Here is a 122,500-nt window from a genome sequence, read left to right on the forward strand (position 1 = left end):
GTCGGCCCCTCGGATCCTCCTGCCTCTGCCTCCTGGGGGTTACAGTTGCAGGTGGAACCGCTGCACCCAGTTTTGTTTGATTTGGTTTGGTTTTTCGACACAGGGTTTCTCTGTGTAGTCCCTGCTGTCCTGAAACTCGTTTTATAGACCAGGCTGTCCTCAAATTCAGAGATTGGCCTGCCTTTGCCTCCCCAGTGCTGGGATTAAAGGCGTGCACCACCACTGCTGGGTTGTTTTTGTTTTGTTTTATTGTTTTTTAATGTGGGTTTCAGGGGATATAACCCAGGTCCACATTATTATGTGGCAAGTACTTTATAGACAGAGCCATATCATTCCCCTGAGTCAAGGTGTCAGTCACCATACCAACACTCCATTAAAGAGGACCCAGGCTTACACTCCTTCCAGAACAGCCCTGACCCTGCACCAGCTGGGCCTTCTGGCCTGGCACTCCCAGCCCTGCCCATCAGGACCAGCCCAGGACCTTTGCACTTGGAAGAAACAGAGCCCTGGTTTCCATGTGCCTCTGGGATTGTTTATTTGAATCTTCTAGCACCCCAGGGTTTGGGTTCTTAGGGAAGAGGATGAAGTCTGAGTGTTTGTAATTTGATAGGTAGGGGCCCCCCCAGAAAAAAAATACCTTAAGCCCAACTCAATGACGCTTGCCCCTTTATTTTGTTACTTAGTGTGTTATTCAGTGTTATCTGTTGTTTTGTTATTCAGTGTGTATATGTGTGTGTGCAGGTGTGCGCGTGCGCAACACGTGCAAGCATATGGAGATCAGAGAATGACCTAGGAAAACGGGCTTTCCCCAGCTTTGGAGTAACAGGGCCCAAACTCAAGTTGTCAAGCTTGGCAACGAGGACGGACCTTTATCCTCTGGACCATCTGCCTCCCCCAAGCTTTTCATCTAGCTGGACGGGTCTCAGGTTCCCAGCTAATTGCGCAGCCCCTGGGGCCCTCACAGCACAACAGCATCCTCAGTCCAAGAGCCCGGGGAAGGGCAGCTTTGGGAAACAAGAAAAAGTGTCAAGTCATTTACCTCTGTGAGGACCCAGCCCTGTTCTAGGTGGCAGGAGTGCCATATAATAAAACAGGCAAAACTGCTGGTCAGTCTTGGAACATTCTCAATGTCCCGGTGGTGGCAACCGAGCGGAGCAGAGACAAAGAACCAGAAATCAATGAGAAGTCAAGCGTGGCTTCTCTCACACAAAATCTCACCACTCATGCAGGGGAGGCAAAACCATCGGGAGTTTAAGGCCACCCTAGGCTACATAGTGCAGTCCTGGGGCGGGGGCGGGGGGAGGCAGAGAAAAAAAAGGGGGAAGGAGGAAGGGAAGGCGGGGGGGGGGGGGGAGAAGGAGGAGGAAGAGAGGAAGAAAAGAAAGAAGGAGTACACTTCGGATGACGTCAAATAGGAAAGGGGCCTGGGCATTGTGGGTAAGAAGCGGGGATGGGTTCTGTTGCTACCATTTGTTTTTTGTTTGGGGGCAGGGTCCCAAGCCACCCACACTGAACTCCAGTTCACTAAGTAGCTGGGGAGGAGGATCTTGAACTTCTGATGTACGTTAGGGTGGTAATTGTCAACCTACCATCTCGCAGGGTTTATTCAGTGCCCAGGACAGACCACGGATTTCTAGCATGCTGGTTAAGCCCTCTACCCAGTGAGTTACATCCCCTGCTCCTAAAATTACAAAAGACTTGGGCGGGGTGGGGGGCAGGGGTGGGGGGGTGTCAGTAAGCCTCGTGGGCAGCTGTCAGAGTGCCCCGGAAGAAAGGACCCCAAGCGCAGGTCCTTGGAGTGTCTAGGAACAAAACCGGAAGAGCCAGACCCTAGCTGTGGTGAGGGGAAGGGAGGAATCGGAGCATGGGCCACCCCAAGGCCAATTCTTAAGAGCCGTGAGTCAGGGGAGACAGTGCTCAGAGGCAATAGGGATTGGTGTTCCAGCTTTTGTTTTGATGTTTGTTTGTCTCCTGTGGTCTATTTGACCTTGAATTCTTTCCCTAGCCAGGAGGATCTCGAACTCCTGCCTCCCTCCTCGTTCCCAAGTGCTGAGATAACAGGCGTGATACACTGTACAGGGCTTTTCCTATGTGTGCTGTGTTTTATTCTGAGACACACTCTGGAGTCCACCCTGGCTTTGAACTCAAAGCCATCTTCTTACCCCAGCCTCGGCCATGAGCCAACACACCTGGCTTGACTTTTTCCTTTCTGTTCTCGCCCTGTATCCAATCTCTTTCCCACCTCACCCTGGCACTCACTCTGCCCCCTGAGGAGAGAAAACAAGACACACACACACACACACACACACACACACACACACACACACACACACACACACCCACCCATGAAGAGAACCTCAGTGAGGATAAGCAGCTCGGTGGGACAGTAATCCAGCTAAGGCTGCCACCGTCCCATGAGAAGGAGCTGGACAAGAATTTGAACTCAACACCTGGGTGGGTGGGGGGAGCTCTTCAGGTGGGCGGCCCTGACTTCAGAGTCCAGTGTATTCAAATATAGACCTTACTACCTGCCTGCATCAAGCTGGAGGGACCCAGAGCAGGTACTGCAATTCCGTTCACTGACAACGACAAACAGCCGCAGCCACGCCCCCACTGGGTCCTCCCAGTCCCGGCTGTCCAAAGGAGTTGGCCTCGCCCCCATCCTACGCCTACCGCGCTGGAAAGGTTGGAGGTGGGGGCAAGAGAGCCAAGCAGTTTACTATTGGTGATTTGCGCTTCAAAAAAAAAAATCACCGAAGAGCCCCTCCCCCCTCTGTATGTCTCAAGAAAATTTGTTGAGGATGAGGAGCTAGGAGAGGTTTGGAAGGAGGGAGCACAGAGGGCCCGGCCCTCCCTCGACATCACCCCCGACCCTAGAGCATTCAGTTTCTGGCTAAGTCCTTCCCCCCTTGGTGAAGGGGAGGGGGAGGACGGACGGGACTGGACGGGGACGGGACACACGTCACTGTCCCCAGGAGAGCGAGCTCCACCTTCCTCCTCTGGGCACCAGCTAAGTCCAACCCACCCCACCCCAGAGCCAACCCAGTCTCAGGAGCCAGCCTCCAAAGCCACAGGCAGGTGCAGAGGCAGCCTCTGTGAGAGCCCCGGGAGAGGAGCCGTTAGCGCGTCCTTTGCCATCCACCCGTCGGTCCCCGGCGACAGTCGTCCGTCAGTCTTCGCACGGCAGTTGGTTCTGAAGTCCAGGGGTCGCGATCCCTCGTCTCCCAGCCCCCGGAGCTGCCCGGCAGAGCCGGTTCAAGTCCAGCAGCCATGTCCATGGGCCTGGAGATCACCGGCACGTTGCTGGCCGTACTGGGCTGGCTGTGCACCATCGTGTGCTGCGCTCTTCCCACGTGGCGCGTTTCGGCATTCATCGGTAACACCATCGTCACGGCGCAGATCACCTGGGAGGGCCTGTGGATGGACTGCGTGGTGCAGAGCACCGGGCAGATGCAGTGCAAGATGTACGATTCGCTGCTGGCCCTGCCGCAGGACCTGCAGGCCGCCCGAGCCCTCCTCGTGGTGTCCATCCTGCTGGCCGCCTTGGGGCTCCTGGTGTCGCTCGTGGGCGCCCAGTGCACCAACTGCGTCCAAGACGAGACGGCCAAGGCCAAGATCACTATCGGGGCGGGAGTGGTTTTCCTGTTGTGCGCTCTGCTCACCTTAATACCCGTGTCCTGGTCGGCCAACGCCATCATCAGGGATTTCTATAACCCACTGGTGCCCGAGCCTCAGAAGCGGGAGATGGGATCCGGGTTGTACGTGGGCTGGGCTGCCGCCGCAATGCAGCTGCTAGGGGGCGCCTTGCTCTGCTGCTCCTGCCCACCGCGCGAGAAGTACGCGCCCGCCAAGATCCTCTATTCTGCGCCGCGATCCACCGGGCCTGGCACCGCGACCGGCACCGCCTATGACCGCAAGGACTATGTCTGAGGGGCCGGGTGCGCGCAGTCCGCACCATCACCACTATCAGCAGCCGAAGTACCCCACCAGTCCAGCGTGCAGCCTTGCTTCGGAAACCACCCCACTTTCCAGATGGTTACAGATGCCACGCCTTCTGCTTGCTAGACTGGAAGAGGACAGACAGCCTGGCGACCCCCTCTTCCCCGGCTGCCACCTGACTGCCGGGCCTAGGAACCGTCCAACCGGTCTGGACAAAGAAACCTCACCTTTCCGAGTACAGGACTGGGGTGGCCACCGCAGCTACTTGCCAGCCCCGTCCAGCCCCGTCCTTCCGCAGCCGGAAGGCTCACAGTGGGCAGAGACAGGCAACCGTAAAACGGGCCGTTTCGTATTTTTCAATAAAAACCTTTCGTTTTTGCAGTCGCTGGAGCCTCCTTATCCTGAACGTCCCCACAGGCCACCGCCTCCTCTACCGGGCACCTGCTGGGGAGTGTCCCTGGGATAGCCCTCAGCATGGGCAGCGAGCTTAAAACAGCATATAGATCTAGTAAGGAGAAAGTGGGGTTATACGGTGAGCTCGGTGCTCACATGTGGGTCACTTGGGAGGTATTCCGGGACTGAACTCAACAGAGTCTATAGCAAGCCTTATCTAGCGATCCAGCTAGGGGGATTCTGAGGAACCTGGCTGGAGGAGGCAAGGGGCTCTTCTCCCGGATGTCCCAGTTGATTTGAGTTTGGAGCTTGGATCCACAGTCCTGCTCTGGGCGTTTGAGGTGGCTCACGTGCGGGTTAAAGAAGTACATTCTATACCGTGATTTCATATTTGGAGACGTCAAACAAAAAGACCTATTGTTTGGCTCAAATGCCCCATCAGAAGGACATCTAAGTGATGGGGGTGTGGCTCAGTGGTAGAGTACTTGTGTAGCACACACTGGGCTTGGGTTCTGTTCCCAGCAATAGGGGAAAAAAAACTGAAAGGAACATTTGACGAACTCTTCTGACCTGGAGGTGGAGAGATGAGGAAAAAGGCCACCTCACCTTCTTTCCAGTGCCTTCAAGGGAGGGGGGACCTGGCTTTAAAGAATATTGAGAAGTAAGGCACTTGCTCTTGGAACAAGGTAAGGGAACTGTGGCAGGGCTCTTGAAGGGAAAACAGGTTCCTCGGTTCCTATGCTTTAAAAAGGTGAGACTCTTTGGAAGGTGCAGGCAGAAACATCAGGAGTTCAAGGTTATATTCTCCACCACATATCAATTTCTTTTCCTTTCTCTCTTCTTCCTTCCTTTCATTCATTCGCTTGTTCGTTCATTTTTTTATTTTTATTTATTTATTTATTTATTTATTTTTGAGGTAGAATTTCTTTACATAGCCCCGGTTGTCCCGGAACTCATTATGTAGACCACGCTGACCACCACACCTGGTTCACATATCAATTTCGAAGCCAGCCTGGGCTACATGAGTTGTCTCAAAAAAAACACACAAACGGGCGTGTTGGAGCATGTCTTTAATCTCAGCCCTCTGGAGGCAGGAGGATCTCTATGAGTTCTAGACCAGCCTGGGCTTCATAAGGAGACTTTGTCTCAAACAAACCAACAAAAAAACAGCAACAAAAGGAGAGAAAAATTGAGGAAGACACTCAAAGATGATAGATGGACCCCATCCAGGGTGAGGTGGTGGTATCCAGGGGCAGAACTCAGAGGGTTTAAGGAAGTGAGATTCTCAGGACTCCAAAACCATTAGGTGTCAGAGGGAGGGAGGAAGGAGACTCTAAAATAGCCTCAATTTGAGCCAGGCAGTGGTAGCGTACACCTTTAACCCCAGGACTCGGTAGGCAGAGGCAGGCTGATCTCTGAGTTCGAGGCCAACCTGGTCTACAGAGTGAGTTCCAGGGCTACACAGAGAAACCGTGTGTTGAAAAACCAAACTAGGCTGGGCGGTGGTGGCGCATGCCTTTAATCCCAGCACTTGGGAGGCAGAGCCAGGCGGATCTCTGTGAGTTCGAGGCCAGCCTGGTCTCCAAAGCGAGTTCCAGGAAAGGCGCAAAGCTACACAGAGAAACCCTGTCTCGAAAAACAAAACAAAACAAAAAAAAAAAAAGAAAAACCAAACTAAGATAAAATAATATAGCCTCGGCTTTCAGCCTTAGGTCACGGATGATGGAACAACTCCCAGAACAGCAGCTCAGGTCCCTGGGGGGAAGCCGAGAAGGTCCGCTTTGAGTGTAAGAGTTGGTCAGACAAGGAACGGCCAGGTAAGACGGTCCAGGAAACAGGAAGGGGAATGAATGCCCAGAGACCTTGTAAACCCAGGAGTCATTAACATACAGCAGAAACCAGAGGAACAGTGAGCTCGTTCTAGAAACCGAAAGAAGAAAAGAGGTTCATGGAAGTGGGGATGGACAACAGTGTTTGAACATGCAAAGGACCGGGGAGATGAGAGCTGGGGAAGAGATTTGGTTCCAAACACCAAGGTGGCAGCTCTGAGTGGCGCTGGGGATAAGAGTGGAGGGAAAAGGGAGTGGGAGGCAAGAAGTCGGATCTGGGCACCGAGCGCAAGTGGCGTGCCTGAAAGAGGACTCATCAGGGAGACAGGAGCTGGAGGACATTGAGCTATGCTGCCCATCCTGGCGGTTTAGGAGGGAAAGAGGCTCCCCCGCATATGTGATCACATACACTTGATACTGGGTTTGGGTTTGAGACTAGGTCTCAATCTGTAGCCCGGGGCTAGCCTCACATTCATGTTCATCTTACCTAAGCATCCTAAGGAGCTGGTATTAGAGGCAGGTTCCGATGTGCCCAGTGCCAAAAGATTGCTTAGGAGAGCCTCTCCAGAAAGTCCCTCCTCTTTCCTAAGGAATGCCAGTGTGCTGGCATCGGGATGACCTAAGGAAGAGGAAATGTGTTGCTATTAATAATAATTAGTGCATTCCTGATAAGGTCCTAGGAGAGCAGTGAGTATGTAGACGACTATCCCCAGCAGCTTCCCCTAGGAAACTACTCTTCTATCCAGGAGAGGAGAGACACCAGGAAAGAGCAAGTGACTGGTGAGAAGAGGTTTGGGGCCAAGTGTGCACCGCGACTGTAATCTCAGCTCATGGGAGGTTGAGGATTATGAGTTCAAAGCCAGCCTGGACTCCACTGTGAGTTTGAGGGCATCCTCTCCAACAAAAGAACAAACAGATGTTGGCTCAGTGAAGGGGAGGAGCTCTAAGGAGGGCGTTCCATTTTTTTTTTATTATTTAATTTTATTTTTATTGTGGTGGGTGCGAGCGTGTGCCAAGGTGCACAAGGGGCGGTCAGAAGCCAGTTAAGTTAGTGGGGTCAGGTCTTTCCTGTCTTGACAAGGCTTCCAGGTTGAATTCAGGTAGTCAAGCTTACCTGGCATGCACTTAACCACTGAGCCATCACGCTGGCCCAGGAAAGGCTTAGGCATGGCAGAGGCTGCATGAAATGAAAGGGCCCTTAAAGAATGAGAGCGCTTAGGTGGAGGACAGGACATATTCACAGACACCCCATGACAGAAAAATTATATATACATATCAATGAGACAAATCCTTAATAAGAGAAGTGGAAGTATACAGTTCTTTCAACTTTAAAAAAAAAAAAAAGGTAAAAAGAAAAGCCAGGCAATGGTGGTACCTGCTTTTAACCCCAGCACTCCAGAGGCAGAGGCAGGCAGATCTCGGGGAGTTTGAGGCCAGTCTGGTCTACAAAGCCAGGTTCAGGACAACCGGGTCTGTGACACAGAGGCACACTGTCTTGAAAAGCCAAAATAAAATAAAATAAAAGATGGCTGGGCATGGAGTTCAGTGTTAGAGGGATTGGGGTGTGGTTTAGCAAGAGAGCAATTGCCTAGCACGAATGAGGCCTTAGGTTCCATTCCTAAAACCATGAGAGGGGGGTGGGGGAGCAGGGCCTAGTGACACACATCTGTAATCCCCTTTAATCCCAGCACTCCAGAGGTGAGCTCACAAAAGCCAATGCCAGCATAAGTGAGTTCCAGGCCTGCCTAAGCTGCATAGTGAGACCCTGTCTCAAAACAAACAAAGAAAAAACAATAACAAAAGACTACCCAGGCACCATGCTGGGCGTCCAGGGGATTCATTAATGTGCATTTTGATCATAAACATCGCAGTATATCCAGCCACGCAGGAGCTTAGAGATACAGGGAAGGTGGCTGCTTGGGGAGAAAAATCTGCAGGTTTCTTAAGAAAGCACAGTTTTAGCCGGGCGGTGGTGGCGCACGCCTTTAATCCCAGCACTCGGGAGGCAGAGGCAGGAGGATCTCTGTGAGTTCGAGGCCAGCCTGGTCTACAGAGTGAGTTCCAGGAAAGGCGTAAAGCTACACAGAGAAACCCTGTCTCGAAAAACCAAAAAAAAAAAAAAAAAAAACCAAAAAAAAAAAAAAGAAAGCACAGTTTTGCCGGGTGGCGGCGGTGGCAGAGGCAGGTGGATCTCTGTGAGTTCGAGGCCAGCCTGGGCTACAGAGCGAGATCCAGGACAGGCACCAAAACTACACAGAGAAACCCTGCCTTGAAAAACAAAACAAAACAAAACAAAAAAAAAACCCAAAAACAAACAAACAAACAAAAACCCCCAAAAAACAACGCACAGTTTCAGAGCTTCTTACCAGGCCCTGCAGCCCAGCTGTTGCCGCGGGCCATCCCGGTCTTGCCATACCAGTTTGGGCTCTTCTTGCTGTCCAAGCGCTTCATCAAACCATTGCAGTGTTTACTGTGGCTTTCTGAGGTCTTCGGTAGGCTCCAGACAGTAACCTTTCTTTCTGTGCCCTGTCAGCCATCCAGGAAAGGTCACCCAAGCCAAGATGCCACGGTGTTTGCCAAGCTGGTGAAGCAGCAAGCCAGGGAGAGGGCTCCTGATGCGTGCTGAGGGGCCTTCTGCAGGACCTATGCACCTGCTGCTCAGATCTGTAAGGCAGGCGATACTGTCCCAGTTGTAGGTCTGTCTATCTGTCTGTCTGTCTCTCTCTCTCTCTCTCTTTCTCTCATTTCTTTCCCATTAAAAAAAAAAAAAATGCCGCCGGGCGGTGGTGGCGCACGCCTTTAATCCCAGCACTCGGGAGGCAGAGCCAGGCGGATCTCTGTGAATTCGAGGCCAGCCTGGACTACCAAGTGAGTTCCAGGAAAGGCGCAAAGCTACACAGAGAAACCCTGTCTCGAAAAACCAAAAAAAAAAAAAAAAAAAAATGCCAGACAGTGGTCCCAAATGCCGGGCAGTGGTCCTAGCAGTCCAGAGCCAGATCTCTGTGACTTCAAGCCAGCCTGGTCTACAGAGTGAGTTCCAGGACAGCCAGAGCTATATAGCAAGACCCGATCTGGAAACAAAACAAAAAAGCTCACGGCTCTGTGCGCAGCCTATCCTTACATAGTTTGAGACAGGCTTTCTCACTGAACCTGGAGCGCTCCATTTCGGCTTGAGCCCCTGGAATTGCCTGTCTCCGTATGCCCTCCTACCTAAAGCTGAGATTTTTGGGTGTGCACCACCATGGGTGCTAGGAATCTGAACTCATTCTTTCTTTCTTTCTTTCTTTTTTTTTTTTTTTGGTTTTTTGAGACAGGATTTCTCTGTGTAGCTTTGCGTCTTTTCTGGAACTCGCTTTGTAGAGCAGGCTGGCCTCGAACTCACAGAAATCCACCTGGCTCTGCCTCCCGAGTGCTGGGATTAAAGGCGTGCGCCACCACCGCCCGGCCTGAACTCATTCTTTCATAGGAATCATTTTACCCAGTGAACCATCTCCCCAATCCCAAGTTTGGTTTTCTATGTTCCTTAAGGAGTGAGATCATGGGCTTGCCGCATGCCTAGCTCTGAAAGTCATACATACACCTGTGTGCTGGTCATGTAGCTCAGTGGTAGAGCATTTATTTGCCTTGCCATGTGTGAGCCCCTGTAGCCATTCCCAGTACTGCTAAAAAATAGAATAGAGACTAGTACTAGTGGCATAAAAATGTAATCCCAAGTACTTGCAAGACTGAGGCAGGAGGATTCAAAGTTTAAGGACTGCCTGGCCCGCAGAATGAGTTCTATGCCAGAGCCAGTCTGCAGTCTGTAGGACTTTGTGACATCCTGTCTCAAAATAAAAAGTTAAAAAAAAAAAAAAGCCGTGGTGGTGCACACGTTTAATTCCAGCACTCGGGAGGCAGAGGCAGGTGGATCTCTGTGAGTTCGAGGCCAGCCTGCTCTACAGAGCAAGTTGCAGGACAGGTTCCAAAGCTACACAGAGAAACCCTGTCTCAAAAAAAAAAAAGTTGAAAACAAAGACCTTGGGGGGGGGGTCACATTTCAGTGATATAGCAAGCTGGTTTACAATCCTCCCAGTGACAGGCCAGGACTGGAGCTCATAAGTGTTTGCCCAGCATGCTTGAGGTCCAGTTTCAAAAGCCCGTCCTACAAAATAAATAAATAGATAGATAGATAATAGATAAATAAATAAATGAAATAAAAACAAAGGTCATCCTCGTCTTTAGCATGCTCTAAGTAAGTATTTTTAAAATGAGTGAGTGGTGGCCTGTTGGTTTAAGAGAAGTCAGGGACTGGAACCATACATGCTTAAGGGATTGTGGCACTTAGATGTGTAATGACGTTTGATAGAATTCTGTGTAGGATGGCTGTCTTAGTTAGGGTTCCTGTTGCTGTGAAGAAACACCATGACCTCGACAACTCTTATAAAGGAAAACTTTTTTTTTGTTGTTTTTGTTTTTCGAGACAGGGTTTCTCTGTGTAGCTTTGCGCCTTTCCTGGGACTCACTTGGTAGCCCAGGCTGGCCTCGAACTCACAGAGATCCGCCTGGCTCTGCCTCCCAGAGTGCCGGGATTAAAGGCGTGCGCCACCGCCACCCGGCAAAGGAAAACATTTAATTGGAACTTGCTTACAATTCAGAGGTCTAGTCCATTATCGTCAGGGCGGGAAACGTGGTGGCATGGAGGCAGACATGGTGCTGGAGAGGGAGCTGAGAGTTCGACATCTGGATCTGCAGGCAGAACAAAAGAGACAGTGCCACACTGGACCTGGCTTGAGCATCTGAGACCTCAGAGTCCATCCCCAGTAGCACACTTCCTCCAGTAAAGTCACACCTACTCCAACAAGGTCACATCTCCTAATAGTGCCACTCCCTGTGGGCCTATGGGGGCCGTTTTCATCCAAACCACCACAGTGACCCTAGACGCTTCGTTCTCCAGAGACAGAGACAGACAATGTAGCTTCAGTCCTTCGAAGTTTGGACCTCAAGTCCAACAAAGTCAAGAGGACTCAGCGGTTATGGGGGTTTATGCCTACCCTCCCAGCACATGGGACGCTGAGGCAGGAAGATCCCTGCAAGTACAAGGCTAGCCTGATCTATATATAGTAAGTCCCAGGCTAGCAACAACAACAACAACAAAAACCAAGGGCTAGGAGGCAGAGCAAAAGCATTAGGTGTTTAAGGTCATCCTTTGCTACATAGTAAGTTCGAGACCAACCTAGGCTATATGAAATCCCATCTCAAAAAACAGCAGGTGCCTGATGAGATGCTTCAGTGGGTGAGGGCACTTGCTGTGTGAGCCTGTGCAAGCCTGTTGACCTGAGTCCAATCCCCAGAACCTACATAAACATGCAAGAAGAGAGTCCATTCCACAGCTTTCCTCTATACTCCATCTGTGTGTCATGGCATAAGTAACCCCCTCTTACATACACATAACACACACACACACACAGAGACTGATTAAAAACTTAAAAAACAGGCCGGGCGGTGGTGGCGCACGCCTTTAATCCCAGCACACGGGAGGCAGAGCCAGGCGAATCTCTGTGAGTTCGAGGCCAGCCTGGGCTACCAAGTGAGTTCCAGGACAGGCGCAAAGCTACACAGAGAAACCCTGTCTCGAAAAACCAAAAAAAAAAAAAAAAAAAAAAAAAACTTAAAAAACAACATCAAAAGAGAGGGAAGGGATGGGGAGGAGAGGGAAGGGGAAGAGACTACTTTGGAAATGGCTAAGAGTTGGGAGAGTTTAACAAATCTCAGAGGTTCCTGGAGTCCTGTCTGTCTGTCCTTTCCCAAAGGGCTTCAGCTTTGGAAACTGTAGGGAAAAAGGGCCAGCCAAAGAAACACACCCTGACCCTGAAACCAGAGTCAAGGACACACATTCTGCCCCTGACCAACTGGGCATAAATCCAACCAATCCCTGAGCATGAAATCCAGCCAATCTCTGAGCTTGTGCAAACTCGGGGATTGAAATCTGACCAATCCCACCCTGAAAATCTTCACCCTGGAAAAATTCTGCCTCTAAGAAGCCCTATGTAAGCCCTGTGCCTGTTCAGTTGGGAGCTGCCTTTTTCCACCCTGGTGGAGGCAGACACTCTCCTGGATTCCTCCCTCCCAAATAAATCTCTTTTTTTCTTTCTTTCTTTCTTTCTTTTTTTTTTTTTTTTTTGGTTTTTCAAGACAAGATTTCTCTGTGTAGCTTTTGGAACCTGTTCTGGAACTCACTTTTTGAGGCTGGCCTCGAACTCACAGAGATTCACCTGCCTCTGCCTCCTGAGTACTGGGATTAAAGGCGTACGCCGCCACCACCCGACCCAAATAAATCTCTTGAATGAGTTTTGGGTGAAGACTTTCTTTTGTGGGAGAGGAGCAGAGAAGCAATGGACATCTCTGCTGGGAAACTCTCTTAAGGGAGAGCTCAGTGGTAAGGGCTCCTTCTTGGAGAGGAGCAGGATTGCCACATCCTTCAGGGAGATCATCCCCCACCTATAGCTGTAGGTATAGCCTGATTTCCGACAGTCAGGATACCTTTCCCTCCAGAGCTGTAGGTAACACTTGCAAACACAAAGCTACCTTTCTGCTCCTCTAGCAGCCGCTCGTGCCCATTCCCCTCCCCCCTCCCCCGTCCCCCCAAGTCATGAGCATGAGCCCAGAGCTGGGAACATACAGTTGAACGTGGGAAGGAATAAAATAGATCAACAGAGAACTATGTTCTGAGTTCGGAACAGATGGTGCTGATACCTGCAGAGAAATGACTCCAGGCTAGTGGGAGTGGGGTGGGTGTGTGTGACAACGGCAATCAGGGAAATAAAAATCAGCAGAGCTAGGAGGGAGTGGGTTAGAGAAAGAGACACAGGAAGAAGGAAACAGCTATGATGCTGTGTGTGTCAGTGTGTCTGTGTGTCTGTGAATGTGGATGTGTGTATTCTGCATGTGGAGGCCAGAAGTCAATGTCGGACGTCTTCCTCGATTGCTACCACCTTATTTTATTTTTAGTTTTTATCTGTGTGTGTTTGTGTGTCCGAGGAGTCCAGGGAACATCAGACACCCTGGAGTTGGAGTTACAGGCCATTGTGAGCCACTTGCTGTGGGTGCTAGGAGATAAACTTAGGTCCCCTAGAAAAGCAACAAGAGCTCTTCACTGCTTTTCTTCTTTCTCTTAACCTCTTAGTCTCCTTATTTTTTGAGGCAAAATTTTTCAATAAGCCTGGAGCTCATCAATTTCTGTTAGGCCAGCTGGCTGGCCAATGGGATCCCGGGATCTGCCTGTCTCTGGCTTCCCAGGACTAGATTTAGAGAGACACACCACAGTACCCCCGCCTTTATGTGGGTGATGGGGAGCTAAACTCGGCTCCTCACACTTTCGAGATACAAGCACTTTACCCAGTGAATCAATCCCTAGCCCCTCCAGAATAAATTTAAAAGCTGGACAGGGCCTGCACACTTGTAATCCCAGAACTCAGAACACTGAAGAGGATTGAGGGCTGGAGGCGGCTCAGCAGTTAGGAGCACCTGTTGCTCTTTCAGAGGATCTGAGTTCAACTCCCAGCACCCACATGGTAGCTCAGAACCATCCATCCGTAACTTCCTTTCCACAGCATCCAACACCTCCTTCTGACTTCCATGGGTACCAGGCACACACATAAGAACATATACAGACATGTAAGCAAAACACTCATACATATAAAGATAAAAATAAAATAAATACATCTAAAAAAAAGACTTCCAGAACACATGCCTGTAATCCCATGGAGGAGGTTAAGGGCCGTCCTTGGATACATATGGAGTTCAAAGTTGACCTTAGCTACTTGAAACTCTGTCTTGAACAAGGAAGGGTTTAAGGTCAGTCAGAGGGGACTATTGGAGATGAGCTAAATGTGTTTTGCATAAGGAAGTCGGCATAAACTTTTAAGGACCTAGGGGTGGAATGTTACAGAGTAACACGATGGCTTGGGGGTGTCAAGTAGACAAAGGATGGATTGGTGGGGAATCTGCACTGTCGCCTTGCCTGGGTTTAGAATCGCCTTGGAGACACACCTCTAGACTTGTCCTTGAAGGTATTTCCAGAGAGGTTTAACCCAGCTGGACACACCCTCCCAGAATGTGGGCAGCGCCATCGAAGGGGCTGAGGTCCTGAACTGAATAAAACTGAGAAACGGAGCTGAGGACCAGCGATCCTCTCTTTACTACTTGACGGTGCTTGCAATGTGCCTAGCTCCTGTGGCCATGCCTTCCCTGTCAGGATAGACCTTATGCCCTCAAACCATGAGTCAAAAGAAGCGGTTTCTGCCTGTTCTTTCTTCTTCTTCTCCTTCTCCTTCTCCTTCTCCTTCTCCTTCTCCTTCTCCTTCTCCTTCTCCTTCTCCTTCTCCTTCTTCTTCTTCTTCTTCTTCTTCTTCTTCTTCTTCTTCTTCTTCCTTTTTCCCTTTTTTTTAAAGAGTTTAGGTGACTACCCTAAGGTACATATGGAAACCCTGTCTCAAAAATAAATAAATAAATAAATAAATAAATAAATAAGAAAGAGTTGGATGTTCTGCTTGAGAGAGACAGGTGACTTCACCACTGCACATGGTGTGCTGGCTTCTAGAACATTCTCTTCCACTGTAACCCCACTCACCTAGTCAACACCCCCTCAGCCTCCGGGTCTTTCGCTCAACCATCTCTTCCCATCTGCTGTCTTAGGCGCTCCAGGGTCAAGTCAGCTTCCTGGCTTTTGAAGTTTTTTTGGTTTATTTTATTTTATTTTTTGCAGACCTATTAGTATCTGTTCCACCTAGATCTGAGCTCTTTCTTGCATCTGCAGATAGTAGTTCCTCAATAAAGTTCAGGCTGTTAAAAAGCAAAAACAAAACAAAAAAGACTCAGGTGTGCAGGGAAGACAGGATTGTAACCTTCAGGCTGCCATTTCTCAAGGGGAGTAGGTTGCTAGGTTTGAACAAACATAGACTCAGGGTGTGCCTGCCGTGTGGGGTACGCCTGTGATTCCTCACTCGGAAGGGTGAGGAGGGAGGGCCGTGAGCCTGATGGCTGAACTGAATTTTCAACTTGACAGGATCTAGAATTACCTAGGAAACAAACCTCTGGTCTCTGAGGAAGTTTCTAGATTGGGTTGACTGAGGTGAGGAGACCCACACTTAATGGGGACAGCACCATCCCCTGAACTGGGATCCTGGTGCCAGCTTTGGCCTCTCGTTGCTTCCTGTCTGCGGATGTCACGTGACCAGCTCCTCACGCTCCAGGTGCTCTGTCTTCCCCACGATGACCAACTGTATATCAGAACTGTAAACGGCAATAAACCCTGCCTTCCTCAAATCGCTTTTGTTAGTTATTTGGTCACAGCAACAATAAAAGTAACTAATACACCTGGGTAACATAGTGACATGCCACTTGAAAAAAAAAAAAGAGCCAACTTCAAGTAGAGCGCTTGTCCTTTCAAAGCCTGGGCTTCATTCCCAGAATCACAAAATAAATAAGGGGCTTGGAGGTGCGGTGGGGCGTGGGGGGGGGAGGGAACTGCAGTCTGGATGTAAAGTAATGAATAATTTAGTTAATAAAAATATATATAAAGGGCTGGAGAGATGATGGCTCGTGCTGACTGCCCTTCCATAGGACCTGAGTTCTGTTCCCAACGACACACACCACCTGTAACTCCTGCTCCAGAGGATCCAGTGCACTTTTCTAGCCTCCGAGGACACTTGCACACTATGACAGACGCTCCTACATGCACATATACATAACTAAAAATAAACCTTTAAGAATAACTAAATAGGGCTGGAGAGATGGCTCATGGGTTAGAGCACTGGCTGCTGTCCCATACCACCTGGGTTCAGTTCCCAGCAATCTGAACTACACGAGAAGACTCTGTCTCAACATAAATAAATACTGTTTAGTTATAATTGCGTTCAGGGGCTGAAGAGATGGCTCAGGGGTTAAGGGCGTTTGCTGCTCTTGCAGAGGACCCTGCCTGGTTCAGTACCCAACACCCACATGGTGCCTCACAACCAGCCATAACTCCTCTGGAATTAGGCATGTTTGTGGTGCACAGACACACATGCACATGCAGGAAACACACACACACACACACACACACACACACACACACACACACACACACCCCTAGAATAAAATAAGTAATGCTGAAAAAAAAAAAAAGTTGTGGTTCATTGGGGCCAGGGAAGTTTCCTGTCATGCAGTTAGTGTGTTCTTGTGGGAAAAATAATGTTTTCAGAGTACTAACTCCGAGATGGGGGAGGATATCGGATAAGTGACGCAGGGGGATTACCATCCCACTGCGCCAGCAGCCATGCGGATTAAAACCAGAGAATGTATATACGGGGAGCAACAACAAATTAATCAACCTAGATTCAAAATCAGGGGAGACGCCAGGCTGATGGAGAAACGACCTCAGGTGGCCCAGGTGGGAAGTCACACCGTGGGGGCCTCTAGGAGGACGAGCCCCACCGGGAACCTCCAGGGCCCCCTAGGGGACCCCTAAACAAGCTACAATCCAGCTGACACCCTTGCCACACCCGGGCCAGCAGGCAGGAATTTGCCCCGGTGACCTCCCCAGGCACACTCCTGTCACCATGGCGACGGGCTTTAGGGAACAAGCGGCCCGATTGTCCCTGCCCAGCAGGGCAGGTGAAACCCTGGTCACGTGACCGATACTGAGCCAGGTGCGGTTAAGAGGACACTCGCCGTCTTCCAGCTTTAACCCGTTCAACGCCCGACCGCCCGCCGCCAGGGTGCAGGGTCCCTGCCTCTCGCCAGCCGTACACACCTCTCTGGTCCTGGGTCTATAGCCAGAAAGGAGGGCAGGGATGAAATTCTGAGGGCCCTAGACTAGGTAAAAGATGGCATCTGGGAAGGACTCCGGCCTGAGCCACACGAGTGACTCGAGCTGGGGAACTTCGCTTCCATCTCTTTCTTTCCTTTGGGGTAAAATAATGACGGCCCCGAGCAAGGTGGCTCGGCGGGAATGACTGTGGAAGGAGAGAACTGATCACCTCCTCTTGTCCTCTGACTCCGCACATCGATACACAATAATGAATAAATAATAGAGATAGATAGATAGATAGATAGATAGATAGATAGATAGATAGATAGATAGATATAGATAGATAGACAGAAAAAAATAAAATAAGGATGAGGTCCTCCTCAAGTATATTATCGGGCGGGGGGGGTGGGGGGCTAGGAGCTATGGCTCAGTTCTAGGAGGGAGAATGGACTCTGAGCATGTCTGAGTTGCTGGAAGCCAACCAATTTAAACTCTCTGACTTAGCCACCAAGCTGGGAAAGGGTGGACAGCTCTGAAATGACCCTTCCCCAACAGGCCACCCTCGGAGTCTTGCCTGCCCAAGGAGCTTTACACCTCTTCTTTGTCCCCGCCCACTACTTTCTCTGGAATGTTCACTTGGGACCTTCAAACCAACTGGTTTTTCTGCTTGCCAGGCTCGGCCTTGAGCGAGCCATGTGACCACAAGGTTTAGTGCCCAGGATTCTGCATGTCCTCAAAGCCACTCACTCCGACAGGAGAACTAGGCTATTTGACTCTTGGGCATGTGGTCAAAGGTTGTGGGCCAGGTTGGGGTGAGCTGGCTAGACAGAAGGTTGACTATCACACTGTTTAACAACAGTACCCTTTCCCAACAGAACTATGAACCCTTTGACTCTGGGGGCTGGTGAGATGGCTCAGTGGATAAAGGAGCTTGCTGCCAAGGCTAATGACGTGAGTTCAATTCCTGGAATCCATGTGGAGGAAGAAGAGAACAGAGACTCCTTCATGGAGTCTTCTGACCTCCACAGGCATGCTTTGAGACCTGTGTCTCCACACATACACAGAGAGAGACATGCACACAGAGACACATAGAAAGAGACACAGACATGCACACACACACACACACACACACACACACACACACACACACACACACACACACACAAATACATACATGTGAAGTTTTAAAACTACATCTAGGCTGGAGACATGGCTCAGTGGTTAAGAGCACTTGATGCTCTTCCAGAGGTCCTGAGCCTCTGGAAGCCTCTTCCAGAGGTTCATTTCCCAGCACCCACATGGTGGCTCACAACCATCTGTAATAGGATCAGATTCCTCCTGATGTGTATGAAGACAGAGCACTCATATACATGAATAAATAAATCTTTAAAAAAAAATTTAAAACAAAAACAACATCTAGGGGCCAGGTCATAGTGGCCCACAACTTTAATCCCAGCATTTAGGAGGCAGAGGCAGGCAAATCTCTGTTAGTTTGAGGCCAGCCTGGTCTAAGTTCCGGGTCAGCCAGGGCTACACAAAGAAATCTTGTCTCTAAAAACAAAAACAAAAAAACCCAACCAGCCAACCAACCAATCAAACAAACAAACAAAAAACTACAAAAGAATGAAAAAAGGGGGCTGGTGAGATGGTTCAGTGGTTAAGAGCACTTGTAGCTCTTTCAGAGGACCTGGGTTCAATCCCCAGCACCCCACAAGGGGGCTCACAACCATCTGTGTTCCAGGGAATCCAACAGTGTCTTCTGGCCTCTCTGGGCACCACACATGAACATGATACACAGACGTATATATGCAGGCAAAATACCCATATGCATCAAATAAAAATAGACAAATCTGGGGTTGGGAATTTTGCTCAGTGGTAGAGTGTTTGCCTCTGGGTTCGGTCCTCACCTGGGGGTGGGGGGGGGGAGATAAATCTAAAAGCAAATTCAAAAAAAGGAAAGATCCCAGCACTCAGGAGACAGAGACAGGTGGATCTCTGTGAGTTCGAGGCCAGCCTGGTCTACAGAGCGAGTTCCAGGACAGCCAGTGCTACACAGAGAAACCCTGTCTTAAAAAGAAAGAAGTGGAGGCCGGGCGGTGGTGGCACACGCCTTTAATCCCAGCACTCGGGAGGCAGAGCCAGGCGGATCTCTGTGAGTTCGAGGCCAGCCTGGGCTACCAAGTGAGTTCCAGGAAAAGGCGCAAAGCTACACAGAGAAACCCTGTCTCGAAAAAAAAAACAAAAAAAAAAAAACAAAAAAAAAAAAACCAAAAAAAAAAAAAGAAAGAAGTGGGGGTGGGGGGGGGGGGAGTCTTTCCTAGTCTTTGAATCATACAGGGCTCAGGTGTCCTGTCAAACCCTAATAACTCTCTGCAGACAACAAAGAGCTCACACTCAGCCCGGTGAGGGTCCCTTGTGAGTTCAGTATAGAACAAAACAGCTGCCGAGTCCCCTTCCGCAGTGGGATGAAGTCCGGGGGTTGGTGCACAGCCTGCTTCAGCCCTGCCCTGAAGGGCAGAGGGGGCGCCAATATATCTCTGGATAGTCTTAGTGTCTCCTGTTAGTGGGCACTTGACCAGACACCCCAGAAAAATTTGCCTAAGTATTTCTCCAGTGCTTTTAAGTACTCCATTTGTGTGTGTGTGTGTGTGTGTGTGTGTGTGTGTGTGTGTGTATTGGGGGTTGGAGGGCTGGGTCTAGAATTTGAACCCAGGGAGTCCTGAATTCTAGGCAAACACTCTCCCACTTTTTGCCTTTTGGGTTTTTTTGTTTGTTTGTTTGTTTCGTGAGACAGTCTCTCTATGTAGCCCTGGCTATCCTGGAACTCACCATGTAGACCAGGCTGTGCATCACATGCATGCAGTGCCCATGGAGGCCAGAAGAGGGCATCAGATCCCCTGGAACTGGAGTTACAGACAGTTGTGAGCTGCTGTGTGGATGCTTGGAAATGAACCCAGTTCCGCTGGAAGAACAGCCAGAGCTCTTAACTGCTGGGCCATCTCCCCAGCCCCTTGGGGATCCTTCAGTAAAATCATATTTTTGTAGCAGATGAACAAAATATACTTGGGTCCTCAGGGAACCCCCGGGCCAGGATGGACACAGGGAAGATATTGCTCTAGAATTGCGTATAGCAAATACTTGGCGAACACAGGTTAGAAATGATGAGTGTCTGGGATGGTTGGAGATAGAGACGTCAGTTAACCTTGGGCCCTAAAAGATATATAAGACAGGGAGTAGGTTTGGTGGCACAGGTCTATAATCCCAATTACTGAAGGGGCTGGGTGAGAGGACCACATGTTCAAGGCCAGTATGGACTGCTGAATAAGAACTTGTCTCAGCAGGGTGGTGGTGGTGCACGCCTTTAATCCCAGCACTCAGGAGGCAGAGGCAGATGAATCTCTGTGAGTTCGAGGCCAGCCTGGTCTACAGAGTGAGTTCCTGGACATCCAGGGCTACACAAAGAAACTTCTACTCACCAAAAAAAAAAAAAAAAAAAAAAAAAAAAAAAAAATGAAAGAAAAGAAAAAAGACTCTGTCTCAAAATAAAAAGTAAAGAGAGAGCTATGAGGCCCCAAGTCCAATCCCCAGTACCATTCAAATAAAAAGATGGGCCAAAGTGATGGCTGAATGGTTAAGAGCAGTGTCTGCTCTTGCAGAGGACCCAGGTTTGATTCCTAGCACCCATATGGTGGCTCTCAATGGTAATTCCAGTCCCAGAGGATCTGATGTCCTGTTTTGCTACATTCAGGCACCAGACATGCAGATATACATGCAGATAAAATATATATACACAAAACATAAAGTAAAAAAAAAAAAATTAAAAGGTCATACAATCTCAGAAGGAAAAAAGCCACATGTTCTCTGTCACATGTGGAATCTAGCCGATAATAACACACATGTGGGAATAGCATAGCACAAAGGAAAGAAAAAGACTAAGCCTAAGGGTGTGAGGAAGGACTGAATGCAGGTAAAAGACCAGGGTTATGAAGAGGATAAAAAGATAACTGTTTCTAGCCGGGTGGTGGTGGCACACGTCTTTAATCCCAGCACTCGGGAGGCAGAGCCAGGCGGATCTCTGTGAGTTCGAGGCCAGCCTGGGCTACCAAGTGAGTCCCAGGAAAGGCGCAAAGCTACACAGAGAAACCCTGTCTCGAAAAACCAAAAAAAAAAAAAAAAAAAAAAAGATAACTGTTTCTCTAGGTTTTTTGTTTTTGTTTTTTGTTTTTTGAGACAGGGTTTCTTCTCTGTAGCTTGGTGTCTGTCCTGGATCTTGCTCTGTAGCCCAGGTTGGCCTCGAACTCATAGAGATCCTCCTGCCTCTGCCTCCCGAATGCTAGGGATTTAAAGGCGTGCGCCACCACCGCCCGGCTGTTTCTCTAGTTCTACGTCTGTCATGGATTTTTGTTTGTTTGTTTGTTTTGGTGGTGCATAAAGTATATCTGATACTGAAAATATAAAATTTAATGTGATACTCCACAGCTTCTGTTTCAAATGCCTATTGTAACTATATAGAAGCTCATTGAGTTGTGTTGACTTGGGGTCTTGCTAATTTTGGTATGTGATATTTTTATTTATTTGCAAGATTTTTTTATAATAAAGTTAATAAATAATTTAAAAATTGGGGCTACTGAGATGGCTGAGTGAATGTTCTTCCAAAGGATTCACGTTCAATTCCCAGCAACCACATGGTGACTCACAACCATCTACAATGAGATCTGGTGCCCTCTTCTGGTCTGCGGGCAAACATGCAGACATAATACATAATATATAAATATACACAAATGAATAAATAAATCTAAAACCAAACACGAACAAAAAACAGTTGTCAGGTATAGTGGCACACACCTTTAATCTCGGCACTAAGGAGACAGAGGCAGGTGACACTCTGTGAGTTTGAGGCCAGTCTGGTCTACATAGCAAGTTCCAGAGAGACCCTGTCTCAAAAACAAAAAGGGCTGGAGAGATGGCTCAGTGGTTAAGAGCACCCGCTGCTCTTGCAATACCCACATGGTGACTCACAACCATCTGTAACTCCAGCTCCAGGGGAGCCTATTCCTCTTCTGAAAACACAAGGTACAAACGCGGTACACATAACATGAAGGCAAGCAAAACACTCATATACATAAAGTAAATCAACGTGTGTGTGTGTGTGTGTGTGTGTGTGTGTGTGTGTGTGTGTGTGTGCACGATTAGGCAACTAGCAGGGCAAAAGGGGATCCAACCGCTTGGTGTCTAGCTGGGGACTCTGGGAAGGATCCGAGCAGCGGGCTTGAAGTGCTATGAGAAACTTAACTTGTAAAAACGACTTTCCCAGCCGGGCGGTGGTGGCGCACGCCTTTAATCCCAGCACTCGGGAGGCAGAGCCAGGCGGATCTCTGTGAGTTCGAGGCCAGCCTGGGCTACCAAGTGAGTTCCAGGAAAGGCGCAAAGCTACACAGAGAAACCCTGTCTCGAAAAACCAAAAAAAAAAAAAAAACAAAAAAAAAACAAAAACGACTTTCCCTAGCCTAAGAAGGGCAGAAGGCAGGGTCCCTGTTGGAAGTGATTTCAGTGCGGAATGGGGTGCGTTTTGGGGGTGAGAGGATTGCTACTCTCTGCTGGTAAGTGGCAAATTGCTAATCCGGGCCCTTTCTTGATTTCTTTTTTCTTTTCTTTTAGTTAGACAGTTACTCTATGTAGTTCTGGTTGGCCTTGAACTTACAGAGAACCGCTTGCCCAAATGCTGGGTGGGATTAAAGGCTTGAGCCGCCTCGCCCAGCCCAGAGCCGTTTCTATTCAGTGCAATAACTACACTATAAATCCCTGGCCAAGGGTTTGATCCTGGTCTTCCAAATTGATCTGCATCAGAAACGGAAGACCGGACCAAGACTCTGGTTCTGCCTGTTGGACCAATCTTTTGCCCTTTCTGCACTTCAATTTACCAATTTAAGACGTTCGAAGGGACCTCGAGAGCCTCTGCTAGCTTTTTCTTGAGGGTACTTGGGGAAACAAAGCATCCATGGTCTGGGGAGCCTGGCAGGACCCCCAGCTGTGGAGCACGGCGCCACCAAGCTGGCGGGAGCTGGAACAAAAGCCACTCCTGGCGCCTCCTGCTCTGGCTGGAGGCTCAGAGAGCATGGCATCCACCCAGGGCGGTGCCTGAGGATGGAGGAGCCCGCCAAGTGGGGTCTGCTCCAGAGCCGAGAAAGGACACACCTTGCCAGGGACACGCCCACGCTTGTTCCTTGACCCTCTGGTCAAACTAGGGGAACTCTAGAATCGACTACCGGCCACTTAAAGGCTGGGGCGTGGTCTACGATGTAGCCAAGGCGCTCCGGGAGGTGCGCACAGACCAGCCAGGATTACGTAATGGTTGCAAGAGGTGGGGGCCAGAATCTTGGGTGGCTCCGCCCAGAGCGTGGCCAAGGAGACAACTTCTGGGTGCTGCCTCATCTTAAGGGTTTGAGAAATCAAGCAAGGGACCGCCCAGGTTCTCTTGTGGCTCCGCCCATAGTAGGGCATGACTAAGGGGAGCAGAGCTCGCAGAGGCACAGAAGGTGGGAATTACGTATGGATGCAAGGGGTGGTCCCAGAGTCTCTCGTGGCTCCGCCCAAGATGTGGCCAAGGGGCTTCTCTCCAGATGCTACGACGATTGTGGAGTGATGGTACAAAGAACAGGCCAATGGGGTGGCCCCTCCCAGGGCGTGGCAGGGGCTCACAGGTCTGAAGGGTATTGTGTAATGCCCAAGAGGCGGGGTCAACCCCATGTGACACCGCCCTGGTCCTGGCAAGGATCTCGTCTCTGGGCGGCTCGTAGTGTGTGCAGGAATTGAGTAATTGTGCAAGTGGGGCAGGGCTACTGTTGGATGGCTACGCCCATCGCGTAATCAAGGCAGTTAGTCCTCCAGACCGGGTTCCGAGCGGCTTCAAGAATTGCGTAATACGCAAGGGCCGGCTCTTCTGGAGGCTCCGCCCAGGGCGTGACCAAGAAGCTCCTGCATTGGGTAATGGTGCAAGGAGGGGGCTGAACTGTGCTGCGGGCTTACGTTAGGCCACGTGACCTAGAGTGCTGCCTCGACGGGGGCAGGAAGATAGGCGGAGCCCTAGTTGGAAACGAGCAGGGCTCCGGGAGGCGGAGCGTGCGCGGGACATCCCTAGGAAGCACCTTCTATAGGCCGCAAGTGACGGCATGCTCCACTGGGCGCGAGCGTGGAGGGTCCCCCGTGGGAAGCTTGGTGCCTCCTCCCCCAGATGCTCGGCGGTGCCCGTTGCCTTCAGTAGCAGCCGCAGTAGTGGCCAAGGAAACGCCGATCCGAGGTCAGTCAAGGACACCGGGAAGGTGGTACTCCTCTGGTCCTCTTCGCACGTGGCCCGGCTGGCCCCGCCCCTCCCTTGGCCCCGCCCCTTCTCTCCTTCACCCTCCCCACTTTCTCCATGGTGGCCCTCACTTTCCAGGCCGCTGCCGCTGTCCTATAACCTTCTTGATGGAGAGACGACACTCCCAGCCATCGTGTTTTTGCATGGACTCTTCGGCAGCAAAACCAACTTCAACTCCATTGCCAAGGCGATGGTCCAGAGGACCGGCAGGAGGGTGAGCTTCCGGGTGGGGTGGGGCGGGGCAGGGGTGGGCGGGGGCTAAGGGGGAAGTCTGAGGGTAGTGGATGTAGCTTCAACCTGTCAGGTCTGGGCTCAGGCTGATAAGTGGGAAAGTTTCAGTGCACTGTAACCCGGAAAACATCTTCGAAGAGGCCAGGTTCTGCAGGGTGCCTTCCAATTCGTCCATTTAGGTTACAGATCTCCACCCGTCCCTCTGTCAGGTCCCAAAGAAACTCAGGACAAATGGCTGTGGTGGTATTGTGTTCCCCAAAATATTGTGCACCCTAATAAACTTATCTGGGATCAGAGACAGAACAGCCACAATACTAAACATAGAGGATAGGCAGTGGTAGCACACGCCTTTAATCCTAGCATTCCAGAGGCAGAAATCCATCTGTTCAAGGATACAGCCAAGCATGGTGACTCATGCCTTTAATCCCAGAAAGCGAGCCTTTAATCCCAGGGAGTGATGGTAAAAAGCAGAAAGGTATATAAGGTGTGAGGACCAGAAACTAGAAGCATTTGGCTGGTTAAGCTTTCAAGCTTTCAAGCAGAGCAGTTCAGCTGAGAGCCATTGGGATGAGGACACAGAGGCTTCCAGTCTAAGGAAACAAGATCAGCTGAGAAGTTGGCCAGGTGAGGTTAGCTGTGGCCTGTTCTGTCTCTCTGACCTTCCAGTGTTCACCCCAATACCTGCCTCAGGTCTGATTTTATTAATAAGAACTTTGAAGATTCATGCTACAAATGACTAGTTGTGGTGCCTGTTAGCGTACCGGAGTGCACACTGGCTGCCAAGCTCACTCAGTACCAGTGGCTCCCCTGCCCTTGTACCACCCCTACCATAAACTTGTCCAGCCCAGGGGCTTCCCTTCCTTTCCCTTCCCTTTCCTTCCCTTCCCTTCCCTCCTCTCAGCTTCTCTTTCCTATATAATCCAGCCATTTCGGCCATGCGCTCTCTTGGTTCTCTTGGTCTGAGGCTCCACACCTCAAGTTGTCGTTTGGCCGCCACATGCACACCATGGCATCTGCGTGCACACACACGCTTGCGCACACATATATACATACGTATATATGTATATAATAAAAATCAAGGACTACGTTGGATAGCAACTAGGGAAGATATTCAAGATTGACCTCTGGCTTCTACGTGCACATGACAATGTACACACGCATACCACACACATGTGCACACAAACAAACACAATTATGTCCCCAGACTCATCTCCCTGGCTGCTTCAGAGTCTCTACCAGGCTTTTCATTGTCTACAATCAGAGTAACACCATTCCTCCCATTTCACCCCACACCCCAGGTGTTGACAGTGGATGCTCGGAACCATGGTGACAGCCCCCACAGTCCAGATGCAAGCTACGAGGCCATGAGTCAGGACCTTCAGGGCCTTCTGCCACAGCTGGGCCTGGTACCCTGCGTCGTCGTTGGCCACAGCATGGGAGGAAAGACAGCCATGCTTCTGGCCCTGCAGAGGGTGAGCTGCATCTATCTGGGTCTTCCTCATAACTGCCCTGCAAACCTTAAGTGCCCTACTGATAATGTGGGACACATCCGTGCCTTGGATGGCCAGGCTTCAGCAACTGTGCTGGAGGCCCAGTGAGTGTGTCTGGAACCTTTTCTTGTCTGATTCTGTCTTCTAGCCAGATGTTGTGGAACGATTGGTCGCTGTGGACATAAGCCCAGTAGGAACCACACCTGGATCATACCTCGGAAGCTACATAGCAGCCATGAAAGCTGTTGATATCCCGGAGAAGGTGCGGCACTCCGAGGCCCGAAAGCTGGTGGATGAACAACTTAGCTCCACTGTCAAGGTGCTGCATGCTACCCCCTTTCCTCCACCCCCATGGTGTAGACTAAGACACATGTCAGAGGAAAAAGTGGTGGGTGGGCCTCACAGAGGGCCCCTCACAACTGCCTGACCCACCCACCACAGGACCCAACCATTCGGCAGTTCCTGCTCAGTAACCTGGTGGAGGTAGACGGGCGATTCTCCTGGAGAGTGAACTTGGAAACTTTAGCTCAGTACTTGGACAAGATTTTGACCTTCCCACAGCAACTTGAATCCTACTCGGGGCCAACTCTCTTTCTGCGTGGTGGAAATTCTAGATACATACAGTAAGTCAGTGTGGGGGCGTAGGAGGGGGTATGCCTTATCCACCCCCAGCTGTGGGAGTCTGTTTGGGTCGGGGAGGGCTTGGGTGTGCACATGGGGTATCTGGGAGCCTGGCAACACCACCGGGCATGTAGATTCATGTAACTCTTGTTCTCTCCCATTCTCTCTGTCTCTCTCTCTCTCCATTGTCTTCTTTAACCTCATCTTGCTTGGCTTCACTACGGTGGCCAGACCCAGCCACCACTCAGAGATTAGGCGTCTCTTTCCTCAAGCCCAGATTCAGACCGTGCCTAATGCTGGCCACTGGGTCCACAGTGACAAGCCCCAAGACTTCATGGATGCTGTCAGCAGCTTCTTGGCCTGAGAAGTGGCTCCTTGGAAGAGCAGACAGGGAGCTCTGGGCTTGGCATCCTTGTGACCTGTCCCTGGCTTCTGCACAGAACAACTCAGGTGGGCACGGAGAGGGCACACAGGGGTCCAGAGGTGGCCCAACACTTTAATGAATAAAGTCGGTTCTCTTATTAACGTTCTGGGATCCGTTTTCACCACCATCGTCCCCACTGACTCCGGGAGAGGTGGATCCGGGAGGTCCCGCCTGCATTGGTGTTCTCTTGTGTGGCCAGAGCGCCCCTGGACTCTCCCCGCAGTTGACTCTGCACCCGCTCTCGAACCACGAGCTGCATGTCTTCCTGGGGACAGGAGAGAGAGAGGGCAGGTTCAAGGCCGCCCCTGGGGACGGAGGGGTGTCCCCCGAGCCTCCCGCGGCGGAGGCCCCACCCTACCTACCTCCCAGGCCTCCACTTCCTGCTTCAGCCTCAGTTTCTCCTGTAGGACTTCCAGCAGCTGAGCCTCCACGGTGCGCAGCCTGGCCCTGCAGGAGTGCAGCTCGGCTTCCACGGCCTGTTTCCTGCAGGTGGCAGGGACAGCAGCAGGGGATTTCTGGTGGGATGTCTGGAGTCCCTTTCCTCTCCTGTAGCAGGAGTGAGGCCCCCACCCCCACCCCCCATCTGAAGTTTCTCTCACTTAGCAATGGCTTCATCCCGCTCCTGCAGGACTTGCTCCAGGGAAGGCTCTGCCCGGGTGTCCCCCAGTGCTCCAGCCGCTTGGGATTCTGGGTTCTGTTGGAGGGTAATGGGTGGAGGAGGCAGTGATCTGGGGCTTGTCTGAATGAGAAGCCCCACCCTGGGTACTCCTGCCCTGGCCTTGACCCCGACCCCTAACCTACCTGCCCTGTTATTTCCACCTAGCTAGCCTTACAACCCTTTGCCTCCAGGGGGCACTCCACCCTCATCTTGTAAAGTCCTAGACGAACCTTAGTATGGCTGGCTAGCTGGGAAGTAGGCCAGGGGACTTTGGGCCTTACTCAGGAACAGCAAGCAAGGCCCCTTGGCTGGGTTCAGCAGAATGGACAAGAGTGTTTGGAACTCCCAGAGAGAAAGGGTTTCCTACACTGCCCTCAGGAGATCATAGTGAGTGGTGGGCTGGGGACACGTACCTTTCAGTGTCCCTAGAGAGGTGGCCAGGTGACTGAGGTTCTTGTCAGCTGGTTGTGGCTAACAGAAGACGGAGCCCTTTGCCCTTCCAGGCAGGGCACTCCCTAGCAGACTCCACCTACTGAAGAACAATCCAGGGCAAGGAGCAAGTACACCTCCCTCCTCACACCTTGGAACGCCCCAGGCCTTCCCCCAAGTCTTGCCTTCCTTCGTCCCTAGGGGCGCTCCACTGGTGTCTTGCTATAGCCAAGGAGGGACAACCTTGGCTTGGTCCAGAACTCTGCAAGGCTGAGCATGAGGCAGTCCCCCAGCATGAGGGTTGACTCTTTGCTAGCCCTTCAAGGCATAATATGCCCCCAGAATCCTAACGCCCAACTCAGAAGGGGAAAAAAAAATCCCAAGGCATCCTTACTAAAATCGTGAATATCCACTTTCCGCTATGTTATTGCTAGTATACCCCAAACATGCAGGACCAGGCAGACTCTAACTGAACTACATTTCCAAGATGAGGGAATTTTGTTTGCTTGCTTGCTTGCTTGTTTTGAGACAGGTCTTCTCTGTGTAGCCCTGGCTGCCCTGGAACTCACTCTGCAGATCAGGCTGGCCTCAAACATAGAGATCCCCCTGCCCCTGCCTCCCAAGTACTGGGATGGTGCATGTCTTTAATTCCAGCACTCTCAGCACTCAGGAGGCAGAAGCAGGAGGATCTGTGTGAGTTCGAGGCCAGCCTGGTCTACAGAGTGGGTTCCAGGACAGCCAGGGCTACACAGAGAAACCCTGTCTTGAAAATTAAAAAAAAAAAAAAAAAAAAAAGGAATAGAAATCTAATAAGGTATGGAACATCATACCCAGTTGTTCTCTCTTTCTATTCTCAACCCAGAATAATTTGTAACCTGTGAGTTTTCGTGAGCTTGACAGGTAAACTGCTCTTTCATTTAGGTGAGTCCAGTTTTCCTCTTGATTGGACCATCATTTTGTGCTACCATAAACATCCCAGAAATGAGGCTGTTTTCTGATGCTGTCCAGTGTGATTCAAACCCTGGCATATGAATGTCAGTCACCTGACGTAGATGTTTAGTCCATGTTGGGCAAGGGAAGGTATTTTTGAAACTTTGAGCATCATTTTCCTTTTATTTCTTTGTGCCATGCTAGGTGAGGAATGAACACAGGCTCTTGCACATGCTAGGCAAGTGTTCTGCTGCCTAGCCATGCTCCATACCCTAACTGGGGGATACTAGGCAGGGGCTCTACCACTGAGCCACACCCCAGCCCCTCACTGGGGGATTCTAGGCAGGGGCTCTACCACTGAGCCACCCCAGCCCCTCACTGGGAGATTCTAGGCAGGGGCTCTACCACTGAGCCACATCCCAGCCCATAGAATACTCTTTTGTGTTCTTGAGCATCTCAGCATCCTTGGATTCTTAAACCAGTATCTCCAAGGACAGCTGTACTTAGAGCCCATGATGAGGTGGCTGGTAGATGGCTCATTGCCGTTTGGCGGGTGCATTTCTATGTCCATTTTCACATCTGTATAGTTTTTGGGTTTTTTTTTTGTTTGTTTGTTTGTTTGTTTGAGACAGGGTTTCTCTGTGTAGCCCAGGCTGTCCTGAAACTCACTCTGTAAACCATCCTGGCCTTGCACTCACAGAGATCCGCCTGCCTCCGCCTCTCAATTGCTGGGATAAAAGGCGTGTGCCACCACCGCCCGGCCTGTATAGTTATTGGTCTTCATAGATTACACATTTGTTTACATCTTGCGGTGGTGTCCAGAGTGGCATATGCCACCCTAACCTTTCCCCTTTCTGTATTTTTATTTCCCTTCTTCAAAGAGCCAGAAACAGAGCCAGCAAGGTGGCTAAGTAGGTAAGTGGACCCGCTGCCGATCCTAGAGACCAGAGTGTCACCCCTGGGATCCACAGACTCCGGAGATGACACGTTACGACAGTAGCTGTGCAAAGCAGAAGTGTAAACGAAGGGTCTGAACGAACTCTCACAAGCCAAGGAGATGGAACAGCCCTGTCCTTTAATGTCCACACACTGTGGCTCATGCATGACTGCGTGTGCATGTGCGTGTGCATGCACACACACTAATAAAGTTAAGTTACCGCCCCCAAAAAGGAGCAACCTAGCTTTCCTTGTTGTCAATATCTCATAATTTGTTCATTTGTCTAGTATGTTCTAGTATTTCCATGGGACTGGACTCTCCTCAGCTTTTATCCATTTTATTAATTTATTAATTTGTTTGTTTTAGTTTTTTGAGGCAGGGTTTCTCTGTGTAGCCTTGGCTGCCCTGGAACTCTCTGTGTAGCCCAGTCTGACCTCAGAGATCTGCCTGCCTCTGCCTCCCGTGTACTGAGATTAAAGGTATGTGCCACGCCCCCCAGCGTGCGTGCGTGCGTGCGTGCGTGCATGCGTGTGTGTATTCATGTGTCCTACGAACATTTAGCACCTGCTCTGATCTAGCCATGTATCCTGATGATGGGAGGGAAAATAGACAGGATTTCACCGTCTCGGGGACATTCACATCCTAGCGACACAGATGCTAAAGTAAAACCGCCAGACGCTGTAAGGCGTGCCTGCAACCGCAACGCTCGGAAGGCTGAGTCACGAAGATCGGGGACTGGAGACACAGCAATTAAGAGCACATTCTGCTCTTGCAGAGGATCTGAGTTCAGTTCCCAGCACCTAAGGCAGGCAGCTCACAACTGCCTGTAGCTCTAGCTCCGAGGAATTTGACATCCTCTCTGGTCTCCCGGCGTGGGGGGGTGGGGGTTGGCGCTAAGGATTATAACCATAAATATGCAAATTGTAGCCAGTATCGGTTCCAACTTCTAGAGCAGTGGTTCTCAATCTTAATGCTATGACCCCTTAGTACAGTTTCTCGTGTGATGATAACCCCCAGCCATACAATTATTTTCATTGCTCCATCGTAACTGCAATTTTGCTACTGTTGTGAATCATGATGTAAATACCTAATATGTAGATGGTCTTAGGGGCCCCCTGTGAAAGGGTTGTCCGACCCCCAGAGGGGTCACAACCTACAGGTTGAGAGCCACTGTTCTAGAGCCCAACTCCAGGCAGTTTATCTCCTCAGCCCATTTTTTAATTGAATTGTTCAGTATTTTGATGTCTAGTTTCTTGAGTTCTTTATACACTTTGGAGATCAGTCCTCTGTCAGATGTGGGGTTGGTGAAGGTCTTTTCCCATTCTGTAGGCTGTCTTTTTGTCTTATTGACTGTGTCTTTTGCCCTACAAAAGCTTCTCAGTTTCAAGACGTCCCATTTATTAATTGTTGTTCTCAGTGTCTGTGCTGCTGGTGTTATATTTAGGAAGTGATCTCCTGTGCCAATGTGTTCAAGACTACTTCTACTTTCTCTTCTATTAAGTTTAGTGTAACTGGATTTATGTTGAGGTCTTTGATCCACTTGGACTTGAGTTTTGTGCATGGTGACAGATATGGATCTATTTGTAATCTTTTACATATTGACATCCAGTTATGTCAGCACCATTTGTTGAAGATACTTTCTTTTTTCCATTGTATAGTTTTGGCTTCTTTGTCAAAAATCAGGTGTTCATATGTGCGTGGACTAATGTCAGGGTCTTCAATTAGATTCCATTGATCTGTATGTCGGTTTTTATGCCAGTACCAAGCTGTTTTTATTACTATAGCTCTATAGTAGAGCTTGAGGTCAGGGATGGTGATGCCTCCAGAGGTTGCTTTATTATACAGCATTCTTTTAGCTGTATAATATCCTGGGTCTTTTGTTTTTCCATATGAAGTTGAGTATTGTTCTTTCCAAGTCTGTGAAGAATTGTGTTGGGATTTTGATGGGGATTGTATTGAATCTGTAGATTGCTTTTGGTAAGATTGCCAGGCAGTTTATTTTAGGCATATTTAAGTACAGTACAATTCGCTCGCGGGGGGAAAAAAAAGTTTCCTGGTGACACAGTCCCGTGTGCACATGGAGGCATATTTACATCAAAACTTCCCCAAGTACATGACACTTCTTTCATGAAGATGGATTCTAGAGATAGGCTACATGTGTTATCTTAAGGGCCTAGGGGAGGATCTGTTGTGGTCCCCCTCATAGATAACGTGGAGGTCATATGGACTATTTAGCCACCGCTGGTCCTGGTTATGGGAACTTGGGGACGCCCCTGGCCATGTAGATAGTGCAAGGGTCACCTAGACTATTAAGTATCTCCAGTCCTGTTTTTGGAGCCTGGGGAAGCCTTTGGGCACACAGCGCAAGGGTTACCTAGGCTGTTAGCTACTTCCGTCCCCAGCCTTCTGGATGGAAAACGGGTTATGTATCTTCTGCCTTGAGAAGACAACCCTTTTTGTTAACATTCCTGGTTTCCCTAGTGCAATCTGTGAGCACAAGGACCTTTGCACTCCCAACAAAGAGCGCTGGCTACTCTTGGAGAGGACTCTAGTTCAAGTGCCAGCACCCACATCACACAGCTCCCATCTATTTGTAACTCCAGTTCCCAGTGATCCAACGCCCTCTTCTGGCCTCCTTGGGCACCTGTACTCACGGGCACATACCCAAACACACACACACATGCACACACACATGCACGCACACACACACACAATATAAATAAATCCTTAAAAATATTTTTGACGGCCGGGTGATAGTGGCACATGCTTTTAATCTCATCACTCAGGAGGCAAAGCCAGGAGGATCTCTGTGAGTTCAAGGTCAGCCTGGGCTACAAAGTGAGTTTCAGGACAGGCACCAAAGCTGCACAGAGAAACCCTGTCTCAAAAACAAACAAACAAACAACAACAACAACGAAACAATATGTTTTTGAAAAGATGTGGTTTTTAACTTTTTGTTTTGTTTTGAGACAAGGTTTCTCTGTGTAGCCCTGGCTGTCCTGGAACCCACTCTGTAGACCAGGCTAACCTTGAACTCAGAGATCCACATGCCTCTGCCTCCTGAATACTGAGATTAAAGATGGGCGCCACCATTGCCTGGCCCAAGGTGTGATTTTTTTTAAATATTTAAATTTTCAATATTTTAACTACTTCTAAGTGGAGAATCAATTATTCATCTTCTTTTAAATGAAAATATTGGGCGAAATTTCTCTCTTACAATCTTTTTTTTTATTTTTTTTTATTTTATTTTTTTTTATTTTTTATTTTTTTTGGTTTTTCGAGACAGGGTTTCTCTGTGTAGCTTTGCGCCTTTCCTGGAACTCACTTTGGAGACCAGGCTGGCCTCGAACTCACAGAGATCCGCCTGCCTCTGCCTCCCGAGTGCTGGGATTAAAGGCGTGCGCCACCACCGCCCGGCACAATCTTTTTTTTTAAAGGTTTATTTATTTATTTATTTATTTATTTATTTATTTATTTATTTATTTATTTATTTATTTATTTATTTATTTATTATGTATATAGTGTTCTGCCTGTATGTATGCCTGCAGGCCAGAAGAGGGTACCAGATCTCATTTTAGATGGTTGTGAGCCACCATGTGGTTGCTGGGAATTGAACTCAGGACCTCTGGAAGATTAGCCAGTGCTCTTAACCTCTGAGCCATCTCTCCAGCCCTACAGTCTTATACGTAGGAAAAAGGAGGAAATAAACTTATATCCAGAGCTGGTGGATTTCAACCGAAACACCATCTCACAAGTCATACTCCAGTAGCATGGGTTGCCTCCTGGCTGCCCATCTGTCTCCCGTCCTCTCTTACTGAGCTCAGGCCTTGAAGCTGAGCTGGAAGATGGTCGCAGATTAATGATGAACTGTAATGGAGGAAGGATAGCAGAGGGAGAGTGAGCCGCTGTTTGGAGGCCTGTGCGCGGGTTCTGGTGCCAGTGGAGCTGGAATCTGTGTATGTGTGGGGTGCTTTCAGAGTCATCTAACTCTTAGGACCTGAACCGAATGGTCTTTATCTGTCAGATGGAGCCAAAGGGGATCTGCCTGATGGGGCCACAGCGGGAGACTGAACACAGCCCTGGAGACTGGAGAACTGTGTTTTCTATCAATGATGGCTACCCTGTCAAGGAGCAATAGTCCATAAACCTTCCCCATCTTGAAACTCTTGCGTGCTGGGTGGTTGTTTTGTCAACTTGACACTAGCTAGAGTCATCTGAGAGGAGGAGCCTCAATTAAGAAAATGCCTCCTGCCGGGGGGGGGGGGGGGGGGGGGGGGGGCGCGGGGGGGGGGGGGGGGCGCGGCGGCGGCGCACGCCTTTAATCCCAGCACTCGGGAGGCAGAGCCAGGTGGATCTCTGTGAGTTCGAGGCCAGCCTGGTCTACAGAGCGAGATCCAGGAAAGGCACAAAGCTACACAGAGAAACCCTGTCTCGAAAAACCAAAAAAAGAAAATGCCTCCATAAGGTCAAGCTGTAAGCAAGACTGTAGGGCATTTTCTTCCTTCCTTCCTTCCTTCCTTCCTTCCTTCCTTCCTTCCTTCCTTCCTTCTTTCTTATTTTTTTAGGGGGGTTGTTTGTTTGTTTGTTTGAGACAGGGTTTCTCTGTGTAGCCCTGGCTGTCCTGGAACTCACTCTGTAGACCAGACTGGCCTTGAACTCACAGAGATCCACCTGCCTCTGCCTCCTGAGTGCTAGGATTAAAGACTGTGCCACCACCACTGCCCAGCTGGGCATTTTCTTAATTCATGGGGGGACGGCGCTGCTCATTGTGGGTCCTGGGTTCTGTAGGAAAGCAGGCCCGAATGGTGGTGTTTTCACATGCTTTTTTTTTTTTTTTTTTTAAGATTTATTTTTTTATTATGTATACAGTGTTCTGCCTGCAGGCCAGAAGAGGGCACCAGATCTCATTACAGATGGTTGTGAGCCACCATGTGGTTGCTGGGAATTGAACTCAGGACCTCTGGAAGAGCAGCCAGCGCTCTTAACCTCTGATCCATCTCTCCAGCCCTGGCACATGCTTTTTTTTTTTGTTTTTAAGATTTATTTATTTATTATGTAAACAGGAGAGGGTGCCAGATCTCATTACAGATGGTTGTGAGCCACCATGTGGGTGCTGGGAATTGAACTCAGGACCTCTGGAAGAGCAGTCAGTATTCTTAACCTCTGAGCCATCTCTCCAGCCCCCTGGCACATGCTTTTAATCACAATACTCGGGAGGTAAGTGAATCTCTGTGAGTTTGAGGCCAGCCTGGTCGACAGAGCTAGTTCCAGGATAGCCGAGGCTACACAGAGAAACCCTGTCTCGAAAAACAAAGCAAAACAAAAAAGCAGGCTGAACAAGCCATGACGACAAGCCGAGAAGCCACACCCCTCCACGGCCTCTGCCTCAGCTCCTGCCTCCAGGTTCCTGCCCTGTTTGAGTTCCTGCCTCGGTTTCCTTCAATGTCAGGTGGCTCAAAATTACTTGTAATTCCAGCTCCAGGGGACCATCTGGCCTCCAAAGGCATCCATGACACATAAACTAAAAACAAAACCAGAAAACTATTAAAATAAATACCTCGGGGATGTAGCTCAGCGGTAGAGCATCTGCTTAGAATCCTGCCAGTGAGGGGCTACGGGTGTGGCTCAGTAGTAGAGTGCCTGTGTGAGGCTCTGGGTTTTATCCCCAACGCTAAAAAATCACATTGGGCGGCGGGGATAAAGCTTCCTTTTCCTCCTCCAGGTGCGTACACTCCCTGGACTTCTCTGTTTTCCTCTTGTCACTGCCAGATGACGCCGCCACCAGCTGGAGGGCTTCTGTCGCCTGTGATTTCATCCCAGACTCCGCACACAGGTGCAGGGGAACGCAGCTGGACAAGCGAGGCAGTATCACCCTTGACCTGTAGGTGGCAGCAGCTCCCAACTGCAGAGATCCAATGAGCGGACCCGGCTCCCCAAGGGCGTGAGATGGAACCAGCCGTGCCCAGGGCGCTTGGCAATTCCCAGGGCTCCTTTGTAAAAACTCTGCTCATCTGATCCTGCACGTGTTTTCCACTCACTCTATCGACACCTCGGGAATCAAGGGACACGACCCAGTGGATGGCAGCGGTAGCACAGGCCTGTAATCCCAGCACTTGGGGAGGTAAAGCTAAGGAAAAGGAATTCAAGAACGTCCTTGGCTACATATCACGAGGTAGAAGCCAGCCTGCGGTCAATGAGACTCCGTGGCACACACAAAGAAACCGACTCTGTGGGTGACTTCCAGCCTGGCCCTCACCTGAATTCCAGGGCATACCTGTGCGTTAGCTTTCCTATTGGACTGTGATGGGGAGCGCAAATTGAAGAGTTCCCACCTCAGATCACATCATCCCTTACTCTGCAGCATTCTGCTTCCTCTCCGTCCCGTGTCTCTCTCCCTGTGAGACAGGCATCCTAAGTAGCTAGCCTTGGCTATTCTAGAACACACTACGTAAACAAACCTGACCTTGAACTTAGTGCTATCCTGCATTTGCCTTCCCAGGGTTGGGGTTACCGGTGTGAGTGACATACAGCTTTTTTTTTTTTTCTTAATGCGTGGGTATTTTGCCTAATTCTCCCGGAAGACAGAAGAGGGTGTCAGATGCCCTGAGCTGCCCATGTGGGAGCTGAGAATCAACCCCAGGTCTTCTGAAAGAGCAGTGAGTGCCCTGAACTGATGACTTTCTCCAGCCCCCTGTAGTAAATTGTTTTGTTTTTCCAAGGCAGGGTTTCTCTGTGTAGCTTTGGTGCCTGTCCTGGATCTCACTCTGTAGACCAGGCTGGCCTTGAACTCACAGAGATCCACCTGGCTCTGCTTCCCGAGTGCTGGGGTTAAAGGCGTGAGCCACCACCGCCCGGCTTGTAGTAATATATTTTAAAGTGTGTTACTTTTGTTTTTGTTGCATTTGTTTAACTGTGAAGCTGTGTTACTGTACCTGTCTAAAACACCTGATGGTCTAATAAAGAACTGAACGGTCAATAGCAAGGCAGGAGAAAGGGTAGGCGGGGCTGGCAGGCAGAGAGGATAAACAGAAAGAGAAAACTGTGAGGAGAGATGAAGCAGCCAGAGAAGGAGGAGGACCCTAGGGGCCAGTCACCCAGCTACACAGCAAACCACAGAGAAAGAGTAAGATTTACAGAAGTAAGAGAATGGGAAAAGCCCAGAGGCAAAAGGTAGTCAGGATAGAATAAGTTAAGAAAAGCTGGCACCAAACTAAGCCAAGCTAAGGCCAGGCATTGATCATTAAGAAAAAGCCTCCATGTGTGATTTATCTGGGAGCTGGGTGGTGCCCTCCCCCACCCCAAGAAAAAGAGTAAAAACAACCAACAACATAATGGCGTGCTCTGGGATGTCCTGTATGTTGTGAATAAATAAAACTCTGATTGGCCAGTAACCAGGCAGGAAGGATAGGGTAGGAGGGACAAGGAGGAGAAGAATCTGGGGAGGTGGAAGACTGAGGCAGAGAGATACAGCCGCCGCCATGACAAGCGAGATGTAAGGTACCAGTAAGCCACGAGCCACGTGGCAACTTATAGACTAATAGATACGGGTTAATTTAAGATATAAGAACTAGGGGGCTGGAGAAATGGCTCAGAGGTTAAGAGCACTGACTGCTCTTCCAGAGGTCCTGAGTTCAATTCCCAGCACCCACATGGTGGCTCACAACCATCTGTAATGAGATCTGGTGCCCTCTTCTAGCCTGCAAGGATACATGTAGACAGAACACTGTATACATAATAAATAAATAAAATCTAAAAAAAAAAGATGTAAGAAGTAGATAACAAGAAGTCTGCTATGGCCATACAGTTTGTAAGCAATATAAGTCTCTGTGTGCTTACTTGGTTGGGTCTGAGTGTCTGTGGGACTGGCGGGTGAGAGAGATTTGTCCTGACCGTGGGCCAGGCAGGACCAGGAAAACTCTAGCTACAATAGCATTCCAATGTGGGCCCTTATTTCCACGCAGGGCTTAAGAAAGCTGAGTTTAAAAAAGAAAAACAAACAAACAAACAAAAAACGGGACAGATTCTGCTGGTCACTGAGCCCTTTGAGCAGCTAGTACATTATTAGGAATAAAAAACTAAGTAAAAATGCCTGCCACAGTGGAAGCATTGACATTCTAGAGATTTAGGAAGGTTGAATGAAGTTCCTGGTCAGACAAACCTCAGACTGGCTATGGAGTTTCACACGTGGCTTTCAGACCTGAGAAGTGGGGTGGAGTCATTTGAGAGCCAGCTGGCGAGAATCCAGGCGTAGGTTAGCAGTTTAAAGGTTTGCTTATGCAGGGCAGCGGTGGTACACATCTTTAATCCCAGCACTCAGGAGGCAGAGTCAGGCAGATCTCTGTGAGTTTGAGGCCAGCCTGGTCTACAGAGCAAGATCCAAGACAGGAACCAAAACTACACAGAGAAACCCTGTCTCAGAAAAAAAAAAAAAAAAAAAAAAAAAAAAAGGTTTGCTCACACAGTCAAAAAAAGCTGAAGATACACAATAAAAGAGGTCCAGAAGGAAAAATCTCTAAGCAAGTTATAGTGTATTTAACAATGTGCTTAGGCTTAAGAAAAGGAAAAGGGGGGGTTGGGGATTTAGCTCAGTGGGAGAGCGCTTGCCTAGCAAGTGCAAGGCCCTGGGTTCGGTCCTCAGCTCCAGGAAAAAAGAAGAAGAAGAAGAAGAAAAAAAGGAAAAGGGTATAGTCATAGAAAATAAATCAATAGTTTTATAAAATAAAGTCTTTAAAGAAAGAATAAATAAGCCACATGGAGATGGAAATACACAGTGAGTTTGGATCCTGTATGTTGTGTTGATTTTGAATTTTTTTTTCTTTTTTTGATTTTTATTTTTTATTTATACAATGTTCTGCCTGCATGTATGCCTGCAAGCCAGAAGAGGGCACCAGATCTCATTACAGATGGTTGTGAGCTACCATGTGGTTGCTGGGAATTGAACTCAGGACCTCTGGAAGAGCAGTCAGTGCTCTTAACCTCTGAGCCATCTCTCCAGCCCTGATTTTGAATTTTTGAATGGTCATAAGCAAGCAACAGCTGCTAAGAGACATGGAATTAAAAGAGGGACTGTTGAAATAAATCAGCTTGGGGCTGGAGAGATGGCTCAGAGGTTAAGAGCACTGACTGCTCTTCCAGAGGTCCTGAGTTCAATTCCCAGCAACCACATGGTGGCTCACAACCATCTATAGTGAGATCTGATGCCTGCTTCTGGCATGCAAGTGTACATGAAGGTAGAGCACTCATATACATAAAATAAATCTTAAAAAAAAAAAAAAAGAAAAGGAAAACATGAGCCTCAAGTTCAGAGAGAGAGACTTTGCCTTAAAGAAATAGGGAGATGGGTGGGGGGGACACAGGACTCTGTGGTTGGTATGTAAAATGAATAGAAAATCTCTTAATAAAAAAAAAAAAAGAGACGGGCGGTGGTGGCGCACGCCTTTAATCCCAGCACTCGGGAGGCAGAGCCAGGCGGATCTGTGTAAGTTCGAGGCCAGCCTGGGCTACCAAGTGAGTTCCAGGAAAGGCACAAAGCTACACAGAGAAACCCTGTCTCAAAAAACAAAAAAAAAAAAAAACAAAAAAAAACAAAAAAAAAAACAAACAAACAAAAAAAGAAAGCCGGGCGGTGGTGGCGCACACCTTTAATCCCAGCACTCGGGAGGCAGAGGCAGGCGGATCTCTGTGAGTTCGAGGCCAGCCTGGTCTCCAAAGCGAGTTCCAGGAAAGGCACAAAGCTACACAGAGAAACCCTGTCTCGAAAAACCAAAAAAAAAAAAAAAAAAAGAAAAAAAAAAAAAGAAAGAAATCAGCCTATATACCTATGCCTTAACTTTAATCCCAGCACTAGGGAGGCAGAGGCAGGTGGATCTCTGTGTGTTTGAGGCCAACCTGGCCTACAGAGTTCCAGGACAGGAACAGTGAGGGGCTGGGGTGTGGCTCAGTGGTAGAGCACCTGCCTAGAATCCCCCAGTGAGGGGCTGGGCTTGTGGCTCAGTGGTAGAGCACCTGCCTAGAATCTCCCAGTGAGGGGCTGGGGTGTGGTTCAGTGGTAGAGCACCTGCCTAGAATCCCCCAGTGAGGGGCTGGGGTGTGGCTCAGTGGTAGAGCACCTGCCTAGAATCTCCCAGTGAGGGGCTGGGGTGTGGTTCAGTGGTAGAGCACCTGCCTAGAATCCCCCAGTGAGGGGCTGGGCTTGTGGCTCAGTGGTAGAGCACCTGCCTAGAATCCCCCAGTGAGGGGCTGGGGTGTGGCTCAGTGGTAGAGCACCTGCCTAGAATCTCCCAGTGAGGGGCTGGGGTGTGGTTCAGTGGTAGAGCACCTGCCTAGAATCCCCTAGTGAATGAATAAGTCATGGTTCTGCAGCAGAGTACTTGCTAATCCAAAAAAAAAAAAAGTTTAATGTGAAGTGCACACTTTCATTTCTTCATTCATTTTTCATGCTAACATTTAACATGTCTACATGAGTGATGTTGGCAAGATACTGTGGCTTTCTCTGGAAGCAGCTGTGTCTCATTTTCCTGAAGTCTCTGCATTCAGCCAGATACTGAGTTCTGAGGACATAGCCGTGACTTAGCCCTGACTCTCCCTGAACACAGGAAACCCACTCTCCGGGGCCGGGCAGCTTCCCCTGTCAGTCAAATGGGCCCTGTGGAGCACACAGGGTAGAGATGACCAGAGTATAGTGGCCCACTGAACCTCCACTCCCAGCACTCAGGAGCCTGAGGCAGGAGGACCTTAACTTTGAAGCTAGCCGGGACGACAGTGTGTCCCAGCAATGTGAGGGGCTAACTCAAAATACAAAAGAGGGGGGGCTGGGCATGTAATTCAGTTGGTAGAGTGCTTGCCTAGCATGCATGAAACACTGAGTTCCATCTACAGCGGTGCATAAAATGGGAGTGATGGGACACATCTGTAACCCCAGCACTTGGGAGGTGGAATATGTGTTCTACAGCACTATCTTTTGAGCCAACCGATCACCATCTTCAGGAGCTGGGCTGGGCCTGTTCAAAACATCATCCCAGACGGGCTAGTTGACTGTTGAACTTTCCTCATAGAAGGGGGAGCAGAGAGGTTCATGGGACCCTCACCTGAGTATCCAGGCATTCCTCCCATCCAGTTGGATATATAATTCTGCCCTCATGTGGAGCATGGGAAGGGCTAGAGTCTTTTTTTTTCTTTTCCGGAGCTGAGGACTGAACCCAGGGCCTTGCGCTTGCTAGGCAAGCACTCTGCCACTGAGCTAAATCCCCAACCCCAGCTAGAGTCTGAGTGTGGGGAGACCTAAGGGAACAGACACCATCCATGCAAGCATGTGAAAATCATCATCCCAAGTAAGCAGACTTTGCAGGGTGGCCTTTTGGAGAGAAGCATCCATACACCTGTGAGAGATCCCTCACCTATGCCCTGTAAGTACGGCCAATAGACTCGTTGATGTCCCAGAGTCAACTTTGGTGGCATCATACCTTCCTTGGTTTGCTTTGGGGACCTTATAGTGGGGGAAGGAATTTTAGCAACACAGAGGCAGGAAGATCAAGGATTCGATATCTTTAGCTACATAGAAAGTTTGAGGCCAACCTGAGATACAAGAGACCCTTTTTTTAAACACACACACACACACACACACACACACACACACACACACACACACACACACGCGCACAATGAGATGGCTCATTGAGTAAAGGCACTTACTGCCAAGCCTGATGACCCAGGTTTGATCTCTGTGACCCACATTGTGGAAGCGGAATACCGGCTCCTGCAAGTTGTCCCCTGACCTCTCTCTGTCTGCTGTGGCATTACCATGCACATAAATAAATGATATTAAAAATAAAATATAGCAGAATGTTGACGTCTGGACAACTGGGAAGGATGCGGTTGTCTCCCACGCCAGGCCACATTTATCTCCTGTCAGATTTTCTAGGGAGAAAGGGAAGGCTGAACCAGTGTCCCAGCCTGCCTGCCAGCCAGTTGTCTAACCTTCGCTGAAAGTCTGGGAGAGGCGCCAGGGCCAGACACACCGGGCACAGCAGGCGGCTGGATCGGATCCAGAACCATGCCTTGGTAACTCTAAGGTACAAAGAGGAATGAGTGTGCTTGGCTTGGGGTCAAGAAAGCCTGAGACCATTCACACAGAAGATCAGCAGCAGGGGGTGGGTAGATGAGGAGGTAGGAGGGGTGTGTGTGTGTGTGTGTGTGTGTGTGTGTGTGTGTGTGTCTGTGTGTCTGTGTGTTTCTACTCTGTAACGAGATGCTGGCAGGGGACTAAAAGGTCCATGTCTGCCGACTGGCACACCATTCACATTTTCCCACAGGTACTGCTTTTCCCTGGGCCCGGGTCTGAGCAGCCTGGCATTTGAACTCTGGAGTGGAGGCATGAGGAAAAGGGTGGGGTAGGGAAGCTTTTTTTTTTTTTTTCCCCAAGAAAGAGTTTCTCTGTGTAGCCCTGGCTGTTCTGGAACTCGCTCTGTAGAGCTGGCTGGCCTTGAACTCACGGAGATCCATCTGCTTCTGCCTCCTGAGCGCTGGGATTAAAGGCATGTGCCACCATCGCCTGACTGAACATTTTTTTTTGTTTTGTTTTGTTTTGGTGAATACTCTGCTTGCATGTGTTAGGGTCCGAGAGAAGCCCCCAAGAAAGACCAACAGTCACAAAGCAATTTAGCAGGAGCGTTTATTTCCAGCATGATGGGGTGGCAAATAGTGACCCTGAAGGAGGGTTGCAAGCTCCGTTTAAGCGGAGTTAGGGGAATTCCAGGGAGGAGGGATTAATCTGGTGCTGATTGGTGGAGGAAAGATTAGTCTGGGAGCTGGTTGGTGGGAGGCTGTAGGGGCCCATTGGTTGTGGTGGGGTCTAGTGTTTAGGGACTTATTGACGAGAGGGTAGAGAAAGCAAGCTTTAGCTAGCAGAAGCCTTGGGGCAGGCATCTGCTGAACCAGCAGAAGGAGTTTGGGGTGCCTGCTGAGCCAGCAGGAGGCTGGGGGGGGGCACCTGTTGATTGGTTGCCCCTAAGTTGTGGTTTTCCTGAGAATTGCTTGCTCAGCTCCAGCCTGTTCTAGTGAACTGAAATTAAGGCCTGGTGCCTGTCAGGGCTGCCAGGGGAGCCTGTTTGGCCCTGGTTCAGCCACCAGGTCCTTTCACATGTAGGGCATGCCAGAAGAGGACATCAGATCCCATTATAGATAGTTCTGAGCCACCATGTGGTTGCTGGGAATTGAACTCATGACTTCTGCAAGAGCAGCCAGTGCTTTTAACCGAGGCGGGCCAAACATTTTTATCTTTATTATTGTATGTAAAGAGAAAGTCAGTGGTCCTCAATCCAACGGATGAGCTGAGAAACCCTGGGACAGGAGGCAAGGTCCTGGTCTGGACAGGAGAGAGATGGGAAGGCTGACCACTCTAGAGAGGGATTTTTTATTTTATTTTATTTTATTTTATATTCACTCATCCCCCTGCCTCCTTTGTGTGGTTCTACATAGGTGTGCCATATAGATCAGAGGATAACGTATAAGAGTTGATTCTCTTCTTCCATTACGTGGGTCCCAGGTATAGAACTCAGATTTTTAGGCTTGGTGGCAAGCACCTTTACCGGTTCAGCCATCTCAGGACTGGATGGAGGTCGGGATTTTGACTTGTGGAAGAGAGGGGATGCTAGAGGTCCTGAGGTAGTCCACTCAGGACGGGACTTTCAAACCAGGCAGGGAGCCTCATGCCTGCAAACCCTGGACTCTGGAGGCTGAGGCAGAAGCAGGAGTTCAAGGATAGCCTGGGTTACACAGTCCTTTAAAACAAAGTGGGCCTCTACTCCAGCAAATCCAGGGAATGGGAAGGGCTCTGAAGGTCGGGATCCAGGATCTGGATTAGAGACACTGGGTGGCTGAGCAGAGGTGGAGGCTGGGGCAGGGGAGGGCGAGGGAGTTGGAGCCATGTTGAGGGAGAGATCACTGGCGGATGCGGGGAGGTACCAGAACCCGACTGCTAGATTTGTACCCTTTGGGCTCCCCGGGGGCGGAGCTCTGGGCGGGATCTATCCCGGCGCGGAAGGATGATGGGCGTGGCCATCTGGGGTTGGGCTTGGGGGTCCCAGGGACTGGGGCGGGGCGCGGGCTGGCGCTGCGCAGCCGCGGGGCGGCATCCGCGCATGCGGGGCTCACTCGGCTGCAGCCGGCGCCTACTGCCACTCCCGGGAGCATGAAGGACCGAACCCAGGAGCTCCGCACGGTGAGTCCGATCCCCGCGCGCTTCTCGCCCCGCGCCCCGCAATTCTCCACTCGGCTCCCGCAGCCCACCGGGGCGTCCACAAGGGGATAGAGGGAACCTTGCAAGCCTGGGGGACCCCCCCCGAACCCCCTTGGGAGTCCCACCCCTCCGATCCACTTCGGGTCACGGACTCGAGCTCTTCAGCACCGGGACTGATGGCTGGAACCTGGGGTCTTGAGGAACTTTTCGGGGCGCTTCTGTTTGGGGGCGATTGGAGGAGCTGTTATGGGGTTTCGGTGGCGGGATGCAAAATCGTGACCTGTTCCCCGCCCGCTTGTCGCCGTCCTTGTACTGTCCCCTGGAGGCTGAGCCTCTCGTCTCCCCCACCCCCTGCCCAGAGTTCCCCTCCCAACTCCATCCTTGGGCGCGCTGCGAAATTGAGGCCGCCGGGTGGGGGTGGCCTCTGCGGGAGCTGTCTCTTGGGGCGCCCCATCACCTGTGGCTCTCATCACCTGTGGCTCCCGATCCACCCCGGTCGTTTTAGGGATCCCCGGCTTACTCTGGACCAAACGACTCAACCATACCTACCCTTGGTCCACCTTTGGGCTTCTAGGCAACCCAAGCTGGCGTTGCCCAGACCCTTCCTGGATTTCCAGCTCTAACGGCGGCGACCTGGATCTATTTTCCTACCTGTGTGACGGAGGCCTCTGGGGTGTGGCTCTTGGGGCGGGGTTTGGAGATGAGTAGAAGGCTGCAGAATGGTTCTAAATTTGAACTGTTATCTCTGAATCCTGAGACCCCAGTCCCCTACTGTTAACACACAGGGGAGCGTCCTTCCTCTGGTCTCAGACCATAGAGGGACAGAAATTAAGCTAGCCCGAGGGAGGGTTGAATAAGGGCACTTTATCAGGGTCTCTTATCCAATTCCCCAGCTAACCATCCCCAGCGAACTCTACCCATTGATTTCTGGGAGCCCCCAGACCCCCACCCCACCCCAGCTGGGTGGCTTCCTAGATCCCTTCTCTTGTGCCCCACTTACAGCCTTTCATGGAAAGTTTTGTCTTTGTGCTTTTGACCTAATGACTGTGATTTCTGCTTGGCTTCTCCATTTGTGCCCGGATCTCTCTACCATAATACCAACCATATTTGTGCTCTCCACTCTTGCCCTTTCTCTTATTTTACCTGCAGCCGACCCCCACTTGCCTTCAGACCTGGATTATTCTTGGCTGGGTACCCAGTGCCTCATCTATTTCAAAGGAAGCAGACAGTCTCTCATGTCATATATAGTCTTTGAACATTTGCCCCAACAGTCCCTTGTCAATGCCCTCAAGTTTCCTGTGCTGTGGTTTTTTTTTTTTTTTTTTTTTTTTTTTAAATAAAATCTTTGTAGCCCAGGGTAGCTTGGAACTGTGTAGCCCAGTTGGATCTTAAACTCAGAGCAATCCTCCTGCCTCAGCTTCACGAGTGCTGAGATGACAGCATGCGCCACTGCCTCAGACTGGTGTCACCTCGAGTCAGATAGCATGTCCAGGTGATGGGTGGCAGTGCACATGGTCGTGTGTACGTCTTGGCGTACCTCGTGCGTCCATCATGGGTATTCGAGGGAACTAAGCGTCGAGGAGCACCGGCCTTTCCATATGTTTGCGTTTGGCCTATCAGCTTCCAGACTCTCTGCTAAAGGTCGAACTCAGTCACAGCAAAAGGGTCCTGCTGGTTTGTTGGAGGGGTGGCAGATCAGCTTGGGTTGTAAAAAAAAGCTTGAACCTGGGCCTGGAGAGACAGCTCAGTGGTTAAGAGCACTGGCTGCTCTTCCAGAGGTCCTGAGTTCAATTCCCAGCAACCACATGGTGGCTCACAACCATCTATAATGGGATCTGATGCCCTCTTCTGGTGTGCAGACCCATACATACATAAATAAATCTTTAAAAAAAAAAAAAAAAGCTTGAGCCGGGCGGTAGTGGGGCACGCCTTTAATCCCAGCACTTGGGAGGCAAAGCCAGGAGGATCTCTGAGTTCGAGGCCAGCCAAGCCTTGCACCACAGAGCGAGATCCAGGAAAGGCACCAAAATGACACAGAGAAACCCTGTCTCGAGAAAAACCAAACAAAACCAAAAAAGTTTGAACCTAGAGCTATGTCCCCAACACTAGCCTGGGTGGCCCCACGTGGGAATGGCTAACTTGGCTTCAAATGAACTCTATGCTCGTTCTACTCCAGCCAAGATTCAAAGCCCCTGGAGATGGTCCTCACAGCCACCCGGCCTTGTCCATGGAGGGTCTAGCTGATCTAGGCATGGCTGGGGCGAAAGAGTCTTGAGGGGCTGCTACCATTCTTAGAACTCCCTTGCTCTCGCCGGGCGGTGGTGGCGCACGTTTTTCATCCCGCACCCGGGAGGCAGAGGCAGGCAGATCTCTGTGAGTTCGAGGCCCACCCTGGTCCTGTTCCAGGACAGCCAGGACTACACAGAGAAACCCTGTATTGAAAAAAAAAAAAAAGAAAGAGGGGTTGGGGATTTAGCTCAGTGGTAGAGCGCTTGCCTAGCAAGTGCAAGGCCCTGGGTTCGATCCTCAGCTCCAAAAAAAAAAAAAAGAAGAAAAGAAAAGAAAGAAATCCCTTGCTCTCCTTGTCCTAGGGTTCCTGTTTATGAGATGTACAGAGAGACACTTGGAACTAGAAATGTAGCTCAGCTGGTAGAGTGCTTGCCTGGCATAAACCAGGCGTGTTGGGGCCACACCTGGCAGTTGTCTCAGCACTTGGGAGTTGGAGGCAGAAGGATCCGGAATTCACCATCTTTCTTGGCCCAACAGGGATTCTGATGCTAGGTAGCATGGGATATGTGAGAAAAGAAAAAGAGGAAAAACTCAGAGCCCAGCTTCTTGGGGCTTGAGAAGAGGTCCTAGGTCTTCTCAATTGTGACTGAATTTGCAGGGGCCTTTGCAGCCTGGGAGCCGGGGTTTTAAAACCACAGAGTCACCAGGGATGGAGACACTGGTGCTGATGCTGCCGGACGTATCCGTGGCATCTGTGTGCCCTCCCTCCCTGTGCCTCCTCCTCTGCCTCCTCCTCTTTCTCCCCCACCCAGCACCACCACATTTGGAAGGAAGGAGAAGGGAGCTTATTTATAAAAGTCACACTTGGGGAAGGAGCTGGCGAGCTTCCTCGATGCTGCTGCTGCTGCTGCGCTGTAGGCTGGGCCCAGCCCTCTAGCCTCCCTGCAGCCCCACCGCTCCCAGATCTGCAGATGCCCAGTGACATCGATTAGGCAGGGGCCAGCAAGGGCTCCCTGCCCCTTGCCTTGTAGCTAGGCCCACAGAGATCAGAAGCCTCACCCCTCAGAGGCCAAGACTGGTCCAGGATCACGTCACTGGGGAGAGAGTTGGGGATTAAGCTATTCTCCGGTCTCCCAAGTTTTCTTCCTTCCTTCATTTGTTTGAGAAGAGCTCATCTTCAAGTTGCTATGTCACCAAGGGTGGCCTCGAACTCCCGATCTTGCAGCCTCTACCTCCCAACCGCTAGGGTTGCAGGCACCTACCGCCATACTGATTCTCTTTTGCTTTTTTTTTCTTTTCTTCTTTTTTCATTTTTTCCCCCTGACACAGGTTTTACTTTGTATCCTAGGCTGGCCTGGAATTCATTATGTAGCCAAGGGTAGCCTCAAACTATAAGCAATTCTCCTGCCTCAGCTTCCTAAGTGTTGAGTAAGCCACCACACCCGGCTTGTATTATTATTATTATTATTATTATTATTATTTATTTTTTTTTTTTTTGGTTTTTCGAGACAGGGTTTCTCTGTGTAGCTTTGCGCCTTTTTCTGGGACTCGCTTGGTAGCCCAGGCTGGCCTCGAACTCACAGAGATCCGCCTGGCTCTGCCTCCCGAGTGCTGGGATTAAAGGCGTGCGCCACCACCGCCCGGCTTATTATTATTATTTTAATACCTTTACATTTATTTGTTTGTTTATTTATTGTGGGATGGGTGCATGTGCATGGAGGTCAGAGGACAACTTTTATGGGGTCGGCTAACTCCTTGCATCATGTGGGTCCCAAGGATGGAATTCAAGTTGTTATGCTTGGCGGCAAGCGCCCTTACCTGCTGAGCCATCTTGTCGGCCCTTAACTTTTTAATTTTTTATTTTTGAGACAGAGTCTTTCCCACACTGGCCCTTTGAGTCTACTTTTCTTTTTTTTTTTTTTGGTTTTTCGAGACAGGGTTTCTCTGTAGTTTTGGTGCCTGTCCTGGACTAGCTCTGTAGACCAGGCTGGCCTCAAAACTCACAGAGATCCATCCACCTGCCTCTGCCTCCCGAGTGCTGGGATTACAGGCGTGCGCCACCACCGCCCGGCTTGAGTCTACTCTTTTGGCCTTTCTGGTGTTGGTATTTCAGACATCGCGTGGGCAGCAGGTCTGCACCCTGATTTTCTGTGGGGTTTTATTTGTTTGTTTTTGAATTCGGAGCTCACGTAGCTGAGGTTGACCTTGAACTTCTGATTCTCCGGCCTTCACCTTCCTGGTGTTGGGATTTCAGGCGTGTACCATTGCAAAGTCAGTTTGTGCTGTGATAGGCATGGAACTTGGGGCTTCCCGCACGCTGACCGTGCAGCTCTACCAACCGAACTATGGTCCGAGCCCCGGGTCTTCATTTTCTTCTGGGGAATTTCTGGAACTGACCTCCCCCTCTCCCCCACACCCGCTAACCCCGAGTATTCCCAGACCGTTGGTCACTTCTGCTCGAGGCCAGCATGACACAGGGGACCTACTGTAAGAAGTAGAGGGTAAGTGCACGGGGACAGTCAGGGCGGATGAGAAATACGGAGTGTGGCCCAGAGGGAGCTGGACTTCCAAGAGACCATGATCCGAAAGGACGGGCCAGCTGACAAGGGAAGAGAATTTAGATTTCCCTCAAATGAAAGATTTCAGAGCCGGGTCTTCTGTGTCTTATGGTACCTGCCTGTCATCTTAGCTACTCAGGAGGCTGAGGCAGAAAAATCTCAAATTCCAGGTCAACAGGAACTTCACGGTGAGTTCAGCATCGGCACCAGCAACGTAGTTGAGATCCTGTCTCAAATACAAAATATAACATGGGAAGCTGGAGTCATGGTTCCCTGGTTAAGAGCACTTGGTGTGGCCTGGTGGTGGTGGCGCGCGCCTTCAATCCCAGCTCTGGAGGCAGGCAGAGGCAGGCGGATCTCTGTGAGTTTGAGGCCAGCCTGGTCTACAGAGTGAGCTCCAGGACAGGCACCAAAGCTACACAGAGAAGCTCTGTCTTGGAAAAAAAAAAAAAGAGAAAGAAAGAAAGAAAAACCAAAAATAAACAAATAAATAAATAAAAATAAAAAAGGAGTGGGAAGATACCAAGCAAGGCCCCTGGCATCTGGCATCCAGTGTTCCATGAGATCTAGGACAGGCAGAACTTTCTGGAAGAGGAGGCCCAGGGTTCTCTTCGTCCTTGCCCACTAGCCCCTGCTCCTCAAGGTACTGTCTCCATCCCTGTTTAACTTACCTTCTCCTCTCTTGTGTAAGATGAGCCGATATTAGCTAGGTATAGTGGCACGGGCCCGTAATCCCGGAATTTAGGAGATGGAGACACAAAGATCAGGAGTTCAAGGCCATCTTCAGCTCCGCAGCAGTTAAAGCCAACCTGGGCTACATGATCCCCTGCCTCAAAACGAACAGACAAAACAAAAACAATCAGCAGCAACAACACACCTAGAATGTAAAGCAGAGCTAACAAAATGGGTCTGACATTATCTGTCTCCCAGAGGAGGTGACCTCCTGTGTGGTTTTCCTCACCCCGCCTCAGCTCCCTGGGACAGGGTCCAGAATACACTCTATACTCGGGCACGTGTACATCTGGGATGCAGATGGAATCGGCTTACAGGACCGTCTAGTCAAACCACCTGTTTTCCGTAGTACAAATATAAGGTTGAGAACGGACCAGGGGTTTATTTAAGGACACACAGCCCAGCCCAGCCCCTTTCTGGGCTCTGTAGAAGGCACTGAGCCCCGGGCAGGGACTTTCAGGAGGAAGTGGAGTTACAGGGATCATCCAGCCCCGGGGCTAGGGACAGGATACTAGTCAGCACTTGGCAGCTTGCTTTTCTGGGGACCCAGCCTGGCTTCTCTCTGTGTACCCCTGTCTGGAGCTCGGGGCCTCTCTGCACTAGCGAGATTGACTTTGATTAGTCACTAAAGAGGAAGGGGGGAAAAAAATAGCCCTGGAGGCAGACAGTGAGGCTGGCTGGGCTCAGCCAATGAATCAAGCCCTGCTGGCTGGCCAGCTGCCATCCTCCGGCCTCTGCACCTCCCAGAACAATCACATTGGCTTCCTGGAGAAAAAGTGTCCTGGAATACGGGAGTCTCTGCCAGGAAGATCACGTAGACTGTCCGCCGCGGGGTGGTGGTGGGGGTGGGTGGGGTGGGAGTGGCAGCTCCCAGCTTCCTGCCAAAGTGGCTCTAGAGAGGTCCTGTGTTCCTCAGTTGTCTTTGCCGGGGAGGGCACTTGATTCCAGCCCTGCAATTTCCTGGCAGTCATGAGGTCAGAGGGTCAGAGGACAACTCCGGGGAGTCTGTTCTCTCCTTCCACCCCTATGTGAGTCCGGATCAACCTCAGGTTGCCAGGCCCGAGTGGAAAGGGCTCCCCACCTCCCGCTGAGCCGTCTCCCTGGCCAAGGCCAACCTTGTAACTGGAGGGTGCTGTCATCTGTACATTTACTTATTTATTTTTGTTTTTGTTTGGAAGGGGCACACGTGAACCACAGTGCGCCCATGGGAGTCAGGGGACCCCTTACAGGAAGGAGTCAGTTCTTTTTTTTTTTTTTTTTTAAATTTTTTTTTTTTAGATTTATTTATTATGTATACAGTGTTCTGCCTGCATGTATGTCTGCAGGTCAGAAGAGGGCACCAGATCTCATTATAGATGGTTGTGAGCCACCATGTGGTTGCTGGGAATTGAACTCAGGACCTCTGGAAGAACAGTCAGTGCTCTTAACCTCTGAGCCATCTCTCCAGCCCCCGAGGAGTCAGTTCTTTGTATCCACTATGTGGGTTGAACGTAGGTCCTCAGGCTTGGTGGCAAGCCACTGAGACATTTCACTTGCCCAAGGAAGGTGTGTGTGTTTTTCGAGACAGGGTTTCTCTGTGTAGCTTTGGTGCCTGTCCTGGAACTCGCTCTGTAGACCAGGCTGGCCTTGAACTCAGAGATCCTCCTGACTCTGCCTCCCAAGTATTGGGATTAAAGACGTGTGCCACTACCGCCCGGCTGTGTGAGTATGTTTTAATTGATGACTATTTTGTTGTTTGGGGGCAAGATTTTGATGTGTGGTCCAGGCTATCCTCAAACTTGTATTGATCTTTCTGCCTCTGCCTCCTGTGTGCTGGGATTGGAGTTATATACCCTGGTGTCTTTTCTTTTTTTTTTTTTTATGCCAAAGTTCTGGTGCAATTATTGTTATCTCCACCTGTGGTGTCTTAGGGTTTCTATTGTTGTGAAGAGACACCATGGCCATGGAAACTGTTATAAGAAAAACGTTTCATTGAGGAGGCGGCTTGCAGTTTCAGAGGTTCAGTCCATTATCATGGTGGGACATGGCAGTGTGCAGGCAGGCATGGTGCTGGAGAGGTAGCTGAGAGTTCTACATCTTGCAGGCAACCAGAAGTGAGCTGTCTCAGTGGTCGTGGCTTGAGCATACATCAGACCTCTAAGCCCGCCTCCACAGTGACACACTTCTTCCAACAAGACCACATCTACTCCAACAAGGCCACACCTCCTAATAGTGCCATTCCCTTTGGGGACCATTTTCTTTCAAACCACCACACATGACCTCTGTGGAGACTATCTCGTTTGTTTACAGTGCTGAAGATCAAACTCCAAGGCATTATACAGTCTAGGCAGGTGCTCTTCCACTGAACTTTGTCCCCAGCCCCTCACTGGGGATTCTAGGCAGGGCTCCACCCCTGAGCCACACCCCAGCCCCTCACTGGGCGATTCTAGACAGGTGCTCTACCACTGAGTCACATCCCCAGCCCCTCACTGGGGGATTCTAGGCAGGTGCTCTACCACTGAGCCACATCCCCAGCCCCTCACTGGGGGATTCTAGGCAGGTGCTCTACTACTGAGCCACGCCCCAGCCCCTCACTGGGGGATTCTAGGCAGGTTCTCTACCACTGAGCCACACCCCAGCCCCTCACTGGGGGATTCTAGGCAGGTTCTCTACCACTGAGCCACACCCCAGCCCCTCACTGGGGAATTCTAGGCAGGTGCTCTACCACTGAGCCACACCCCAGCCCCTCATTGGGGGACTCTAGGCAGGTGCTCTACCACTGAGTCACACCCCCAACCCCTCACTGGAAGATTCTAGACAGGTGCTCTACCACTGAGCCACACTGCCAGCCCCTCACTGGGGGATTTTATTTTATTGTGTGTATATGTATGTGTGTCTGTATGTGGATATATGCATGTGTGTGCAAGTATCTTAAGGTTCTAGAAGAGGGTGTCAGATCCCCTGGAGCTGGAGTTACAGGCCCTTGTGAGCTACCCAGTGTGGGTGCTGAGTACTGAACTCAGTCATCTGGACGAGCAATATTGAGTTCTTAACTGCTGAGCCATTTCTCCAGCCCCCTGGAAATGGAATTTTTCACCCCTCCCCTAAAGGGTTCTGGATATGAATCGGTCAAAAACCAGGGGATAAGCAACAAAACTCAACAGGAAAAATCAAATGATTAGGTTTTATCAAAGAGAAGAGGGGTTGGGGATTTAGCTCAGTGGTAGAGGGTTCAGTCCTCAGCTCCGGAAAAAAGAAAGAAAGGAAGGAAGGAAGGAAGGAAGGAAGGAAGGAAGGAAGGAAGGAAGGAAGGAAGGAAGAAAGAAAAGAAAGAAAGACAAAATAAAAAAATTTAAAAAAAAGGAAGAGCGTTGGGGGAGGGGTCGTCGTCATACAGCTGCACAGCTGTGATTCCGAATTTGGGAGGGTGGAGGCAAGAGGATTTCTGTGCATTCAAGGATAGCCCGGGCTACATAGCTAGACCCTGTCTCACAGGACAAAGCAGGAAGGAAAGAAGGAAGGAAGGAAGGAGATGTTTCCATGTTTCTGGTTTGGGGGCTCTTGGGCACAGGGGGATTCCAACCTGGGAGTTTGAGGAGATGGCTCTGAAGAAGGGCAGACCCAGACCCTGGCCAGATTGGCAGCAAGACTGGTTTCTGTGCACGTCTGCCCATCGGATGTGTGGGCCTTGATCTATGCTTGCCTTATGGCTCTAGCTCCAGCCTCCATGTCAGAGTTCACCAAGTCCTTACCCTTATCCTGCCCCTTTTATGTAGTAAAAGCTAGGACCCCACCTAGGTCCTTAATCATCCAAGAAATACCTGGCTGCTCATTTGATCTTGTCCTTTTGTCTGTGACAGGGTCTCATGTAGCCCAGGCTGGCCCTAAACTTGTTATGTAGCTACTGGCGATCTTAAACTCCCGATCCCCCTGCCTCCACCACCCCAAGTGCTAAGATTAGGGACATGCACCACCACATTCGGTTTATTCGGTGCTGGGGGTCAAACCCAAGGCTTCATTCATGAGAGGCAAGCACTCGGCCGCCTGAGCCACATTCCTGGTGCATGGGTAGCCACTCTGCTCGTGTGCCATCCCCACCCCGGTCAAGACAACCAGGAAGAAGGCATGCCAGGAGAGCCAGGGTAGCCACGTTACCTGAGTTTGTGTTGGTCAAGGATATGGGAGGAACATCGTGGCCTACACCTGTAAGCCTAGCACTGAGGAGACGGAGGCAGAGAGATGGGGTTGGAGGCCAGCCCCGTGTATGGAGACCGTGGCTCAGGTGAAGCAAGAGTGAGAGGGGAAGCAGATGATGAAACAGGATACATAGGTCCTTTCTATGTCCTCGCTCTAGCCACGTGGACTGTCGGCAGGGGACAGTTTGGGCTTTTCCTTGAAAGAAAATGTTACGTGATTATAGCTTTTAAAAATTGTTTCCATTTTTTCTTTTTCTCTGTATGCATGATGCCTCTCTCTCTCTCTCTCTCTCTCTCTCTCTCTCTCTCTCTCTCTCTCTCTCTCCTCTCTCTCTGATGTGTTATGGGGGTGTGTCCTTGTCATGGCTCCAGTGTTGATGTCCGAGGACAACTTTGTGTCGTTGGTTCTGTCTGTCCACCTTTCTGTGGGTTGTAAGGATCCAACCCAGGTCATCAGGTTTTCGGGGAATGCTTTTACCTGCTGAGCCGTCTCACTAGTTCCCACCTTGTTTTTGAGGCAGGGTCTCTCCTGTTATTTCAGCAGCTGGGCTGCTTACCTGTGCTTCCCATGGGTTCTTCTGGCTCCACCTCCCTTCTCCCTGCAGGCATGCTAAGATCTCACATAATAGCCACTGCACCCATTTTTTTTTTTTTTTTAAGTAAATATGGATTCCAGGAATTGAACCCAGGCCATTGAACTCAGGTCATGAGGGCAAGCTCTTTGACTGAGTCATTTTGCCAGTCAGCCCTGGATGGATCATCTTGCTATATTAATAGAGTTAGACCATCTTGGTCATATTTTTTTAATTTCTTTTTTTTTTATTTTTATTTTTATTATTTTTTTTTTATTTTTCAAGACAGGGTTTCTCTGTGTAGCCCTCCCTGGCTGTCCTGGAACTCACTCTGTAGACGAGGCTGACCTCGAACTCAATGATCGTCTGCCTCTGCCTCCTGAGTGTTGGGATTAAAAGCGTGTGCCACCACCGCCCAGCTTGGTCAGCTTTTTTGACCCCACTCCGACTACAGTAGATTCAGTTTGTGTACTGTCCTAGAGAGGACAGAGGCAGAACAGAACAAGTTGAGAGCCTCTGGAGAAAGAAAGGAATGCATGCTGGAGTTGAGAAGAGAAGGGCGGGGAGAATGCTGGCGAGACCGTTAGCGCTCTGATAGTGCCACCCTAGGGAGAAGGCATGACCAGGTTCTTTATAGCAGAGAGCCGAACCCCAGGAAAGCAAGCAGGCCACCAACAGTGGGGCCTTCCAGAAATAGCCAGTGCTGCCTGGCAAGGGTAGTAATGGAGCATTCTGTCACAGGAGGTGATGGGGCTGGGCGTGACTCCTCAGGTCCCTGATGGCAGGGGTGTATGGCTGTGGCTCCCATCTGCATGTGAATAGGGTATGGGAAACCGGAGGAATGAGGGGCTTATTAGAGGAAGAGGTTCCCTGATAGAGGCAGCATCTGAGAGTGAGGGGATGGTTGGCTTCATGGAATCGGAAGTACAGGGGAAACAGAGTGGATTACAGGGGCAGGAAGACATTCACAGGAGCTGTAGGTAGGCTCCAGGATATGGGTAGAAACTGGTTCTAGCGAGAAGTCCTGAAGGAAGGAGGCAGTGATGGCTAGGTTTAACGATGTCAACTTGATACAACCTGGGAAGAGACTCAGTCCTTCAGATGGTCTGTATTGCCTTCGCCCATGAGCAGGTCTGTGTTAAATTTATGCGGGAAAACCCTGCCCATTGTGGGTGGCACCATTCCTTAGGTCCTGAACTGAGTAAGAGTGGATGGTTGTGAGCCACCATGTGGGTGCTGGGAACCAAACTCAGGTCCTCTGCAAGAACAGCAAGTGCTCTGAACCACTGAGCCATCTGTCTGGCCCTTCTCTCTGCTCCTTACTGGATGTCATGTGACTGGCTGGCCCTCTCAAGCTCCCGCCATTGTGGCTTCTCCACAGTAATAGGCCGTAACCTGGAATCGTGAGCTAAAGTAAACCCTTGCCCTGCCAAGGTGGTTTTTCTCAGGATTTCACAGTAGCTTGAGAGGAAGTGAGGACAGAAGCTGAGAGAACTTGCGAAAGGTGGTTCCTATGGGTTCCCCCCTCAGGGTACTTGAGAACCATGCTAGGTTTGGGATGTCAGACCCAAACCCTCTGATTGGCTGTGGGGCCACTCTGAACGGCACCTTCAGAATCTCTCCCAGGCCCTTCCTTCCCGTCTTTGCCCTCATGAACAAGGTCTAGCCATACACCTGCCAGTCTCGTGTCTAGCTCCAGCCCTTGGGAGGGGGTGGGAATAGCAGGACAGGCTCTAGAGAGATCGAGTGCCTGTGTGAGGGACGGCAAAGTGAGGGACAGAGAAGTACCAGCCCAGCCCCAGGAGTTCCAAGGGTGGAGCAGGGGGGCTCAGAAAGGCCAGCACCCAAGTTCTGAGGTACTTGGTTAGAGCCCAGGGTTGTGTGCATTCTAGGCTCTCTACCAACTGAGCTTTTTTTTTTCAGTGTTATATTTATTATTTTAAAATTTTTAGTATATTTGTATATCTTTGTGTGGGTATGTGCACTTGAGTGCAGGTGCCTGCAGAGTCCAGAAGAGGGCGCCAGATCCCTTTGAGCTGGAGTGACAGGTGATTGTGAGCTGCGTGTTGTGGGTGCTGGAAACCAAAATTTTGATCCTCTCTGTAAGAGAAATATGAGCTCTTAACTGATAAGCCATCTCTCCAGCCCTGTTTTAGTTTTTTGAGACAGGATCTCATGTAACCCAAGCTGGCCTTGAACTCCCCAAATAGCTGGGGATGACCTTGACTCCTCCTCTTGCTTCGGCCTCTGGAGTATTGTTGGGATTACAAGCACATGCTAGCCTGCCCAGCTTTAGATATTCTCAGATAAGGAAACTGGAAACTGGGCATGGTGGTATATTCCTGTAATTCTAGCACCTAGGAGGTGGAAAGATCAGGAAAAAAGGCCACCCTCAGCTTCATATTGAGTTGGTGGTTAGTTTGGGCTACATGAGACTCTGACCCAAAAGTGAAAATAAAGGAGCAGGCAGTGGGTAAAGGTGCTTGCTGTTGGGTTCAAACCCCAGGATCCATATAATGGAAGGAGAGAACCAACTTCTACAATTTATTCTTTGACCTTCTGAGTGCAGGAGTATACCTACCCATGCATGGTGTAAGCATGCATGCCTGTATATACCACAACTATATGTAATTTTTGTAACTGAAATGTTTTAAGTGAATAGGAAAAAAGCAAAAGAGAGCCGGGCGGTGGTGGCGCACGCCTTTAATCCCAGCACTCGGGAGGCAGAGCCAGGTGGATCTTTGTGAGTTCGAGGCCAGCCTGGTCTACAGAGCAAGATCCAGGAAAGGCGCAAAGCTACACAGAGAAACCCTGTCTCGAAAACCAAAAAAAAAAAAAAAAAAAAAGAAAGAAAAAAGAAAAAGAGACGGAACATTCTCCACCTTTCCCGTCTTTTTCTGGGTCCCAGAGCTTGTCAGAGACTGAACAGCACACACCCCAATTCCACTGCTCAGGACCTGGCTGGCTGCATAGTGATAGGGAACAGAGCTCTTACAGGCTGTGCCATGCCTCAGTTTCCCTAAGGTGTGTCCTGTATGACTCAACTCCACAGCCAGGAATGGCCTCTGAGTGTGACAATAGTTCCCAGTGTCTCCTTGTCTATGGGTTGGGGGAGGGATGGCCACCTGGTGGAGTCCACAGGCACTCTGAGGAGAAGGAGCAGAGCGGGGGGGGGGGGGGGGTATTTTAGCTGCCCGGGGGAGGAGGTGTGATCTCTAGATGGGAGGAGGCCCCTCAGCGCTGCCTCCAGAAAAGCTTCTCGCCACCTCTTCTTGCATTCGGTTGGGTCCTGCTTTGACTAGGTAATGGAGCCCAAGAAAATGCCTGTGTCTTATTCTTCTAAGTCCTCTGCCCCTCGAGACAGTTCTCACGATCCCCATTTCACAGAAGAGCATCAGTCTTGGAGGGGTGGTATGTCCCTGAGCCAAGCCTACTCATCGCCTCAACTTAAGTCATGTTGAGAGAGCAGACAGTACCCTCTGTCATCAGGTACTGAGCAGTGAGCCATGGCTGAGCCCTGAGCTCCTGACCCAAAGGTGATAGTTCTTGTCCTAGGTCACATCGGTGTACCTTGGCTGTGGGGAAGGGACATTGAACTATCCGGCTCGTGACCCTGGCTGACTCCAGGTGTTGTTAAATAGGATTGACCATGGCCAGGGCTGGGGAGAGTGCTCCGCAGTTAAAAATGCTTGCCACACAAACAAGAGAACCTGAGTTCGGATCCCCAGAGCCCGTGCCATGTGAGTGTGGAAGCCTGCCTGTGTGATTCCCGCCTCAGAAGGAAGAGACGGGGCATCCCTAGAGCAAGGGGGCTAGTAAGCCTAGGCCATATCTAATCGGCAAGCTCTGGGCTTGATTGAGAGACCCTGCCTCGATCAATAAGGGGGATGAGCAACTGAGGACATCAACTTCAGGCTTCCCCATGTATTTGCACCTCCAGACATACAAATACACATAAGCACACGCACATCACACACACACACACACACACACACACACACACACACACACACGAAAATGGAAAAGGAAAAAAAAAAATGGCCATGGCCAGAAGACAAGCCTAGTTTAATTATTCCCTGGCTGATGATTGTGGTTTTTATATGGCTGCTTTTGGGACACTGGGACCCACAGGTCTTGGAAACTCTGAGCTCCGTTTTAATTGAGAAGCAGGCACGGTGGCACACACCCATAATCCCAGCAGTCAGGAGGCTGAGGTAAGGTCAGGAGTTGAACCATAGCCTGGCCTATAAACTGAGACACTGTCTAAACACAGAACAGAACCGACCATTGGGTCTGGAGAGTAGGAAGCCGTGGGAGTCTGTCAGGCAACTTTTGGAGACCCCAGTGGGACTCAGGGCTCAGTTAACTCGGGCAGCAGCCTACTGGTTGGCTTCAGGCTTAGGGACCACTGGCATGGTTACCAAGTTTCATAGCTACTGGAAGGGGACATGACTCTGTCACCCGCTTGACACTTGACAGGCAGATCTTCTCTACTGTGCTGGGTGCCTGGGGATCCTCCAGGGGGCAGTGTGGCTGGAAACCGGGGCATGGCTTGTCTGTCCTTGTTCCTGCCCAGAGACTCCCAAGAGAGCGATAAATGGCCAGAGAGCCTCATTGTGCCTGTGTGTGAAGAAGGTTCATCGTTAAGGGTCCCAGGGGACCCACACATGTCCACTCACATGTATATAACCTTGTCCAGGCCAAAGACAGCGATGACGATGACGATGTCACTGTCACCATGGACCGAGACCGCTTCATGGATGAGTTCTTTGAACAGGTAGGAACCAGCCTGCTCTGTGTCTCCTCTTTGCACCTGCTAGTCCTCACCTAGGAGCTGGTGCAGGACTCTCTTACACCTATGCCTCCCCCAGCCACTCCCGCTCCCATCTCCCCACCCCCAACCCCGGGCTCCAGTGTGAGCCAATTTGAGGGTGGATTAGGTTGATGCTAAGCAAAGCAGAGTCCTTGCTTGGGACTTCCTGGGAGCTGTCGCCCAGCTCCCGCTGCTGGCCCATCTTTCCTCTGATTCCCTACTCTGTTTTCCTCTAACCTCCCTGACCCGGGTCCCCCAGGTGGAAGAGATCCGGGGCTTTATCGACAAGATTGCCGAAAACGTGGAGGAGGTGAAGCGGAAACACAGCGCCATCCTGGCCTCCCCCAACCCGGACGAGAGTGAGTGAGAGTCCGAGCCCGAGCCCGAGCCGCCCTACACTGGGGTGTGACGGGCAGTGGGGTGTTTGACCTGCTCGTGCAGAAGACAGGGCTCCTTGCACTGGAGTTGAACTAGTCTGTGTCTCCTGTCACTGGGAGACCATGACCTACTGTGAAGATTGCCATGGCTGGGGATGGCAGTACCCACCTGTGATCCCAGCAGGTGGTGGTTGGAGGGTCAGGAGTTCAAGGGCATCCTCTACTACAAAGAGAGTTCCAGGCCAGCCCTCACCCTCCCCAGCTACCTGGGTTTTCCCTAAGGGCACAGGGATGGCAGGCAGCTCTCCTGGGATGTTGGGAAGGAGGGTCCATGCATGGATGGATGGATGGATGGATGGATGGATGGATGGATGGATGGACGGATGGATGGGATGGATGGATGGATGGATGGATGGACAGATGGATGGATGGGATGAATGGATGGATGGATGGATGGATGGATGGATGGGATGGATGGATGGGGGAAGGGTAGATGGAGGGGGAGATGGAATGGATGGATGGATGGAGGGATGGGATGGATAGATGAAGGGATGGGATGGGGTGGATAGATGGTGGATGGATGGATGGATGGATGGATGGATGGATGGATGGACAGACAGACAGAAGGACAAAGTAAGTTGCCTGATGCCCAGCCCAACCCCACCCTCCTTGACTCCCCAGGGAGCAGATGGCAACTCTGAGGTGGTTCTCTGACAGAGCAGGCAAAGCTTCCTGCGAGATCTGGCACCCTGCCTGATTAGTAGCCCAGAGCCCCACATTCTCGTGGCTCCAGGAAGTCGGTCACCTGTCTCCCTTCACACAGGGAGCCATTGTGTATCTAGATCCTACTCAGCCCTAGACAGGGTCCCTTGACCTGGCCTTTGGCCTTCACACTCCTGTTGAGGGGTGCATGCGTGCGTGCGTGCGTGCGTGCGTGTGTGTGTGATGGATGTGAGGTGTGTTTGGCTACATGTGCCCATATGTGGACATGCAGGCCCAGAGCAAACTGTCAGGAGTTGTCTTTGTCCTCTTTTGCTTTTTATTTTGCTTGTGTTTTTTTTTTTGTTTTGTTTTGTTTGTTTTGTTTTTTGAGATAGTGTCTCAATCAGGTGGTGGTGGTGCACACCTTTAATCCCAGCACTCAGGAGGCAGAGGCAGGTGGATCTCTTTGAGTCCGGGGCCAGCCTGGTCTACAGAGCAAGTTCCCGGGCTGCACAGAGAAACCCTGCCTCAAAAAACCAGAGCGGGAGGGCAGCCCAAGCTAGCTTCTATTATTTTATTATTAGATTTATTTTATATGCAGAGTGTCTCGCCAGCATGTATGTATGTGCACCATGTGTGTTTCTTGTGCCCATGGAGGTCAGAAGAGGGCACTGTGTCTCCTGGAACTGGATGATTGTAAACTACCATGTGGGTGCTGGGAACTGAGCCTGAGTCCTCCTAACCACTTGACCCATCTGTCCAGCGCTCTCTCTCTCTCTCTCTCTCTTGGTTTTTTGAGACAGTGTTTCTCTGTGTAGTTTTGCTGCCTGTCCTGGAACTCACTCTGTAGACCAGGCTGGCCTCGAACTCACAGAGATCCACCCGCCTTTGCTGGGGTTAGAGGCTTGCACTACCCACCGCCTGGCTTGGCTGGAATTATGGGCACGTGCCACCACACCTGGTAATCTGTTGGGACAGTGATTGCCACATTGATATTTAGCAGGGCCCAACCAAGACCCTCTGCCCTAGAGGGTTTCACCTGCAAGCCCACGGAGGCACTGACTGGCCAGTCCTCTGTCTCATGGACCCAGGCTGGCCAGCCACTCATACGTGCCTGCCCTCCATGGTCACTAGTGGCTGGAAGCTTGCTATCCTGTGTTTCTGTGTCCTCTGGGAGGTCCCAGGCCCTGTGGCTCACAAAAGACAGGGGGGAAGGCTTTTATATCAAGCATGTGTCCCACATCCAGTACCCCTCACCCTCTGGGCCAGAATAAGGCTCCCTCTGGCCCTTTGGTTCAGGATGTTTGAACCAAGAGTTGAGATAGCAGCTGTGCTGTACCTGCCCCCTGGGAAGGCAGGTTGAAGCTTTTGGGACCTAAGGAGACATCCTAGGAGGGGAGGGGAGGGAAGGACCACCTGGGCTATGGAAAGGCAGGCATTCATCTCACTTCATCCCTTTTCCTAAAGATTTGTCCCCGATGGCTGCAGTGATGTACCCATCTATGTTTCTGATTATCTAGGTCACCGTGTGTCCTTGTGTGGGCTGCATAATATGGTAATTTTGTGGTGGGAGGAAAGCAGTGAGCTTTGGATGGAGTGCTTGGCTAGCATGCGCAAAGTCCTGGGTTCAATCCCCAGCTCCCGGCAATTGGGACATGGTGGCACGTGTCTGTAGCCATCCTAGCACTCTGAAGGTAGAGATGGGAGATTAGGAGTTCAAGGTCATCTTTGGCTACACAGTAAGTTTCAGGATAGCCTGGGCTATATGTGACTATATCTGAAGAGAAGTGGGGGTGGGGTGGGGACTGGCAAGGGGACCCCTCAGCTGCTGGAGGTGGGGTGGGCACACCATCCTGGAACCACACAGCTTCCTTCCTCAGCTCCCGTGTGCCACCACTGTCCACACTTAGCCCTGTGTGGCCTACAGAGTGGGTATAGTTAGTTCCCAGGAGCCAGCAGAGCTACATGGAGATGCAGCCACTCATCAGGGGGGAGAGGGCATGCCATGGGGCCGTGAGGCAGGACAGAGCTCAGGAGGAATATGGAAATTGGCAGTGGGTCGGGGGCTCTCCTGGATCAACGCTGCTTCTCGCTCCCCGGGGGCCGCCATCCGGCTGGGCTATTTTAGGTTTGAGCAAAAAAGGCTGAGATGGCAGGAGCAGCTGGTGACCAAGTTTCCTTTTGTTCGTGGGAGGAAGGCTCCCTCCTCCACTCTGCAGAGCCCCCCTGCGCTGCCCCACTCACATTCCACTTAGCAGGTGACCCTCCTATCCTGGTAGATCACTGCTGTCACCCCTAAGCCCGATCCCCAGTGTATGTGGTACAAAAGGTGACAGCCAAGAGCCTGGTCCCAGTTTCTCCTGAAGAGAGGGTGGAACTGGTGGCATCTTGGAAAGGCAGCAAGCCGAGCACCCTGAGGCCTCTGCCAGCTTAGAGTCCTAGCTGCGGCTAGGAGAAGGGCCATTACCTTTATTCACCTCTCATGACCCCTAGTGACCTGTCACCTCCGGGGCTACAACCCCCTGGGGGGCGTATTACCCCTTTGAAACTGCTACCTCCCACCCACGGTGGCTTTCGTCACAGTCACAGCCACTCACAGCCACTCGGGAGCTAAGCACCTAGGAGGGACAGCTTTGTGAGGAGTTCAAGGTCAGCTGTTGCTCGGACTGCCTAGGCAAGGTGGCCCACCCTGCTGACCGGGCAGGTTTCTGCTTCCCCTCCTGAGCCACCCCAGGTGAAGCCAGGTGAACCCAGCCCCATCCCACCCCAGCACCCGACGACAAGTCCTCAGTGCCGACTGCAGCCCGACCAGCCTTAAATTTAGCCCCATCTGTTATCTGCAGGGGATGGGGGGAAGCGGCGGCGGCGAAGCAGGAAGGCGGCTTCTTGGAAGGCAGAGGGAGAGAGGGGGTGAGACTGCCGTTGAGGTGCAACTGTAGACAAAGGCGTAGCCCAGGGAAGAGAGAAGACCACAATGCTGGAGTTTGCCGGGGGCCCCCATCCCACTCCTGGTGCTAGAGGCTGGGTCTGAACAAAGAGGAAAAACCACATGTCTCTCCCCCCCCTCTCCCTCCCCATAGAGACCAAGGAGGAACTGGAAGAGCTCATGTCCGACATAAAGAAAACAGCAAACAAGGTTCGCTCCAAGTTAAAGAGTAAGTCGCTCTGGTGGCTGGGGATGTGGCTCAGCTGGCACAGCCCAGCCTACATGAAGCCCTGAATTTGATTCAGTTGGGTGTGGAGACTCAGCCCTGTCATCTCTGAAAGTGGAGATGTGAGGATCAAGAGTTCAAGGACAGCCTGGGCTGTACGAGAATTATGTAGAAATAATAAATTTTAGAAAGCCCCACCTGAAGAGGTGGTTGGCATCCTGGACTCATGCGGAGACCACACGTTGTGTCTGTGTGCACAAACGTGCATACATGTCCCATGGCCATGGCAGCGTAAGGGACATGTTCTGTCGGTGACAGACACCTGGTCCTCCTCTCTTTCCTGAAAAGAGGAATCTGGGTGCGCACACACACACACACACACACACACACACACACACACACACCCCTGCCTTAGGGTATTCACAGGTGTGGGTGTGCGCACGCACACAAATGTACACAGCTGCACACACTAACCAGCAAGAAGGACCACTATTGTGGACTTCATTATTGTTTACAGTTTGCTTTCCATATGACCCTCCATACCTTTTGACACAGGCGGAGGCCTCACCCCGGGAGAGGGGATGGGTGCTGAAGCCTCCGCTTGTGGGTGGAGCCGATGCATAGGGGCGGGGTACTGCTTAGCCATCCCCTGACATCACCCCCCCCCCCCACCCACCCAGGCATCGAGCAGAGCATCGAGCAGGAGGAAGGTCTGAACCGCTCCTCTGCCGACCTGAGGATCCGGAAGACGCAGGTACAGCAGGACGGCGGCGGGGGTGGGCGGGTCCCTGGGTCCCTGTGGAGCCTGATACCAACCCGCAACACACCTATCTCCCCACCCTCGACCCCTAGCACTCCACGCTGTCGCGAAAGTTTGTGGAGGTCATGTCGGAATACAACGCCACGCAGTCCGACTACCGAGAACGCTGCAAAGGACGTATCCAGAGGCAGCTGGAGATCAGTGAGCTGGGGCCGGGGCCCCGGCTGCATTGGGGGGGGGGGGGGGCTGTGGCTGAAGGAGCGGTTAGATGGGGCTTGTGGCTAGAGATGCAGTTTGGGCTAGAGATGCAGTTTGGGCTAGAGAGTTGGAGCCACAAGCAGGGCCCGTGGTGGTGGTTTAAGCTCTGAAGTGGTGGTAGGTGTGGCCTGTGGCTAGGGGTGTGGTTTGGACTGGAGGGGTCCTTCCGTGAGTAGAGCCTGGGTATGGGGCTTGGGCTAGAGTCGGGTGGGTAGGACCTTGGGGTGCGTATATGGCCTGGCTTGGAAGGATGGAGCCATTGGTGAAGCTTGTGGCTAGAGATGTGGTTTGGGCTGGAGAGATGGGACCCACCCATAACAGCCTAGGGGTGGGGCTTGTAGCTAGAGGTGTGGTGGAGGGTGGGGCTTTGGCTAGGACTAGAAGCTGCTGAGCTCCCTGGAGAGGGCAGGACTTAATGTACTCCCACCCACAGCCGGCCGGACCACGACCAGTGAGGAGTTGGAAGACATGCTGGAGAGCGGAAACCCTGCCATATTCGCCTCTGGGGTGAGTGGGAAGCCCTTCCCTGTTACCCATAAACCACATCCCTCCACACTAGGCCCGGTGTGTGTGCGCCAGAGCCAGGGTCGGGGCAGTGTTTGGATTTTAGAGAAAGCCTGAGTTTCCAGAGAAGGGAGGGGGCCAGGGTGAGGGTCCCATAAATGTCAGTGATAAAGGTGAAAATCAAAACCTGTGTCCAGGTTGAGATGGCTCATCAGGGAAAGGAGCTCGCTGCCAGGCCTGGCGAGCTGAGTTGGATTCCCTGGGACTCAAACGCTGGAAGCAGAGAACTAACTCCTGCAAGTTGTCTACACACACAGACACACAATTATACACATACATGCATACATACACACCTACCATAGACACATATACACACAGACACACACATACATGCATACATACACACCTACCATAGACACATATACACACAGACACACATACACACACAGACACACACAACACATTATACACATACATGCATACATACACACCTACCATAGACACATACACACAGACACACACATACACACACACAAAACACATTATACACATACATGCATACATACACACCTACCATAGACACATATACACACAGACACACACACACACACACAAAACACATTATACACATACATGCATACATACACACCTATCATAGACACATATACACACCCAGGCCACAGGTGAGAGGCGAACTTCTGGATCAGTGAGAGACCATGCCTCCCCGGGGGCAGGGCTGACAAGATGACTACGAGGGGAAAAGAACTTGCTGGCAAGCCTCCTGACCCGGGTTCGATCCCCAAGAACCACACAGTGGAAGGAGAGAGCTGGCTTCCCCAAGCTGTCCTCTGACTGCAAGCAAGCCGTGGCGTGCATGCACTCCCACACAGGCAAATAAACAAAAACAGATGTAAACACGTTTGTAAAAAAACCGGTGAGATAGAGAGTGATAGAGGGAGAATACTTTGTTCTGGCCTCTGGCATGTGTACAAGTTGATATGCGTGTGCACATACACACACACACACACACACACACACACACACACACACACACACAAATGTTTAAAAAAACAGGACTGGGCTGTAGCTCAGTTGTAAAGTGCTTGCCTGCCACTCATGAAACCCTGGATTTAGTTCTTAGCACTTACTAAACTCCAGCGTGGTTGCAGGCCTGTAATTCCAGCACTAAAGAGTTAGAGGCAGGCCAGGCGTGGTGACACACACCTCTCATCCCAGCACCCGGGAGGCAGAGGCAGCGAATCTCTGTGAGTTCGAGGCCAGTCTTCTCTACAGATCGAGTTCCAGGACGGCCGGGACTGTTATACAGGGAAACTCTGTCTCGAAAAAGAAAAAAGAAAGAGAAAGAGGTAGCGGCAGGGGGATCAGGAGTTGAAGGTTATCTGTGGCTACATCGCCAGTTCCAGGTCAGCCTGGGACACACGAGATCCTGTCTCAAAACAAAGATGGTTCAGCAGGTAAAAACACTTGCCACCAAACCTAAGTACCTGGGTTTGATGCCCAGGACTCTCTTTATGAAAGGAGAAAATGGACTTCTTGTCTGGCTTCCACATATGTGCTGTGGGCATGCTTGCACGCACGCGTACATAGTTAATAAATAATGGGTGTGTGTGTGTGTGTGTGTGTGTGTGTGTGTGTGTAGTGACAGGGTCTCACTTTGTAACCCTGGCTGTCCTGGAACTCTTTGCATAGACCTGGCTGGTTTGGAACTCAGAGATTTGTCTATTTGTCTGCTTATGCCTCTCAAGCGCCGGGATTAAAGGTGTTCACTACCATCCCTGCCATAAATAAAACAGTCACTTGCTGAGCACTCACTGTGTGGGGGAGCGTCAGCAGCTCCTTGTCTCAGGCAGGAATTGAGTCACACAGAAGCTAATTAGCAATGGAGCCAAACAGGAGGTTGGAAGGGCTGTGGCTGCTGCTTCTGGGAAACCTGCTCATCCCAGCCACCTTCCTCCTTGGCCCCTGTTCCAGCTTCATTTCTGTTGCTGTGATAAAATGGCCCTGACAAAAAGCAACTCAGGGGAGAGGGGCCATGTTTCAGCTCACGGGAGCTTAAAGTAGCTAGTCACATCACAGCCAAAGCAGAGAGAAAATGCAGTTTGCATGCCTAGTGCCCAGCGAGCTTCTGTGTAGGGAATGGTGCCACCCACAGTGGGCTGGGTCTTCTCACATCAGTTAACACTGATAATTAAGACAGTCCTTCATGGACATGTCCCTCCCTAAGCTGATTTGGACAGTCTTCATTGAGATGAGACTCTCTTCCCAGATGATTCTAGGTTATGTCAAATTGATAAAAACCAACCATTGAACCAGGAGAAATGACTGTGGTTAAGAGTCCTTGCTGCAGCCAGGCAGAGGTGGTGCATGCCTTTAATCCCAGCACTTGGGAGGCAGAGGCAGGTGGATCTCTGTGAGTTCGAGGCCAGCCTGGTCTACAGAGTGAGTTCCAGGACAGGCTCCAAAACTACACAGAGAAACCCTGTCTCAAAAAACAAAACAAAAAAAGAGTCCTTGCTGCTCTTCCAGAAAACATGAGTTCATTTCCCAACACCCATGTCTGACAGCTCATAACCACCTGTAACTCCAGCTCTAGGGGCTCCAACACCCTCTTCTGGCCCACAGGCACTACACTCATATACCCAAACAAACATATACATAAAAATTGAAGAAAAAAAAAAATGACAGCCTCCCCGCTCTCCCAGTCCTGGTCTCTAGTCCCTCTCCTCAGCATCAGGGTCCCACTGCTCCTCTACTCCCTAGATCATCATGGACTCCAGCATCTCGAAGCAGGCTCTGAGTGAGATCGAGACCAGACACAGTGAGATCATCAAGCTGGAGAACAGCATCCGGGAGCTACACGATATGTTCATGGACATGGCCATGTTGGTGGAGAGCCAGGTGAGTGCCCTCGTCCCCGGTGTTAGGACCTCCGGCTCCCAGCAGCATCCGGGACCACACTAACCCCTTCCCTTTTCACCCAACACGCTGCTCTGCCCGGGAGGGACAGTGTCTTCAGGTAACCATAGATGGTTTTAAGGACCTCCAGGGATTCTGTTGCATGGCTCTGCTTGGCTTCCCAGGCCTTGCATGGCCCCACCCCTCACCCCGGCCCTGTCCTGGCTTCACAAACTATGCTAGGGGCCACTGTGGACTGGCTACCTTGCTAGGAGCAGAAGGCGTAGCAGTGAACAAGACAACCTCCATCAGCCCCAGGCACATGGTGCACAGATGTGTATGCCGACAAAACACCCACACACATTAAAATAATAATTTTGTTTTTAGTTCAGGGTCATCGTATGCTACATATCAAGTTTGAGGCTGGCATGGCATATGTGAGACCCTGTCTCCAAAACAAAATATGCTCAATGGTATTCAGCACCACCAGTTTTCCTACCTCATCTGTCTCCAACTTGGGCTTGGCCTTGACCACTCCCTGTGTCCCACAGACCTCCTTTCTCCTCAAGCCCAGCCTCCTGCTGAGCCCTGGGCACTGCTGGTCCCTCAGCCGGGGGCTGTTCCTCATTTCTCATGGGAACCCTTCCTTAACTGGTCCCTTGGTGTGGAGCAGAGGAAGCCCTGAGTGGATGAAGTCCTGAATATGTGTCAGGACCTGGGCACAGCCTTTAATTTCAGCACTCAGGAGGCAGAAGCAGTTGGATCTCTATGTCTGTGAGTTCAAGGTCAACCTGGTCTACATAGCAAGATGCTGTCTCAAAAACAAAACAAAACAAAACAAAACAAAACAAAACTGGAAGGAAGAAAGAAAGAAGGAAAAGACAAACTTGGAAGGTGGATGTCAGGTAATTACGTTGAGACGGCTCAACCAAGTTGACAAGCACCTCAGTTTGGATCCCCTGGAAAAAGCACCCATGTAAAAAGCCATAGAGGCCCATGCCTCTAACCCCCGTTCTGGAAGCCGAAATGAAGATTTGAGGCTCACTGGCCAACCAGTCAGGCTGATTTGGTGAGTTCCAGATTCAGTGAGAGACCTTGTCTCAAAGAAATAAGGCGCGCGCGCGCACACACACACACACACACACACACACACACACACACACACACACATACCTGTCTATACCTACAATCTCATAGGTGTGCGCCACTATATTCAGTTGTCATGATGCTGGAGATCAAATGTGAGACATCCTGCATTCTAGGCAACCACCGTAGCGAATGAGCTACATCTCCAGCCCCCCGAGGCCCCCCCCTTTATTTCGAGACAGGGTTTCTCTGTGTAGTTTTGGTGCCTGTCCTAGATCTCGCTTTGTAGACCAGGCTGGCCTCAAACTCACAGAGATCTGCCTTTGCTAGCTTTGCCTCCCGAGTGCTGGGATTAAAGGCGTGCGCCACCGCAGCCCTTTCTTTTGAGATGGAGTCTTCCTTGGCTGGCCTCAAACCTACGGCAGTCCTCCACCCTCAGCCTCCCGAGTGGTGGACTTACAGGTCTAAGTCACCATGTCTGGCTTTGTTGATGTGGATTTTGCTGTTGTTGACTTTTAGTTTTGATTTTGTTTTGTTCTTTTGCCTTTGTGAGACAGTCTTTTTGTCTGTTTTGGTCATTTTGTTGTTGTTGAGGGGTTGTTGTGTGTTTTGTGATTTCTTTTACCTTTGTAAGGAAGGGTCTTGCTATATAGACCAGGCTAGCCTTGAACTCTTGATCCTCTTGCCTCAGCCTCCTGAGTGCTAGGCTCACATGTCCTACCTGGCTAGACTAGGGGTTTTACGGGTAGGCATGGCATAGCCTTAAGTACTGGAGAGGTCTGAGGAGGCTGCTGCTGTGCACTGGTGAGAAGCTATGAGGAGAAGGTATCATCTTTAGACTGAGACACAACATTGCTGTGAGTCTTGTCGGGACAGTGTCACGGTCAGATGAAGAACTTGGAACCCAAAGAGGACTATAGGACTGGCCAAAGGGTCTCAACGTTTGAAGACAGCAGACATTAAAAGCTTCATGGAACTGGTCCCCTAGGGAAAGAGTAAGAGGCTTGTCCATGTTCACCTGGTAAACCTTGGCCAGGGCAGGCTCAGACTGCAGCCCACCTACTCCTGCCCTGCATTTGCCTGGCATTGTCCACTTCCTGGGGTCACAGCTGACCACCCTCCGCATGGTCCTCACCCTTGCCTGGCACTGCATGGACAATTTCACCCCCAGGATGGCTGCTGTTTGGGAAAGGTGGGAGCTACTCCTGGCATGTCTTATTATGCCCAAGATGCCCTGGCCTGGCACCTGGCCTGGTGGCACAGGTGAGAAGCTCCATGCCCTCCTCACAGCTCTCTTCTCTCTCTCTCTGAATTCAGGGTACTTTCCCGAATCCCTACCTGAGCTCCCTTCTGGTTCTGAGGAGGGAGGCCTGGACCTTGGGTCCCCCTGGTCCTGCAGGGGGAGATGATTGACAGGATCGAGTACAATGTGGAGCACGCTGTGGACTACGTGGAGCGGGCTGTGTCTGACACCAAGAAGGCCGTCAAGTACCAGAGCAAGGCGCGCAGGGTCAGTGGCCAGCTCTGTCCAAGCCTATGCATGCCCTAGAGAGCCACCAGACTGTGAGATACTCCTCCCCACCTGCCTCAGTCCCGTTTTCAGAATCTCCAACCATAGCCTTCACCTCTCCATCAACAATCCTTTCTAGGCCATCACCTACCCCTAGTCCTGACCCTCCAGATCTCAACCCTCATTTTGATTTTTTTTTTTAAAGATTTATTTATTTATTTTGTATACAGCATGTATGACCAGAAGAGGGCACCAGATCTCATTACAGATGGTTGTGAGCCACCATGTGGGTGCTGGGAGTTGAACTCAGGACCTCTGGAAGAGCAGTCAGTGCTCTTAACCTCTGAGCCATCTCTCCAGCCCCTCATTTTGATTTTTGATTATTGTTTTTTTTTATATTGGGGGGGAGTGGAACCCAGGATCTAGCACATGCTAGACAAAAGCTCTACCACTGAGCCACACCTCCAGCCCCTCACTGGGGGACTCCAGGCAGGTGCTCTACCACTGAGTCACACCCCAGCCCCTCACTGGGGGATTCTGGGCAAGTGCTCTACCACTGAGCCACATCCCAGCCCCTCACTAGGGGATTCCAGGCAGGTGCTCTACCACTGAGCCACACCCCCAGCCCCTCACTGGGGGATTCTAGGCAGGAGCTCTACCACTGAGCCACACCCCCAGCCCCTCACTGGGGGATTCTAGGCAGGTGCTCTACACTGAGCCACACCCCAGCCCCTCTCTGGGGAATTCTAGGCTGGCACTATTATCTAGCCCCAGCCCAGTCCGTCATGCTGGTCTCTCCTTCACTGCACCCCTGTGGCTCCTCTGAGGCCTACTCTTTGTCTCCCTGCAGAAGAAGATCATGATCATCATTTGCTGTGTGATTCTGGGCATCGTCATCGCCTCCACCATCGGGGGCATCTTTGGATAGAAACCGGCCCCTCCCACCTCTCCACTCTGGATGGGTCTCCCTGAGGAGGCCCCTGGCTGCTGTGTCTGGCTGGGTTGCCCTCCCCACCCCTGCCTTCTGGCCGGGAGCCCTTCCCCTCCCATCCCACACTGCTCCCTCTCTGCCATGAGGCTCCCGTCCCCACCACCCTGCCCCAAGCCGTGTCGTGTGCATGATCTTGTGACAGTGTGTGTCTGTTCAGGAGGCAGAGGGGAGCAGGATCGGGAACGGCCAGAGGGGCTGGGGACAGGTCAGTGTGGGCAAGACTTGGGCCCTAGCCAGGTCCGCCTTTCTTCAGGCCTGAGGTCTACCCTCCTCTGGAACTCGGGCTCCTTTCTGGCCCGCAACCTTGCCCTCACCTGCCCTGCCCTCTGGCTTCTCCAGCTCTCCCCACCATGCCAAGGCACCTGGAGGGTGGGGACCAGCTGGTCACATGGTGCTGCTTTTCAGGTTAGGGGAGAGGTGTCCCAAGGGATAGCCCAGCACTGAAGTTCTTTGTGAGCTTAACCACTGCCAGGAGGCTCAGGGGCCATAGCTGCTGGTGTTTTAGGAGCACCCAGTATCCCCACTTTGAGCAAAGCCTGACAATGTCTCTGGCCTCAGCTGCCCGTACCACAGCCCTGGGGGTCATGTCCCTGGGCTGGGCCTGAGCCTAGTGAACTTGTGCAAGAAGTTTGGTGGTATCCTCTCCAGCCTTGCTTGTAGCTGAGAGGTGGAGCAGACCTCAGGCCTCTGCCTACAGTCTCTAACAGGCATGTCGGGTCGCGGCCAGAGTTGCATGTTGGGGACAGTGGTCCCCTGCTCTCTCTATGCTCTGAAAAGCCAGGTGTCACTTTGGGCCTGCAGTCTCGCCCTGCTCTGTCTCCCACTGATGTGCCACGTGATGTCAGGTGTCCTGGATGCAGTATTCAGCAGCCAGCTGGGGGGGGGGGCTTCCCCACTTCCCTCCCCTGCCATCTTGGGGCTTCTCAGAGTCAAAAAAAAAATATACCCCCTGCCCCAGGAACCCTTTCTCATGCACAGGCAAGGAGTGTGCATGCGTGTGCATGCAGCGGGAGTTGGGGCCGTGTCTGTGTGCCCCCGTTCCTCAGCTTTGCTCCTGCCCAGTGACTGTGACCACTGTCCGTGCTGCCTTCTCTCACGGCCCCTCCCTCCACCCCTTCACCAAAGGTCTTGGTACAACCAGCTGCCCATTTTGTGAGATTTTTATGTAGAATAAACATTTGTATCTGTAGTGAGCCTCTGTTTGCAACTTTTTTTTTTTTTTGCCTTCTGTTTGCCGAGTCAGGGATACGGGATCAACCCTGTGGGGACCGAAGGGGAAGGGGCTCAGAGATGGAGGGTCCCACCCTTCCCCCAGTACACAGGCCTTCCGCTCCCTCTGGGTGGTCAGTGGGTAACATCTGGGCTTTCCTGAGACAGTCCCAGAACCCCACCCTTACCTAGGGGACAGCTAGTGCCTTCGCTCATCAGAGGCGTGGCTTCAGATCTTTCATCAGTGTGAATGTTTTGTCAGCATGCATGTGTGCGCCTGGGGCCTGCAGAGGTCACACGAGTGGGTTGGGTCCCCTGCAGCTGGGTTTATGGATGGTTGTTAGCCACCATGTGGGCGCTGGGAACCAGTTCCAGTTTCTCTACACAAACCAGTGTCCTTAACCACTGAGCCATCTCTCCCACCCCCAGATCTTTTTCTCTTTTAAGTTTTGTTTAAGACAGGGTCTCGCCGGGCGGTGATGGCGCACGCCTTTAATCCCAGCACTCGGGAGGCAGAGCCAGGCGGATCTTTGTGAGTTCGAAGCCGACCTGGTCTACAGAGCGAGATCCAGGGAAAGCGCAAAGCTACACAGAGAAACCCTGTCTCAAAAAAAAAAAGGGGGGGGCTGGAGAGATGGCTCAGAGGTTAAGGGCACTGAATGCTCTTCCAGAGGTCCTGAGTTCAATTCCCAGCACCCACATGGTGGCTTACAATCATCTGCAATGAGATCTGGCACCCTCTTCTGTGTACACAATAAATAAATAAATCTTAAAAAAAAAAAAAAAAAAAAAGACAGGGTCTCACTAGGTAGCCCCTACTGTTCTGGAACTTACTACGTAGACCAGGCTGACTTCAAAGTCAGAGAGATCCATTGCTTTGCTCTGCTTCCCAGTAAGCCACTAAAGCCTGACCACCTCAGTCCAAATCCACATGGCAGAAGACAACCGACTCCCAGAAGCTGTCCTCTAACCTCCACACAGGCAGAGTAACACACAAGTTAAAGAAAAAAAAAAATATATATATATATACACACACACACACACACACACACACACACACACCCCTTGTGAAAGGATGATAAACGGCACTAGTGATGGCTCTGGTTACCGCTAAAAGGTCACGGTCACGAAAGAACCCAGTGTTAGTTTTCAGAGCTTTATTAGGAGGGAAAAGGTGGGAAGGGGAGAGAGGAGAGCCAGGCCTGGAGAGAGAGAAAGATGGCGGGTGGGGGGAGCAGAGCAGAGAGGGTGTGGGGTCTGCATCGGACTTTTAAGGCACAAATTGTGTGACCACACCACGCGTAAGTAGTCACCAGTGCACACTGATGACATAAGACGCAAGGCCTTTTGCTTAACTCCTGAACTGCGCATGTGCGGTCATGTAGCTGGAGTGAGGGCCGAATTCTAACACCTTGAGAACCAAGGTACACACAAAGCTGACATGTGTTGGCTTGAGGCAGACACTCCCTTCTGGGATTAAAAGGGAGGGAGCACCACCATGCCTGGCTGTTTATGTATATGTGTGTGAGTGTGTCTGTCATGTGAGTGCAGGTGCCTGTGGAGGCCAGAAGAGGGCATTGGGTCCCCTGGCGCTGGAGTTATAGGTGGTTATGTGGGTCGTAGAAACCGAACTCAGGTTCTTGGAAGAGAAGTACATGCTCTTAACCACTGAGCCACCTCTCCAGCCCCTTAAAAAAAGTTAACAGAGGTTAAGAGCACTGACTGCTCTTCCACAGGTCCTGAGTTCAACTGCCAGCACCCACATGGTGGCTCACAACCATCCATAGTGAGATCTGGCGCCCTCTTCTGGCCTGCAGAGATACACGCAGACACTGTATACATAACAAATCTTAAAAAACAAAAGTGTGCACGTGTGCCTGAGTGTGTGTGCATGTGTGAGGGGGTCAAAGGACAACCTCTACCTTGTACAGCTGACCCTGAGTTTCAGGGCCTCCTGCCTAGCTAGCATGCAGCACTACTGCATCCAGCCTCACTGCATGGCAAGAACTGTACCTACTGAGCGAAGGTCTTGGAGCTGGTCCCTAGGAGATGCCACTCCAGGGGTTAAGGCCTTAGGGCCCTCGGCCTCCCTGTCCAGTGCCTTCCTGCTATGCTATGTCCAGGTGTTGTTCCCCCTCCCCCAGGGCCCACAGAACACATCCATCAAATAGCCTCAGCCTGGTGGACGCCACACATCCCAGAGCAGGACTTGCAACTGTCCAGACAGCCCGAGGCTACCAAGTGCGAAGACATTTGACACCTCCCACCCGAGGCCAGGGACTTAAAGAGTGGCAGAGACCTGAGGCAGTGGAGACCCCAATACCTGAACCCCATTCCCAACCTTGCATGACATCATGACATGAGAGATGAGTCCTGATTCAAGGGACCCACCTGTGCCTCCCACAAGCTGCAAGAATGCTTCTGTCCATTCCAGGTCTTTAAGTCCAGTCCCTGCCTGGGAGCCAAGCAGTGGTCCCCAATATAGGAAGCTGAGACACAGATTAATATAGAGCCAGGAACACCAGTTACTTAGAAAGTTATTTAATGCATTTAAGACAAAATAAAACATCCTTAGAAATTTTTTTTCTTTTTAGTTTTTTTCAGACAGATTTTTGCTCTGCAGCCCAGACTGGCCTGGAACTTTCCATCTTGCTGCCTCAGCCTCCCAGGAGGGTGTTGGGATTTCAGGATCTGGGCTGCCAAACCCAAATCCTTGGAACTCTTTTAGTGAAAAAAATATTTTGAGAAATTCGCAACTTTTCTAAAATACTATGTTGCTAGCTGCTGAGGTAAACAGTTCAATCTAGAAAATTCCTCAGAGGCAGGTCCTGGGTTGGACAGCTCCCAGCCACTGAAGGGAGTGGGTGGCCAGGACCATCTGTAGGACTGGATGCAGGTGTGGGTGGCCAGGGCTCTGTCTGCAGGACTGGATGGTGTGGGTGGCCAGGCCCCATCCGGAGGACTGGATGCAATTGTGGGTGTCCAGGGCCATCTGCAGGACTGGATGCAGGTGTGGGTGGCCAGGTCCCGCCTGTAGGACTGGATGCAGGTGTGGGTGGCCAGGCCCCATCTGGAGGACTGGATGCAGGTGTGGGTGGCCAGGGCCCCATCTGCAGGACTGGATGCAGGTGTGGGTGGCCAGGGCCATTGCAGGACTGGATACAGGTGTGGGTGACCAGGCCCCGTCTGCACGACTGGATGCAGGTGTGGGTGGCCAGAGCCGTTGCAGGACTGGATGCAGGTGTGGGTAGCCAGGCCCCATCTGGAGGACTGGATGCAGGTGTGGGTGGCCAGGGCCCCATCTGCAGGACTGGATACAGGTGTGGGTGGCCAGGCCCCGTCTGCACGACTGGATGCAGGTGTGGGTGGCCAGAGCCGTTGCAGGACTGGATGCAGGTGTGGGTAGCCAGGCCCCATCTGGAGGACTGGATGCAGGTGTGGGTGGCCAGGGCCCCATCTGCAGGACTGGATACAGGTGTGGGTGGCCAGGCCCCGTCTGCACGACTGGATGCAGGTGTGGGTGGCCAGAGCCGTTGCAGGACTGGATGCAGGTGTGGGTGGCCAGAGCCGTTGCAGGACTGGATGCAGGTGTGGGTAGCCAGGTCCCACCTGCAGGACTGGATGCAGGTGTGGGTGGCCAGACTCTCCATTTGATTAGATACAGCGCCCTCAGAAGCGGGGCTTGCGCTTTCGACCAGTGTACTGGGTGTCGGGTCTGACCTCCCTGCAGACAGACAGAACAGACTCAGGAGAATGAAGAGCTCTGAGACCCCACAGGCAGGTGACTTCTTGGCGGCCACAGCCTCACCCTCCCTGCCTGCCCATCCCCAGCTGGTACTCACTTGCCCTGGCGCCTGCGCCTCTCCTTCTTCTCTAGGACCCACTCCCGGCTTTTCTTCACCAGGTCCCGCCGTGCCTTCTTGTGTGGCACCCTAGCCAGAGACGGAAGTGAGAGGGTGGCTAAGCTGTGCACGGGGGCAGCTCTGAGGCCCCTTCTTCCCAGGGTTCCCTCTTCCCGTCTATAACCTCCACTCAGGACACTTCCGCCACAGGACCAGAACCCTGGTTTAGCAGAGCTGTGGGGTGCAGTCCCTGTCCCTGCAAGGTATCACTGGTAGATGGCCTTGTGTCTGGCACACACCTCATCCCTGGGGTAACTCCAGGAAGGAGTAACTCAAGAGTCTGGTGGTATCCAAGGAGAGCCATGGTACCTGCACAGTCCAATGCTGCCACTTAAGTTCCTTGTCAGGGTTGGGGTTCAGTGTGCCTAGCAGATGCCAGTGTTGTCTCCCCACACCCACCCCTGCCTCACTCCAGCATCTGTCAATGTCTGAGGCAGGAAAACAAGGCTGCCCACTCATGGCAGTCCTGACGAAGATGCTCCTCACAGACTGATCTTGGCCTCCATCCCTGGCTGAGGAGGAACGTGATCCCCACAGCCCAGGGGACAAAAGGCCCAGAGGGAGCCATGGGGGGAAAGGAAGAGCAGCCATGTTGGTCTGGAAGTCAGTAAGGAGCCTGCCCTCCTCCACTGTGGGCAGGTGAACAGGTCAGTGAGGTTACAGTGACATGACTCGCTATCACGCACACTGGGGTGTGTAAGAATGGCTTGTGACAGGAACCTGGTTGGCCAGGAAGAAGAGGGAAGGAAGGGACTGTGTGGAGTGAGGAAGAGGGAAGAGGGCTGGAATGGCCCAGAAGAGCAGGGGCAGGGCTGGCAGCCATTCTACTCACACAGACACTAGTGTAAAGCTAAGGGACCCTAAGATGCCTGGAGGGGATTGGACACCTTGTACTTCTCTGCAAAGCCGAGTAGAAACATCTAGAAGAGTCCCGGAGCTCAATGGGGCATGAGCAGGGGAACTCAGAAAGGGGTGGCCAAGGGTCAGGGGCAAGGTGTGGTCAGAGGTCAAGGCAATTGCAGGGGATTCAAAGATTGTGCGAACACACGGACCACTGTGGGGGCGGTGTAAACGGGAACATCTTGTGGGATAGAATATGTAAGTAGCCGGGCGGTGGTAGCACACGCCTTTAATCCCAGCACTCGGGAGGCAGAGCCAGGCGGATCTCTGTGAGTTTGAGGCCAGCCTGGGCTACCAAGTGAGTTCCAGGAGAGGCGCAAAGCTACACAGAGAAACCCTGTCTCGAAAAAACAAAAAAACAAACAAACAAAAAAAAAGAATATGTAAGTAAAGATTCTTCTACATGTTTTTACCCAGCTTTGCTGGGGAAGTACCAGGCACCCGACCCCCTCCACGCATCTTAGGGCCGCTCATCCTCACACTAGTGTCTGTTGGTGACGTGTGTTCTCCGTTAGCTGGGCTGTGTTGAGTGGTCTGAGCATCTGTTCCCCAACTATGAGCTACGTGTGCAGACAGGAGTGACTGAGGGTAGAGAGGAGGGTGCAGGGCCAGGGAAGGCTGGGCCCAGGCTGTAGCTAAAAGTGGCTGGTGGGGGGATATGGGAGGAGCACCCTGCCAAGTGTGTGGAGAAGGGGCATGTGCGGGCTCACACAAGACGCCAAGACGCTGTGGCGGCCCCAGTACGCAGGCTGAGGAGGAGGCAGACATAGCCCACAGAGGCACACCGGGTTGTGACATCACTTTGGAACAGCAACTGTGTCTAACCTGACTGGGATGAAAGCCCTTGCCTGGTCCCCACACCTATGCATGCACCTTACCTTTCACTGGTGAAAACGGACTCAGTGGCCTGGTCTGCATCCTGACTTTCAGTCAGCCCCTGTACGAGACAAAACTCCTAAGTCACCCTGGTACTTACTGCCCCAACAGACACATGTGCATCAGGCCTGAGGAACCCCGGCAGGTCTGGAAGTCAGGGTACAGGGGTTGGTGTTCCTTCCTAGGACCTGCAGAAGTCTCAGAGAGTTGGGCTCCATGCAGGGGATTGGGGAACCCTGACCACCGGGGCCCTCCCAGCATGCTCTTGTGCTGGGAGCCCAGAACCCTTACCTTTGGCAGGGAGGTGGAAGGCCCAGAAAACAGACAGAGGTAGAACCTGAAACAAGGCAGGGCAACATGAAGCCTAGCTTACAAGGCCTAGCAGGAAGAGACAAGTCCTTGTCCTCTATCTTTTGTGGCCCTGTCCACCTACCCAGCATTCCTCAGTACCTGCAAGGGCCCCACAGCTGTGCAGACGGCTCTTGGGCCCAGCACTCACTGTGTATGGTATACATGTGCAGTCCGAGGTCCAGCTCATTTTTGGACAGGGTCTCTCACTATCCTTGAGCTCATCATGTAGGCTAGGCTGGCCGGCTCGTGATTCTCCAGAGACCCACCTATCTCGTCTCCCCAGTGCCTCATCGGGGCTCTAAGTACACAGCACCACGCCTGGCCCTTTGCACAGATGCTGGAACCGGGGGCCCAGGCCCTCGTGTTCGCACAGGAAAACACTTCACCCACTGAGCCCCCGCCCCCGCCCCCCACACTCACTTCTTCGCTTTTGCACTGTTGGGGAAGTCCACCACTACGCCACCGGTGAAGCCTGCCCTTGTGGCCTGCGTTGTTATCAGCTCCAGCTGAGGAGAGGGGTCGGGTCAGAGAGTGGATGGAGGGGGGGGGCAGACGCTCTAGAGGTCCTCAGCCCTCCCTGGTCAGACTCTAAAGCACATTCTAGCTAGACCTTTCCACTCAGCGGCCCCCAAAGCCACCAAGGCAGAAAGTGGTAGCTTTCAGTCTCGGCAGCCCCACCCTGAGGAGGGAAGTGTCAGAACAAAGCAGTTCTGCTGGTGGCCACGTACTGGTCCAGGGAGCCATCTCCTGGCCCTCAGGAATCTGGACCAGACTCAGTTCTGTTACGGAGCAGAGGCCTGCAGGTCACTGTCATTCTAGACCTAACTCATGCCACCTAAGGCAGAACTGCTGAGGTCCCCTTGCCTGCTTCCGCTCTACCCCTGGGGTTATGAAGATGCGTAACGTTACAGCTCATTCTACGACATCACCGTAGCAGTTTGCATTTCTCTCTCTCAGTGCTGGGGATGGAGACCAGGTCCTCATGTACTAGATGAGGCTCGACCACAGAGCCACATCCCCAGCCTGCCACTGTATCATCATCTGTCAGCAGGAGACAACACCCCAGCCTCCCCTACAGATACGCCCCATCTTAGGGAGCCATCTGGGGTCACTGTGCCATCAACAGGTGCTCATTCCCTCTGTCCCACCAGGTCGCAAGAGGTCCTTGTTCTGCCATGGTGCCCAGTGGCAAGAAGGCAGCTGAGTGGAGAAGGCTGTTCTCCACCCCATCTCCCTACCCCCGATCTAGCTAGCTGCTCACCTGCTCCGAGTTCTCAGGGTACAGCTGCAGGATGGCTCGGGCCCCGCGGACCTGTAAACAATGGAAATGTCATGACCACAGAAGTACTCGTGGGGTCAGGACCTTCACTTACTAAGTATTTACAAAGCTCCTGTCACGGGCAGAGCTCAGAATGCCACCGTGAACAAGACTCCTGAACCGGGGCCCACGCTGGCAGAGCAGGCACCTGACTTACAGAATGGTGCATGCCTATAACCTATGCCTTTGGGAGGCAGAGGCAGGAGGATCACCACATGCTCAAGCCCAGCTTGGTCTACACAGTAGGTCCCAGTCTCGGAAGAAAAAGGACAGACAAGAATTACTCAGTAAGTGTTGGGATTGCGGTGTGTGCCACAATGTCAGCTGTGAGATGTTTTTTAATTAACACAGACGGTGACAGTGGAGGGAAGTACAGAGGACATGGGCAATCTGGCAGGTGACCTCTGTGTGCTGGACACGATGTCACTATCCTCATTCGATTGCTTCCGATGTTGACTGCGATGCTCCTAGGTTTGGTCAGATGTCAGCCCTGTGCACCTGGGCTTTTTTTCTTTTGCATTAAAAAAAATTATTTTTATATTATGTGCATTGGTGTTTTGCCTGCATGTATGACTGTGTGAGGGTGCCAGATCCCCTGGAACTGGAGTTACAGACAGTTGTTAGCTGCCATGTGGGTGCCTGGAATTGAACCCAGGTCCTCTGGAAGAGCAGTCAGTACTCTTAGCCACTGAGCCATCTCTTCAGCCCCTTCTTTTGCGTTTTTGAGACATCTCTAGATGACTTTGTCTATACAGCCAAGGCTAGCACTGAGCTCCCAACTCTCCATCCAGTCTCTGCTTCCGAGTGTTAGGATTCCAGGTCTATACCAGCATGTCCACCGAGTCTCAACAGCCGGTGTGTTCTTTCTAAGCAGCCTTCCTATCGTGGGCCTTACTTCAGCCTTGAACTGACAAGGCAGGAGAGTGGCGGACTCACGGAAACAGGAGGAGGAGAGCTCATACTCACGAGGACAGAGTACAGGGAAGAAAAGAAGCAGTAGAGACGCCTGGCAGGGACATCCGACTTCTTGTTTGCGTTGCAGAGCCACTGAACAGCTGAGATGCTGGAAAGGAAGGGGTCCAGTCAGGAGGGACCGACGCTGTCCCCACTGTCCTCCTGAGGACTCGGCCACTATCATCCACCACCCGCTTCATGTAGCTCCTGCCCTGCGGAGGCCAGTCCGCTCCTGGTCACTTATACAACCCAGAACCAGTCAGGGCAGCACTCACTTGCTTCTGCCATTCCAGGGAAATGCTTTCTCAACCCAAGTCTGTGTGTACCTCCAGCTGCCAGGCCATGCTGCCCGCCTACCCCTTCACTCTCTTCCGACAATCAAAGGAAACCCACCGGACAGCACGTCCACCCAGCCACTCATCTGTTCTTTCACGTGCTTCCGCTGTATCTATCTCAAACCTTCAGCGGCTGGCACTCCTCTCTCTGGCCCACGGCTCCTCACTGCTTTACACACCCAGCCACAGAATGCCACGTGACTGGCGTGGCATGAGCAAGACCTTCAGCTTGCTCTCCAGTGTCACCAAACAAACACTTCAGCCGGGGAGCACAGGCAGGTGGATCTCTACGAGTCTACATAGGGAGTTCCAGGTCAGACAGGGCTACATGGTGAGTCTCTGTCTTGAAAACCGAACCAAAACAAATCACACACATACACATACAAAAAACCCCAATGCTTCCTATTTCTTTCTTTCTTTCAAAAAAGCATTTCTTTTGATTTATTTATTTATTTATTTATTTATTTATTTATTTATTTATTTATTTATTTATTATGTATACAGTGTTCTGCTTGCATGTATGACTGCAGGCCAGAAGAGGGCACCAGATCTCATTGTAGATGGTTGTGAGCCACTATGTGGATGCTGGGAATTGAACTCAGGACCTCTGAAAGAGCAGCCAGTGCTCTTAACCACTGAGCCATCTCTCCAGCCCCTGCTTCCTATTTCTTTAATATTTTAATTTTGACTTTGAGCCAGGATCTCATGTAGCCTAGCCTCTGACTCGTGGCAGAGGATGAGCTTGAACTCCTGATCCTCCTGTCTACACCTGTTAAGAGCAGGGATTATAACCATGTGCAGCAGCATTTCACATTTCTAACAGTAATTTTAATGCTCCAAAGCTGGTCATGAACGTCCAGGGGCTGGAGAGATGGATCAGTGACTAAGAGCACTTGCTGCTCTTGGAGAATACACAAGTTCAGTTCTCAGCACTCACACAGCAGCTCACAACCATCTCTAGTTCCAGGGGATTGGATACTTCTCTAGCTACCCCAGGGACCAGGCATGCATGTGGTACACACACACACACACACACACACACACACACACACACACACACACACAGGCCAACACACACACAAAATAAAAGTAAGTTGGGTTTTTTTTTTTTTTTTGGTTTTTCGAGACAGGGTTTCTCTGTGTAGCTTTGCGCCTTTCCTGGAACTCACTTGGTAGCCCAGGCTGGCCTCGAACTCACAGAGATCCGCCTGGCTCTGCCTCCCGAGTGCTGGGATTAAAGGCGTGTGCCACCACTGCCCGGCCTGTTTTTTTTTTTTTTTAAATTCAGTCTTTCAAGACAGGGTTTCTCTGTGTACGTAGTCCTGGCTACCCTGAAACTTGCTTTGTAGACTAGGCTGGTCTTGAACTCAGAGATACACCTGCCTTTGCCTCCCAAGTGCTGGGATTAAAGGGGTATGCCGCCACCACCACCTGGGAATAAATTATAGGTTCAGTGTGTTTATGATCCCAGCATGGGGGAATGGGAAGCAGAGCCAGGCAAATGCCTGGAAGCTCACTGGCCAGCTAGTCTGGCTTCTGTGACATCACTCCAGGCCAATGAGAGCTTGTGTGAAACAAAAGGTAGCTAGTGTCTGAGGCCCGACACCCAAGGGTACTTGCTCCCTTGCCTCCTCCACCTGTTTGTACCCATACACAAGAATGTGCACACACACTATTTTTTAGCCACCTTTGTCCTTATAAATCTCAAAATCTTAGAACATGTACATTTTTAAAATTACATTCATTAACTTTGCATGCATCATCGTTCACGTACAGAGGACAGACAATCATTCCCAAGAACCTTCTTTCTCTCCACCACGTGTGTTCGACATCAAACTCAAGTTTGTCAGGCCTGGTAACTGATCACTGAGCCAGCACACAGGCCCAGAACATGTAAAATTTTAAATATCATGTATGACTGCTATACAGCTGGGTTTAAGAAACACTGGTCTATGAAATTAAATGTAGGACGTGAAGACCCTCACCTGATGCAGCCATCAAAAGAACCTGGTCTGAAAGGGACTCCCTGGCCCATGTCCCCTAGCAGCAGGTCTCCCTCTGTGTCTCGGTCCAAGGCAGCATCTACATCAGAGGAAAGGTCAGTATGGGTACCGCCACTGCAGATAGGTGTGGTGGGCGGGCCTGTGATCTCAGCAACAGGGAGGCTGAGGCAGGAGCATCTCAAGTTGGGGACTAGCTTGGGCTATATGGCAAGACCTGATCTCAACCAAAATCCCAATTTAGCTGCTCCACACCAAGAGGATAGCCACGTTGGTACAAGACAGAGCAAACTTACCCAACATGGCAGTGCTGATGTCAATGCCCACCCAATAGTGCCCCTCTTCTGAGATGTAGTCTCCACTCAGTCCAGAGCCGCAGCTGGAAGAAACAATCCACAGGCTCTCCCAGAGCTGAACAGTAAGAGACACTCCACCCTACCCAGGCAATCGGACCTGGGGCCCCAGGACCTCACCCGATGTCCAACAGATAAGAGGGCTGACCCTCCGGCAAACAGAGGAGCTCCAATGCTCGCTCAGTCATCTTGGTCTGGATGTCAATCATCCGTGAGCTGGGGAAGTAGAAAAACATAGGAGTGGTCATGGAATTCTAGGTCCTATTTCTCCTAGATCAAAAGGCATCAACTGGAGGTACTTTTCCTAACTTTAAAATTTTATTTACTTCATTTAGTGTGTGTGTCTGTGTGTGTGTGTCTCTGTGTGTGTGTGTGTGTGTGTGTGTGTGTGTGTGTGTGTGTGTGCATGTGATGGTCAGAGGCCAACTTGCTCCATTTGGTTCTCTTCTTCCAACATGTGGGTTCTAGGGATTGGACTCAGTCATGAAGCTTGGTGATTACCCAAACTATCTCACTAGCCCTTGTCCAACATTTTTTTAAAAGATTTATTTATTTATTATGTATACAGAAGAGGGTACCAGATCTCATTACAGATGGTTGTGAGCCATTATGTGGGTGCTGGGAATTGAACTCAGGACCTCTGGAAGAGGTCTTAACCTCTTAACCTCAGTCAGTGCTCTTAACCTCTGAGCCATCTCTCCAGCCCCCCTTGTCCAACATTTTAAACTTACAATTCTAACCTGAATTCAACAAACTCAAATGTAATCATTAAAAGTACTGCCAGGCGGTAGTGGCGCATGCCTTTAATCCCAGCACTCGGGAGGCAGGGCCAGGCGAATCTCTGTGAGTTCGAGGTCAGCCTGGGCTACCAAGTGAGTTCCAGGAAAGGCGCAAAGCTACATAGAGAAACCCAGTCTCGGGGAAAAAAAAAAAAAAAGTAGTCCTGTGATGAGCATGGATGTTTCCACAAAATTCCACCACCACTCAAAGCTGAGACAGTGCCGGGCAGTGGTGGCACACGCCTTCAATCCCAGCACTCGGGAGGCAGAGCCAGGCAGATCTCTGTGAGTTCGAGGCATGCCTAGTCTACAGAGCGAGATCCAGGACAGGCTCCAAAACTACACAGAGAAACCCTGTCTCGAAAAAACCAAAAAAAAAAAAAAAAAAAAAAAAGAGGGGGGAGGGGACTGAGACAAAACTAATAGTTTAATGCCAATCTGGGCAAGACCCTGTCTCAAAACAAATTCAACAAAGTCACCCCAAAAGTCCAACTGATACACTAGCGTGTCATTTTATTGTGTACAAATTTTAAGTGCACCAGCTGCAAAGCTGACAGAAATAGAGCCAATCACTCAGCAGCTGACCAGTCAATGCCTATCTACAACTCTATTGGGTTTTGATGCTTTATTCCTTAGGAATGCATTCTCTCAAAGAGTCATCTGCCATATTTACTCCCATATGCAAGGCTCAACAATGCACAAGTGTTAGGGATGTGTTTCAGCACTTGCCCCACATCCAGCAGGCCCTAAGTTCAATACCCAGTACCTCCAAAAAACCAAAACGATTCACCTCAGTAGTAAAAAGTATGTGCCACCATGCATTCCACCCCCGGTACCTGAAGACAAAAACCTTACAGCAGTGATGGCCATGAGAAATATAACGCAGGCACCAGCTGTGCTGGTGCACACCTCCACAGAACCAGAACCCAAGAGGCAGCGGCAGGCATATCTCTGTGAGTTCAAGGCCAGCCAGGGTTACACAGTGAAACTCTGTCTCAAAAGGAAGAAGCAGGTGGGAGACAAAGAGTAACTAGATAAGAACAGGGCATAGTAGTACATGCCTATAATCTCAGCATCCAGAATGCTGAAGCAGGAGGGTCACTACAAGTAAGGCCAGCCTGGGCTACATAATGTAAACATATTTCAAAAAAAAAATAGGACAATAAACGGTAATCAGTTTACTTAACCCCATATACTAAATAATCATTTTTAAGGTCAACATACTCAAAGTGTTATTTCAATATGTAATCAGCAAAAAATTGTGAGCTGTGTCCTTTTTTTCCCTTCATTTCTCCACATTAAGTCATTCAGACTTACAGAATTTTAATAGCTAGCTACTGGCTGCCATACTGAACAGAATAGTTCTACACCTGGTCTGTCCAAAATCAAGGTAAATAATCACACACAACGAAACCATAGAGTCCTACATGACGGACCATGCCTGCAATTTTAGTCCTTGGAAGGTGAAGACAAGAGGGTCAGGAATTCAGTCACCTCTGATACATAGCAAATTCAAGAATACCCTTAGCTATAAGAGATCATGTTTCAAACAAATAAAACCAAATAAACTATCATGTAGAGGATTCAGACAATGTTTCTGTCAATGGTTGCCATGACAATTTTAGTGCAATCATGTATTTAAATAAGGCTCACAATAAACCCATAACGAGTATGTCCTCCCTCTTAATAGTACTGATTCCTTTCTGGGGGTGTGGCTCAATGGTAAAACTGCCTATAATCCCCAAGTGAGGGGCTGGGGGTGTGGCTCAGTGACAGAGCACGTATACAATATGACAGTAGCCCGTTCGTATCCACTAACTACTGCCTGCTTTACCACATGTTTAAAACACATTGTCAAATGATCTAGTGTAAACTGGAGATGAATACACCTACTCTGGAACCAAGGTACCAAGATCCCTCCAGGAGTTCGACCGTTTAAAGTTCACTTTACCGCTGACAGAACTACATTTACCCTGGTCCCTCATTTCCCCCACTCCCAAATTCTAAATGCATTCCAAGCGACGCCCATGATCCGGGCGACTTGCCGATCCCGACCCCCGATGCCATTCAATAGCCATGCTCCCCTCACTTGCGAACGTATTTCCGGGCTTCATTCTGGTCATAAAACTGTTGGGAAGAGAAAGACACATGGGATATGAGAGGAAGAATCCAAAGCGAGGCATTCTAGAAGAAGATTAAGACCTGACAAGACGCTCACCAGCTCTGGCGGTCCACTGTGCTCAGGTCTCCGGCTACGAGACGCCATCTCTAGGGTCCCGCAGCACGCTGGTGCCGGCAAGCCCCAGCGCAATGCTTTGACGTCATCAACTCCGCGACTGCCTCGTAGCGCTTACGCTCTAAACTTTCCCCGCCTTTCTTTTCATTTGATTGGCTACGAGGCGGAGGCGCCGCCCACGATTCGCGGTTTCCATTGGCTGGCTGGGCCACGCCCTGCCCCCGCCACGACATGGCGGCCGCGCGCTGCCTGGGCTGGCCGCTGTCACCTCTATGGAGACTGTGGCAGCCCCGGGGGTTGCTACAAAATCCGGCCCCGGGCTTGTGCCCGCGAGGGAGGGCTTACTCCCGCACCGCCCTCTATGAGCTGCTGGGCGTCCCCCCCACGGCCACGCAGGCACAGATCAAAGCGGCGTACTACCGGCAGAGCTTCCTCTACCATCCTGATCGCAATCCCGGCAGCACCGAGGCCGCCGAGCGCTTCACGCGCATCTCCGAAGCTTATCTGGTCCTGGGCAGCACCATCCTCCGTCGCAAGTATGACCGAGGTCTGCTCAGAGACCAGGACCTGCGCGGACCCGGTGTCAGGCCCTCTAGCACACCCCCGGCCGATCCCACTCCTCCCCAACCTCCTCGCTATACTCCTCGGGCTCACGGTGGCACTCGGGCCTCTACCGGCGACCGTCGCGCTATATTCGACTTTGACGCCTTCTACCAGGCGCACTATGGAGAACAGCTAGAGAGAGAGCGGCGTCTGCGCGCCCGGAAGGAAGCCCTTCGCAAAAAGAAGGAGGGCCGCTCCAACAAGGGGCTCCGCTGGGACGATACCCGAGATGCCACTTTCTTTATCCTCATTTTCCTCATCTTAGCCTTCTTCGGGTCCCGTATTTAATCGGAGAAAAGGAGGGAAGGGGAACCAGCCCAAGAAACTTGCCTTTCTTGACCTTTGATCTATTGGTTGCCTTTCTTAACCTTTGAACTATTGGTCTTGGATTGAACTGACTACCTCTAGTGGCGTTTTCTTGACTCTCCTAGCACCTTCCCAGCCTGGCTGGTGATCAACATATCCTTCTCCTATGGTCCAGAAAAAGAAGCTCTTCCGTGGCCAAGAAAGAGCCCCCAGGATAAAGACACTCGAAAACTAGACATTTAAGTGCTTTCCGGAGTCCCCTGGATGCCGGTTTGTTTCTAGAAGTTGCCTTCCAGATGTCAACTCCCAGAACCATTGCTCTGGTTTTATCCAGAAGCCCTGAGCAAGCTTTGTCTTGTGCCCTGCCACATGTTTATACCATGGGGCAGCACATCCTCTGTAACCTTTGAACAGTGCAATACATCTGGGTTGTCCGCTGCCAAAAAGATTTAGTTCTTGGGGCTTGCATGAAACTTGTCTTTCTGTGTTACCCCAAGCCACAGGTGAGACTTGATCAACGATCCAGCAGACGCTGGGGATGTACCTAGCTCAGTGAGAGAATGCTAGCATGCAGCAGGTACTGGGTTCAGTCCCCAGCGTTGCTGAGATCGTTGTCCTGTGTCCCCCTTCCCCGCCAAGAAAAAAGCTAGTGCAAGATTGCCATTTTACGCAGGTCTGTTTCACACCACCTCTGTCATGTGGGAGCCAGAAAACAAAGCCCTGGAGTATGAGGAGTATGTGCCTGTGTCCATATTTTTCCAGGGTGTGACCTTGAGGGAAGGTGCCCTGTGGGTGTCAACGCAGAAGAGTAAATGATTTGCTCTCCTGAGATCTGTCACTATTACTCATATTCTGCTCCACAGTGGTGATGTAGGGGGAAGCTACTGGGGCCAAGTTCGTCTTGGGACAGTGTGCCTGTCCTTGGTCTGCCTTTCATTGTAACTGTGCGGCCTGCTAACAAGACTTGGACCTGCATCTGCAGTGTTGATCATAGGTGCCACAAGTCAAATCCTGCTCACGAGAGGCTGTTGGATTGTGGGAGGAATTTTGGGCCCTGGAGCAGCCAGAAGGAGAAGCAGCAGGAGGCTCACTGGTTAAGGTGGAGATGATGTCCAGAGTGTAGGATAGGCCTGTAATGGATGGAGGAGGCTGAGGCTGGAGGATTGTGACCAATTACATAGCAAGGCTTGTCTTTAAAAAGATGTGAAATGACAGGCATAGTGGCTCACACCTTTAATCACACCTTTAATCTTGGTGGGGGGAAGAAAAAAAAAGATACAAAAAAAGTTGAAAACTAGACTCCTCATGTGCTGCTGACCAAGGATTGTAATGAGTTTTGGGGAGAGTTGTCATTTGGATTTGGGGGGAATTTCTGTTGTTTTGTTTTGTTGAGGTACTGTCTAGTAACCCAGGCTGGTCATGAACTCTCTTTGTGCCTGATACTGAACTCTTTTTTTTTTTTATAAAGATTTATGTATTTATTATGTATACAGTGTTCTGCCTGCATGTATGCCTGCAGGCCAGAAGAGGGCACCAGATCTCATTACAGATGGTTGTGAGCCACCATGTGGTTGCTGGGGATTGAACTCAGGTCCTTTGGAAGAACAGCCAGAGCTCTTAACCACTGAGCCATCTCTCCAGCCCAGAGGTCCCCTTACTTCTGACTCACATTGGGAATGAGCTAGGGCATTGTAAGTACACTGGGGGCATGTGTAAAGCCGAGACAATACAGATCCACAGCAGAGCTCAGGATGTGGCTCAGTTGGTAGGGTACTTGCCTGGAATGCACAAATCCCTGGGTTCCACTCCCAGCACTCTATAAACCAGGCTTGAGGTGTTGTAATCCCAGCACTTTTTTGAATCACAGACTGGCCTAGAACTTTCCATCCTCTGCCTCAGTCTCCTGAGTGCTAGGATTTCTGGCATGGGCTAACACATCCACAGGGGTATTGGAGGCTTTCTGAAGGACTACCACACAGGGTTTCCTTGGTATCATTTTATTCTTCCCTCTTCCCAAGACTGTATTGGGTTTTCCCTTTCCTTACTTCCTGTATGCCCTGGCAAGAGAGGTAAACTTGGTGTTGGACATTAGCCCATGCCTCCTGTGGCTGGCTGTTCCTGAATCTGGCAATGGAGGGAGTGGGTGAAGAGGTGCGTCCCTGTACAGAGCAAGGCTGGATAAGCAGCAGGCATGGAGCTGAAGTGTGCAGGCTCCATCAAGCTGACAGGAAACAAAGATCCGTACATCTGGGGATTGTCTTTTAGTCAGACTGCTAAAATGGGCAAACTGGATAAAATGCCCTTTTATACTGACCACAGTGGTGGTACAACCAGATTCCTTCCTTCTGAATCTTTGCCCTCTGTCACGGTTCCAGTATTAGTCAAGACAGGACGTGATAGCGTATGTATATCCCAGCATGTGACCTGCTGAAGCAGGAAGGTCTCCAGTTTAAGGTCAGCCTAGGCTGGATAGTGAGACCCTGTCTCAAGAAAAGGTAGAAGGGGGGCCTGGTGGTGGACTGGAGAAGCAGAAGCAGGAGGATGACCCATGAGTTTGTGGACCAGCTGGGTCTACATAGTGAATTTCAGGCCAGCTAGGGCTATATAGTGAGGCCCTATTTCACAAAGAGGAAAGCGGGGTGGGAGTGGGGCCTATGGATGACTCGGTGGTTAAGGAGTTTGTCTTGTTCTATCCCGGGACCTACGTGGTAGGAGGAGAGAACTGACTACAAAAGTTCTCTTCCAACCTCCACAGAAGCATAGTGGTGTGTGCATGTGTGTACATGTGTGTTCATGTGTGTACATGTGCACCCACACACCTCACACACAGACAAAATAAATAAACGTAATAAAAAGAGATGTGTAGCTTTAGGCCAGGAAGTTGTTTTCTGGGTCACGACTGACTAAGGAGGTCCCCACAGCACCACAGGAATGGCCACCAACACATGTTTTGGGAAACAAGAGGTCCTGTATCTTGAACCTATTCCAGGTCATGAGACCCTAAGAAGAGAGAGAAGGACCAGCTGTCAAGTCACAGGCCTCTCTATTTTTTTTTTAACGTTTATTTATTATGTATACAGTATGCCTGCATGTGTCCCTGAAGGCCAGAAGAGGGCACCAGATCTCATTACAAGTGGTTGTGAGCCACCATGTGGTTGCTGGGAATTGAACTCAGGACCTCTGGAAGAGCAGTCGGTGCTCTTAACCACTGAGCCATCTCTCCAGCCCGTCACAGGCCTCTCTTGGCCATTGTCTTGTGGGTGAGGATGGAGAAATGTGGGAATGTGGCAGCTCAGTTGGTAGGGTGTTTGCCTGGCATTCACAAAGCCCGGGGTTCCAACTGCCGCGCTACATACACTGAGCGTGGTGGTGAGACCTGTAATCACAAGAGGATCCCAAGTTCAGTGTCATCCTAAGACACAGAGGTTTAAGGCTAGCCTAGGCTACATAAGGCCTGTCTCAAAATAAATAAAGGAAAATTAATCTCAGACTTTGACTGCTCTCAGTTCAGCCTCCCTGGGATGAAGTCATACTTCCATCTGCCTGTGGATGACATCATAGGGTGCACCCGCCTCACTGGGTGCTACCCCTCATGTAGGTTAGCTTTCAGATCCACCTTGCAACTTAGGTAAGGTACTACCTTACCTGTAGAGCCTCTGAGTTGGTGAGTAGTGCCCCTCTCTGTGTTAAAACCTTAGTGAGCACCAGAAACAGAACACACCAGAAGCCCTGGGTTCCATCCCTAACATGGCACCAGAGGAAATGGTGGTGCCATCTGCCAGTCCAGTACACAAGAAGCAGAGGAAGAAGGATCAGCAGCTCAGGGTTTTCTACAGGTGCAGTGGAATAAGCCTTTAATCCCAGCATTCCGGAGGCAGAAGCAGGCTGATCTCTGACTCTGAGGCCAGCCAGGGCTACGGACTCAGATCCTGTCTCAAACCATAACAACAAAAATCTGAAGGCAGGTTAGAGAGTTTGGGGCTTGGCGATTTGGTTCCGTAGTTAAGAGCATGTACTGCTCTTGTAGAGGGCCAGGGTCTATTCCCAGCACCCATATCAGGTGGCTCATGATGGCCTGTAACTCCAGCTTCAAGGGATCCAACACCCTTTTCTGGTCTCTGTGGGTACTGCACTCACACATAAGACACAGACACACTGGTACATAAAACAAATAGCTGGGTGGAGGGGGCACACACCTTTAATCCTAGCACTCAGGAGGCAGATGCAGGCAGATCTCTGGAATATCAAACTCAAATCCATGCAGGGGTCGCAACGTGAAGAAGCAAAGTAGTCCGTTTCTGTGAGAGATGTTCCCACCCTCTCTTTCTCTTTCATTCAGCTTCTCTGTCTTATGTGGTCTTTATGTGGTTGTTTGGACACTGTCTCATGTGTAGCCCAAGCTAGCCTCAAACTCTTCATCCTTTTTCTTTTTTCTTTCTTTTTTTGTTTTTTGCTTTTTTTTTTTTTTTTTGAGACAGGGTTTCTCTGTGTAGCTTTGTACCTTTCCTGGAACTCACTCTGTAGACCAGGCTGGCCTCAAACTCACAGAGGTCAGCCTGCCTCTGCCTCCTGAGTGCTTTGATTAAAGGTGTACACCACCACCTGGCCATACTTTTTCTTTTTAGAGAATTATTTTGTATAATTTTTTTTTCTTTTAAACACAAGTCCCAGCAGGCTGTGGGGCTCTACTCCATTTTTGCCTTTCTCCATTTTTTATTTTTTTAATGTGCATTGGTGTTTTGCCTGCATGTATATCTGTGTGAGTATGTTGGATTCCTTATCCCTTGGAACTTACAGAGAGTTGTGAGCTGCCATGTGCATGCTGGGAATTGAACCCAGGTCCTTTGGAAGAAAGAGCAGACAGTGCTCTTAATTGCTGAGTGATCTCACCAGCCCCAGAACAAGAGTCATTTTGTTTGTTTTCTTGAGACAGGGTTTCTCTGTGTAGCTTTGTGCCTTTCCTGGATCTCTCTCTGTAGACCAGGCTGGCCTCGAACTCACAAAGATCCGCCTGGCTCTGCCTCCCGAGTGCTGGGATTAAAGGCGTGCAACACCACCGTCCGGCCAAATATATGTTTTTAATAACCTTTGTTTTATACAGAAAGATGATTATAAATCTTTATTTTTTTTCAAAACTGGGATTGAACCCAGGATTTGCACATGCTAGGCAACTACTTTGCCATTGAGCCACACCCCAGCCTCTCACTGGGGGATTCTAGGCAGGTGCTCTACCACTGAGCCACACCCCAGCCCCTCACTGGGGGATTCTAGGCAGGTGCTCTACCACTGAGCCCACCCCAGCCCCTCACTGGGGGATTCTAGGCAGGGGCTCTAACCACTGAGCCATACCCCAGCCCCTCACTGGGGGATTCTAGGCAGGTGCTCTACCACTGAGCAACACCCCAGCCCCTCACTGGGGATTCTAGGCAGGGGCTCTACCACTGAGCCACACCCCAGCCCCTCACTAGGAAATTCTAGACACTGTCTACCTACCTTGGAGTTACAGAGTCTCAGCTCCTGAGTGTAAGTCACTTTAATTAGGAGTCATGGTTGGTTTGTTATTGTTTGGGGCACAGTGTATTTCTATGTATCCTAGGGTGGCCTTGAGTTGTCTGTATTCCTTACAGGTACACTAAGGATCTTTAAAGACCTCTAACAATGGCAAGGGCTTAACCAAATGCAGAAGTTCTTAGTACAGTCACAACCCCTCAACTCAATCCCGAGGGTAAACTGGTGTATAGTGGGATAAACCCACAGCTAGCCCAGATATTGGAAACCACCTGTGTTCCTGTCCCTGGGTGATTAGGGGTCAGCTCTTAGCCAGAGCTCTGTAGAGATCATAGGCTGGTGGGTAACTGCTTGACTTGGTGAACCTTGGTTGGCACACTGTTCACTTAGCAGGGTTTACTGGCTCACACCTTTAATCCGAGCCCTTGGAAGGCAGAGGCAAGTGGATCTCTGAATTCAAGGCTAGCTTGGTCTATAGAATGAGAACCTTTCTAAAGAAGAGGAGGAGGAGGAGGAGGAGGAAGTAAGTCTATTTAATACCAACATGTTTCCTACTTGAAAAATGAGGGACTCTGGGGAAAATATATAGAAACTGGTCCCATACAAAGCCATGAGTAGAAGACTTTCTTGGGCAGCACCATTCCCAGCAGGATGGTTCAATGGAAGATGTTTTCACCAAGCCTGACAAACAGAGTTCAGTCCCGACATGGTGGACAGATCTGACTCAAGCAAATTAATGCGCCTGCAGGAGCAAGCACGTGTACATTCGCCCACCCACCCACTCACCCACTCACACAAATAAGTGTAATTAAACAAGCAGATTTGGGGCTGGAGAGATGGCTCAGCGGTTAAAAATATTTGCGTTTCCTGCTCTTCCAGAGGACCGGATTCAATTCTCTGAACCCACTGGGTTCTGCTCCAAAGGATCAGATGCCATCTTTTGGCATCCAAAGGCACACACACAAGCAGGTGCACAGACACAGAGACACATAAATAAATAATGAATCTTCAACAAACAACAACAAAAACAACTTCCTGTCTGGGCATGGGCATCCACATAGTAAGCAGTCCAGAAACCTTTTTTTTTTTTTTTCTTTTCAAAACCAGAGCTGGACAGAAAAGGAGGTTCAGTGGTTAAGAGAACCTGCCGGGCAGGCGTGAGGATGGAGTTTAGATCTCAGTATCTAGGTGATAAGCCATTCCTCCCACACACTCCTGTAACCCCAACTCGGAGGGGGGCAGAGACATGGCGATTGCTGGGGTTCAACAGCTGAGAAAATGTGAGCCCCAGGTTCAGGGAGAGACCCTGCCTCAAAAGAATAGGGAGGGTAATAGGAGAGGACACTTGTGCCCTCTTCTGGCTTCTGTAAGCCTAGGAGCACACACCCTCCCAACACACACATACACACACACTCACAGACTCACACAGACACATACAAATAAATGAATAATAATAATAAATAATAAAAAGCCAAGCTGGGCAGTGGTGGCACATGCCTTTAATCCTAGCACTTGGGAGACATAGACAGGTGGATCTCTGTGAGTTCGAGGCCAGCCTGGTCTACAGGGTGAGTTCCAGGACAGCCAAAGCTACACAGAGAAACCCTGTCTTGAAAATGCAACAAAACAACACTGTATTTCCAAACCCAATGCTCTGCCCCCATTAAAAAGAAATGTCCCCAATAAGGGCTTGCAAGATGGTTCAGTAGGTAAAGCACTCGATGCCAATTTGATTGACACCTTGAGTTTGATCCCTGAGACCCACATGGTGGGAAGCAGAGGACCAACTCCTGTAAGTTGTTCTCTGGCTTCCAAATGCATATCATGACCTGTGACCTCCCCTGTAAACTAAATAAATAAATGTAATTTTAAAACTATTTTCCAGGTCTCCAGGTAACAAAACAGTCATTCCTGGGGTTATAGATGTGTGCCATGGTGCTAACTGCAGGCTGCAGGAGTCTGTAATGGGTAGATTATTAATTTTTGCATTGAAAGTAGAGATGGACTCCAAGGCATCACAAACACTAGGCAATCTCTTGACTGTCACAACACACCTACAGCCCCACCCCCACCCCAGGTAAAACTTTTCTTCTAAGCCTCTCACTGTGTACTCTAGTCTTTTCCTCTCTCACAAAGGGTCATCCCAGGGTCATTTCCGGGCATGTTCATCCCTAGAACCGAGAGGCAGAACATTTACAGTAAGAATGACTGAAATCTTCAGAACATACCATGCACCTGCTAGCCGGGGACATTATGAATCTTTGTTTTGGTTTTTGAGACAGAGTCTCACTATGTAGCCCTCTCTGGCCTGGAACTCACACTATGTAGACCAAGCTGGCCTTGAACTCATAGAGATATGCCTGCCTCTGCCTCCCAAGTACTGGGATTACAGGTATGGGCCACCATACCGCACCTCACTGGGAGGCAATCTGGAGAACCCATCCGGTTCCCATGGTAACAATTATCCCTTCCTATACTCTCCCTTGTACTGGGGCTTTTTGTTTTGAAACATGGTTTCTTTTAGCCCAGACTGGTTTTAAACTTCCTTGACCTTGAATTTCTGACCCTCCTGCCTCCAGCTCCCAAATACTGAGATTACAGACATGCACTACCACACCTGGTTTATGCGATGCTGGGGACAGAACCCAGGACTTCATGCATGTGAGGCAGGCACTCTACGAACCAAGCCACATCCCCAACCTGGCTGGCTCTTTTGTGTGTGTGTGTGTGTGTGTGTGTGTGTGTGTGTGTGTGTGTGTGTGTATGTGGTTTTTCGAGACAGGGTTTCTCTGTAGCTTTGGAGTCTGTCCTGGACTAGCTCTGTAGACCAGGCTGGCCTCGAACTCACAAAGATCCACCTGCTTCTGCCTCCCAAGTGCTGGGATTAAAGGCGTGCACCGCCCGGCTCTTTCTCTACTTCTTACCTGCCCTAGGGAAGGAAGGTTGAGGCCAGTGCAGGCCACTGAGCCCTTCTAGAAAATAATCCTCAAAGTCCCGATAATGGAAAAAGAGGTAGCCATGCCCAGCTTAGCTCTCCCCAACTCAACTTTATTGAGCCAAAGTCTCACTGTGTAGCCTTGGCTGGCCGGGAACTCACAGAAATCGTCCTGCCTCTGCCTCCTTGGTGCTGAGATCCAAGGCATGCACCACCACACCTGCCCCTTTCTCTTTGACTATACTCTTAAACAAAACTGCTTGGAATGTTGGTCCAGGAATGGGGCCTCATGGAGGTTGTGAGCACCCAGTCTGCTCCCAGGCTGAGCTGGAAGTCACGGGGGGGGGGGGTCTTCTTCACGGGGTTCCCCAGGCACCCTGGGGTTCATGTATCCCTCAGCCTCCAGCAGTCCAAAGGCCAGCACTGAAGAGGCTGGGAGACTGCAGGAGAAGGCCATATGGGGTTTCTCTAGCGGGCACTTTTCCCTGCGCCCTTCTGGGGGTGACTGATGACCGTTCTAAAGATCAAGCAAATCCTCAAGCTCTTCTCACACATCAGCAGGGATCCTGCCTCCAGGGACAGCCACTAAGAGTCCCCATTGTGGTGTTCGTGGCTCTGCCCCCCGGGGACCACACTGGACGGCAGTCCTCGGGAGATCCTGGGGGCTGAACACCACACATGTGCATTGGCACACTTTTCTTATGGAACTCAGTCCCAAGCCTCCCTCTCGTCTTTTATACTCCAAAAATACCAGTGTGTGTGTGTGTGTGTGTGTGTGTGTGTGTGTGTGTGTGTGTGTGTGTGTGTTGGGGGGGTCCTTTTATACTACAAACTTCAGTGAAAAGTAGAGTCAACGCAACACCCACATTCTAGATGAGTCTATCTCTAGTAACAAGGGCAAAGACCACACTTGCTTTGTGAGCCTCTATAGCACTCTTGTGTACTTCGAGACAAAATCTCACTCTTTAACCCGGGTGTGGTGGGCGAGCACTTTTAATCCCAGCACTCCAGAGGCAGAGGCAGGCAATCTGTGAGAGTTCAAGGCCAGCCTTTTCTACAAAATGAGTTCTCCTGTCTCAAACCAAACAAACAAAAGCAAACAAACAAAACAAACAAAAAACTCACTCTGTAGGCTAGGGTGGCCTGGAACCCCAGGCTAGATTCAAAAAGGCAATCCTTCTGCCTCCACCTCCCAAGTGCTGGAATTATGGGAATGAGCCAGCATACCTGGTTTCTACAGTGCTTTTTTGGCAGACTATTCGTTTGTAGGCGTTTTTGTGCCTCTTGGCCAAATTTACTCAGCTTAGGTTTACTTGACCCTGGTTGACCCCAGGAATGGTGCTGCTGCATTATTTCAAAGATAGGGTCTCACCATGTATTCCGTTTGGACGTAAATGTCGCCTAGGCTGGCCTTGAATGTGGTTTTTGTGGGTTTGGTTGAGACAGTGCTGCCTAGTCAGCCTCAGATTCATTATGTCGTCGGGGATGACCTTGAACTCCTGATCTTTAGGTCCACCTCCTAGGTGCTAGATTATGGGTGTGACCTAACATGCCTAGTTTAGGGGGTGCTAGGGATCGAACCCGGGGCTTCCTGCATACTACACAAGCGCTGTGCTATGCCCCCAGCCCCGAGTCTTGAACTTCCAATCTTCCTGCTTCAGCCTCCCATGTTCCGGGGTCACCCTTATGCCCCTTCTGTTCAGTTTGCTGGTCTTGCCCCACACCCAGCAGCCAAGCTGGCCACAGATGCCTGCATTCCTAACAGAGCCCCTCCTCCGTCACCCATGGAAGATATCACCAGTGGAGGCTGTGGTTCGGCAGGCCAGAGAAGGTGGGGGCACCATCCTGATGAGCTGGACAAAGCAATCCTGGAAGAGAAGGTGCAGCCAGGTGAGGCTATGGGTGACCGTGGCGTAGGCAGTGTAACTTCTGGCCAGGCTGGGAAGTGAGGTTTAGGAAAGGTTCTCTGGAAACCAGGCAGCTCCTGGGAGGAGGCTTCGATTGGCCTTGCAGGTCAGTTGAGCTTTAGATGGGCAGGGAAAAGAAGGGCAGGCAGCTCGGTAGGAGGACGCGCCAGAGCAGACGTGGAGGCTGGCTGAGGGAGCAGAGAGGAGGCGGGGCATCATCACCGTCATCCATCAGCACATTTATTGACAGCCCCTAGGAGGCGGGGCTGAGGACAGAACATACAAAGACAAGGACCTGCCCTCAAAAAGGTTCCATTCAAGGGGACAGGGACAGAAAAATACAGAATGGTCTTTCCTGGGGATGGCCGGCTCTCACCTGCGCAGGTCAGAAGCCTCTGTCCTACCTTGCCCCAAGGGCCAGCTGCAAGGCCCTTGGGGGTGTCCCTGGGCCCGCAGCTGGGGCATGACCACCTGGCTCCTAGGCGGAGGGCCCCCAAACTGCGGAAAGGGTTAGCTCAGGATATGAGGAGAACAATCCAGTAAGCCTTGGCCAATAAGTTCGAGCCCAGTAATGCGGCAGGGTGCGACAGCCCCCTCTCCCCAAGCAAGACCCCCTGGGGGAAGCAGACCGCCCCCCTCCTAAAGTTCTTTTCATGTGGGGACCGGACTTGGCACCCTGGAGGACCGGGGAGACAAAAAAATAAAATAAAATAAAAAGGCAGAGTTTCCTTGGTGACCGAGGTCCAGCACCCTGCCCACCCCACCCCCAGCCCTCTGCGGGCCTCTTCGGGAAGCCCCTCTTCCCCAGCTCAGCCTCCAGGGCCCGGGGGGGCCTGCCTGAGGCTAGGGGGAGGGGCCTGCCCCTCCCCCCACCCAGACAGTGGGGGAGGAGGAGGAGCCGCGAATCAAGTTTGTCTGGACCCCCGCTGGGAGGCCGCCCCCCGGCTCCTACCGATGAGGGGGTTCAGGCTGAGAGGGTCGAGGGCTCAGCAGAGGGGCCGGGCCAAAAGGGCACCCGGGGGAGCCCTTCACTGGGGGCACTGGGCGGGAGTCCAAGGGGGGCAGGCTCCGGGGTACGGCTGGAGGTGGTGGTCCCCGGGCGGCCCCAGTGGGCAGGACGGCAGCGGCAGGGAAGGGTTTGGGGGGATCCACGGCGGTGGCGGCGGCGGCGGCGGCGGCAGTCGTGGGGGCCGGCTGGGCAGAGCGTTCCCGGCGTCTCAGAACTTCTTGCAGTTTCTCTGCCTGGGTCCGCCTCAGGTGGGCCAGGGCGCGGCCCCTCTGGAAGGCTGGCAGGAAGGCCTCCAGGCTCTGTTCCCCCAGCAGCAGCTGCTCCATCTGGACCTGGGCGGTGTGTCCAGGAGGGGAAGAGGGGAAAGTTGAGGGCAGGCAATCCGATCCAGAGACTGGATTCCTCCTTCCCCACGGTGAGCAGCCAGCCAGCAGAGGCCCTGAGCTTCCAGCCTGGCCCCGCCTCTGGGTTTACCCAGGCTGGACAGATTGTCCACCCCTATTTCCACAAGACAGGGCTGTCCCACGCCCTTCACTTAGTGGCGGCTCCCAACCCAGCCCCAGAGAGATGGGGCCTTACTCCTCAGCCGACCCTGCCCTCCCAATGTCCGTAGACATCCCTAGGACATCAACCGCTGCCATCCCGGAAAGTTCCGTAGGCAATCATGGCGGGCTTCTCAGAGGAGGCACTCCCAAGTCTTTGATGTCATGGCAACCCCAATGGGACAAGATGGGTCTCCCTCCCTGTTCACCTCACCTCAGCCTCCTGCTCAGCCTCTTCCAATTCAGCCTGCAGCCAGCCCAGCGCACATTGGGGGCTCCAGCGATGCATGCTCTCCTCTGGGGACCACAGGGGGGGACAGACAGGGACTCTGACTCTCCCGTTGACCGCAGGTGACTACAGTTCCCACCTCGGTGGCCTCCAAATCCTCAACTGGCTTTGTGGTTTTCTTTTTGTCTCGTTTGAGGCTGGGTCTCTTAAAGCCTCTAACTTGAACTCGCTGCATAGCTCAGGCTAGCCTCGAACCCCTGATCCTCCAGTCCCTAGACCTCAAAATGCTGAGATTATAGGCATACACAAATAAGTTCAGCTTATTTTTTGTCTGTTTTTAATACTGTTGTTTCTTTTTTCTTTCTTAAAAGGTTTTATTTTTAATTATGAGTATGTGTCTGTGTATGGGTGTGCGCACTTGACTTGAGTTCAGGTTCCTGAAGAGGCCAGAGGTTGTCAGACCCTGCCTGGATCTGGAGCCTGTGAGCTGCCCAACACGGGTGCCGGGAACCAAACTCCACTCCTTTCCAATTGCTGAGCCATCTTTCCAGCCATCACATCATCATCATCATCTGAGAAAGGTTTCACTGTGTAGCCCAGGCTGGCCTGCCAAATATGGTCCTTTTCAGCCTCCTGAGTGCGGGGATTACAAGCATGCAATACCATGCCTGGCTCAGTTTCTTCGATACCATGAACGCTACTGAGCGCTTATGGACAGATAGCCTCCTCACTACCACATCGAGGCTACCAGCACCCAACCCATCACTTAGGTCAGACATGAGGCAGCCCCACACCCTAGAATAAAAAAAGAATAAAGCAGAGACACCGACCCCGGGGGCAACTCCAGGGTTCACAATTACGTTCTTGTTTTCCTTTTCTTTCTTCTTCTTCTTTTTTTTAATTTATTTAATGTGCATGTTTGTTTTGCCTGCCTGCATGCATGAATGCATGTGTACCATGTGAGTGCCTGGTGCCCATGGAGATCAGAAGCTATATCATTGGATCCCCCCAGAACTGGAATTACGGGCAGCTGTGAGCTGCTTTTCGGATGCTGGGACTCGAACCCAGGTCTTCTAGAAGAGCAGACAGTGCATTCATTTAACCACTGAGCCATCTCCCAGCCCCCCTTTCTAGTTTTCCATTTGTTTCGATGTTGGGTTTTTAAAAACTGTTTACATTTTTATTGTGTGTTCCTGTGTGTTTTACGTGTGGGCACACTTCATGCCACTGCACAGTTGTGGAGGTCAGAGGACAGTTTATGGGAGTTAGTTTTCTCCTTCTACCCTGTAGGTCCCAGGGATCAAACTCAACCTTGGCACCAAGTGTCTTTACTCAATGAACCATCTCATCAGCCTGATTTTTTTTTTTTTTTTTAAAGACAGGGTCTCAGGTAGCCCAGGCTGGGCTCAAACTCATTCTGTAGCCACATTTGGCCTTGAACTACTGATCCTCCTGTGTCTGCTTCCCAAGTGGTGGGACTATATGCATATGTCACCATGCCCAGCTTGGGCCTTGCCCAGGGCCTCTATCAGGCCACTTATTTTTTTCTTTTCTTTTCTTTCTTTTTTTTTTTTTTTTCACATTTTTTCAAGACAGAGTTTCACTGTGTAGCCCTGGCTGTCCTAGAACTTGCTTTGTAAACCAGGCTGGCCTCAAACTCAGAACTCAGAGATCCGCCTGCCTCTGCCTCCCAAGTGCTGGAGTTAAAGGCATGGACCACCACCACCACCACCCAGCTCCATCCGGCCTCTTCAACACAGCTGTTTGTTTTTGTTTTTGAGGCAGGCTATCCCCTCAAGAGACAGCAGAGTCCGGCCCAGAACTCCCTAAGGTAACCTAGGCATGCCCTTCAAGTTTGTGCTCCATCTGCCTCTGCCTCCCAAGTCCTGGGATTACACACACGGGCGATCCAGGCCAGCTCTCCAAGCCTGCTCCTCCACAGCTCACAACCTCACTTTCCAGAAGGCCAAAAGCAGCTCCCTTGAAATTTTGTCCAGGAGTAGGTGTGTCCCAGTCCCACCCTTAAGAGCCTAGCACAGACCAAGGCCGACCCCACCCCAGGCAGGTCTCCCGGGCCTCCTGGACCTCCCGGGCCTCCCGGGCCTCCTGGACCTCCCGAGCCTCCCGGGCCTCCCGGGCCTCCTGGACCTCCCGGGCCTCCCGGGCCTCCTGGACCTCCCGAGCCTCCCGGGCCTCCTGGACCTCCCGGGCCTCCCCTCACCCAATCTCTGCAGCTTGTCTGCGCAGTTCTCAGCCACTTCTCGAAGCTCTTGGTACTTGATGGCCAGGGCCGTCCGGCCCATCTCCAGGCGGGGCCGCAAGGCCAGGTTCTCCTTGGCCAGCGCGTAGTTCGAGGCCAAGCAGGCATCCCGCTCCAACTGCAGACCCTGGAACTGCCAGGAGAGGAGAGCTTAAGGGGGCTTGGGCTCAAACTGCCCAGGATCTCCTGGAGTCCACCCTGGCACAACACCCACCACAGGCCTCGCCAAAGGCACCTGGGAATCCCCAACCTGCTGGGGTGTCGGGACCAACAGGTGGAGAGAGCTAGGTTGGCCTGTTCCAGGCTTTGCCTGGCGTCTTCTCTTTGGGCCCCAGTTTCTTCTACAATTAAAAACAAAACAAAAACAAAACAAAACAAACAAACAAACAAAAAAAACCCGCCTCCCTTCCCGGGTTGTTGTGAGACCTAAGTGAGGCAAACTATGAAGGCCTCTACAAATGTTAGTTAATTTTTAATTTTTCAATTAATATGTCTGCTCAGGTCCCTGAGGGCTACCCCCTCCCCTCTCTGTCCCATTTTCCATGCTTGGGCAGCTTGCCTCTCATTCCAGGCCTTTGTCTCGCTTCCTCCTCAGGTGTTTGTGTGGAAAACATTCCCACCCTCTGTTCTGACTCTTGGGGGAGCGATGTTTTCACCCTGGACCTTCCCAGCACACCCCACCCCACGCTCAGGTCACCCTCTCATCTCTCATACCCCCTCATCGGCCTTCTAGCGGAACCCCACCCCCCCCCCCCCGTGAATACAATACACACCCCCTTTGCTTTTGTGGTCCCCAGCACCTGCTAGCTGCTCACCTAGCAGAAGGCAGCAGTGGGGCCCTGTAGAAGGCTTTTTGAGCCTGTTTCTAGGAGGGCCAAGCCTAGCTCCCCGCCCCTGGAGAACACGCTCCCCTCCATCTGTCCCTTGATCCGTGCACATGCCCCTCCTCGTCTGGCTCCTTCCAACACACACTTTCTCTTTCTGCACCCCCCCTCCCAACAGACAACCAGCCCGGGCCTATGTCTCCCGTGAAATATACAACTTTCTCTTATGGTGGCCTACGGAATACAAGCCTCTGTATTCATAGACCCATCCCCAATGGCAGACACAAAGCCCCCTCCCCAATCTAAAGCATAACCCCCCCCTTCCCAGCTCTCCTCCCCACCCCAGGTGTCAAGCAGGCCTTCAGTTCTCCCCCCCAAGCAAGGCGCCTCCCCTTTCTGGCCCTAAAGAACGTGGGTGTGCTGAGCCAGGGCCCCCAACAACACAGCTCACCCTCCACCTCCCGCCCCCCAGAACACACCTCCCCGGAGCATCCTCGGGAGGGCACGCCTCGCGGCCATCCCGGGGTGCACGGGTGCATCCCCGGGCGCCCCCTCCCGCACCACCCGCCCCAGGCCGGATCGGGGCGCCCCCCATCCCCCGGGGGCGGCTCCGCGGGGCCCACTCGGACGTGCCAGGCTCCCATGATCCCGAGGCCTGGCAGCTCCAGGGGGGTGGCCTCCGCTGGCTGGGTCTCCGGGTCCCCGCAGGCCGCGGCCCGTCCTCTCCATTACCCCCCCCACACACACACCCTCCTCTTGCCCGCGCCCCCCGCGTTACCTTCCTGCTGAGCCGCACGATCCGGTCCAGCTTGGGCTCATCTTGAAGCAGATCCCGGAGCTGCCCGGTGCTGAGGATCCCAAAGCGCCCCGGGCTGCCGGGCTCCGGCCCCGCCCGCGCCGCCCGGGCCCGGTACATACCGCCCGCCCGCGCCCCCAGCTCGGCTGCTGGCTCGGCCCGATCGGCCCCGCTCCGCCCCGGCTCCGCTCCGGCTCCGCTCCGGGCTCCGGGCTCCGGCTCCAGCTCCAGCTTCGGCCGCGCGCTGCGCTGTCCGCGCTCCGCCGCCAGGGGGCGCCTCGATCGCTCTTAAAGGGGCCGCCGCCGCCGCCGCCGCCGCCGCCGCCGCCGCTGCCGTGGCCGCTGGCAGGACTGGGGGTGGGGCAGGTAGGGGGCGGGCCTCACCCGGAGATCTCCTGCCGGGGTGCCGCGGAGCCACCGCGTACCTGTCGCTCAAAGCGGCCTCTGTCCCGAAGCCCATCCTCCCGCCTCCCTCTGGAAGCCCAAGTCTTCCTCTCCTCTCACCCCTTCATCCCGCCACGCTTCACCGAGGACCCCCCCACCCCAGGCGCCCGGAGTTTGCAAGGCTATTTCATATTTCCTCTTTGGATTCCTCCAGCTTTCTTAGTTGGGCCGGGCGCCAAAGTCCCTGTCTGGCTGCTAACTTGGATACATCATTCATCGTCTCCCCCCCAACCCCATGCCTCAGTTTTTGTCCTCTGTAAAATGGGGAGTTGAGCACTACGGGCGTTGAGATAGTGTATACTGAGTGCCTGGGCGCAGGGCCGGTGGATATGTAACTAACTCGAGTTACAATTATGTTAGAGGTACCGAGACATCACAGAGGACTGGGGCCGTGACTCCGCTGTAGTGTGTTTGCCTAGCCTGAACAAGGCCCTAAGCAAGTCCTTCCCCAACACCACCAAAACATAAATAAATAAAAGGTAACTTACAAAATAAAATAGATTTCAAAACCTCAGAGATGACATCACCTCCCAAAGATCACGTTACAGATGATGATTGCCATCTTGTTCCCTTTTGTGCAAAGCCCGCAGAGTGCAAGGGCTGAGCCGCTGCCTAAGGGGGACCCTGTCCCACCTTCAGAGAGTTCACAGGTCGAGGCAGAGTCTCAGGCCCACATCTAAGTGCAAGACAGAACGGGCAGAAGCAAGTATGGTGGCGCTTGCCTGTAATTCCAGGACTATGAAGGCTGAGGCAGGGGGATTGTCCCAAGTCTGAGGCCAGTCTGGGTTACATAGCAAAGCTCTATCCCCAAAATCAGGGTGGCGGGAACAAGGGAGATGGCTCAGCTGGTGGTGTGCTTGCCACACAACGAAGACCTAAGTGCAACGCCTAGAAGTCAGGTAAAAAGCCAGATGTGGTGGTTCGTGTTCACAGGACGTCAGAGGCAGGTAGATTCCTGGGACTTGAGGGTCAGACAGCCTAGCCTGATCGATGAGGTTCAGGCCAGCCTAAAAACAAACCAACAAACAAAAGCAGACATGACAGCCAGCCTTGACTTCTGTTTTCCATGTGCACCCATGCGTGCACGTTCCCCCACAAGCATGCAAGCACATACACATACATATCGAATGCGTTCCCTGTATGTACACACACACACACACACACACACACACACACACACACACACTGCACTATGAAAGCACATGACTGGGACCAGCCAATCCAAAAGAGTTATCTGAAGAGGCAACACCTGAACCAGGTTTCATGGCTGAATAGGTCTGGAGAAGACCATAAGCCAAGGCATAGGGACCAAGAGAGCTCAATAAGGACTGTCTCTAATCCAGATCCATCCTCCTGCCTCAGGCTCCCTAGCACTGAGATGACAAGTGTGCATTATCACATCTGGCTCTTCCACCACTCACCCATAGCCGAAATCCACTCATAGGAAAGGCCCCTCCCCCAAGCCCTCTCCACCTCGCCAGCCCGGGGAATTAGCCTTTTCTTGTGAACTCACAATTCTGCTCTCCCTTGACCACAGTCCCCAGCGTTATCAACAGGCTATCTCCACACACCATGCTGACCTCCCCTATTCTTCCTCTTTAGTGTCAGCTATTTCTGGGAGCTTTTCAGAGGGGTTTCTTTCTATCTGGCTCTCCCTTGGCCCCCCCTACTCTGGGAGCCTTGTCCTGCTTAGATCCATAAGTGAGATGGCCGGGAGGTTCCCGCTTCTCCGATCTGTTTATTCAACCTCAGTGCCTCACATAAATGCTCTCTGTAGGACAACCTTCTCCTCCTCCCCCCTCCCTCCAGCTCTAGAGACCAGAGAGATGGCTCAGCAGTTAAGAACATTTGCCGCTCTTGCAGAGGACCAGAGTTTGGGTCCCAGAATCCACACGGTGGCTCACGGCTGCCTGTAATTCTAGTTCCAGGGGGATCTAATGCCCTCCTTAGGCTCCCTCTGGAACCTGCATACATGTGGTGCACATACATATGCTCAGACATACACACACACACACACACACACACACACACACACACACACACACATAAAATAGATAAACTTTTGTTATTGTTTTGAGACAGAGTCTCACTGTGTAGCCCTGGCTGGCCTGGAATTCATATGTAGACCAGGCTGGCCTTGAAATCACAGAGATCCGCCTGCCTCTGCCTCCAGACTGCTGGGATTAAAGGTGTGCACCACCATCTTTGACAATAAATAAGTTACTTTTTTTGTTTTTTTAAAGACCACTGGTCCTTCTGTGCCCCTCTCTATACAGGAGTTCCACCGTCCATCCTAGAAAGAAACCTGTGGGTCCCAGCCCCGCCTCTCAGGATGCTCTTTGCACCTGCCCTTTGTCTCCCCCGCCACCCCCCCCTCGCTCCTGCTTCCAGGAAACACAACCTCTCCATTCAGAGGTCAACACAGGCAGCCACGGCTTTGATCACTCACTGCACCTCTCACCTCTGAGGTGACTGACTAGTCCCTTGCTCTGTTCCATCTTGGTCATCTTAGTTTCTGCTTTAACTGACTCCCTTTTATCCCCACCCCAACCCCCAGGACTTTTTTTATTTCCTTGAGGTAGCAGGGGTAGAAACGGGGACTCCCCTATACAACATAAGTACTCTACTGCTGAACTACACCCTCAGCCCCTCACTGGGGATCCTAGGCAGGTTGCTCTACCACTGAGTTAGAGTTCAGTCTTTGTTTTCTGTTTTATTTTCTACATCATGTAGCCAAGGCTTGCCACTATCCTGCCTTCCCCTCTGAGTTCTGGTATTACCAGTGTGGGCCACCATGTCCCTCTCCATGATTTTTGTACTTGTTTGTGTACTATTTTTGAGCAGTACAAATGTAAAGAAAAGTGAGTAACAGCTTGAGAGTAGGAGGGACTTCAGGGAAGAATACCGCCATTCCAATTTTTAACAGTCTACTATTTGTTTATTTATTTTTTTTAAATCTTTAACTTCAGCATTTACCCCAATATCTCGTTCCAGATATTTTATTAAAAGACCCTTTAGCAATTCCTGTTACATCTGGTGTCCAACTTGTGGAGCACAAATTCATGAAAAAGCCAGTGGCCAGTGGCCTGTGGCCTTGCAGTCCCCGGCTCAGGCTGGAGCTATATGGGGCTGGATCTCCACCCCATCTGAGCTGGGAGTCCCTACCCTGCTAGCTAAGTTTCTGTTGCAGCCTTTCTGCAGCAAACTCCCCAGGCCCAGGCTCCAAACATGACAGAATTAGCTGCTTTCACACATTCCCCTCTACAAACAGCTGGCTCTCCAGTTTCTTCTCGTTGGCTTTCTCTGGGACCAACCCTTGGGCTGTTGCTACACCATCATTTGAATCATCGTTGTTAGCAGATTTGGTGAGTCAATTAAGATTTCTTAAAGGGACAAATTAGTTTAAGGAAGGTTTTTTTCTTCCACATTAAAAAATAGGAAACAATTTTACAATGGAAGGCATTTGGTCTCTGCTTGACTATACATTAAATGGTCTGAAAATGGAACAGTTAAATGAGAGGATAATTAATGTTAGTGGGAGAGGTGTAATGTCAATTATAAATATTATTTATTTGATCATTAAAAAAGTTGATTAATATGAGTGCCAAGATAAAGGTTTTAGAAAAACTTGTTAAAACAGATCATAGAGATATTCAGACCCAGACAAAGGAATTTAAAGGAGAACAAACCTCAACATTGCATTACAGAGAAGCAGCCTAAAGCTTTTTTTTTGTTTTTTGTTTGTTTGTTTGTTTTTTGTTTTTGTTTTTTGAGACAGAGTTTCTCTGTGTAGCTTTGCGCCTTTCCTGGAACTCACTCTGTAGCCCAGGCTGGTCTCGAACTCAGAGAGATCCACCTGGCTCTGCCTCCCAAGTGCTGGGATTAAAGGCGTGCACCACCACCACCACCACCACCACCACCACTACCACCACCACCCTGCCAGCCTAAAGCTTTTAAATAGTCAAACTTAATCTATCCCAATAACCTTCCATGAACTACCCAGTGATAGATATCCTCAAGGCTGATTAAGAGCTGACTGGACTCCTGTGCAAATGTTAGATTTGAGGAGATTCAAAGAAGCAATTGTCTCAGTTGGCATCCACTCATCTTTTGTGAAGCAGATGTTAAATTCATGGTCAACTTGTAATAGAATTATCCCTCAAGACTAACTAGAGAGATTTGGTTACAGCACTCTTAGAGGTCGGTCCCCAATTACAATGGAGGACCTGGTGGAAAGATGAGGTTAAGACCATTGAATGGAGTGGGGCTAGAGGTATTGAAATTTGCCAAAATCAACTTCTTGGAGAAGGCGATTACACTGATATACAAAAGCAATCTTTATATGATGACCACACTCTGGCTTTATGCCTCATGGCAGCTTGGGACAGAATTGAAAGAAAATTGAGTCATTTTCAAAAGTTATACAGGGTCCAAAGGAAATCTTCACTGATTTCTTACAAAGATTGACTTCAGTACTAAATAGAATGATACCAAATTCAGGAGCTAGACAGATAATAACTGAATCTCTGGCTTTTGAAAATGCTAACACACAATGTAACAGGATAATTAGGTTATTAAAGGCAAGATCAGCACCCTTGGAGGAATGGATCTGAGATACAAAAAATGCTGAATCTCATGACCATGATGATGCTTGGATAGGAGAGGTGATTTCCAGAGGTTTGAAGAAAAATAGTAATGTCAAATGTTTCAATTGTGGTAAACAAGGTCACCTAAAAAGGGACTGTAAACAGGGTGTTCCTAGAAACAGTGTTTTTTCAAGGAATAATCCCAACAGAACACCCCTCACTTCTGGATTATGCAGAAGGTGTGGCAAAGGCAGACATGGAACTAATGAATGTAGATCAACAAGGGACAGACAAGGTAATCCCCATGTCAAATTCCGTTCAGTCCTTTCCTGTCATCTGGAAGAAATTCCTTCCCAGAGCAATTAAAGAACCCAATGCCTATTGTAAAAAACCATACTGGATGATAGAACAGCTATAAAAGAGAGAACAAAAATTTCAGGAAAAAAACCATAAATCGAAACTGATAAAGATTAGATTTGGAAACTCCTCAAGGTTAGGGTTGGGGAAGGGTTTTGTTTTTGTCTTTCAGGAAAATAAAAACAACCATCTTGAGGAATTTAAAGACTTTTGAACAAATAAGCCTCCAAAGAAGAAGAGAGAACTACCTGGAAAAAATCACCAAGGAAAGGAATAATCTGACTCAATTCAATCTTTTAAGTCTCCAAAAAGATGATGGGACCCCACAATGATGATTCCATCCGGACAATGACAACGACACCAAACTGACAAACACCAAAGATCAGCTTTGGACTACAAACTGCTCAGGACAGTATCGAGATGGCTAGCTGAGATGATACAGCCTCACAGACTACTCTAGCCAGGACTTGAGACAAGCCCTGTACTTTCCCATTATACAGAGACTGGACAAATGATACAGCTACCTTTCCCAGGACTTAACAATTAACCCAAAATTTTTCTTTTCAGGATCCCCTAAAGATGCCTTCAACCCCAGACAGCAGGAAGTAATTTTAAGGACACGGCACCCACATTCCCAAGAGGTGGGGTGGGTGGCTTTTGGCCTTTAAATGGGTTATGGATAACTATAATTGTTTATGATGGTTGGTTACAAGTTGTTAATTGATAATGGTCAGGAAAAAAGCTAAACAAAGGAGATTAGATTCAGAGTTCTTCTTTGAAAAAGAAAAAAAAAGAGGATATAGATAAGAGATAGATTATTGAATCTGAAAAAAAAAGATATAGAAATGATAGGATAAAAGAGGATTATTGAATCTACTTTTAAAAAGTAACTACTTGTTTTTAATATTTTACATTGGATTGGATTTTTGTATATTGTATACAAATTTTGTATATTGATACAAATTTGAGATTAATTTTGTTAGCACATACTGTACATACACTTTTTTTTTTAAGATTTCTTTATTTATTATGTATACAGAAGAGGGTGCCAGATCTCACTACAGATGGTTGTGAGCCACCATGTGGTTGCTGGGAATTGAACTCAGGACCTCTGGAAGAGCAGTCGGTGCTCTTAACCTCTAAGCCATCTCTCCAGCCCTGTACATACACTTCTAATCTTGTTCAAGGTATTGTACCTATAGAGTTTATTTAACAATGTAATGCAAATTGCTAGTCCTTGAAAGTTATTATTACCAACTAATTAGTATATAAAGAAATGAAAGTTAGTAGTTACTACAATTGAACTTGTAGTCATATTAGGTATGTTTTCAAGGTCAAACGTGTATTTTAGATAAACAGGTCATCTTCAAACACTTCAGAGATCTACAAGAATATGGCATTTAAGATTTTTTTTTAAAGAATTATTTTATTTATTATGTATACAGTGTTCTGCCTGCATGTGTCTTTGCAGGCCAGAAGAGGGCACCAGATCTAACTGAAGGTGGTTGTGAGCCACCATGTGGTTGCTGGGAATTGATCTCAGGACCTCTGGAAGAGCAGTCAGTGCTCTTAACCACTGAGCCATCTCTCCAGCCCATTAAGATGTTTTAATAACATAGATTCTAATTTTTTTTATGACTATGAGACATGTCTGCTCCTGGCAGCACCAATCTACTTCAAAGACGATGATGGGCTTTGAAGAAACTCCATATGGAGTTACTCTCTTTGTGGCAAAAGCTAGCCACTGGGAGAGAAAGTGCCCTTGCCTCAACTGCTGACAGTATGCTGTCCAAATGAACAAGCAGGACACAAAATAGGACTGCCAAACCTTGCCAAGACAAGGTAGGAAGGCCCTTTAGAAAATCCTGCTTCACAGATGAGCCTGTCAGATATGCTAGGCATGTAGGCCAAAGATGGATGCCCCAATGTTGCAGAGGAACCTTGGGTGACTGTCCAGGCAGCTAGCTGTTTCTGTCATTTCTCATATTATTTAGAAGTTGTTTATTTGCACTTCCTGCTTACTAATTAAATATTATTTCCTTCTTGGGTCTCTGAGGAAGATGAAGATTAGATAGTTATAGTTTTCCTTGTTAATGAGTTCAGAAAAGAGACTCACTAAAGAGGTGTAAAGTGTATAAGTTTGAAATACATCAAAAGATAGTTTTGGGTTGGCAATACAAGTTAGGATAGATTTTGGACTCACCAAAATAGGATAGATAATGGAGTATTTTCTCTGAATATGTCAAATGTTAAAGGACTAGATAATGTTAATATAATTCTCGACTGTTTATATTGTGTATATTTATTGTACTTTTTTTTTTTTTGAGACAGGGTTTCTCTGCGTAGCTTTGTGCCTTTCCTGGAACTTGCTTTGTAAATCAGGCTAGCCTCGAACTCACAGAGATCCACCTGCCTCTGCCTCTGAGTGCTGGGATTAAAGGTGTGTGCCACCACCACCTGGCTTTATTGTACTTATTGTATATAGTTTTTCTTATATTAGTTATAACCTTTTATTATTTTAGACAAAGGAAATGTGGTAATATATTGTGTACCCTAATAAAATTTGTCTGAAGGTCAGAGAACAGAACAAGCCACTAGATTAAACATAGATGCCAGGCAGTGGTGGCACACACCTTTAATCCTAGCACTCAGGAGGCAGAGATCCATCTAGATCTCTGTGAGTTCAAAGCCACCCTGGACTATATGAGGTTGACTCAGTCCAGGAGAGAAACAGAGTCAGGCAGTGGTGGCACACACCTTTAATCCCAGTACTTGAGATCTCATGCCTTTGATTGGAAAGCACACACGCCATTAACCCCAGCACTAGGAAGTAATTAATGGCTGGGTGGAGAAAGGTATACAAGGCGTGAGGAGTCAGGAACTGAAGGCTTTTCGGCAGAAGCCTCCCTTTCAGCTGGAGCCTTTTGGGTGAGGACTCAGGATTTCAGTGAGAGGATTCATGGAGTTGGTGAGGTGAGAGGTGGCTGTGGCTTGCTCCTTTGTCTTTCTGAACTTTCAGCATTTACCCCAACATCTGGCTCATTTTTTTTTTAAATTAAAAGACCTTTAGAAATTTGTGCTACAATTACTTTTAGTATATATGCTTTGCCTGCATGTATGTGTGTACCTCAGCTCTCTTGGAACTGGAATTAGAGACAGTTGCGATTTCCCATGTAGATGCTGGGAACTGCATCCTGGTCCTCTTAACTCCTGAGCCATCTCTCCAGCCCTATTTATTTGTTTTTAGATAGGGTCTCACTGTGTAGCCTTGGCTGGCCTGGAACCCCCTAACTCTCTATATAAACCAGGCTAGCTTCAAACTCAGAGATTCTCCTGCCTCTGCTTCCCAAGGGCTGGGATCAAAGGCATGTGCCACCACACCCAGCAACTCCAAGATTTTTGTTTTGTTTTGTTTTCCAAGACTTTTAAAGTCCTGTCTGCGGCTGACATTTTCCATGTCCATTTCCTCGGCCCACCCTCTTTGCTGGACTCAGTCCCCTCACTCCCTTCCCACCATCAAGGGAAGGCTAAGGTCTAGCCAAGGCTAAGGTTGTCACGCCCTTTCTTACTACCAGGGCCGATTTTTCACACTCCATACCATTGGCCACCCTTTTTTTTCGGGCAGCATAGCTGGAACCCAGGCATCTCATTAGATGTACACCTGTAATTCCTGCCCCCCGCCCCAGAGGCTGAGACAGGAAGAACATGAGTTCCTACTCAGCTGTGGCTCCATAGGAAGCCAGACTATATCTCATAAAAGAAACAAGGGCTGGCAGGATGACTCAGTGTATAAAGACTAGTCACCGAGCCTGAGGAGCCGAGTTGAATCCCTGGAACCACATGATGGAAGGAGAGAACTGACTCCTGAAAGTTGGTCCACATATGGCTCTGTGGTTCGTGTGCAGACACATAGACACAGACATGGACACAGATGGGTAGATGGAGATGAATGATGGACAGACAGATAGATAGATGTTAAAAAAAATTGAACAGAATTCAAGAGCCCAAGGAAAGGGTAGAATATTGTTCAAGGCACAATGTGGCCTCTTGAATTGGTAGCAGCTGTGTTTACCTTCCCAAAAGCTGCCTAAGTTTGGGTTGGCCAATATTCCATCATAGAGGAGGGCAGGACGCAGGAAGCCCCGGAGTTTGTGCCTGCTGAGGGAAAGAACGTGGTGTGATCACTGGTAAGTTGTTCGCACCCATCCACTCTCTTGGGTAAGCAACGGTAATGTAACTCCCAGGGGTGGATAGGGGGTGGGTGGGATGAGAGCAGAAGTTGGGAAGAGGAAAGGGATAAGAGAGAGGGAGACCAGAGAGGCTGAGAGTATGATCAAAGGTCAATAGATACATATATGAAAATATCATGACGATATTCATTATTGTACAGAATTAATATTTTCAAAAAAAAAAAAAACAAGTCAAAGCAAAATCAAACTAAAAAATACTAAAGAAGCCAGCTGTGGTGGCACATGCTTTGAATCCCAGCACTCGGGAGGCAGAGCCAGGCGGATCTCTTGTGAGTTTGAGGACAGCCTGGTCTACAGAGTTCCCAGACAGCGAGAGCTATACAAGAGAGAGACCCTGTCTCAAAACAAACGAAAACTTAAAGAAACAAAAAACAAATTAAAAAGTCCAAAGATACTCCACCCTATTCTTTAGCTCTTTTCTTTTATCCCTCCTGGATAATGATTATATCTCCCTGTTCAGAATAAAGAGAAACATGGGACCAGTAAGGTGGCTCACTGGGTAAAGGCTCTTGCCATGTAAAAGGCTGAGGACCTAGCCGGGCGGTGGTGGTGCACGTCTTTAATGCCAGCACTCGGGAGGCAGAGCCAGGCAGATCTCTGTGAGTTCGAGGCCAGCCTGGGCTACGAAGTGAGCTCCAGGAAAGGCGCAAGGCTACACAGAGAAACCCTGTCTCGAAAAATCAAAAAAAAAAAAAAAAAAAAAAAAGAGTTCCATCCCAGGACCCACACAAAGGTGGAAGGAGAGAAATGACTCAGAAGCGCTGTCCTCTGACCTCCACATGCAGGCTGTGGCATGTGGGCACCGCTCCACCGTGCAAACACCAGACTGTTAATTCTACTAATAGCAGTTCTAAGATGGCTGAGCATGGTGAAGGCGGTTGATGCCAAGTCCAACAATCCGAGTTTGATCCCCGGGGACCCACAAGGTAGAAGGAGAGAACCAACTTCCATACGTGGTCCCATGGCTTCCACAGAGGCTCTGTGGCACGTACGCTCACGTGTGTACACACAATTAATTAACTGATTAAAAGAAGAGAGAGAGCAAGCAAGACCTCACCAAATCGGGCATTCAGAACATCGAGCAGGTACCAACTGGGACAGGTGAGGCAGTCAACTGGGGTTCCCTGTGGAGCTTTCTCCTCATGGCTGAGCTTCCAGCTTCTCTCTTTCATTGCACTTTCATTGCAGGCACTTTTTTTTTTCTAGACAGGGTCTCACTATGTAGCCCTGGTTGTCCTTGAACTCACTCTATAGACCAATCTGGTCTTGAACTCACAGAGATCTTCCCGCCTCTGCCTCCTGAGTGCTGGGATCAAAGTCGTGCACTACTATACCCAGCTAGAATTTTTTTTTTTTTTTTTTTTTTTGGTTTTTCGAGACAGGGTTTCTCTGTGTAGCTTTGCGCCTTTCTTGGAACTCACTTGGTAGCCCAGGCTGGCCTCGAACTCACAGAGATCCGCCTGGCTCTGCCTCCCGAGTGCTGGGATTAAAGGCGTGCGCCACCACCGCCCGGCTAGCGCCACCACCGCCCGGCTCCCAGCTAGAATTTTTATACCAAGGGGTGAACACTAGTGACCTCTGTTAGAAATGGGTCATCTTCCGGCTGTTCTGGAGGACACAATGTTTCACTCTTGGGCTGTTTTGCTGCCTGTCACAGGGTTAGGGGGACCCAGAGTATCCCCCGACAAGCGTCCTTGGAGGATACTTGACATTGACAGTATGCTTGGGTCTGAAGTGGGGTGGGGCAATGTCTCAGTGAGCTCAAACAGCACAGGACAGTTTACCAATGTGTTACATTATCGTGAACTGTTACACTACCGTAGACTGTTACATTACCTACATCACTGTAAAGCATCTGAGAAAAGGTGACCTCAAAGAAGGATCGTTTGTTTGTGCCCACGGCTTCCATCAGTCACACATATTCAAAGTGTGCAGTCGCAGGAGTTCAGGAGCAGTTCTTCGGTGAAACCACCAAGACAACAAAGAATTCATCATCTGGGGCCTGGAGAGATGGCTCAGTGGTTAAGGGCACTTTTTGCTCTTCTAGAGGACCGGGGTTCAATTCCCAGCACCCGTGGGACAACATGAACTATTGAAAAAAGAATTCATCCTTTCTATTAAAAAGCTATCTTTAGATTTATTGATTTTATTCTTATGTGTAGGGGTGTTTGCCTACATGTATGTCTGTGCACCACATGTGTGCCTTGTGCCTGCTGAGGTCAAAGAGGGGAATTAGGTCCTCTGGTACTGAAGCTGCAGATGATGGTGAGCTGCCATGTGGGTGCTAAGAACCGAACCCAGGTCCTCTGGAAGAGCAACCAGTGCTTTAACCACTGGGCCATCTGCAATCTCACTGTGTCTTTTTTAGCCTTCTCTCCCAGCCCTTAACTCCATACCCTCTCCTCTTCTGTCGCTGCCAGTTAGTCTGCATTTCTAGACTTTTTATATAAGTAGATTCACACTGAGTTCTATTTTACTTTTTTTTTTCTTCCCGTTTTTCGAGACAGGGTTTCTCTGTGTAGCTTTGCGCCTTTCCTGGAACTCACTTGGTAGCCTAGGCTGACCTCGAACTCACAGAGATCCGCCTGGCTCTGCCTCCCGAGTGCTGGGACTAAAAGCGTGTGCCACCACCGCCCGGCCTGAGTGCTAGTTTAAAAGCCAGTATCAATTATGCATAACAATGGGTTTCAGCTGGGCAGTGGTGGCGCACACCTTTAATTCCAGCACTCAGGAGGCAGAGGCAGGTAGATCTCTGAGTTTGAGGACAGTCTGGTCTACAGAGGGAGTTCTGGGACAGCCAGGGCTACACAGAGAGACCCTGACTTGAAAAACCCAAAATAATAATAATAATAATAATAATAATAATAATAATAATGGGTTTCATTATGGTATTTTCATGGGTGCACACAATGCACATGGATCATGCTCACCCTCTTACTCTCCCCAACGCACTTCATCCCACTTCCTCTTCCCAACTAAGTCCCCCATTTACTTTCTCTTTCTTTTTTGGCGATTCAATAAGTTTAATTGGTGTTGTTTATAAAAACATGGGTATATATATATATATATATATATATATATATATATATATATATTTTTAATGTGGCTTCTTTCTCTTTGAATTGCTTTTGATTGTTATCCACAGCAGGACATTCATCAAGCATCTTCCTTTTTTGTTTGTTTGTTTTTTCAAGACAGGGTTTCTCTCTGTAGCTTTGGAGCCTGTCCTGGAACTTGCTCTGTAGCCCAGGCTGGCCTCAAACACACAGAGATCCGCCTGCCTCTGCCCCCCGGGTGCTGGGATTACAGGCGTGCGCCACCACCGCCCGGCTTGAGCCTGACTCTTTATGTTAGTGCTGTGGATCCACTGAGGTCCTCAGACTTCTGTAGCAAACACTGAACCCACTGGGCTTCATTCCCCCAACCCCTGCTGCTGTTGCTCAGAGCACCCCTGGACCTGAAACCCTCCCCTCCTCGCACCCTTTACCCTAACACTTACGTTGCTAAAGGTCTGGGGCATCCTTTTTAGCCTCTAAGACGCTGCCTAGATAGTGTCACAGTCATTTAAGATTTGCATGTTCCATGAAAGAAGGGACTGGGTTCATGTCATCTCCCCAGTCTCTGCCTCCAGCAGAGGATCTCTTATTCTGGATGGGCAGCGATGTACCACCAAGGGCCAAAGGCCATTTCCACCACCTCCCACCCACAGGAACCCAGATAAATTACCAAGCACCACTGCCTTCTGTGTTCTTCCTTCTCCTCTTCCCCTCCCCCTTTTATATAGGCTTTCATGTACCCCAGGCTGGCCTGAAACTCACTATGTAGCCCAGGCTTCCCTTGAACTCACAATCTCCGGCTCTCCACTTTCTGAATGCTGGGATGACAGGCATACAACACCACACTTGGTTTATGTGGTGCCCGGGCTGGAATCCTGGACTTGGGGTGCGCTAGGCAAGGGAGGCACTCTACCAACTGAGCTGCATTTTCAGCCCCTCTGTTTTCTTACTAGTAAAGTGGGGAGCCGTCACCCACTGCCTCTGATGGTTGCTGGGTAAAGTGAGTCTAACCCCATGAAGGTCTGAGAAGGTGAGGGAGGGACCATAGTAAACTCTGAGTGCCGGGCAAAGGACAGCAATAAGCAGCCAGGTGCAGTGGGATTACACAGCTGTGTAATCCGGAAGGTTGTGGGTTCAAGGTCATCCTGGGCTACAAACCAAAATCATCTCTCAAACAAGAACCAAAAGGGTCTTTAGAAGATGGTTTCGGCTTATCTTAAGGAGCCTTCCTCACATGAGGACACTCCGCATCTCCCCATCTTTCATTGTGCAAGGGAGAATAATTCACGAGACACCATCTAGCCCACTCCCCTTCTTCCTCAACATCCCAGTATCCCTGAACATCTTACTTCTACAGCTCAGAGTACAGATCAGCTGTGGGTCACTGGCCTAGAATCCCCCAGGGAGGCGCTGGGAGTGTGTCCCAAAAGTAGCATTTGCCCAACACACACCAGACTCTGTGTTCCATCCCCCTTCAATCAGCCTTCCAAGACTAGGCTGGTTCTAGAAGTTTCTGCCCTCTCCACCCCACCTCTCTGATGATGGAATCCATTACAATTACTACAATTTTCCTTGCCTCCCATCCCCATCTTTACCTTGATCTCCTCTTGGTTTGTGTAAGATGGATGTGAACACAGCGGTGCCCTTCCGGATCCACCTGAGGTTGTCCGAAGCATGTAGCTAGAGCTGGGAGAGGGCCCGAGTGACAGTGTCTTGCCCAAACTTCCCCGCTTCCACTGTTTTATGAATGGGTGTGGCCAACCCAGGTAAATTTGAAGTTTTTTTCCTTCCTTTCTCTCTCTCTCTCTCTCTCTCTCTCTCTCTCTCTCTCTCTCTCTCTCTCTTTCTCCTTTGTTTTGTTTTGTTTTTTGAGACAGGGTTTCTCTGCATAGCTTTGCGCCTTTCCTGGAACTCACTCTGTAGCCCGGGCTGGCCTCGAACTCACAGAGATCCTCCTGCCTCTGCCTCCCGAGTGCTGGGATTAAAGGCGTGCGCCACCACCGCCTAGCTACTTTTTCCTTTCTTTCTTTCTTTCTTTTTTTTTTTTTTTAGAAGTATCTTGCTATGTAGCTCTGGCTGGCTTGGAACACATCATAACCTTCCTATATCTGCCTTCTGAGTGCTGGAACTACCGGTGTGTACCACGCTACCTGGCTGAAATGTGAATTTTAGATAAATGTTATGAATAATATTTGATTATTCATAGCATGTCTTCAGATAATGAATGAGAAATAGGGCCAGGAAGATTGCTTAGCTAGTAGATGTGCTTGCTGTCAAGCCTGAGGACCCGAGTTTGATTCGTGGTGGAAAGAGAGCCAACTCTCACATGTTACCCTCTGACTTCCACATGTGTGCCTTGGCAGGCGGGTGCCCAAACACACAAACATGCGTGCACACACACAATAGGTAAGTTAAATGTAATAGTTCTTTCTTTTTCACTATTAAATTTATATATTTTATTTATATGAGAGTGTTTTGCCTGCATATTTGCATGTGTGCACCACGTGTGCACACTTTGTGCCCACAGAGGTCAGAAAAGTGCATCAGATTCCCTGGAACTGGAGTTACGGATGCTGGTGAACCCATGTGGGTGCTGAGAATCAAACCGTGGTCCTCAGCAAGGGCAACCGGTTCGCTTAACCCCTGTGTCATCTCCAGCCCCCTGTAATAACTTTTAAAAACAGAGATACTGGCCGGACGGTGGTGGCGCACGCCTTCAAGGAAGAGAAGGGGGCTTAGAGAAGAAGGGGCCTCCTCAGCGGAGGACCCAGGGTGGAGCTGACTCTCTGGGGCACAGATAGGGATCAGTGAGCCTGTGGGAGCAGCAGGCAAGCCGAGCCAACAACCCTGAGTGAGGTTCAAACGGGCCCTGGGGCTGGGGCGGTAGCTGAGACTCTTCCCACGCTCTCCCCGCGGGGCCTTGGCCCGGTACCTGGGGCTCCTCCCTTCTCGCACCCAGCCTACAATTTGGGAACCAGACCTCGAGCCCCCGGGGAGAGGGCGGTTAAAGGTGAGCCGGGGCACGAGCGGGCCGGCAGAAGGTGATTGGCAGGCGCCTGAGCCCACGGCGCGCGCCACCTCTGCTCCACAGGCCACCCGCCGGAGGAGCGGCTGCCATCCACGTGCTAAGGAGAGAAGGAGGCACCGGACCAAGGGGCAAAGGACACCTCGGAGAGGGAGGGCGGGAGAACCTGCAGCGCCCGGCCGTCCACACCCCAGTCTAAAAGCCGGGCCTCGTGCGGGCGGGCGGGCGCAGCGCACGGAGCCCTCTGCCGCCGGCGCTGGGAAGGCGCGGGGGTGAGGCCGCGGCGGCCTGAGCATCTGCAGCCCCGCGGAGCCCCGAGGCCCAGGATCCGAGCCCAGCCCGACGCCATCTGCAGATCGCGTGGAGCTCAGGTGAGCAGGGGAGGTCTTCAGGTATCAGAGGGACATAGATGCCTTGGGCAAGAGGACGCAGAGCCCTGCCAGACCTCAGCTGCCACCGTGTGCGGTGGTGAGGGGGGCATTCTTAAATCACAACTGGAGTGGAGGGCTCCCACTCTCGGTGGCCCCCAGCTTGCTCATGCTCAGAGCCAGTGGGCAAAGAGGCAGGCTCAGGCGCCAGAGAGGGCTGGGCATCAGGAATCCTAGTCTACCTTGCTTGACCTCTTAGGATCACCCAGGCTCTCTGGGTCGCCTCCTGGGACCCCCCCGTGCTGGGCTGGGTTTGAATGGTGACCTGGTAAAGGGGAAGCCTGACTGGATCCAGGGAGGCAGGAGGGAGGGGACAGATGCCAGGGTGGGGCCTGTGGATTTCCGGTCACCCAGCTTGGCAGCAGGCAGGGGCTAGGGACCTGGTTTGAAGGCCTGCCCACTTGGTCAAGCCTCAAAGGGCCGGAGCGTCTTGTTGGCTTTCAGCTAGTCTAACCCTAAACCTGTGGTTCTTGAGGCCACTGTGGTGGGAGAAGGGACCGTGAGGCCTGGTCTGGGCTGGGTTTCCGTCTTTAGATTCCTGCCTTTGTCAGGTTTTGTGACCTTGGCCCTTTTCTGGGCCTGGTTCTTCCTCTGTGTCGCTGGAAGTTTCCTCCAGGGACACCCTTATGGAGACTTAGACAGACTAAAATGGACACCGAGACACCTTGGGAGGAAAGGCCAGGCCGTCCAATCAAGGTCCCTAGGTGTCTTCCCAAGGGCTTTTTGTAAGTCAGCTGGAGTGTGGAGATCTAGTCCATCTGCCACCTTACCCAAGAGCTTGATAATTCTCAGCAACTGGCCTGTCCCTACACCTGCCATGGCTCCGTATCCAAAGGAAGGCTCAGCAGGGGGGGATGGTGCATGCCTGTAATCCCAGCATTCAAGAGGATGAGGCAGGAGGATTGATGAGTTTGAGGGCAGCCTAAGCTACAGGGTGAGACCCTGTCTCACACCAAACAAACAACAAGAAGTGATCAAGGGCCAGGACTATAGCTCAGTTGGTAGAGGGCTCCCCTAACACGTACAAAGCTCTGGGTTCCATACCCAACACCGTATAAACCAGGTGTGGTGGTGCATGCCTGAAATTCCAGCATTGGGGAGTGCGGGTAGCGGCAGGAGTTCACGATCCTCCTGAGCTGCGTAGCAAGTTCGAGGCCAGCCTGAGATACATGAGACCCCGTCTCAAGACAAAACAACAAAGAACAGTAATAACAGGCCAGGCATGGTGGTAAACGCCTTTAATTCTAGTTCTGTGGAGGCACAAGCAGGCAGATATCTATGAGCTCAAGGCCTGGTTTCCACAGTGAGTTCCAGGCCAGCCAGGGTTACACAGTGAGACCCTATCTCAAAAGGACAACACACACACATAACAACAACAACAGAAATAAAAATTAAGGACTGTCTTTGGCCAGAGAAAGAAGGAATGGAAGCCGGGCGGTGGTGGCGCACACCTTTAATCCCAGCACTCGGGAGGCAGAGGCAGGCGGACTTCTGTGAGTGAGTTCCAGGACAGCCAAGGATACACAAAGAAACCCTGTCTTGAAAAACAAAACAAAAAGAAAGAAAGAAAAAGAAAAGAAAAGAAAAACAGGAATGGCAAATCTTTTGCATTGACTGTAAACCAGGTGTCATGGGAGGTTTTTCTTGGCCCCATTCCTCCTTCATGACCACCCGAGACAGAATGGCTATTATTGATACTTGTAGCTCAGGAGACAGAGGTCCAGAGAGGTCAAGGCAGTGGCTGAAGGTCACACAGCCTAGAAGTAGCAGAACTGGGATGTGAACCCAGGCAGCCTGATCGGAATGCTGTTTTCTGCTCCCTCTGCTGCCCCTGGCTCCTCCACTGTCTTCCTGTCTTCCTTCCGCCCAGCGGTACCTGGGGCTAGAAACACGGTAGGCAAGGAAGTGCCTGCTCTGCCTTGGCAGGCTGTGTGGGCTGTGACCCTGACCTAGATCAGATCCTAAGTGGCTGTGTGCTGTGGACACCTTCCTCCACCTCACCTCTCTCCCAATCCACATCTCCTGAGCCTGAGACTCCAACAAGGTGGCTCACGCCCGCCTCTCCTCTTTGAAGCTGATGCTGCTCACATTGGAGAAGAGGTTCCCCGTCCCTGCCCCCCCCCCCCCCCCCCCCCCCCCCCCCCCCGGCCAGGAGCAGAAAGTTCCCAGAACTGGTCGAGACCCTGATAAATACCAATGCACCTCCTGGGCTAGCCCAGGATACAGGTCCAAGTTGACGGTCCCAGAGCCGCTGTCTCGTCAACGTTTGTTTCACAGTCAGCCCCACCAGGTGTGCGACCCAAAGAGATTTGTCCCTGAGACCCGTTTTCCATCTTGGTCCAGTGGCCTGATGCCCTGACATAACTGTCCTGAACTACTCATCCCACGGGGGACAAGGCTGACATCCCAGGCAGAGGAAAAGCCGGCTCCAGCAGGCTTCAGAGACCTTTTCCATCCCTAAGTCCCTTGGAGAAAGCTGTCAGACTGTCTGTCTTCTAGGTCCTGATTTCCAGGTTCTATCATGTCTTATTATTATTATTAATTATTACTTACATTTTAATTTATCGGTGTGTGACCCGTGTGTATGTGTATGGGCGCATGCCCGTGGCAGTCAGAGGACAACTCTGGAGTTTCTCTCTCCACAA

At 50.7% G+C, this 122,500-nt stretch overlaps 6 protein-coding genes and 1 non-coding gene across 11 annotated transcripts; 4 read left to right on the forward strand and 3 right to left on the reverse strand.

The window, feature by feature from the left end:
* Nucleotides 1-1,373: 1,373 nt before the first annotated feature.
* LOC128120228 (claudin-3) lies at nucleotides 1,374-4,320 on the forward strand. The gene has a single exon (XM_052753961.1). It carries the CDS (start codon nucleotides 3,271-3,273, stop codon nucleotides 3,928-3,930), a length of 660 nt encoding a protein of 219 aa, XP_052609921.1. The 5' UTR covers nucleotides 1,374-3,270; the 3' UTR covers nucleotides 3,931-4,320.
* Nucleotides 4,321-23,961: 19,641 nt separating this feature from the next.
* On the forward strand, nucleotides 23,962-37,688 carry Abhd11 (abhydrolase domain containing 11). 4 transcript variants are annotated; one of them, XR_008221811.1, is made up of 7 exons: nucleotides 23,962-24,226; nucleotides 24,365-24,500; nucleotides 25,816-25,989; nucleotides 26,156-26,269; nucleotides 26,449-26,630; nucleotides 26,860-27,078; nucleotides 29,951-30,249. XR_008221811.1 is itself a non-coding variant. In XM_052753960.1 (6 exons), exons 1-6 carry the CDS (start codon nucleotides 24,099-24,101, stop codon nucleotides 26,990-26,992), a joined length of 924 nt encoding a protein of 307 aa, XP_052609920.1. In that variant the 5' UTR covers nucleotides 23,971-24,098; the 3' UTR covers nucleotides 26,993-27,153. The 4 variants fall into 4 exon arrangements, 1 of the variants encoding a protein (XP_052609920.1); XR_008221810.1 differs by lacking the exon at nucleotides 29,951-30,249 and adding an exon at nucleotides 35,729-37,688 and having other exon boundaries at nucleotides 23,970-24,226; nucleotides 26,156-26,326; XR_008221809.1 differs by having other exon boundaries at nucleotides 23,971-24,226; nucleotides 26,156-26,326.
* Nucleotides 37,689-43,939: 6,251 nt separating this feature from the next.
* On the forward strand, nucleotides 43,940-72,770 carry Stx1a (syntaxin 1A). The gene is made up of 10 exons (XM_052753959.1): nucleotides 43,940-44,224; nucleotides 59,208-59,285; nucleotides 59,581-59,680; nucleotides 63,481-63,555; nucleotides 64,233-64,306; nucleotides 64,405-64,513; nucleotides 65,004-65,077; nucleotides 67,856-67,993; nucleotides 70,476-70,586; nucleotides 71,437-72,770. The coding sequence occupies exons 1-10, from the start codon at nucleotides 43,955-43,957 to the stop codon at nucleotides 71,512-71,514; spliced, it is 1,107 nt and encodes a 368-aa protein (XP_052609919.1). The 5' UTR covers nucleotides 43,940-43,954; the 3' UTR covers nucleotides 71,515-72,770.
* A 2,541-nt stretch (nucleotides 72,771-75,311) lies between these two features.
* On the reverse strand, nucleotides 75,312-86,897 carry Bud23 (BUD23 rRNA methyltransferase and ribosome maturation factor). Its single transcript, XM_052753962.1, has 12 exons — nucleotides 86,773-86,897; nucleotides 86,644-86,681; nucleotides 83,896-83,991; nucleotides 83,719-83,801; nucleotides 83,408-83,504; nucleotides 81,100-81,196; nucleotides 80,077-80,127; nucleotides 79,236-79,321; nucleotides 78,756-78,801; nucleotides 78,467-78,525; nucleotides 76,629-76,718; nucleotides 75,312-76,510 (listed from the first exon to the last, which is right to left on the reverse strand). The coding sequence occupies exons 1-12, from the start codon at nucleotides 86,818-86,820 to the stop codon at nucleotides 76,456-76,458; spliced, it is 846 nt and encodes a 281-aa protein (XP_052609922.1). The 5' UTR covers nucleotides 86,821-86,897; the 3' UTR covers nucleotides 75,312-76,455.
* On the reverse strand, nucleotides 77,111-77,243 carry LOC128121156 (small Cajal body-specific RNA 20). Its single transcript, XR_008222099.1, has one exon. It is a non-coding gene; the product is annotated as a small Cajal body-specific RNA 20 (non-coding RNA).
* Nucleotides 86,898-86,975: 78 nt separating the features above from the next.
* Dnajc30 (DnaJ heat shock protein family (Hsp40) member C30) lies at nucleotides 86,976-88,528 on the forward strand. Its single transcript, XM_052753966.1, has one exon. It carries the CDS (start codon nucleotides 87,022-87,024, stop codon nucleotides 87,679-87,681), a length of 660 nt encoding a protein of 219 aa, XP_052609926.1. The 5' UTR covers nucleotides 86,976-87,021; the 3' UTR covers nucleotides 87,682-88,528.
* A 9,739-nt stretch (nucleotides 88,529-98,267) lies between these two features.
* On the reverse strand, nucleotides 98,268-103,898 carry Vps37d (VPS37D subunit of ESCRT-I). Of its 2 annotated transcripts, none has more exons than XM_052753964.1 (4): nucleotides 103,692-103,898; nucleotides 102,051-102,222; nucleotides 99,815-99,897; nucleotides 98,268-99,390 (listed from the first exon to the last, which is right to left on the reverse strand). In XM_052753964.1, the coding sequence occupies exons 1-4, from the start codon at nucleotides 103,827-103,829 to the stop codon at nucleotides 98,998-99,000; spliced, it is 786 nt and encodes a 261-aa protein (XP_052609924.1). In that variant the 5' UTR covers nucleotides 103,830-103,898; the 3' UTR covers nucleotides 98,268-98,997. The 2 variants fall into 2 exon arrangements, with proteins under 2 accessions (XP_052609924.1, XP_052609923.1); XM_052753963.1 differs by lacking the exon at nucleotides 103,692-103,898 and adding an exon at nucleotides 103,393-103,572.
* Between the last annotated feature and the right edge of the window lie 18,602 nt (nucleotides 103,899-122,500).

This window comes from Peromyscus californicus, unplaced genomic scaffold (genome assembly GCF_007827085.1).
Source record: "Peromyscus californicus insignis strain IS unplaced genomic scaffold, ASM782708v3 Scaffold_2__1_contigs__length_46816999, whole genome shotgun sequence".
Taxonomy (NCBI): domain Eukaryota; kingdom Metazoa; phylum Chordata; class Mammalia; order Rodentia; family Cricetidae; genus Peromyscus; species Peromyscus californicus.

Coding starts and splice junctions, on each gene's coding strand:
- LOC128120228 (XM_052753961.1), top strand. CDS start 3,271: ATGTCCATGGGCCTGGAGATCACCGGCACGTTGCTGGCCGTACTGGGC.
- Abhd11 (XM_052753960.1), top strand. CDS start 24,099: ATGCTCCACTGGGCGCGAGCGTGGAGGGTCCCCCGTGGGAAGCTTGGT. Junction 24,501..25,815: donor TCCAGAGGACCGGCAGGAGG/GTGAGCTTCCGG, acceptor CCCACACCCCAG/GTGTTGACAGTGGATGCTCG. Junction 25,990..26,155: donor TGCTTCTGGCCCTGCAGAGG/GTGAGCTGCATC, acceptor TCTGTCTTCTAG/CCAGATGTTGTGGAACGATT.
- Stx1a (XM_052753959.1), top strand. CDS start 43,955: ATGCGGGGAGGTACCAGAACCCGACTGCTAGATTTGTACCCTTTGGGC. Junction 59,286..59,580: donor TGGATGAGTTCTTTGAACAG/GTAGGAACCAGC, acceptor CGGGTCCCCCAG/GTGGAAGAGATCCGGGGCTT. Junction 63,556..64,232: donor GGTTCGCTCCAAGTTAAAGA/GTAAGTCGCTCT, acceptor CCACCCACCCAG/GCATCGAGCAGAGCATCGAG.
- Bud23 (XM_052753962.1), bottom strand. CDS start 86,820: ATGGCGTCTCGTAGCCGGAGACCTGAGCACAGTGGACCGCCAGAGCTG. Junction 83,992..86,643: donor GCCCGGAAATACGTTCGCAA/GTGAGGGGAGCA, acceptor CTACTTCCCCAG/CTCACGGATGATTGACATCC. Junction 79,322..80,076: donor ACCCTGAGAACTCGGAGCAG/GTGAGCAGCTAG, acceptor CCCTCTCCTCAG/CTGGAGCTGATAACAACGCA.
- Dnajc30 (XM_052753966.1), top strand. CDS start 87,022: ATGGCGGCCGCGCGCTGCCTGGGCTGGCCGCTGTCACCTCTATGGAGA.
- Vps37d (XM_052753963.1), bottom strand. CDS start 103,557: ATGGGAGCCTGGCACGTCCGAGTGGGCCCCGCGGAGCCGCCCCCGGGG. Junction 99,898..102,050: donor AGACAAGCTGCAGAGATTGG/GTGAGGGGAGGC, acceptor TGTGGTCCCCAG/AGGAGAGCATGCATCGCTGG. Junction 99,391..99,814: donor AGGCTGAGCAGGAGGCTGAG/GTGAGGTGAACA, acceptor CACACCGCCCAG/GTCCAGATGGAGCAGCTGCT.